At 50.5% G+C, this 143,419-nt stretch overlaps 1 pseudogene; it reads left to right on the top strand.

Annotated features, from left to right (window-relative positions):
* Positions 1-23,502: 23,502 nt before the first annotated feature.
* On the top strand, positions 23,503-139,546 carry LOC136115783 (dynein axonemal heavy chain 9-like; annotated as a pseudogene).
* Positions 139,547-143,419: the final 3,873 nt, after the last annotated feature.

Here is a 143,419-nt window from a genome sequence, read left to right as displayed (position 1 = left end):
CCTGGGGACAAGGGGGATCCCCGCCCTGTCACAATGGGCCCTGGGGCCAAAGGGATCCCCAGGATGTCACAATGGGCCCTGGGGACTGCGGGGGGTACTAGGATGTCACAATGGGTCTTGGGGACAAAGGGGGTACCCAGGATGTCACAATGGGCCCTGGGGACAATGGGGGGTCCCTTGAAGGTCACAATGGGCCCATGGGACAAAGAGGGTGCCCACGGTGTCACAGTGGGCCCTGGCGACAAAGGGGGATCCCCAGGATGTCACAATGGGCCCCGGGGACAAAGTAAAATCCTGGAATGTCACAATGGTCCCCAGTGACAAAGGCGCTTCCCATGGTGCCACAATGGGCCCTGGGGACAAAGTGGGTCCCCAGGATTTCACAATGAGCACTGGGGACAAAGGGGGGTCCCAGGATGTCACAATGGGCCCTGGGGACAAGGGGGGGTTCCCATGGAGTCACAATGGGTCCTGGGGACAACGAGGCGTCCTGGGACGTCACAATGGGACTTGGGGACAAAGGGGGTCTTCCACAGTCTCACAATGGGCCCTAGAGACAAGGGGAGATCCCCAGGATGACACAATAGGCCCTGGGGACAAAGAGGAGTCCCCCTGAATGTCACAATGGGCCCTGGGGACAAGGGGGGGTCCCCATGGTATCACAATAAGCCCTGGGGACAAAGTGGGGTCCTGGGATGTCACAACTGGCCCCAGTGACAAAGGGTGTCCCCATGGTGCCACAATGGGCCCTGGGGACAAAGAGGGTCCCCAGGATGTCACAATGGGCTTTGGGGACAAGGCGGGGTCCCCAGGATGTCACAATGGGGTCTTGGGACAAAGGGGGTCCCCAGGATGTCACAGTGGTCCCTGGGGACAATGGGGGGTCCTGGGACATCACAATGGGCCCTGGGGACAAAGGCGGTCCCAGGGTGTCACAATAAGCCATGGGGACAAGGGGGGTCCCCAGGATGTCACAATGGGCACTGGGGACAAAGGGGGGTCCCCACGGTGCCATGATGGGCCCTGGCGACAAGGGGGTCCCCAGGATGTCACAATGGGCCCATGGGACAAAGGGGGTACCCATGGTGTCACAATGGGCCCTGGGGACAACTTGGGGTCCTGGGATGTCACAATGGGCCCTGGTGACAAAGGGGGTCCCCGTGGTGCCACAATGTGCCCCTGGGACAAAGGGGGTCCCCAGAATGTCATAATGGGCACTGGGAACAAGGGGGGTCCCCAGGATGTCACAAGTGGCCCTGGGGATAAAGGGGGTCCCCATGGTGCCACAATGTGCCCCTGGGACAAAAGGGGTCCCCAGGATGTCACAATAAGCCCTGGGGACAAGGGGGGTCCCCAGGATGTCAGAATGGGCCCTGGGGACAACGCGGGGTCCTGGGATGTCACAATGGGCCACGGGGACAAAGGCGATCCCCATGGTGTCACAATGGGCCCGGGGGACTGCGGGGGGTACTAGGATGTCACAATGGGTCTTGGGGACAAAGCGGGTACCCAGGATGTCACAATGGGCCCTGGGGACAACTTGGGGTCCTGGGATGTCACAATGGGCCCTGGTGACAAAGGGGGTCCTCATGGTGCCACAATGGGCCCTGGGGAGTAAGTGGGGTCCTGGGATGTCACAATGGGTCCTGGGGACAAAGGGTGATCCTTTGATGTCACAAGGGGCCCTGGAGGCAAGGCGGTCCCCAGGATGTTACAATGGGCCCTGGGCACAAAGGGGGGTCCCCATAGTGTCACAATGGGTCCCCAGTGACAAGGGGGTCCCCACGGTGCCACGATGGGCCCTGGGGACAAGAGGGGGTCCCCATGGTGTCACAATGGACCCTGGGGTCAAAGGGGGTTCCCAGGACATCACAATGGGCTCTGGGGACAATGGGGATCCTGGGACATCACAATGAGCCCTGGGGACAAGGGGGGGTCCTGGGACATCACAATGGGTCCTGGGGACAAAGCGGTTCCCCAGGATGTCACAATGGGCCCCGGGGACAAAGCAGGGTCCTGGGACGTCACAATGGGCCCTGGAGACAAAGGGATTCCCCAGGATGTCACAATGGGCCCTGGGGACAAAGGGGGTCCCCACAGTGTCACAATGGTCCCTGGGGACAAAGGAGATCCCCACAGTGTCACAATGGGCCCAGGGGACAAAAGGGGGACCCCAGGATGTCACAATGGGCCCAGGGGACAATGGGGGGTCCTGGGACGTTATAATGGGCCCTCGGGAAAAAGGGGGTCCACATGGTGCCACAATGGGCCCTGGGGACAACGGGGGTCCCAGGATGCCACAATGGACACTGGGGACAAGGGGGTCCCCAGGATGTCACAATGGGCCCTGGGGACAACGGTGGCTCCTGGGATGTCACAATGGGCCCTGGGGACACAGGTGGTCCCCAGGATGTCACAATGGGCCCTGGAGACAAAGTGGGGTCCTAAGATGTCACAATGGGCACTGGGGACAAAGGGGGTCCCCATGGTGCCACAATGGGCCTTGGGGACAATGGGGTCTCCCCAGGATGTCACAATGGGCCTTGGGGACAAAGGGGTGTCCCCAGAATATGCATAATGGGCCCTGAGGACAAGGAGGGTCTCCACGGTGTCACAATGGGCCCTGGGGACAATGGGGGGTCCTGGGATGTCACAATAGGCCCTGGGGACAAAGGGGGTCCCCATGATTTCACAATGGGCCCAGGGGACAATGGGGCATCCTGGGACGTCACAATGGGCCCTGGGGACAAAGGGGGTCCCCATGGTGTCACAATGGCCCTGGGGATAAAGGGGGACCCCAGGATGTGTATAATGGGGCCTGGGGACAATGGGGGGTCCTGGGATGTCACAATGGGCTCTGGGGACAATAGGGGGTCCTGGGACGTCACAATGGGCCCTGGAGAAAAGGGGGGGTCCTGGGATGTCACAATAGGCCCTGGGGACAAAGGGGGTCTTCAGGATGTCACAATGGGCCCGAGGGACAAAGGGGGTCCCCAGGATGTCACAATAGGCCCTGGGGAAAAAGAGGGCTCCCCAGGATATCACAATGGGCCCTGGGGACAAAGAGGGGTCCACAGGATGTGCACAATGGGCCCTGGGGACAAAGGGGGCTCCCCAGGATATCACAATGGGCTCTGGTGACATAGGGGTCCCCAAGATGTCACAACGGGTCCTGGGGACAAGGGGGGTCCCAAGAATGTCACAATGGGCACTGGAGACAAAGGGGGGGTCCCCACGGTGCCACGATGGGCCCTGGGGACAAGGGGGTCCCCAGGATGTAACAATGTGCCCTTGGGACAATGGGGGCTCCTGCGATGTCACAATGGGCCCTGGGGACAAAGGGAGGCCCCAGGATGTCACAATGAACCCTGGGGACAAAAGGGGTCCCCGGGATGTCACAATGGGCCCAGGGGACAACAAAGCATCCTGGGACGCCACAATGGGCCCGGGGAAAAAGGGGGGTCCCCAGGTTGTTCACAATGGGCCCTGGGGACAATGGGGGTCCTGGGATGTCACAATGAACCCTAGGGACAAAGGGGGTCCCCAGGATGTCACAATGGGCCCTGGGGATAAAGGGGACTCCCCAGGATGTCACAATAGGCCCTGGGGACAAAGGGGGTCCCCAGGATGTCACAACGGGCCCTGGGTACAAGGGGGGTCCCACCCTGTCACAATGAGCACTGGGGACAAAGGGGGTCCCCAGGATGTCACAATGGGCACTGGAGACAAAGGGGGGGTCTCCACGGTGCCACAATGGGCCCTGGGGACAAGAGGGTCCCCACGGTTTCACAATGGGCCCTGGGGACAAGGGGGATCCCCGCCCTGTCACAATGGGCCCTGGGGCCAAAGGGATCCCCAGGATGTCATAATGGGCCCTGGGGACTGCGGGGGGTACTAGGATGTCACAATGGGTCTTGGGGACAAAGCGGGTACCCAGGATGTCACAATGGGCCCTGGGGACAATGGGGGGTCCCTTGAAGGTCACAATGGGCCCATGGGACAAAGAGGGTGCCCACGGTGTCACAGTGGGCCCTGGCGACAAAGGGGGATCCCCAGGATGTCACAATGGGCCCCGGGGACAATGGGGGGGTCCCTTGAAGGTCACAATGGGCCCATGGGACAAAGAGGGTGCCCACGGTGTCACAGTGGGCCCTGGCGACAAAGGGGGATCCCCAGGATGTCACAATGGGCCCCGGGGACAAAGTAAAATCCTGGAATGTCACAATGGTCCCCAGTGACAAAGGCGCTCCCCATGGTGCCACAATGGGCCCTGGGGACAAAGTGGGTCCCCAGGATTTCACAATGAGCACTGGGGACAAAGGGGGGTCCCAGGATGTCACAATGGGCCCTGGGGACAAGGGGGGGTTCCCATGGAGTCACAATGGGTCCTGGGGACAACGAGGCGTCCTGGGACGTCACAATGGGACTTGGGGACAAAGGGGGTCTTCCACAGTCTCACAATGGGCCCTAGAGACAAGGGGAGATCCCCAGGATGACACAATAGGCCCTGGGGACAAAGAGGAGTCCCCCTGAATGTCACAATGGGCCCTGGGGACAAGGGGGGTCCCCATGGTATCACAATAAGCCCTGGGGACAAAGTGGGGTCCTGGGATGTCACAACTGGCCCCAGTGACAAAGGGTGTCCCCATGGTGCCACAATGGGCCCTGGGGACAAAGAGGGTCCCCATAGTGTCACAATGGGCTTTGGGGACAAGGCGGGGTCCCCAGGATGTCACAATGGGGTCTTGGGACAAAGGGGGTCCCCAGGATGTCACAATGGTCCCTGGGGACAATGGGGGGTCCTGGGACGTCACAATGGGCCCTGGGGACAAAGGCGGTCCCAGGGTGTCACAATAAGCCATGGGGACAATGGGGGTTCCCAGGACATCACAATGGGCTCTGGGGACAATGGGGATCCTGGGACATCACAATGAGCCCTGGGGACAAGGGGGGGTCCTGGGACGTCACAATGGGTCCTGGGGACAAAGCGGTTCCCCAGGATGTCACAATGGGCCCCGGGGACAAAGCAGGGTCCTGGGACGTCACAATGGGCCCTGGAGACAAAGGGATTCCCCAGGATGTCACAATGGGCCCTGGGGACAAAGGGGGTCCCCACAGTGTCACAATGGTCCCTGGGGACAAAGGAGATCCCCACAGTGTCACAATGGGCCCAGGGGACAAAAGGGGGACCCCAGGATGTCACAATGGGCCCAGGGGACAATGGGGGGTCCTGGGACGTTATAATGGGCCCTCGGGAAAAAGGGGGTCCACATGGTGCCACAATGGGCCCTGGGGACAACGGGGGTCCCAGGATGCCACAATGGACACTGGGGACAAGGGGGTCCCCAGGATGTCACAATGGGCCCTGGGGACAACGGTGGCTCCTGGGATGTCACAATGGGCCCTGGGGACACAGGTGGTCCCCAGGATGTCACAATGGGCCCTGGGGAACAAAGTGGGGTCCTAAGATGTCACAATGGGCACTGGGGACAAAGGGGGTCCCCATGGTGCCACAATGGGCCTTGGGGACAATGGGGTCTCCCCAGGATGTCACAATGGGCCTTGGGGACAAAGGGGTGTCCCCTGAATGTGCATAATGGGCCCTGGGGACAAAGGGTGGTCGCCGGGATGTCTCAGTGGGCCCTGGGGACAATGGGGTGTCCTGGGATGTCACAATGGGCCCCAGTGACAAATGGGGTCTCCACGGTGTCACAATGGGCCCTGGGGATAAAGGGGGGTCTCCAGGATGTCACAATGGGCCCAAGTGATGAGTCCCCACAGTGCCACTATGGGCCCTGGGGACAAGGGGGGTCCCCAGGATGTCACGATGGGGCCTGGAGACAGTGGGGGGTCCTGGGATGTCACAATGGGCCCTGGGGACAAAGGGGGTCCCTTAATTGTCATAATGGGCCCTGGGGACAAGGGGGGTCCCCACGGTGTCACAATGGGCCCTGGGGACAAAGTGGGGTCCTGGAATGTCACAATGGGCCCAGAGGACAAAGGGGGTCCCCATGGTGCCACAGTGGGCCCTGGGGACAAAGGGGGTCCTGAGATGTCACAATGGGCCCCGGGGAAAAGGCGGGGTCCCCACGGTGTCAGAATGGGCCCTGGGGACAATGGGGGGTCCTGGGATGTCACAATGGGCCCCAGTGACAAAGGGGGTCCCCATGGTGCGACAACGAGCTCTGGGGATAAAGGGGGTCTCCAGGATGTCACAATGGGCCCTGGGGACAAAGGAAGTCCCCAGAATGCCACAATGGGTCCTGGAAAGAAGTGGGGTTCCCACGGTGTCACAATGGGCCTTGGGGACAAAGGGGGGTCCCCAGGATGTCACAATGGGCCCCGGGGACAAAGGGGTCCCCAGGATGTCACAATGGGTACTGGGGACAAAGGCGGGGTCCCCATGGTGTCACAATGGACCCAAGTGACAGGACGAGTCCCCACGGTACCACTATGGGCCCTGGAGACCAGGGGGTTCCCCGGATTTCACAATGGGCCCTGGGGACAAGGGGGGTCCCCAGGATGTCACAATGGGCACTGGGGACAACAAGGGGTCCTGGGACGTCACAATGAGCCCTGGGGAGAAAGGGGGGTCCCCACCCTGTCAGAAGGGACCCTGGGGACAAGGTGGGGTCCTGGGATGTCACAATGGGCCCTGGGGACAAAGGGGGTGTCCATGGTGCCACAATGGGCCCTGGGGACTAGGGGGGGGGGGGTCCCCTCAGTGCCACGATGGGCCCTGGGGACAAAGGGGGTCCCCAGGATGTCACAATGGCCCCTGGGGACATTAGGGGTCCCCACAGTTTCACGATCTTAACCCTTGACACCCCCCAACTACTGGGTCCTTAGGGTTACTTCCGGGTCCCTCCTGAACTGAATCCCCGCCCGAACTCCTGGGTCTGATAGAGGGCACGAACATTTTAAGGGTTAACAAAACATAATTGGGTGCCCACTAACGAGCCAACACTTTAGGGCTGAGCCACACGAGCCCTTAGTTCAGAGCTTTAGGTGAACTCATGGTAAGGAAACCAGAACCCAGCAGTGCCAGGATCAGGAGTTTTACGGCACCAGCTGTGAACTCGAGGGGACGAGAGAACCGAGATTTACAGCAAAAAGGGGGCGCCAGGCTGGGTTCAACCGACCTGGAGCTTGGGTCCCAGTCCATTCAACACAAGGAGCCAAACCTGAGGAAGCTGAAGGAGCCTTCATCCAAAGACCCCTCCTCCAGAGCACCAGGTGGCGCCGCGCAGGCGAACAGGGGGCGTCCAGGCGGAGACTACGGCAGTGATGAGCGGGAAAGGTTATGGATGTGCGCGGGCGCTCCGGGGTCGTTGGGACACGAGCACCTCGCTGTATTTAAACGCAGCTCCTGCCGCTCGGAGCGGCGCACGAGGGGTGGAACCATCGCTCCCCTTGCGCCCGACGGCGAAACGAACGCAGCTGCTCTGGAGCCCTGCGGGGTGTGGAGGTTCATGGCTCCGGAGGCTGTAAAGTTGTTTCTGCGCCTCCGTTCCCCTCATGGCCCCCCCATTCCCTTCACACCGACCCTCAATCCACCCCCCACCCGACCCCCAGCTCCCCCCAAACCCCGACCCCCAGCTCCCCCCCACCGACCCCCAATTCCTCCCCAGACTGACCCCCAATGCCCCCTCACACCGACCCCCAAGGCCGCCCCCGCACACCAACCCCCCAGTTCCCCCCTCAAACACCGACCCCCAATCCCCCCCCGGACCCTAATTCCCCCTCGCACTGACCCCCAACGCCCCCCACACCAACCCCTAATGCCCCTCACATCGACCCCCAAATCCTCCCCAGACTGACCCCTCAAATCCTCCCCAGACCAACCCCCAACTTCCCCCCCCCACCGACCCCCAATTCCCCCTCACACCGACCCCCAATGTCCCCCCCCCCACACCAGACCCCAATTCCCCCCCCCACCGACCCCCAATTCCCCCCACACTGATCCCCAATGCCCCCCCCCACACCGACCCCCAATTCCTCCCCAGACTGACCCCCAATGCCCCCTCACACCGACACCCAAGGCCCCCCCTGCACTGACCCCCCCACACCGACCCCCCAATTCCCCCCTCAAACACCGACCCCCAGTGCCCCCCCACTGGACCCTAATTCCCCCTCGCACCGACCCCCAATGCCCCCCCACACACTGACCCCCAGTTCCTGCCCCCCACACCAACCCCTAATGCCCCTCACATCGACCCCCAAATCCTCCCCACACTGACCCCTCAAATCCTCCCCAGACCAACCCCCAACTTCCCCCACACCGACCCCCAATTCCCCCTCACACCGACCCCCCAAGCCCCCCCCACCGATCCTCAATTCCTCCCCACACCGACCCCCAATGTCCCGCTCACACCGACCCTCAGTTCCTCCCCCACACCGCCCCCCAATTCCCCCCTCACACCGACCCCAAATCCCCACCACCACACTGCCCCCCAAATCCCCCCCTCACACCGACCCCCAATGCCCCTCACGCCGACCCCAATTCCTCCCCCCACACCGACCCCCAATGCCCCTCACGCCGACCCCCAGGTCCCCTCACAACCTCCACCAAAACGGCGGCGCCTCCCTCTCCTCCCTCCCGCCTTTTCCCGCCACACACTCCCGGCACGTGACGCCGGCGAGGGGGCGTGGCCGGCGGCGAGGGGGCGTGGCCGCGGCGCCGGCGGGCGGGAAGCACCGGGGCGGGAAACACCGGGTGAGGAGATCGCGTCCCGTCGGGTCCCTCGTGTCCCTTCATGTCCCATCGTGTCCCCTCGTGTCCCTCGGGTCCCCTCATCGTCCCCTCGTGTCCCTCGGGTCCCCTCGTGTCCCCTCATCTCCTCAGCACCCCCGCTGGAGCCCGCCCGTCCCTCCCCTCCAGGAGAGACCCCGGGGCTGGGGCAGATCCGCCATCAATCCCCCCACAGACTTTTTCTCTCTTTCCTCCCCCTTTTCCCTCTTTTCCCTCTTTCCCCCTTTATGCCTCTTTCCCCCCTTTTTCCCTTCCCCCCTTTTTCCCTCTTTTCCCTCTTTCCACCGTTTTTTCCTCTTTTCGCTCTTTCCCCCTTTATCCCTGTTTCCCCCCTTTTTCCCCCTTTCCCCCCTTTTTCCCTCTTCCCCCTCTTTTCTCCCTTTTCCCTCTTTCCCCCTTTATCCCTCTTTTCCCTCTTTCCGCCCTTTTCCCTCTTCCCCCCTTTTTCCCTCTTTTCCCTCTTTCCCCTTTATCCCTCTTTGCCCCCTTTTTCCCTCTTTTTCCTCTTCCCCCCCTCTTCCCCCTCTTTTCCCTCTTCCCCCTTTTTCCCTTTTCCCCCCTTTTCCCCCTTTTTCCTCTTTCCCCCCTTTTCTCCCCTTTTCCCTCTTCCCTCTTTTCCCTTCTTTCCCCCCTTTCCCTCTTCCCCCCTCTTTCCATCTTATCCCTCTTTTCCCCCTTTATCCCTGTTTCTTCCCTTTTCCCCCCCTTTCCCTCTTTCCTCGCTTTTTCCCTATTTTTCCCTCTTTCCCCCCTTTTTCCCTCTTTTCCCTCTTTCCTCGCTTTTTCCCTCTTTTTCCCTCTTTCCCCCCTTTTTCCCCCTTTTCCTTCTTTCCTTGCTTTTTCCCCCTTTTCCCTCTTTCCCCCCTTTTCCCCTCTTTTCCCTTTTTCCCCCTTTTCCCTCTTTCCCCCCTTTTTCCCCCTTTCCCCCCTTTTCCCTCTTCCCCGTTTCCCTCTCCCGTTTTCCCGTCCCTCCTCCCATTCCCATGCAGCCCAACCCCTTCCCCCCTTTTCCCCAGAGCAGTTTTCATACAGATCCCCCCTTTCCCCCCAGCCCCGAACCCCCGGGGGTTTCTCAGCATCAGCAGCCACTTCACTCCCCCCAATTTAACTCTTTGTGTCCCTTTTCCAGGCTCTTTGGGAGCCCGGGTGTCCTGGGGCCGCTCTGGTTTTTGCTCTGGGGTGTTTGGAGCCCGGTGACCATGGACCTGTTTCCCTTGGGCGACGAGCTGCGTGGCTTTGCCCAGAGCCCCGGGCTGCTCTGCGGGGAAGTGCTGGACCTGAGCCTGGAGCCCAGTCTGAGCCTGGAGCCCAACCTGAGCCTGGAGCCCGACCTGAGCCTGGAGCCCGACCTGAGCCTGGAGCCCAGTCTGAGCCTGGAGCCCAGTCTGAGCCTGGAGCCCGACCTGGAGCCCAACCTGAGCCTGGAGCCCGACCTGAGCCTGGAGCCCGACCTGGAGCCCAACCTGAGCCTGGAGCCCGACCTGGAGCCCAACGTGAGCCTGGAGCCTGACCTGGAGCCCAACGTGAGCCTGGAGCCTGACCTGGAGCCCAACCTGAGCCTGGAGCCTGACCTGGAGCCCAACTTGAGCCTTGAGCTCAGTATTTGCTAATGATCAGTATTTACTAATGATGGTCAGTATTTATTAATGATGATCAGTATTTATTAATGGTGATCAGTAATTATTAATAACGGCTAGTATTTATTAGTGACGATCAGTATTTATTAATGATGGTCAGTATTTATTAATGATGGTCAGTATTTATTAATGATGATCAGTATTTATTAGTGGTGATCAGTAATTATTAATAACGGTCAGTATTTATTGATGACGATCAGAATTTATTAATGATGGTCAGTATTTATTAAGGACAATCAGCATTTATTAATGATGGTCAGTATTTATTAATGATGGTCAGTATTTATTAATGATGATCAGCATTATTAATAAGGATCAATATTTATTAATGGTGATCAGTATTTGTTAATAACAATCAGTATTTATTAGTGATGGTCAGTATTTATTAATGGTGATCAGTATTTATTAATGATGGTCAGTATTTATTAAGGACGATCAGTATTTATTAATGGTGATCAGTAATTATTAATAACGGTCAGTATTTATTAATGACGATCAGTAGTTATTAATGATGGCCAGTATTTATTAAGGACAATCAGCATTTATTAATGATGGTCAGTATTTATTCATGACAATCAGCATTATTAATAAGGATTGATATTTATTAATGGTGATCAGCATTTATTAATAACGATCAGTATTTATTAGTGATGGTCAGTATTTATTAATGGCGATCAGTATGTATTAATGGTGGTCAGTATTTATTAGTAACGATCGGTATTTATTAATGACAATCAGTATTTATTAATGACGGTCAGTATTTATTAATAACGATTGGTATTTATTAATGATGATCAGTATTTATTAATGATGGCCAGTATTTATTAATGATGATCAGCATTATGAATAAGGATCAATATTTATTAATGGTGATGAGCATTTATTAATAAGGATCAGTATTTATTAATGATGGTCAGTATTTATTAATGGCGATCAGTATTTATTAATGATGGCCAGTATTTATTAATGGCTGGAAGGACCATTCAGCCAGCCAGCCACAGTCCAGGAGGTTCCTCCAGCGCATTGATGATAACTTCCTCATGCAGATGGTGGAGGAGCCGACCAGGAGAGGTGCCCTGCTGGATCTCATCCTCACTAACAAAGAGGGTCTGGTCGAAGCAGTAAAGGTCGAGGGCTGCCTGGGTTGCAGTGACCACAAGATGGTGGAGTTCAGCATCTCGTGTGGCAGGAACAGAACAGCAAGTAGAATTGCAACCCTGGACTTTGGCAGGGCTAATTTCGGCCTTTTCAAGCAATTGCTGGGAGAAATCCCATGGGCAAGACTGCTTGAAGGAAAAGGGGCCCAAGAGAGCTGGATTGCATTCAGAGATTGCTTCTTCCATGCTCAGGATCAGAGCATCCCCACACGTAGGAAGTCGAGGAAGGGAGCCAGAAGGCCTGCGTGGTTCAATAGGGATCTGTTGGGTATGCTCAAGCAGAAGAGGAGAGTTTACAGGTCATGGAAGCAGGGACTGGCCACTTGGGAGGAATATAAGGCTGCTGATAGAGGATGCAGGAAGGCAGCCAGGATAGCCAAGGCCTCCTTAGAATTACAGCTGGCGAGAGGGGTCAAGGACAGCAAGAAGAACTTTTCCAAATACACAGCAGATAAAACTAATACCAGAGGCAATGTAGGCCCACTGATGAATGAGGTGGGTGCCCTGGTGGCAGAAGACACAGAGAAGGCAGAATTGCTGAATGCCTTCTTTGTCTCTGTCTACTCCGCTGGAGGCTGTCCTGGGGAACCCTGTACCCCTGAGACCCCGGATGAAGCCAGGTCAATGGAGGAGTTTGCTTTAGTCGATGAGGACTGGGTTAGGGAACAATTAAATAGTCTGGACATCCATAAATCCCTGGGTCCAGATGGGATGCATCCGCGGGTGCTGAGGGAGCTGGCTGAAGTCATTGCTGGACCGCTCTCCATCATTTTTGCCAAGTCTCGGGAAACGGGAGAGGTGCCCGAGGATTGGAGGAAAGCAAATGTCACTGCAGGCTTCAAAAAGGGCAAGAAGGAGGACCCGGGTAATTATAGAGCGGTCAGCCTCACCTCTGTCCCTGGGAAAGTAATGGAACAGCTTATCCTTGGTGCCATCTGAAGGCACATCAGGGATAAGAGGGTCATTAGGGGCAGTCAGCATGGCTTTACCAAGGGGAAGTCATGCTTGACCAACCTCATAGCCTTTTATGAGAATGTAACAAGGTGGATGGATGATGGCAGAGCGGTGGATGTGGTCTACCTTGACTTCAGTAAAGCCTTTGACACAGTCCCTCACAGCATCCTCACAGCTAAATTGAGGAGGTGTGGTCTCGACAACAGAGTAGTGAGTTGGGTTGCAAACTGGCTTAAAGAGAGAAGCCAGAGAGTGGCGGTCAATGGTGCGGAGTCCAGTTGGAGGCCAGTATCTAGTGGAGTGCCTCAGGGGTCAGTACTGGGGCCAATATTATTCAATATATTCATTAATGATTTAGACGAGGGAATTGAGTGTACTATCAGCAAGTTTGCTGGTGACACCAAGCTGGGAGGAGTGGCTGACACTGGAAGCTGTGCTGCCATCCAGCGGGACCTGGACAGGCTGGAGAGTTGGGCGGGGGATAATCTGATGGAATTTAACAAGGGAAAGTGTAGAGTCCTGCATCTGGGCAGGAACAACCCCAGGGTCAGTATAGGTTGGGGAATGACCTATTAGAGAGCAGTGTAGGGGAAAGGGACCTGGGGGTCCTGGTGGACAACAGGATGACCATGAGCCAGCACTGTTCCCTTGTGGCCAGGAAGGCTAATGGCATCCTTGGGTGTATTACAAGGTGGGTGGTCAGTAGATCGAGAGAGGTCCTCCTTCCCCTCTACTCCGCCCTGGTGAGACCCCATCTGGAATATTGTGTCCAGTTCTGGGCCCCTCAGTTCAAGAAGGACAGGGAACTGCTGGAGAGGGTCCAGCGTAGGGCAACAAAGATGATTAAGGGAGTGGAGCATCTCCCTTATGAAGAAAGGCTGAGGGAGCTGGGGCTCTTTAGTTTGGAGAAGAGGAGACTGAGGGGTGACCTTATTAATGTTTATAAATATATAAAGGGTGAGTGCCATGAGGATGGAGTCAGGCTCTTCTCAGTGGCAAACAATGATAGGACAAGGGGCAATGGGATCAAGCTGGAACACAAGAGGTTCCACTTAAATTTGAGAAAGAACTTCTTCTCAGTGAGGGTAACAGAGCACTGGAACAGGCTGCCCAGGGAGGTTGTGGAGTCTCCTTCCCTGGAGACATTCAAAGCCCGCCTGGACACATTCCTGTGCGACCTCACCTAGGCGTTCCTGCTCCAGCAGGGGGATTGGACTAGATGATCTTTTGAGGTCCCTTCCAATCCCAAACATACTGTGATACTGTGATACTGTGACTGGATGCCCTCCAAGTCCGCCCCACTACTCACATGCAGGAGAGACCCTCCACTTGCTTCCAGCAATGTTCCTGGAAATGCCTATGAAAGAAGAGAAAGGGGTTGGAGACAAATGGGGCTGTGGGTGGGGCACAGGTGTCCCCAGCCCCACCAAGGCCCCTGGATTCTCCCTCATCTGAGCGTGAAAATCCCTTCTGCTCCCCCCAACCTCATTCCTCCAAGTTTCACCTGGGATACCTGTTCATGGCAGACCAGGGCTTGGGTTGGAGAAAAGGATAACATGGGAATTTGGGGCCTCCAAGGAGGACGGTGGCTGGGGGGGACCCAGAGGCAGGGCACTGTTGTGAACTCGCAGAACCCAAGGGACCGGGCTGGGGGTGCTGGAGGGACAGGACTGCATGGGATGCAAGTGAGGGGTAAAGAATTCAAGGGGAGGGGACACGGGGAATTCAGGTGAGGTTGTTGGTGGGGGCAGGAGGAAGAGGACAGCAGAGGAACAAAACGCGGGGATCGGGAAAGTGTTTGGGAGGGGGTGTTCAAGGAGGGGGATCTGGGGGCACTACCGCAGGGGACAGGGTGAAAGGCAAAGGGCGGAGTGGAAAGATGGAAAGAAAGGCGTTGGCATCCATCAAAGGGAGAGCATTTGGGGACCCTCTATAGGACACAGAGGAGATCCTGAGGAGGAGATACCTGAGGGGTCTTAAAGGATGGAATGGGGAGGCCCAAAGAGGAGGGGTGTGGGGGCACCAAGACAAGAAACCGGTGGGGGCCCTCACTGGAGCCTCACCTGCGCATCCTCTGGGGTGCACAGCAGGATGGTGAAGAGCAGGGCCACGCTGAGCACTGCGACCTTCATCTTCCTCTGCGGTGCAGCGAGTCCTGGGTGATGCCAGAAAAGGTGAGGGCACCTTTATCCCTCCCAGGAGGACTCCCTGCCCCTCCCCACGCCTCCAGCCCCCAGGGCAAAGCTTGGCAGAGACACCCGCCCTGGCAACCCAGCCTTGGCACAGAGTCACCCCCGCCTTGAGCACTGATCCAGCTGCCTTCCCTGGCATCAGTGCCGCTTCCTGCATGGGGCAGCTGCACGGGGAAGGGCCCGGGCATCCACAGTGGTGAGGGGGGACAGCAGTGTGTCCCTGACAGCCAGACACCCTATGGTGATGACCCACTGCTCCAACTCGAAACCATCCTGCAACAACCCCAAAAGCCTGATCCCCCCACCTGCCAGTGCCCCTCACCTCCCAGCACCACCATCTCCCAGTGCCCCTCAACTCCCAGGCCAGTCTTTCCCTATGGAACCCCCCCTAGAGATGACACCAGCCTCAAATCTGGGGTCTCTAAGCACAATTATCTCTGAGCCCTTTCCAGCCCCTTAAATAAATGAGGGTCTGGGAGTCACTCCTCTTCTTGGGGCACCAGGGACCCCAGGATTAGGGAACTCTGGGAGGTGGGAGGACAGCTGGGGCAATGTGGACAGCTGGTGACTGGGATCCTCAGTCACTGGTGGCACTGCCAATGGGGAGCACTGGTGAATCCTGGGCTCTGGGAGAGGAGGGCTGGGCTTGGGGGAAGTGCTGGGGTGGTGTCAGTGCCCAGCTCCAGCCCACCCCATTTCCCCTGCACCGCCAGCCCCCAACTGGTCCAGTCTGCAGCCACAGCTGAGAACAGAGCAGAGGGAACATCCCCTGCCCTGGCTCTCACCTGTCCCTGTCCGGGGTCACTGTGCCCTCCCAGACAACCCGGGTCCTGCCCTGTAGAGCTGATCCCACATGGTGGGTCCCAGTGTCCCTGTCCCCAACAAGGCTCTGGCTCCAGCCCTGTCCCTTCCTGGGACTTGGCCACAGCTCACCTGTAGTGGCAGAGCCCCCCCCGCCCCAGGGGGATGGGGTTGTCCCCAGCCTGGCTGAGAGGTGAAGCCAGAGACAAAAGAGACTAAAGGAGCACCATTAGAAGGTAATAATGAGTGAGCAATCGCCGGACACATGCGTGCAGAGCGCGTGGACAGTACATGCAGCCTATCATGTTATTGTATAGCACGAGTTACAACCAATCACGTTGTTGTAAGGCGCGTGGACAGGGCAGCTTTGCTATAAAGCCAGCCCGGTCCGACAATAAAGCGAACTCTGTGAACATCACATTGGTGTGTCAGGTTCCGTGGCTCGCATGGATAAAGCAACACTTTGGTGACCCCGACGTGATCCTTCGTATCGAAGCAAGATCGCCGGAAGTGAAGACGCGAGGACGCCACCTGGGGGCGACACCAGCCCAGCGCTCAATCATAGCGGAAAGTAGGCCTACGAAGAAGCAGGTGGCATGGGAAACACGGCATCCGTGGAAGAAAAAATAATAGTGAAAAGTATTCTGCAGCTGGCTGCAAGAACAGGAAGAATTTTGGAAAAAGACGCGGTGGAGCGCCTTTTACTATTCGCCCAGTGTAAGGGCTGTGTTCGTTCGACGGACGAATTTTTTTCTCCTGGTACATGGGAGGACATAGGGACCGAACTATGGGAAGCGGTTACAAGGGGGAGCCGCGAGGCTTGCGATCTCGCCGGACCCTGGCGGGAGGTCAGGCAGCTGGTGCAGGAAGTCTCAGAGGAGCCGGAGCTGTGTGCCGTCCCCTCGGAGCCGCCCGCTGCGAGCTGCCCACCCTCCAAGAACTCCGAAGAATCAACACCGCTGGTATGTCCCGTATCAGATCTGGAGTTCTGGGGCGGAGAGCAAATTCTACCCTCTGCGCCCGTTGAGCCATTGCCTGGCTCCGACAACGAATGGCAGCAACCGGCAAGTTTCAACAAGCCAGGACAAGTTAATCCAGCCGACGTGCCTTTGCCGGAGGACCCGATGGAACACCAGGACGGAGCACCGCAGAATCGCCCTGACTGCCAGGAGGAGAGCCACGTGCAGAGCCTGAAGGACTTACTGAGACGGCAGGAGAGCCAGATGCAAGAAGTTCTAGAAGCTATGAAACGACTAGATGGCGGTAACAGTAAAACTTCGCGGTTAATAGCATATAAAAAGGCGTCAGATGCAATTAAGGACGGGCTGGAGGCAATTGGCAGGGAATGTGAAAAACGGGGAAAACAGGAAAGGGAGGGGGTGGAATTAGACCTCACTCCGGAGGAGCTCCGTATCAAAAGGGAGCAAATACAAAAATGGGCTAGACAATGTGTTGAAGATGGGATGTGGTCTGTAAGAGAAGCAGATGAATATTTGAGAGCGCGATATGGAAAAGGGCTGGAGACTGGGTTAGCAGATCGGTTTGCAAATATGCGTCGACTTACTGATCCACAGGGAAACACAAGGGAATTGTATAGCAGTGATAATAATGATAATTTGGGTGCTGCCCCTGTGCGTCAGGGTAGAGATATTCCTCGAGATCATTCTTATAATGCAGGGCAACGTTGGCAAGGGGTAATCAGAGATGCAGCTATTGAAGGGATCATGTTACCTGGTAGTATTACAGCAGTGCCAGTGCACATAGATAATAGAGGACAAAGGCAGTGGTCGCCTTTTGATTGGAAAACGGTTAAGCAATTGCAAAGTGCAGTTATGCAATATGGTATGGATAATAAGCATGTGATGCAGCTAATCAATTCATTTTTCAAGGGGCAAGTACTAACTCAAACAGATATTAGGGCATTGATGGAGTTATTGCTTCCTCCAACGGGGTATTTGCTGTTCTTGGACACGTGGCAGGGGAAAGTGGAATTGGCAGTATTAGAAAATGTTCGTTTACCAGCTGATGATCCGTTGCGGTTAGCTAGCATGGACCAGTTACTGGGTCGTGGGCAATATGCGGATGGTGCTACTCAGGCAGCACTTCATCCAAGGATTTTGCAGCAAACGCAAGGGCTTGCCTTGGCAGCAGTGAAAGAATTGCCAAATAGAGGTAACCCTGTGCCACCCTATTCTACAATAAAGCAGGATCCTGGGGAACCATATATGAAGTTTGTAGATCGTTTGAAAGAAGCTATAGATGCCTGTCCTAACTTGACTCCAGAGGCAAAAGCTGCTGTGGGGAAAGATTTGGCTATGATGAATGCAAACACCCAATGCCAACAGATACTAGCCGGTTTGGGAAAAAGTGCTTCTTTAGCAGAGATGGTGGAAGCTTGCACACGGGTACCAATTATGCAACAGGAGGTAGAAAAAGCAAAAATACATGCTCAAGCCCACGCTGCGGCCTTGGCTGCAGCACTTAAGCCTGCAATGAAAGGTCGAAGCCCTTCTTCTCGCGGCCTAGCATGTTTTACTTGTGGACAAACAGGACATATTAGAAGAAATTGCCCTCAGTATACTCGGAGAGGGGGACCTAGTAATGGCACTAGTCAGTCACCAGCCCCTCTCAATAATTTGCGCTTTGATGGCACGTGCAGTCGGTGTGATAAGTATGGACACCGAGTAGTGGAGTGTCGATCAAGATTTAAAAAAGATGGGACACCGCTGCCGGGAAACGGGAGGACCAGCGCCAGGGGCTGGGGCGCGATGACACCACAATACCAGCCGAGAGGGGGAACAGCCATGGTTGCTTGTCCGAGCTCAGGGCAGCAACCTCAGGAAGCGCAGGCGTCGATCTGGCCGTGGGAACAGATGTCACAATAACAGACCGGTCTGTACATGTAGTTCCATCTACAGTAACAGGGCCCCTAGGGTATGGATTGAGTGCACTTTTAATAGGTCGTTCTTCTGCTTCAAGACAGGGGTTGTTTGTTTTGCCAGGATTAATAGACTCTGATTATGTTGGACCCATAGGTATTATGTTGCAAGTCTTAACACCCCCTGTGACTATTAAACAGGGGACCCGTATAGCACAATTGGTACCTTTTAAAGCATGTGTTCCAAAGGCTTTAAATACAGAAAGAGGTCAGAAAGGTTTTGGTTCTACTGGAGCCCCTGTGGTTGCTTTCACGGAAAAACTGACTTTGGACAAACCATCTAGGGTAGTTTCCATTATTGGGCCTGGCAGTGAGATTAAGAGGAAAAGAATGCTTTTAGATTCAGGCGCAGATGTGACGATTATCCCTCGGACTGACTGGCCTTTGTGTTGGCCTTTAGAAGCAGTAAATACCATGGTAGTGGGGATAGGGGGGGCCACTCCCACCCACATCAGCACACATATGGTTAAGATAAGGGAGGAGGGCGAGGGCTTAGAGGCATGGGTACGACCTTATGTTCTAAACACAACAATTGCATTATTGGGAAGGGATGTGATGTCTCAGTGGGGAATAGTTATGCAGTCACCTTTTTAATAATGGCCATTGCAGCGAGCGACACCCGGCCATGTATGAAGCTGAGTTGGGAAACAAATGATCCTGTCTGGGTGGATCAATGGCCATTACCAAAAGAAAAGCTCGCACATTTAGAGGAGCTGGTTGAAGAGCAACTCAGTCTCGGACATTTGGTCCCTTCCACCAGCCCGTGGAATACACCTGTTTTTACTATCCAGAAGAAATCAGGGAAGTGGCGTTTGTTACAGGACCTCAGGGCAATTAATGCAGTAATGAAAGATATGGGGGCACTACAACCAGGTCTTCCTACCCCAACCATGCTTCCAAAAGATTGGGATATAACTGTCATTGATCTGAAGGATTGTTTTTTCACGATTCCTTTACACCCAGAGGATTGTGAAAAATTTGCCTTTACTGTTCCAGTGCTTAATCATCAAGCTCCCACAAAAAGATATCATTGGGTAGTGCTACCTCAGGGAATGAAAAATTCTCCTACTATTTGCCAATGGTATGTAGATTTGGCTTTAAAATCATTCAGGCAACAACACCCTCAGATGATCATCTATCATTATATGGATGATATCCTTTTGTGCAATAAAGAGAAAATTAGTAAGGACATAATAACTCAGTTGACAAAGCAATTAGGTCAATGGGGTCTGGTTGTGGCACCAGAAAAGGTACAGCAAACCGCGCCATGGAAATATTTAGGATATGAACTAACTCAGGCCATGATTAGACCTCAGAAGCTTACTGTGAAAGCAAAGATAGCAACCCTTCACGATGCAATGAAGTTAGTAGGGGACTTACAGTGGATAAGAAATGTTGTGGGTATTACAAATACAGATTTGCAACCGCTGTTTAGTCTCCTCCGTGGGGGACGAGACCCCCAAGAACCACGGTGCCTCACACCAGAAGCACAGAAAGCGCTTGAGCAGATTGCAAGAAAAGTTTCACAGAATACTGCTCAGCGGGTAAGATCAGAATTGCCTGTTACTCTCTATGTCTATAATACCAATAAGGAAGTGGCAGGACTTTTGGCCCAGTGGAGCACGGAAGAAAAGGATCCATTGGTAATATTAGAATGGATATTTTTAAACAGCCAAAAACAAAAAACCATCATTCAGAGGTGGGAAGCCATTGCCCAAGTGATAGTGAAAGGACTAAGCAGATTTCTGACATTGTCTGGACTATATGTTGCTAAAATTGTGATCCCTATTTCCCTCAATTTGTTTGAACAGATCCTTCTCAAACATGACGATCTTGCCTCAGCTCTTGCCCGGATTCCGGTGCAGGTGGACAATCATTATCCACCACATCCTATATTTAAGACCAACCTCCCCTTAGAGCCTATGTCAATTTTTAGTGAGCATCCACTAGATGCTATAACCATTTTCACAGATGCGAGTAGTCGCTCATGCAAAGGAGGCTTTGTATGGTTTGAGAATGGTCAGTGGCATTCACAGATTGTCATAGCTGAAGGATCGGTTCAAATTTTAGAATTGCGAGCGGTGACAGCAGCATTGCAAAAATGGCATAACTCTCCAGTTAATCTGGTAACAGATTCTCTTTATGTTGTGGGAATTGTACAAAGAATACATAGAGCACTTTTGCAGCGAGTTTCCAATTCCTTGTTGTTTGAAGCATTGTTAGATTTGTGGAACGTATTAGATTATAGGACAGCACCAGTATTTATCATGCATATAAAAAGCCATACTAACATACCAGGTGGTCTAGTAGAGGGAAACAGCACCATAGACAAACTTGTGGCAGTAGCAGATATATCCCCTTTTGAACAAGCCAGACAAGCTCACGAATTCTTTCATCAATCCTCAGCAGCACTCCGAAAGCAGTTTACAATTACAAAGGAACAAGCTCGAGCCATTATCGCAGCTTGTCCTGATTGTGCCCGCATAGTCCCTCTCCAACAAAAGGGAGTAAATCCTCGGGGCTTGCAGCCAGGTCAGTTATGGCAAACTGATATTACTGAATTTGCACCATTTGGCAGACAAAAGTACATTCATGTCTCCATAGATACCTGTTCAGGACTGCTGTGGGCTACAGCCTTGACCTCAGCAAATGCAAAGGCAGTAAAACGTCATTTACTACAAGCTTTTGCTGTCATGGGTGTCCCTACACAAATCAAAACAGATAATGGTCCTGCATACCACTCTGACAGACTTGCAGCCTTCCTCACCCAGTGGAAGGTACAGCACCTGTTTGGAATCCCTTATAATTCTACTGGCCAAGCAATTATTGAGCGTGCACACCGTGCATTAAAAATCTCTTGTCTGTTTTGAAAAAACAAGGGGGAATTGGTGTGAGCCCAGAAGAGGTATTGATGAAGGCATTGTATGTGCTGAACTGGCTTAATCCTAAAAGTGAAACTGAAATGGAACCGGTTGTTATGCACCAAATCAAAAATGTCAAAGATTTTTCCGAAAATGTGCCTAAGGTTAGTGTGTTTAATCCGACAACACAACAATGGGAAGGTCCTATGTCACTAATAACCTGGGGAAGGGGATATGCTTGTGTTTCTACAGGTAACCACAAAAATTCATGGATCCCAGCAAAGTGGGTGAGACCTTGGCCAGCTAACAGAGAAGAAACCGGTTGCAGTGATGACAACCCTTAACCTCAGACATGTTATCGCTTTAAGCAATGAATGTAGCCAATGTTGAGAATACCACTTTGTAAAACAGAGCAGCAATTAATTTTTTGTTATTGGACATGTTCACAGTTATGAAGAGTTTGATTGTATGTGTTGTTTGAACTTAAAAGTTAAAAAGATAGAAGATTTGCAGAACAAGAAAATAACAGAAGATACTGGGTTTTTTGGGGTGAATGCCTTGTTTGGTTAAAAGGAATATTGAAAACAGGTTTGTTCTTGTTAATTGTAATTGTATTAGCCTTAATGTTCTTACCCTGTATTTCACACTGTATTTAAAGCATGATATGGCGTATTGTTAATATTAAATAAAAGAGGGGGAGATGTAGTGGCAGAGCCCCCCCCGCCCCAGGGGGATGGGGTTGTCGCCAGCCTGGCTGAGAGGTGAAGCCAGAGACAAAAGAGACTAAAGGAGCACCATTAGAATGTAATAATGAGTGAGCAATCGCCGGACACATGCGTGCAGAGCGCGTGGACAGTACATGCAGCCTATCGTGTTATTGTATAGCACGAGTTACAACCAATCACGTTGTTGTAAGGCGCGTGGACAGGGCAGCTTTGCTATAAAGCCAGCCCGGTCCGACAATAAAGCGAACTCTGTGAACATCACATTGGTGTGTCAGGTTCCGTGGCTCGCATGGATAAAGCAACACCTGGGCAGTGCCAGGCGGTGTGAGCAGGACAGAGCTGAGCACACAGCGGGTGGGACGGGGTCTGTGACACGGACAGGGAGCAGACCCAGGGACAGAGACACAGCTGCAGGAGCACAGACATGGGCAGGAAGAGTTAACTGCTACCAGAAATGCTGGGGATGGGATTTAGGAACCTCTCTCACATCCCCTGCAGTGCAGACACATTTCCCAGTGCAACCCCTGATCTCCTCTCCTCTCCATCAGAGCCTCTGCCCCGAAGCCATGGGGTCCAGGTCCTGAGTCTCCACCTCAGCAGCTGGACCTCCAGGGGAAGGGTTCCTGGAACGTGAAACACAAAAAAGGTGCTAAAAGTACTTGCTCTACAGTGTCATTTCATGAGTGGCAGCAGCACAGTCGGGTAAGGAGAAGGTTCCACAGCATGCCCGTCTGCCTTTCTGTCCTTGCTTTATTTCTCAGAAGCACTGCAGTGTTCTTCCCTGTTTCTCCACCTGTTCCTGGAGCTCTTGCTCTCTGGGGTTGGGGTGGGACATGCAGCTGAAATATTCCCATGGTATGCATGGTCTTAGGAGCAAAGCACCGTGACTCAGCCTAAGTAGATCTGCCGCTTATTCTTTTGTACTGCCAGCAGATTGTGGAAGTAGAGTATAAAACCCATCCTTATGGAGAGATCTTTGCATTTTAGGCTTAGTCTAAGTAAGTGGGACCGGCGGGCAAGGACTGAACCGAACGGCGGGGCGGTTGGTCCTACGCAGGGACAGGAGCTGGACGCGACCGAGCGAGCCTCTCGCGGGTGGCTGCGGGACAGCGTACGCGACTCTACGAGTCGAGCTTTTCGACCCTCGCGATCCGTGCACACGCTCGGCGAGTCCGTGTCTGGAGTTTCGGGGCTCGCGCGTGGCGTGGGGATGCGGGTTTCGTGGCGGTGTTTTTTTTTTTTTTGGTGGGGGTTTATTTCGGCAGGGGCGGCGGGGTCGTGGTGGTGTCGTCGTGCCCCCCACCCGCACCTGCCGCCGCCGCCGCCGCCGCCGTATAATTTCACTTCGTGTTCCGGCTCAGACTGCACGGCGAGCACAAACACCCCCCGCCCCGCCCGCACCCCAAAGCGCGGTCTCTCCCGCCCTCGCCTTGCCCCCCGCCCCCTCCGGCCCACCCGCGGGAAGGGCCGGAGGGGGTCGGCAACTGCGCGCGCCGCGCATGCGCGCTCTCCCCGCCGCCCGGCAACCGGCCCCCTGCCCCCCGCCAGGTGCCCAACGGTCAGTCGCTCGGAGTCAAGCCCGTCGGGCGGGCGGTCGCGGGGAGGCCAGCGCGGGAGCGTCTTGCCGATCGGCCGAGGAACCCCGCGCGCGGGTAGGCAGGGAGGCAGGCGGGCCGGGACGGGGGGACGGGGACGGGGACGCGGTGTCTCTATGCCTCCCCGGGGGGAGGCAAAGCCGCTGGCGGGGTCGGTTTCTTCTTCAGCCCGCGGCCGGGGCGGGCAGCGGGCCGAGGGACCGAGCGAGCGAGCCACCGAGGAAGAAGCGCGGGAGGCGGCAGCACGGGCAGGTGAGGGGGTTAGGCCTCCGACAGCGGGGCTGAGAAACCGCGGGACGCCCGCGTGCCCCCCCCGCCCCCGTCCACCCCCCCCCGCCGTCCACCCCCGTCCACCCCGGGCACGGAGCCGGCAGGGACGCCCCGGCTTCCCGGGGGGGAGGCGAACTCGCTGGCGGGGGGTGGGGAGGACTTGGACTACTGAATGTATTAACTGAACAAAGCACGGGGTCGTACGTGGCACAAACAGTAAACCCAGAAATGCACATACTATCATGAAGCCTATTTTCTTCCACCAGGCTCCCCCAAATAAGTTACCCCACCAATGGCTAGTAAGTATAGAATTCCACTTCTGTACTGGTACATGTGCAACGCGTTTTATCTCCTCTGCTATTTTCATTATGGCTTCCCCATCGTTATCTCTTTCCAAACAACACTCCGAAGTATTCAGTTTCCCACAGACGCCCCCCTCTCTTCAGCTAAAAGCCAATCTCACGCTCCCTGATTTTGGTACACTGCAGCTCTGGTCTGAGACAATTGTCTCGCTATGAGATTCGGTGCCTCAGCCGTCTGGTTGCTTATTATTTCAACCACTGCTTGCAACCGAATAATTTGGTTTAGCATATATATAGGGGTACGGGATCCCCAGTTTCCACCCCCCGCAGTGAATCACTCCCTGACAGCCGGGCAGGATGGGGGTCTCGGGCCCGGTCCCACTGCCCTGGGCGCTGAGCAGGCAACAGCTGCAATAAATGGTGATGGGCAACCAAGCACTGGTGTGGTCTGAGTGGGGTTCCATGGGGCAGGATGGGAGAAAGCCCCACTGTGTTTGCTTTTTCAGGAGAAAAATAAGTGCTAAAAAGCCACTTTGGGGGTGCCCAGGTGGATCCAGTGGTATCCAGACCCCCCCCAGAGGGAGCATCCCCCAGCACCCCCGAGTCCTTCGCAGGGCTGCTCTCAGGCCCTCCATCCCCAGCTTGTGTTGATACCCGTGGTTGCCCGGGGCAGCTGCGTCTCCCAGGCGAGCTGGGTCCCGCCCCGGCCCGCCCCCGGCTCCTCGCAGTGTCCCTTCCCCCGGGCAACGCGGCTCTTCCCCGCAAACACCCGCCGGTGCCGGCCGGATGGAGCAGGCGGTGGAGCCGGTGCCCGGCGCCGAGCGGCTGTGCCGGTGCGCGGCGCGGGGGCTGGGGGTGCCGGCGGAGCGCTGGGAGCGCTGGGCAGGCGGGGAGGCGGCGGGGCCGCTGCTGCGGAGCTTCCTGGCGGGGCCGGCGGGGCCGGCGCTGCTGCTCTGGCGGGGCCCGGCCGGGGAGCTGGAGCTGGGGCCGCCCCCGCCGCCCCCCGCCGCCCGCCGCAAGGGGCTGTTCTTCCTGCGGGCCCCCGGCGCCGGCCCCGGGGAGCTGCTCTGCGGGGACCTGCCCGCCGATGCCCTGCGGCACTTTGCCGCCCTCGTGGAGGAGGTGAGGATGAGGGGCCACGGGGGCAGGCTCAACAGGAGGAGAAATTTGTTTGCTGGGAGATGGCAGAGCCTGGCCCAGGCTGCCCAGGGCGGGTGTGGAGTCTCCTTCTCTGAGACATTGAAACTCGCCTAGACCCACCTGTGTGATCTGCTCTGTGACCCTGCGTGAGCAGGGCTTGGACTGGGGGATCTGCAGAGATCCCTTCAACCTAACCAGGCTGGGATCCTGTGAGGCCTGGGCAGCCCCGGAGGTGCAGAGGGAGCCCTGGCACCCATGAGTACCGGGTGCCCCTCGCACATGGCAGCGGGGAAGGTGTCCCCTCCTACAGACAGGCTCCTTGGCCTCCCTCCCTTCTCTGCTGATGCACTTGTACCCTTAACTCTGCCCTTTGCAGTACCATGGACGGCTTTAGAACTCATATAAACCACCTGAATGCTGATCCACATCAGCTCTGTCTATCAGTGGGGTCCTTGTGGGACTGATGTACCCACAGGTGCTGGAGGGGACATCTGCAGGTCACCTACTCCAAACCCCTGCTCAAGCAGGGCCATCCAGAGCCAGTTGCCCAGGGCCATGTCCAGGTAGCTCTTCATTATCTCTAAGGATGGAGACTTCACAACCTCTTTGAGCAACCTGGGCCAGTGCTCGATTACTCTCATAGTGAAAAAGTGTTTTGTGATGTTCAGGAGCCTCCTGTAGCTCAGTGTCGGGTTATCTCAGGTGGGCTGATGTTTTCTTAAAGAGATCGTCAAGAGGTTCGAGTGCTTTTGCTTTGCTGTGTTATTAGCCTGAACTAGACAATGTTGTTTCGGTTTATTCCTGATGGCTCCTCACCTGGAGAAGTCTCAGGAATGAGGCTGTAATGGGAAAGCAGAGGAGCTGCTGGATTTGAGAAGCTCTGATCATGATGTTTGGTATATTAAGATGGTGACTGATAGATTGGATTCCCAAGAGCAGGCTGCCAGACTGGTTATCCTGGTTTTGTGAGAAAACACATTATTTATACGGGGAGCTTTTGTTTTGATGAGCCCCGTGGTCTTGCGAAGTCTGCACAAACAGTGGTTTTGCATCACGGCTGGCCAATAGCATTGCAAGCACCGTCTGCTATGGGTAGATGGTGGGGTAGGAACACTTTGGCAGATCCTGTTAAATCCTGTTTTCTGAATGCCTTTGGGAGCCGGGATTGTGCGTCCCAGCTGCGTGTTTGCAGGCTTTGCTCTCCCCTGTGCAGACATGCAGTATTTCTGCAGGGAGCAGATTGTGCCTGGTTCTCATCCTATTTTCCTCTCAAGCTTCACTTGAAGGCAAAAGCAGCGGTGGTGCTGGGTCAGGCAGATGGGGTGGGTCTGCGTGAAGGTGAAAAAGGTCTTGAATTTCCTGGGGTTGGGGTCGTGTGTTCCTCTGCCCACACTTTGTCTTTATTCAGTGAGGGGTCACAGCTGGTGACCTTGTCCACTTGTTGCTTCACTCCTGCGGTGCCGAAGGGAACACACCTGCTCTGTGGGCTGGGGCTTCATCCTGAGTCCAGTTATCATTTTAACAGTCAGAAAGAAAATGAACGGCTATCATTTGCCTGGTTACAACATCACTGGCATTAGCAGTCCACATGCTTTAAGTAATAGAGACACATCTTGCTAATAATGCAGCTAAAACTGCTGAAGGTGAACTCGTCAGCACCTGCCCGTGTGTTCCCTGGGGTTGTGCTCCCCCTTCCCACGGCTCCCTGGGCACGAAGGTGGCTGGTCGGGTCTTCTTCGGGTCTACAGAGCCAGCCACAGTTCCAAAGAGTCTTCAGCATCCTGGGACAGCACCATGGAGGTGCTGAGCTGCTTTATTCCGTTTCAATTTTATGTCCATTTGCAGCTATTTTTATGCCTTTAGTCACCTCCCCCCCTCCCCTACCCCCACCCTGAGTCCAGTAACACAAAGGGCTGTTGTTTGTCACTAGGGACAACCTGGCTTTGTTAGGCTGTTGCCACAGGCTGGTCCCAGTGCAGAGCCAGCCAGGATAGGTGACAGACACGGTGTTGCTGTCACAGCTCAAACAAGCCAAAAGCAGCTCAAATCTGGGCAAACCCCGACCAGCCCCACAACCCCATGCTGCCGGGTCAGTAAAAGTGCTGATAAAGGCAAAGCTCCTGTTTGGTGGGCTGCAGCTGGGACCTGGGGGACCCTCACCACCAGTGTATCCCAGGGGGTACCAGCAGACCTTCCCTTGCAGCACACTGAGCTCAGCCCAGCCCTGGCAGGCTCAAAGGGCAGCCTGACGGCTGTGCCCATGGGCAGGGACATGGGGACCAAGCACCGGGGACAGTTGTGAGGGCAAGGGACAGCAGCCCATGGGGCCATCTCCAGTTGCGGGCTTGAAAGGCTGGGAGAGCCTGGGGATGGGGCTGCTCACTTTGCCTACTGGCTTCCACCCTCCTTGGCTGCTTGGATTTGGGGAAAAGGGTGTTCTGCTGTATAAAGTGGGCCTGTAGAGATGCCCATTCATCATCAGCTGCCTCTATTTCACATGGGAACTGCTTGAGACAGCAATGAATATGGGTCTCCAGGCTTGGCCAAGCACAGACCTCAGAGCCTGGTGGCCCGTCCGTCTCCTGCTGCACTTTTTTCTCCATTGGTCTTCCGTGACTCCCGCTGTAGGTGATCGTGCCCATCCTAACGAACAAGAAGAACCATCAGGGCTGGCCACAAGTGGTGTCACAAGACATCGTGCGTCATGTCCACAACCTCAAAAGTACCATTTTCACAGTTGTTGGCCAAGTAGACGGCAAGACCTTGCTGCCTCTCCCAGCTGGCTCAGAGGGAATTGAGGACATTGATCTGGAAAATGAGAAATCGTGAGTACCACCCCAAAATAACAGGTTCTGGAAGGTCCAGAGAAGCAGATGCGTTTGTACATCAAGTTGTCATCGTGTCTGGGCTGCGTGCGTGCCCCTGTGGAACCCCAGGAGATGTGTGGGTGCAGTGGAATGAATCACTCCTCAGACAGGACGTGGTGCGGGTGGGATTTTGTGAGAAGTTACTGCTTCCAAGGCAGTGGGGTGACCTGTCCTCAGCTTCCCAGCCCACTTGGTGGTGTTTCTTGCTGAATTAAGTGAGTTAATGACTGCAGGGATGTAGAATATTTTGAGGGAGAATGGTATGGGGAGAGAGAATCTTGCTGGATGTGTGAGTCTCCAGGTCAGATCCTGAACCTGAATGGATCTGATGTGACAATGACTGGCTGTGCAGAGAGGTGGCGACTGGCTCTTCATTTCCACCATTCACTTTATGAACAGTGTTGTTGCCCACACTGCTGCAGACATTCAGCCATTTTCTCCAGAGCGTAATTCCTATATTAAACCAGTGACAAAATCTTATGGGGTTTGATTGTTTTGTGGTTTTGAAATGTGAAACCCTGTAAAATCCAGCTGCCCACACAGCCGTTGGAAGTAGATCCAACTGAGCAATGCACATCAACAAAGTTAATCACGTACTCTGTTTACTACAGCATGGAACGGATAGATAAGTCTCTGGTGTATGCCATGGAGTCGGCCATCATAGACTGGAGCCACCAGATCCAGGAGGCACTGAAGAAAGAGTCTTCAGAGCCTCTCCTGCAAGGCAGCAACCCGAACCCGAAGGTGGAGCTGGAGTTCTGGAAGAACAGGTACCCAGAGCAGCCTGGCCAGTGCATGGTGCCCTGTGGTGCTGGTTTTGTGTAGAGGGAGAGTGCTGGTGGTGGAGCTGCTAATTCCATGAGTTGAGAAGAACAGGCCACTTGGGGTTCATGTAGGCTTCAACTAAGGAAAATTGCTCCCGCACAGAAAATCATCATGATCTGCAAAGTGCCTGGGAGGTCACTGGGCAGCTGGCTGTGTTTTAACTTAGCCCCACCACAGGGGCTACACCTCAAGGGACTTTTTTCAGAAATGCCCTTTACAGGATCCCAGGCTGGTTGGGCTGAAGGGACCTCTGCAGATCCCCCAGTCCAAGCCCTGCTCACGCAGGGTCACAGAGCAGATCACACAGGTGGGTCCAGGCGGGTTCGAATGTCTCAGAGAAGGAGACTCCACACCCGCTCTGGGCACTCTTTCGTCACTGTTCACTAGGAGCCATCCACAGGAGTAATTGCTGATGGACACCTGCTGGGGGCTGTCTGGAAATGGTGCATCTCAGCTGGCTGCTGTTCATCTGTCAGGGCCAGAGGGGCTTTAGATGCTCAGGAGCCTGGGAGTGGTATTTCCTCCTGCCCTTTGAAAACCTTTGTGCTGTACTGGTTCAGGCTGACTCGGGGCAAAGCCCTGCTGGCTGGAGAGCTGTTGCTAATGCCTGCAGAAACACGATGGCTTTTTTTCAGCAATGTTCTGTCAGTAGCAGAGCTGCTGTCATGCTGAACTCAGCACTTTCTGTCCTGTAGGGTTTGTCTGTGCCTCATGCAGCTTTCTCCCATTTCCACAGTCCATGTGTAGCTGGAGGAAGCCCTGAATCAGGCCCAGGGGAAACAGATGATGTTGGGGGACAGCTGATGGCCCAGTGTAGGTGGGTAACATGGCCACCAGCATCCTGGTGTGCATCAAGAACAGTGTGGCCAGCAGGCCCAGGGCAATGACTGTCCCACTGTACTCAGCGCTGGGGAAGCCAAACCTCAAATCAGTTTTGGGCCCCTCAGGCCAAGAAAGACCTTGAGGTAGAGGAGTGAGTTGAGAGAAGGGAATGGAGCTGGTGAGGGGCTGGAGCACAAGTGTGATGGGAGTGGCTGAGGGACCTGGGGGGTTCAGCTGGAGAACAGGAGCTGAGGGGAGACCTTCTGATCTCTGCACTGCCTGAAAGGAGCTTGGAGCCAGGGGGGGTCGGGCTCTGCTCCCCAGGAACAAGCGCCAGGATGAGAGGAAACGGCCTCAAGTTGCGCCAGGGGAGGCTGAGGTTGGATATTAGGAAACATTTCTTCCCAGAAGGGGTTGTGAAGCATTGGAACAGGCTGCCCAGGGCAGTGGTGGAGTCACCATTCCTGGAGGGGTTGGACAGTCACAGAGATGACATTCTCAGGGACATGGGGCAGTGCCAGGGGTTAGGTTATGGTTGGACTCGATCTTGAGGGTCTCTTCCAACCAACTGATTCTGTGATTCTGTGTCTCGGTTGCTGTAGGTGTGATGACCTGGAATGCATTTACAACCAGCTGACAACGAGGAAGGTCAGGAACATGATGGAGCTGCTGGAGAGAGTTGAGAGCAGCTACATCCCAGCCTTCAAAACCATGCTAATGGATGTTGAGGCAGGTGAGATGCTGGGGCAACTTTACCACAGTGCTGGCTTCTGGCCTTTCTTCATGGCCTGGTGTGACTGATTTCAAGCCAAATCTTTCTAGTTTGTGAATTGAGACTGGGCTGCTTGTGCTTGAGTCTAGGCTTTTGTTTCCAGGCTGGGACAAGCTCCATCGCTGGTCTGTTGAGCCAGACTCTTGCCAAAGTTCAGGGTGAATGGGTTTGGGAATTTATTCTGCTGTAATAAAGTGTTTGCATTACTCTAACAGGACTCACCTCAACTTCCACCAGCTCCTCTGGTGTTATTATGCAGGAATGGGAGTTCAGACTAAGAGGACAGATCTTGTACCTAAGACTGCTTTGTTAGAGTGCTGCTTCTCAGGCTTTGGCCACTGCAGCCCGAATTTCCTTGCTTTGCTTTGCTTAGGGGAGTTGAGCGCAGCCCAAGGAAATATTGCAAATCCCTGTCTGTAGTGAAAAACAGTGTAGTCCTGCTGGTCTGTCCCTGCAGACCAACACAGCTGGACATCCATGTCCAACCCAGCTGCTCTCTGGCACAATGAAACCATCTAGACTGTGTTAGCTGTGCACGTGCTGGCAGAAAACACTGTTCTTCACCACTTCACGTGCAAACATTGAATCTCTTAAGGATCTGTGTCACACTCTGCATTGTGCAGTTTAAATGGGCTGGAGAAACACCCCTTATATAAGGAGCCAAGGGTTCATTGTTAAACTAATTAATACTTTAAGGGTTTAATCAAAATACAACAAATATTTGGTTTTAATCCGGCTACAGCGATACTAACCCTAATTGGATAATTTGGACTATAATTGTTAATTTCCATTACAGCGCAGTTCAGATTTGTGTGCACCTGCTTTTAAGTCTCTGCCCCTTTCCCTGGCATTGTACTGGTGTGGCTGCTGTTGGTGGATTTGCTGGGAGGGTGATGCTGATAGTGGGAGTCTCTTCTTCCTTGGTCTTGGGCCTTAGGGGTTATTTTTGCATGCATTCAAGCACTTCTGTCACTTCTTGTTGGTCCACAGGTTTAATTGCACAACGATCTGGTTTTATTAATGCTTGCGCTCTGGGGTAATTCTTCAGGGTAAAACCACACAGCTGTACAGAGCTAAGCTAAAGCTTTCGACGAGTCAGACATCAGTTGCTTTACTGTTGACAGGTTTTCTATTACAGTCAGGACTAGTGGGGCCGTCGTCATCTGCCCACTGGACAAGGAGTTGCTTGAGCCAAAACTGAGCTAAAAAGGGCTCAGGCCAAGGCTGTACAGCCTGTCGTGCTGTACAGCAAGGCCATGGCTCACAGCCATGGCAGCACTGTATTTTTGGTGCTGTTGGGCAAATTCCGTGTGACTTTTTAGCAGTTGTGGACTCAGGCTCTCCACGAAGCCCTGTCCCAGCTCCCTGTCCCCTGCCATCACATCAGCTTATTTCTGTTCTGGTTACTGCCGCAGGTGAGTGATGTTCACGAGTGAGTGACCTGCAGCACACAGGTGGCTGAGGGTGCTCAGTGCTTGTCAGGACAGTTTCTTTTCCCAGGCACTTTTCCATGTGGTGAGGCCAGCACCTAGCTGGGAACCCAGCACACCGCAGCTGGGTGGTTCTTACCGCTTCTCACGTCTCTCAACACAGCTTTGACTGAAGCTCAGGACGTTCACCTGCACCTGACACCCCTCAAGCGCCGCTTGGAAGACGTAGAGAGGGTTGAGTTCAGCGAGGTGAAGCCTTTCCTGCTCCCCCTGCTCCACGTGGTGTGTTTGATCTGGGTCACCTCCAAGCACTACAACATGCCCGTGCGGATAGTGGTGCTGCTCCAGGAGATCTGCAACCTTCTCATTGAGCAGGTCTGTGGCTGTGATGCCTGTGTTTGCAGTCCCCTGTGTCCCCTTTCCCCTTCTTCCTATTGTCCTTCCCTGGAAAAGTGATTCTTTAGGCAACATTTAACTTAATAAACAGGTTCAAATGTGTTCAACACAAGAAGTCCTTGTTTTCCATGATGGCAGAAGTGACCTCTCAGGTGTGATTTTGCTCTTCCAGGCCCTGGTGTACCTGTCTCCAGAAGACCTTCTGAAAGGGGACATGGAGGAGAGCCTGGGCAAGGTGCGAATGGTGCTCGGTATCCTGAACATGTTCAAAGAGGCATTTGAGAAGAGAAGGGAAAAACTGCACATGTATTATGAACCAGGCCAAGAAGTGAGGGAGTGGGACGTCAGCTCCACGATGGTGTTTGCGAGGCTGGACACCTTCCTGAAGAGACTGGAGATGGTGGAGGTGAGACTCTGGTCTTGAAAAACATTGCAAACCGTCAGGAGAACTCTGTAGCCAGGAGATCACTTGCTGGCATCTTTCCTTTCTATAGCTTCACCTGATACCAGGGAATGGGGCCACTCTTTTGCTGTTAGGTCTCCTGTTACAGCGAGTCTAAGACTGTGTTTTACTATGTCCTGCTCAGTGCATATGTAAGCTGGTCAGGTTGATAGGTGTGTTTTTTGCTCTCAGGAGTCCCGTTGGACTCCTTGCTCCTGTTGGGGCAAGAAAAGGAGGATTACTGGAGGTGTGGTTTGCACAGCTGTAAATAAAGCAATGTAATCTCCCAGGTCTCCTGGTGCCATCAGAGACAGATTTAGGTTATGGTTGGACTCAATGATCTTAAGGGTCTCTTGCAACTGAAATGGTTCTATGATTCTATGACACCCTAGAGCTGGGTCCTGCCTGTCTTGGAGAGGCCAGATGGCAGCATCCCCTTGGCTGTGCCACGTGGGCCTGGGGAGGAGCAGGGACACGTTCCTCACCAGGTTGTCCCTTCGCATCCTCATAGTCCATCAAACTGGGGTGCTGTGGCTCAGGGGTGTCCCTGTTTGCCAGATCTGTCACCTGAGGCAGGGACATTGGGGTGTCATCCCTGAGCTCCCAGTGTGGCCAAGGGCTCCTTGAGCCACAGGAGATGTTCTGCAGAGAGCAGGTCTGAGTGTGAATGTGGGAGCTCCCTATGCTCTCCTTACCACATGGCTGTGTCTGGAGACCACAGACATACAGACACCATATGTACCTGTTATACAGACACTGTATATACCTCTTATACAGATACTGTATGTACCTCTTGTACAGACCTTGCATGTACCTGTTATCTCTCACGTGGCTAACCACACACATTCATCTGCTCTCCACACACATCCCAAATGAATTTCTTTGTTGATTGTTGCTGCGTTCTCAGTGTGTAGGGTTGGATGGCCAGTGTACAGGTTGCTGGTGTTTGCAGTTTTACTGCTTTAAATGTGCCATATACTTTTATGTGTTCCTTAATTAACTATGTTGAAAACTGTCATGACTGGTGCCTATTTTAAAAGTATTCATAATGATGGTTTCCAGTAGGGTTTGATGTGAAATAAACCAAATTATGCTGGTCAGTGTAGAGAGGAATATAAATAGACACAGGAATAACTGCAGGTTATCATGAGGACAGTGTTGGTGACAGGTTTACTGGGACCCTGTAAAGGCTCTGGGGCACTGACTGCTGGGATTCCATGGATGCCATGGGCACACTGTGGATATGGGCTGCAGACAAAAGCCAGTGGGGAGGTTTTGAGCTGGGGCACTGTGCGTTTTGACCAGTGTCTGTTTCCTCCTTCCGTGGCTGTCCCACACTCCAGGGACAGTAGAAGCTGCAGTATCTGGAGTCAGAGGGAGAGCCTGCGGAGTGAGCTGTAAAACAATAATTAAAAGCATAGTGCACACCAGCCTGTTAATGAGGAAAACTGCTGCATCTCTCTCCGTCTCAATTTCCCCTCATCACTTCATTTCAAGCAACCTTGCAAGACAAAGCAAGGGACAACTGGTATTTCCACATTATTTTTTTGCCTTACTAGGTATTTGTTCAAGCGGATGTGCTGGTGTGTCGAAGTGAATATGAATGCATATGTGCATTTGTTTTCGAATTTTCATAAAAGCTGCAGTTACACTGGTGCATGGGTAGCCCATGAGCACGTGAAGAGGGAAGGATCCCTTTCCTTCGGTTCGTTGCACTGTTTCACATTACGTGTCTGTGGTAAAACCTGCTGCCCTGCTCGGGTGGCCCCAGGACAAGTGCAAGCAGAGAGTGGCCACCAGTACATTCCTGTGCACATTTCTCCTGGTCCTCTGAGACAATGGATGTTCAACCAGCCCTTACTTGGCCCTACCTAGGGAGACAGATGAGGTGGGATGGCAGCAGAGCTGCCCAGTGCTGCCACCACCACTGGGGGAGCGGGACATTTTCCCAAGAGGTGACACTGCCAGGCTGCAGAGGATGGGAAGGGAAGGGAAGGGAAGGACCCGTGTGCCACCTCAGCAGAGAGGGCCAGCGGGGCAGGTGCTGCAACACCCACTTGGACACGTGGAGGTTTGACTGCGCAGGAGCTTTGGACAGTTTGGGTACCTGTAAATATTAGAAATCTGTCCTTGGTTAATACCTATAAAATTGGGATTCTTAGCTATGCTGGATGACATATAAGAGTCTCATATCCTGCTTTGGATCTGTCCTTTAAATACACTTAAAAGCGATTTTACAGTTGTCATGGTATTTCTAGTGGCTGCAGCAGGTCTCACTGGGCAGGGACGTGTTATGAGCAGCCACTGATGCTCAGGACAGGCAGATCAGGCTCCCCCCTTCCCATCCCTGCCACCCAGCCTGAGCACCAGCGCTGTGCTTGGGAAGGTCCCTCAGCAAGTGCAACTCTGTCGTGACAACTGTTGTCATCTTCTTTTGTCAACATCATGACCTGTGTCTCCCTCCGTTGACTTTGAAGGATCTCCTGGCAACTTCCTTGGACTTGATGAAGCTGGAGAAAATTGAATTCAGTGGGATTAAAGGGAAGACCCTGGGCCAGCAGGTCCTGGACATGTATGAGGAATTCCAGGAGGCATACAAGGTGTTTTCAGAGCGAACCTATGACTGTCTTGACCTGACCAACACGGTAGGTGGGACCAGTTTGCGGGAACATCAGGAACATGTGCATGTTTCCAAAGCAGCAGTTTCCTGCTATCTTCTTCCCAGCTCTTTCCTCCTTTCGTTATGATCTGATCTGGTACTGGAGGGAACAGGGAGCCGCTGGCCTTTCCTGCAGAGATTTGGGACTTCTTGCACGTCTATATCTAACATATCTTGCTAGATCAGCACCTTAGATCAGTGCAGCTGGGAAACTGGGATTTCCATGAGTTATGCACAAGCTTTTGCTGTACATGGTGCTTGCTGAGGTATAAGAGCTATACCAACACCCACATCTCTTTGCTTTCCTGCTCTTGGTATTTACCATGTTTCCCCAAAAATAAGACCTACCCCAAAAACAAGCTATAGCATGATTTTTCAGGATGCTTGAAATATGAACCCTATTCAAAAAATTAGCCCTAGTTACAGTTCATAAAAAAGTCAATTTAAATAGGGTCCAGGCAGCTATACATGTAAAAAAGTAAGCATCTTTTGCAGCAAAAATTAATATAAGACTCTGTCTTAGTTTTGGAAAAACAAGGTAGTTTGCCTGATGAGGGCCAACTCAGATCATCTCTGGGATGTGTTCGCTCCTGCCTAGATGAACACATGGCATCTGGGGCTCTCAGAATTCAAGGATGCTCTATTTTATTATCAGTAGTGCTTTAATTAAAGGAATATTCCCAGCCCTCTGGGACCTGCCTGGTGTGGGGATGGGTGGCTCGTGCTTTGCTTCCTGCAGCTCCCAGTACATCTCTGCAGGGGGTGGCACGTCCCCAGTGTTTCTTGCTGGAAAGCTGCTTGCTCCATAGCACCCCTCCTTCAGCAGGGCAGGCACAGAGGAGAGGTGACAGTGGCTCTGCAGGAGGTGGCTTGGGTTTGGTGACCCCATGGCCATTTGTGTGACTCTGAGTCATGTTTGTTCTTTCAGTGCTCTAGTTTTGCACCCTCTGCCACTGCTGGAGCCGTTTTTTTTAGCTAAAACATGGCATCTGGATCTGCTGGAGCTCAGCAGTAGCAATAGTAAAAGCTATTTCCTTGCACTTTGTCCTTTGGAAAAGAGACACATGACCTCATTTTTAGTGGTTTTGTCCAAGCTAGAACAGAAGGACTGTCACGGACTGTCAAGTTCAGTCTTTGATTTGGACTCTTTTACGTGTAGGAAAACAAATATAGATGTTACTCTTGAAGTTCAAAGGATTTATTACAATTGAAGCAAGAAAAGCAGTGCAAGAAGATGATGGAAATTACAGAAACCCAGTACTGTTGAGTTTGAAAAGGACCTCTGGAGATCACCCAGTCCACCTTCCCTGCTCAAAGCAGGCTCAGCTAGAGCAGGACTGTGACTGGTCAGGTGAAATATCTCCAAGATTACCTATGTCCAAGTGTGGAGACTCCACAGCCTCTCTGGGCAACCTGTGCGAGTGTTTTGAAACTGCCTCACTCACAACCAGCTCACCATGGAACCACAGGCTTGTTTTGACTTGAAAGTAGGTTGGATTTGGGACTCAGCAGGTGCATCCGTGGGTTTTCTGGATGATGGTGTGGTCTTCAGGCCAAGTGGTGGGGGAGAGGGTGTGGAAATAGTCCATCTTGCCTGTAGGCTGAAGATAGTGCCATGTGGGCTGTGGAAAGCCCTCAGGACCAAAGGGTCCCTCCCAGAGAAAGGGCCAACATCTCAGCCATGGGACAGCACAGAAATGTTCTCAAGCTTCGTGAGGACTTTGCCACGTTGCGATGGCTGAAGATTGGCCAGAGGAGTGGCTTAGTTCACGGTGAATAAGAGAGGGCGTCTCTGGATCGAGGAGTTACAGGTACCTTCCTAGTGCCATCTTGCAGCCTCACAGCTTGTGTTTTGCCTTTGTGCAGGACTTTGAGCAGGATGCCTTTGGTTTCCAGCAGAAAGTAGAAGACATGGACCGTCGGCTGGGCACCATTTTCATCCAGGCTTTTGATGACGCCTCCAACTTGGACCACGCCTTCAAGGTTTGTTTATCGCTCCCTTGCTCTTCCCTAAAAGGGAAATCAGGGCACCCGGCTCGGTGAGAATCACGCTGAGGAGACCAGGCAGTGCTGGAGCCACAGGCACATGGGGCTGGTGTTTGCTGGTGGGACAGTGGGACTTGTAGCTTTTGGGCTGCTCTTGGTTTGGGATGCTCAGGCTGGTGGGTCCCTCACAAAGCTTTTGGATGCCAGGAGATATATTTGTGTCTCTCTCTGCAAGTTGGGGGAAATCATGCTTTTTCTAGGATTTCCTGGTGAGAATTGATATTGTTAGTATCAATTTGTTAATATTATTAATACATGGATCTGTTTCAGTTTTGGAAACAGGTTTTCTAGAAACAAAGCTGGTTTATTTATCAATTAATCTATCTTGCAGAAATAATAAATGGTATTTTTTTAAAAAAATCAATATAAGCATTTGTAGAAAAGACTTTAGCAAGTGACAGTGTTTATCTTTGTAAGTTTTTTGAAAAAAAATAGAAAATCTTGAAGCATTTGAAGAACAACAGTTGGAATGTGGTCCAACCCCAGAGAAAGTCTGAGAGGCCCCGTAACAAAGGGAGCAAATTTCCTTTTTCCAAAGTGCCCATCGGTGTGGACAGTATTGAAGCCTCTGGGCTGGGGAGGAAGGTCCCAGCTGATCTCTCTGCAGGAGTCGGGGTTGTAAATTTTTCCCCTCTTCTTTTCCCGCGTGTTCACCCCAACAGCTGCTGGACATGTTCGGGAGCCTTTTGGAGCGACCGGTAGTCGCTGCAGATGCTGCTGGCAAATACTCCGTCCTCATCAGCATGTTCAGCAGGGCCCTGGACCACGCCAGGCTGATCTACTCCCGGCACATCCAGGCAGAGCTGAGGCTCGGTAGGTAGAACGTGCTGAGTAAAATGGGTTTTACAGGGAGTTTGATTGAGATTAATTTGGGGGGGAAATGATTTATTTTTCTAAGGAACCCAAAACTTTACAAATTGCAGATGTTTTCAGCCTCTGTAGCTCCTAGTGGCAATGGAAATGCCTGGGAAAGCTCTGTTCTTAGTATTAAAGCAAATAATTGGTTAGGAGTAAAAATACCCTTTTTCAAATGTGTATGCATGATATGTGACTGGGAATGGAGACACATGCTGAGCTTTTCTCCCAGCGAGGCTGTGACAGGAGGTTTCTCTCCACATTTGTGTGCTGCCTCCAACACCCCATGGGACCTGCAAACCCACTCATGTGCTCCTCAGAATGAATTTATTTTGTTTCCCTTACAATGCTTAAAATGCAAAGTATGCGAGTGGGACTTTGTAACCAAGGGTTTAATCAGCCTTTTCCAAGTTTATTATTCCCCGTGACTGTTGGCACAGGGGGGAATGGGTGGATTTCTATCAGATTATGAGGATTCAAGTGTGTCATTTTGAACAATAACCTATTTACTTGCCTCAGAAAGATCATACTGGAACGAGACAAGTCCTGGACTGGAGAGAATCATGGAGAGAATCATTTGCTGTGAATTTGTGGTTATTGTTCTGTGGCTGTTAGATAAGGCGGACAGAAGTAACTCCTGGTCAGAAATCCCTATGTCAGTGTTTGTGAGGGGCGGGGAATGTGTCCCAGGCAAGGGACACCTCACATCAGCTCAGGTTTGGACATAGTCTGGGCTTCTCGTTCGATCTCAGCTCCTTATTCAAGATCCAGAGGCACTCGCCTTGGTCACAGACCTACATCAGTGTGGCAGATGTTGGATTTAAGGAAGGAAGCTGGGAAATCAGAGCAGTTTTCTGCAAATGAGGTTCTGTTGTTGCATCTTTGGGGTTACAAGTGCAGCGTTCAGTCAAATGCTGTTCCAATGTGCCCTCCCCAGGATCCCCCCCTGTGCACAAGAACATGCCGCCGGTGGCTGGAGCGCTGCGCTGGGCGCAGGAGCTGCGAGCGCGAATCCAGGTGCCGTTTGATCACTTCAGGCACATCCCACATCTGTGCGTGTCTGTTCCAGCTGAGTTGCTTTATGACCACCTTGCTATCTTCTCTGTAATCAATCTGATTTTCTTTCTGTGGTGAACATTATCCCATGGTTATAGCTGAAATAATTCTTAGTCGAAGAGGTGTGAAGTGGTTGCACTGGTGCTTTTCAGCTTCCTTGTGATCATTATTTTTTTTAAGAAACTCATTAACTGGATTTGTTTTGAAGCGATTAAGAGGCACAGTGGGCTATTCAGCTTTCAGACATAGTTCCCGGGTTGCAATTGAAAGAGGTATCAGAACCTTTCCTGCTGCAATCCCACTCAGCATGTTCTCCAGGACCTCCTCAGCTGCAAGTCCTGGTTCTGGCATCATCCAAACTGTGAATAGCGGAGAAGTGCTGGGCTGGACTCAGCTGAGATGGATCGATGGAGCTGGGTTTGCATGTTGGGGAGCAGACGAGCATTTTGTTGGGCAGAAGAAAACTTTCTCAGCGTTAAACAAAGGAGCCATCTCCCAAGATCAAGGAAAGAAACCAATGCTGGTATATTTATCACCCAAATGCTTGTTATAACGGATGGTGTCAGGGAAGTATGGCCTCATACTCACAGCTGGCACCACATGAGACAACATTTAAGAGCTCTGTAAGCAAGGCAGTGTTGGACTTATGACAACTGAGGGTGTTCTAGGGACTGCACCTGGTAGCTCACAGGAATGGCTTCACGTGTGCTGGTCAGGATTCTGTGTAAATGGATCCACGTTTTTAATGTACTTGACCAAAATAACTTGACCGTCACTGTACCATGTTTGTAACCTTCTCTCACTGTATCTTGCCATTAAGTGTCTTTAAGTGCACAGTTATTCTGCAGCAGCAAAGACATTGGTGCAATGAAACAAACTCTTGGGCTGTTCCCAGCACAGAGCCCAAGTTATCATGTCTGATTTGAACCTAAATGGCAAATTTTTGTCCACCATGAAGGACCCAGATCTGCATTTCACACAGATTTTCTGTCCTCTGTTTAGAGTAGTTAATAACATGCTCTGCAACGGTGGTGACATGATGCTGTTGAAAGGGAAAAAGGATTAAAAAGGAGAAACAAAAGTGGTTTTGCTGGGATTTACTTGGATTTGCTCAGAGGACTTGTTTACTTCCAGCAGGTTTCTCAGCACTTGCCCAGCGGTGACTGCTCAGGCGCTCCTTTTTTCCAGCTTTTGGTTAAGTTAATTCAAGTTTTGTCAATATGTCCTCCAAAATCAACAACCATCTTGAGGAAAACTTGGATATTGTAGATGAAACAGTGGGGAAAAGACAGCATGATAAGAATTCCTCTGGCCTGCTGTTCCCTGGGCTGTACAGCCCTGGCAGCGTGGCCAGGGCTCTGCCTCCCGCACTCTGGGACACCTTTGCTCTTCGGTTTGAGGGGCATGAATTGGGCACCGCCAAGAGCTTCATCTGCCGGGAGCCACACTCTGCTTCTTTCTGTGCCTCTTTGACCTCAGAAAGTGGTGGCTGGTGAGCAGAGGTTGCCCTGCTCTGTGCAAACACCGGAGCATTGAGTATGTTACGGAGACCAGTGTTCCTCCAGCAGCTCTGGGCCCTTGTTCTTCCCCCAGGACGTGGTTCTCATTTGCCAGTTGCCATGCAAACACCCGCAAAAGGGCGCACTGGGGCTTGGAGAGCTTTTGTGCAGTGAAATGGTTTTGGGCGATATGGTGGGGTTGGAATGTAAGATCCCCAGCCAGGCTCTGCCTGCAAGGTGGTGGGTGGTTTTGGGAAGGGGTAAATAGAGACTGCAGCCTCACAGGGCTGAATGTAACGCTGAGCTTGTCTGTTGTGCCACCAGCTGCTTGGACTCTGCTGAAGGAAGAAGGGTGATAGAGAAGTATGAAGAAATGATCCAGCTGCTCGACAGGTAAGTGGTGGCTCAGGCATGACTGTAACTATATGAAAAAAAGCCAAACCTTATAGAATCATAGAATTGTTTTGGTTGGAAGAGACCCTCATGTCCATCCATTAACACAACCCTGGCACTGCCCCGTGTCCCTGAGAACCTCGTCTCCACGTCTGTCCACCCCTCCAGGGATGATGACTCCACCACTGCCCTCGCAGCCTGTTCCAATGCCCGACAGCCCTTTGGGGAAGAAATGTTTCCTAATATCCAGTCTGAACCTCCCCTGGTGCAACTTGAGGCCATTTCCTTCTCCTTCTCTAAACCACCTTTCAGCACATTTGCAAGCCCAGGGCCTGAGAATGTCTCTTTCTAAGCCAGAAGGAATTTTGTGATGAGAGAGGAGGAGGAATCCTTTGCTACACACCACAGTCTTTCTGTGATATCTTGAAATGAGAAGTTTGCATGGGAGGGACAGGGGCTGTGCAGCCCAGCAGAAATGTTGGAACGAGATTCTTTTGGATGTAGGAGATGCTGTGGTAGAAAACCTGAGCTGACCAGAAGTCTCAATCCACTTGTGCCCATTCACAGTGTACTTACCGTGGCTGTAATGTGTGTATTCCACAAGTGGGAGTGGGATTCGTTGCACCTCACTTAATATCTTAATGTTTGATGCTAAAACTGAACTGATTGCTCTGAGCTTTTGAATGTTTGTCCCCAAATTTGAATCCTCTGCTAAGAATGGTACTTGGGGGATCTTTGTTTTCCTGACTTGATGCTGTCACTGGTTTTCAGGTGTTTGTCTTTGAAGCCAAGATCTTTATGGAGGTGGTGTGGGTGGGTTTTAAATATTCCTTGATGTTCTTCAGCCCTCAGAAGTGGACTTGGCTTTTATTTGGTTATATGTCTTGGTGTGCGGGCTTGGCAGCTACGTGGTGGATGTTTTAATTTGTTTGTTTGTTTTTCGGCAGGTATCAGGAGAAGCTCTATGCAGACTGGTCCCAGACAGTCTCTGAAAAATCACAGTACAACCTTACTCAACCGCTTATCCGGCGAGATCCAGAAACCAAACTGATCACAGTTAATTTTGATCCCCAGGTAAGAACTAGCTTTCCTGTCTGCTGGAGGGCACGTCTCCAAGCTGTGCCCCACCGTGCATGGCAAGTCTGGTGGGATCGCTACTAGATCTGTTCTGCTGAGGTCCCTGGAGCATCTGTTATGGGTGACATGAATTAACCATCCCCTTTGTGGGCTCTGTCTCCTGGTAAAATATCAGGATTACAGGTTAAGCAGCGCAGATTGTAATTAAAGCCAGAAAGTCTGTGAGTAGCCAGATGTTAACTGGTGTCAACATCTCCAGAGCAGGTTGGTTTGACGCTGGTGTGGGGAGCGTAGGAGCATCATCCTACAGACGTGGGTTCGTGTTATGTTTACCTGAAATCTGAGCTTCCTGAAAGGGTATAAAAATCCCAGGAAAGGTTTGTTTTGTTACTTCAGTGTTGTGGCTGTTGGATTTCCTTAATTGTGGTGCAGGAGGCTTCCAGTAGGTCTCTGTTCCCTAGGGCTGCCCTCTCCAGCACAGGGAGGCCTGGCCATCCCCCTGCCCAAAGCAGAGGCAGGGTCCAAGCCAGCAGAGTGCAGAGGTGGATTCAAAGGTGCTGGGGCCTGATGAGAGCTGGGGCCTCTCAAATGTGAAATGCCATTTGCTGCGGAGGTGCTGAATCTCAGGGGCCTGGGAAAACATCAAACACTTCCCCCTTTCCCTGGGACTTGCTGCTGTTAGAGAAAAGTGTTGAGGTTCCAGAGCTCATTCCAGCTTGGCTCTCAGACAAAGGATTTGTCCAGCTCCTTGGAATCTCCTTGCTAAGGTGGGAAGCAAATGGCCCCAGGGGATGTTTTCCACCCTTCACCCTGGTGCCAGGGTTTGGAGCCTGTGATGTGCTGAGCATGTTCTCAGCTCCAGTCTCTGAGTGCTTCTGCGCTGCTCTCAGCTTTCCGTACTGAGGACTGCCTCATGTCCTCAGGTGCCTGCTTAGCAGCCCCTTCATGCCCTTCAGAGCAGATAGGAGCACCTCATTTTGCCTAAAGGGAGGATGTATTTGCAACCCTTCAACATTAAAGAATCTTCCAGAGCTCACCTTCCATGGAGGAGAGGGAAAGAGGGTAAGACATCCTTGACACCATGGTGGGGATGTCTCAGACATTCCAGTGCATAAAAGGGAGGGGAGTTTGGTTCTATCTCACTTGGCCTCCTGCTCCCTCAATCCCCTGCTTTTCCCTTCCTCCCATCCCATCCTCTTCCATCCACCTCCTCAAACTGCTCCCTTCACCCTTCTGCGCTCCGTCTTTCTTTCCTCTTCTTGTCATTGTGGACATAGTCACTTTAGTATTGTAGATACTCCTCACCCCTGCCATTGCCCATACAATATACTGAATTTCTGTCACCCAGCCAAAATGTGCAGTTTCAGGAGCATTTTCCCTCTCACAAGCCACTAAACTGAGCAAAGATTTTTTTTTTTTTTGTCTTAGAAGTGATATATTGCGTTGGAAGACCTTGCTGCTCCGTTTGTTGCAGGGACTCACTTCTACTTGGGTTTATAGTTTAATAACCCACTCAATCCCGTTCCATCACAACTCAAAGATGCTTTTGGTTGTGCCTCCTCCTGCAGGCACAGTATTGCTGAAAGACTGTATTGATGAGGATAGCTGAGAAGACCAGAGATCATCATGGCTTTTAGAGGCTGCACAGGGTTTGCTGGCTGGGTAGTTAACAGAGCTATATGTCTTTGATTGGGAAGCAAATCGGAGGCAAAGATCAATGGGAGGGAGATGGTCTGGACTAGGAGGTGTCCAGGCCCTTCTCAGAGCGTGCTGCTTTGTGAATAAAACAGCAGGAACCCCCTAAGATCCCCAGAATTGACGGGAGGGTGTCTACCAGGTGAATGGGGAGGATTGTCTCACATTCAGCTCTCTGCCTTGTTTCTGCAGCTGGTGTCGGTGCTGAGGGAGCTGAGCTACCTGTCTGGCAGCCGGCTGGGAGCCATCCCACCCACGGCAGCAGAAATCTATTCCTCCAAGGAGTCATACCGGCAGCTGGCGGCCAACTTGGAGCTGATGGTGAACAGATACAACAAGGTCCTGAAGACAGTCCTGGAGGTCGAATACCCTCTCATACAGGAGCAGCTGTGGGATATTAACTTGAAGCTGAAGAAGGCAGAAGAAACACTCAACTGGAAGATGGAGGGTGAGCTAGCTCTGTGTTAGGGCAAAAGAGGCCGTACAGGATTTCACAGAATCCCAGACTGGTGAGGGCTGAAGAGACCTCTGGAGATCTCCCAGTCCAACCCCCCTGCTCACGCAGGGTCACAGAGCAGATCACACAGGTGGGTCCAGGCGGGTTTCAATGTCTCAGAGAAGGAGACTCCACACCCGCTCTGGGCAGCCTGGGCCAGGCTCTGGCACCTCCCAGCAAACAAGTTTCTGCTCATGTTCAGATGGAGCCTCCTGTGTTTCAGTCTGTACCCGTTGCCCCTCACCCTGGTGCTGGGCACCACTGAACAGAGTCTGGTCCATCCTCTGACAGCCACCCTGAGATATTGATCCCATTGATCAGATCCCTCTCAGCTTCTCTTCTCCAGCTCAACAGCCCCAGCTCTCTCAGCCTTTCCTCAGAAGAAAAATGCTCTAGACCCCTCAGCATCTTGGTAGCCACCGCTGGGCTCTCCCCAGTAATTCCTTGTCCTTCTTAAACTGGGGTGCCCAGAACTGGACACACCACTCAGATGGGGCCTCACGAGTGCAGAGCAGAGGGGGAGGATTCACCTCCCTCGACCTGCTGGCCACACTCCTACTCACGCAGCCCAGGTACCATCAACCTTCTTGGCCACAGGGCACATTGCTCATGGTTAACCTGCTCACTTGGGTCTCATCAGATTCCTCCCATGTCCCCAGCCTCCATCACCTGGTTCCCAGTGACAGTTCACAGCAGGGCAGGGGACTCTCCAGCAGAGCCAGCACTGGGGAGACAAAGGGCAGCCCCCAGCCTGCCTGCTCCTTCCCATCTTACCTTGATCTGCTTGGGCTGGGGACAGGATCCTGATCCCTTCAGCTTCCCTCTGGGCTTTTGGGGAAGAGAGGCTGCCCTGTAAGCAGTGATGCTGAGGAAACGGCAAGATTGGGGTTTGTGAGAGCTGGCAAGGCTGGGGTTGAAGAGTCTGCTCCCTGCCCGTGCCAGCCCAAGTGACCCACTGTGTGGTCATGTCCCTGTGTCCCCAAGGCACTGCTTTCTCCCTGAGTTGTGCAGGGACTGGGACCCCTTGGCCCAGCCATCTGGCTTGGGACAGACTTCTCCTGGTGGGGGCCAGGGCCACCTCGTTATCCTTTCCAGCCAGATGAAATACTGTGGTTAGTGGTGAGGTTTGTGCACCGTGACTTTGGGATGATTTAACCAGTGTTCTTGCTTGATCAGTTTTAACTGCAAAGCAGAATGGAGGAAGACAATTTGTTTCCTCTTGGTGAAAGCAAACTGCTCGCTGTTGGAATATATATTTCTGTCATCAGGCTTGTGGTATGAACAGGAACAAGTGTCCTCCCTTGGGAACTTGCAAAGCAGAATTCCTCATGCTGAAAAACTCTTTCTCCATTGCACAACAAAGATGAAGGGACTTTCCTGCAGATGAAGTTCCCTGAATCTAAATGCAGCCCTCGCTGGTACCTTGGGCTGTCACAGCCTGTGTTTGTGGGGCTGTGGGTCCCTGCTCTGGTGACAGTGGCAGGAACACTCAGCCTGTTGTCCTTGTTCTCTCTCTGGTAGCAGATTAAATCTGGGTACGGGAAAGGGGGAAGTGTCGGACGTCCCCACGGTGCTGGTGCTCCTGGCAGAAAACAGAGGCTGCAGCTGTACCATGGATTGTTGGGGTAGGAGGGAGCTAGAAGTGACTCTTTTGGTTGAGGTGGTAAGTCTCTTGTGTTAATGATGGGTGAGAAATACATGAAACCGTGGGGGAAAAGTCTTACGGAGAGTGCACAAGAGCTTGGCCATGCAGCTCTGAAAAAAAGTAGTCAATCATCTCATTTTTTACCAGGTGTCTGGGATCACATCTCCATGGTGATGGATGATGTCCATGACCTCGAGCAGAGGATACAGAAAGCCAAAAACAATGTTGAGGAGATCCAGACCATCGTGGGATCGTGGGCGTCGCCCATATTTGTGAGAAGAGATTGTAAAAGAGAATCGCTGCTGAGCCTGGAGGACTGTCAGGACCGCCTGGAACGGCGTTACAGCCTTGTCCGAGAGTCAGGGCAGAGGATTCATCTGCTGGTGAAGGTGAGGGGGGACCTTCTCCAGGGGTTTGTTGACTCTTCATAGGCTCTGGGTGTCTCTCCGCTCTGGTGAAAATGTCCAGAGCTGCTTCACCTTAAAATTAACTCCCTTAACTCATTTGAAAAACTTACCTGTTGTTGATTAAGGAATACTTTGATGGGTGAGCTGGTACAGCTGAGTGTGCGGGGCTGCTGACCAGGCACCGAGTTTGGAGCAGGAGTGGGAGCCGATGCAGCCCAGTCTGGCTCCCAGTCCTGGTTCTTGTGAAGCCACTAGAGGGGAGTCGTGCATCAGGCTTTGGGATCCTGCTCAGAGGAAAAACTCCTCCGAAATATTCACCTTAAAATGGAGAGGCAGCTGGCTGTGGCTGACCTTTCTGCTTTAGGCTTGTTGTTCCTCTGTGGGAGCAGGAGGTGACGCTGTCAGTCCAGGGAGAAGCTGAGTAACAAGAAAAAAGCTGCTGTCTGAACCCTGGGTTTTTTCCAGTGGCTTTGCCAGAGCTGAGAGTCCTCTTTACAGAGCAGGAGAAAGCCCAAATCTCTGCGCCTCACCTGCCCAGAGGTTTTAGCGTGTCAGGGACAGCACCTTGGCTGGAAGGCAGATGGATTTTAGGTCCAGCCCACTCCTGAGGGTCACCATCTGGCCTTGGACTCTGGAGAGACTGGGCTGACCCTCTCTGGGACACTGAGCCCTTGTTGCTCACCTTACTTCACTGTCTGCACTCAGCCTTGGGCTTCTGACCCACTTCTGTACCCTCTGAACCCACGGCGAGGATTTTACTATGCCCACGTTGTCCTGCTGCTACAGCTGTGACAGGCTCAACCACCTCCAGCTACACCCAAAAGATGGGAACACTTCCTAAATTGACCGGAGAGAACATGGGGCTGTGGCCAAGGCAGAAGGGCTGGCACCGCTGCTCTGGTGGCTCACAGGGCAGGACCAACTGCAAAGCAGCATGAAGGTCCTGGGGAGGGAAAGGCACCGTGGCCCAAAATAGGATGTCCCCATGCCTCTGTCCTGCTGTGCTGGTCAAACCTGGAGGAACAGCAGCAAAGGGGCCAAGAGCTGGTCTGCTGTGTTTCCCTTGGGTGTTCAGGTCTTCTTTTGAGCAGGTGAGTCTTGAGGCTGCTGAGAGAAGAGCACAGAGAGTTTGGGTACGTGCACCCACAAGCACAGGCAGGACAGTGAGATGCTGGCTTGCATTGCCCTTTTGCACCAGGATGAGGCCTCTGGAGTAAAGGTTCAGTAGAACACCAGTGACAAGGGGGCATTGTCAAATACAAGGGCATGGGACGGTGAAGAGGGGGTGGTGCTTTCAAATGGGCATTCCCATAGTGTTCAGTCCTGTGAAGTTCCCCTTTCTCTTGTGTCAGCAAAATGTGGAGGTGAGTCTGCAAGGCACCAGAGCCCTGGCTTGCTCTGTTAACAGTTTAATCACTCAGCGTTGATGTGTAAAGTTGGGGAGCAGCAACTCTGGGTTGACTCAAGCCCAATTGGCAATGCCACTCTATCTTGAGGAGGCTGAGGCCAGACCTTCTTGCTCTCTGCAACTGTCTGAAAGGAGGTTGGAGCATGGAGGGGGTTGGTCTCTTCTCCCAAGTAGTAAGAGATAGGATGAGAGGAAGTGGCCTCAAGTTGCACCAAGGAAAGTTCAGATTGGATATTAGGAAAAAATAATTCACAGAGAGGATTGTGAAGCTTTGGAATAGGCTGCCCAGAGCAGTGGTGGAGTCACATCCCTGGAGGTGTTAACAAATGTACAGATGGGGTTCTTAGGGACATGGGTTAGTGGTGGAGTTAGGTTATGGTTGGATTCGATGATCTTGAGGGTCTCTTCCAACCAGAATGATTCTGTGATCTCATGTGTGCCAAGCTGCCATGCCACTGGGAATGGCACCCTCTCCTGTGTCCCCAGAGATGAAATACAGCCAGCTTTGAACCCCTGGCAGCGTCTGCAAGCTGGACCTTACGTTTTTTTTGAGCCCGTGCCTGTGTTGAGAGCCCCTGGCAGGCTTAGGAGAAAGAGCCCTCAGAGGGCATAGCAAGGCCGGAACAGGATCACGGCAGAGCCTGGGAGGTGCAGGGGATGGATACCCAGGCTGGTCTTGTGGGTGTGGAAGAGGAGACGCAAGAAGGATGGGGCCATTCTGTGGCCTAGAAAACCGTGAATTTCCTGACTGTGAACTTGCCTGGAGGTAAGGAACGCAATAAGCTGAGAAGGGAGGCTGTAAGCCAACCCTTTGTCTTCTGATCCCAATCTTTAACTATTTTCACTTGGTTTATTTAAAAACCCTTTTCTGAATTTTAAAGTTCTCTTGTTTTGAGATGACCATTTGTAGGGCAGAGGTGTAAGCAGTCCACTTGGAAGGACTCATCCACCCAAGGTAACATTATACAGGCCACAAGGACTGAGGCTTCATGCATTGGGATGAGCCTTTGGCCCAGGTCTGCAAAGCACCCTTGAGCCCTTTGGCCTCAGAGAAGAGGGAGGAGAAGGTTGCAGGGCTGCTAAGTCTCTCACGCACTCCATTTTTACCTTGTGATTATTTTGAGTTGCTTCAGATGACAAAGCAGCCCTTGACAGAAGGAGAAAATTGTGGCCATGCTACCAGCAGCAACATCCGTCTGTCTGGTTTCTCACCCCCCGCAGGGCTGGTACCTGCGTGCTCATTGCCATGAGTCCTCAGCTGTGGGCAGCTCTTGTAGGACAGACTCAGCCCCGCTGTATTTCAAAGTGTCGTCTTTTTCTTCCAGGAAAACCAGAGCCTCTTACTTGCAGACCCAGCATCTGACATCTGGAAGGCCTATGTGGATTACGTGGATGAGATAGTTCTGGATGGATTCTTCACTGCCATTGAGTGCTCACTCAAGTACCTCCTCGAAAACACAGGTAACTGCTGGTTCCTCAGCTCTGGCCGTGATACCATCTTCAGTCTCACCAAAAGGAAGTTTCTGTTTTGTGCTTTGACTTGTGGTGGTCTTTCTACTCTGCCTCTTGCATTGTCTACAGCAAGTGCTGGAGGAGCCTCCAGACTCAGAGGGTAACTCTGTCCCCTGGTCACTGGAGCAAAGCCTTGCTCAAGGGAAGGGACAGAGCTGACTGTGCACCATTTGCTGGGATTTGTGAACAGACAAAATTGAGGCATCATTCCAAGTCTGTTCTTGGGCATCAGCCATCTCCTGACCTCCCATGCACAAAGCATCAAGGTGACACAACCTTTCGTTTGTGGAGAGTCTCAAGAGTTGGTTCTGTGGATGAAAGACATGAAAGAAAAACCTCCATCACTGAGGAGTGAGGAGAGGGGTCACCAAAGCAGAGCTCCTGCCTAAGGCTGCCACGGAGGGTCACTCTGCTGAGAGCAGCTGTGTCCAGCTAAAGCACATCTTCAGAACGCTTCCCTCCTGGATGTGGAGGCACACTGAGCTGGAGAATTGCATCCAGTTCCTCACCATCTTGTTAAAAACAAGCACATAATTTCACATTTGTGAAACCAGTTGGTGTTTTATTTTTTCATGCCTTTCTCCACTAAATTAAAGAGCCTCTTGGTTCCTGTTGTTTTTCTCCTCTTTAAGTACTTATGCGCTGTAATTGTTCAGCTCTCAGACTCCCTTTTGATTAGCTGAAGAGCCTGGTCTCTTTAAGGCTTCCCTCCACAGCATTTTTCCGGTCCTTAAATCACTTGTGTCTCATCTGTTCTCCAGTATCTCCTGTGGGTACCAGAACACCAGCTGGTTTGGCAGCCTCCCCTCTGCGTTGTATGCAGACACAATGTCACTGGACCCAGCGAGTGGGTGTCCCACCTGCCTGGTGTCCCTGTGGGGCATGTGTGTGTCTTGTGGTGGGATGTTAGTGGTGGCTCTAGATCACTTTTCTCCCCTTCAAAAATAACCTGGCACCTCTGTTCTTCCCTACCAGATCCCAAAGCAGGGCTTCCTCCCCTGTTTGAGGTGCAGCTGGATTTGGTGATCCCAGATTTGATATTTCAACCCTCCTTGGACCCTGGCACAAACGATGGCTTCTACGACATGGTGGAAGGTCTTCTCAACGACATCTACTGGATCTCATCGCTGGTGCCCAGGCTGGCTGAGCACAGCGGCTTCCTCCACTACCAGGTCCGTGGCTGTGGAGCTCCCTCACGCTGTGTGGCAGTGAGGAGGTGCCACGCTGCCCCCGCATCACTGCGAGCTCCTCTCCTCTTCTCTCCAGGCTGACATGGAGGACATGGCTGACCTGGCCGACGTGCGCCATGAGCTGATGGGGCGTGTGCAGGCCGTGATGGCGGCCTGCTGTGATTACCGCAGTGCCTTCGACCACTACTCCTACCTGTACGGGGAGGACAGAAAGGAGTTCTTCCGCCAGTTCCTCCTCTACGGGCACATTCTCACTGCGGCAGAAATCGAGGCCCATGCAGAGAACGGGGTCCCTGAGTCACCTCCCACGCTGCAGCAGTTCCGAGAGCAGATTGACTCCTACGAGAAGATCTATGAGGAGGTGAATCGCATCGAGCCCATCAGCATTTTCCAGAGTTGGATGAAAGTTGATGCTCGGCCTTTCAAAGCGTCTCTGCTGAATGTGATTAAACGGTGGAGCTTGGTGTTCAAGCAGCATCTCATGGACCACGTCATGCACAGGTAGGAACCGTTCTACCTCTTCTTCCCAGAACCAAAGTGGGTTTCTCTTGTGTTGGCTGGGCTTTATCATTTCACACTGATAAGCAAAAGGCTAATACAGGAGCAAGAGGAGGGGGCACACACCCCCTGCCAGCTCCATCGCATCTCTGCTAACTTTCATCCCCTCGTCTCTGCTGGGAGCAGCTGGTCCAGCTGAGTGTGTAAAGTGCAAACAGTTCCACGAACTCGGTACCATCGACATCCTGCGAGCTGATGCTCCTACGACCTACTGTGTGGTGTTGGACAGGATGTCTGTTTGTCTGTTCATCCTGGTCCAACTAATCTAATCTCTTCTAGGGCTCTATGCTTATTTTGTTGAATTTGCCATCAGTAAAGCTGCATTAATGCCATGAGATACTTGCTCCGTTTCTAAATGCAGTGCTCTTTTGAGTGCACTCTTTGTAAAAAAAGTAATTTGGGTTGCCTGGCATGAGCAGTCATGGGGAGGCAGTTTCAAGGTTACAAAAAGGAGGAGCTTTGGATGTAAGTTTTGAATTAACATGTGTTCCCTGCTCTGAATAGCTGCTCAGCCGCCTGGTCTCTGCAGGATGATGTGTTAGGTGATTTATTTGAGTAGTAGCAGCTGAAGGATGCCACAGGGCTTGGATGCTTACGAAGAAATATTTACAGACATATGTACTAGTGAAGGCTGCTGCGTGTGGTGGCTGCTGTGATCTCTTGTGTTCTTTTCAGCACGATAATTCCTGTGCAAAGAGGTTTTTGCATAGGTTAGAACAGGCATTTAGGAGTTCTTATTAAGAGCTCCTGACTCAGCAGTTTAGTCTTTAATAGGTGAAGTGTTTAGGGCTATGTTTTGGTGCAGCAGCATCCACAGAATTTAAGCGGGCACTTCAAAAGTAAGCGTTTTGAGAAGGGAAGAATGGAAAGGACCAAAGATCCAGGAGCCCATCAAGCTCTGCTAACAGTGTCCAGCAGCTGGTGAGATCAAGAAGCAGGTAGGGAAACTTCCCCCAAATAGTCTCCTTGTCTCTAACCATTCATACCTGAGGACTTTGAGAGTCATGGGTTGTACCTTTGTATCTAAAGACCTGGATGGATTTTTTTTTCTCCCACAAATGTTCGGTTGCTTTTCTGAACCGCTGTGAATTTTTAACATCTGCATCCTTCTGCAGCAGAGACTTACCCTCTGAAATAAGGCAGCGTGCGAAGAAGAATCCCTGTTTGTTGTAGCTTTACAACCTACCAGGTTCATTTGTTGAATTCTTGTATTGGAAGAGATGACATGAAAACTGTCCTTTCAAATTCACTCTCTTCAGACCACAGACCCGAGCTCACAGGTCTCCCTTATAGAATCATAGGATAGAGTCATAGAATCTGTTTGGTTGGAAGAGACCATCAAGATCACAGAGTCCAACCATAACCTAACTCTGGCACTACCCCATGTCCCTGAGAACCTCATCTATATGTCTATCCAACCCCTCCAGGGATGGTGACTCCACCACTGCCCAGGGCAGCCTGTTCCAAGGCCCGACAGCCATTTCTGTGAATAATTTTTTTCCTAATACCCAATCTGAACCTCCCCTGGAGAAATTTGAGGCCATTTTATCTTATCACTTGCTACCTGAGAGAAGAGACCAACCCCCTCCATGCTCCAACCTCCTTTCAGACAGTTGCAGAGATCAGGTCTCCCCTCATCTCCTGTTCTCCAGGCTGAACAGCCCCAGCTCCCTCAGCTGCTCCTCGTAAGACTTGTGCTCCTCAAATGCCTTTTCTCCAACCTGTGAAGTCCCAACCCATTTATCCGTTCCTCACAGGAAGCTGTACCACATCTATGGATCCCTGTGAGCATGAACTGTGGTTCTGATGCCCTCAGCATGTTGCCATGTGATGGGCAGAGTTAGCCAGGCCTTTCCCTCTCCGTGCCAGTCCAGCTGCCTGGATGATTCCGGTAGGAACTGCTCTCATTTGGTGCTTTCCTGTTTTGTGTTCTACAGCTTGTCTGACCTGGACGAGTTCATAAAAACTGCTGACAAAGGTTTGAGCAAAAAGGTTGAAAAAGGCGATTATGATGGTTTGGTGGAGATCATGGGGCATCTCCTGGCCGTTAAGGAAAGGCACAGTGTCACCGATGCCATGTTCGAGCCCCTGAAGCAAACCGTCGAACTGCTGAAGACGTATGAGCAAGAGCTGCCGGAGGAAGTCTATAAGCAACTGGAGGTGGGTGAAAAGCTGCGGTGGACACGGCGGTTTGCCAAGTAGCCAGCGTCAAAGAGTATGAGCTTAAGAGCATTGCAGGAATATTTAAAGCCCCACTCCCTGTCATTAGAGGGCCTCAGTGGATAGTATTTTACTATTGTGGGATGTGCCTTAATAGCTCTAAATTTTGGAGTTATATTGAGATTTTTCTTTTAAAGCAGAGATTAAGCCTTTTGTTATGTATGAAAAACATAGAATTGCCTGCTCCAACTCTCAGCGATTACTCTTGAAAAAAATTAATGCATTTTCAAATACATCTGTTAATTAGTTTGAATTATAATTATTTTTAAATAAGCCAGTTCTTGGCAACTGTGGAGATGGGAAGGATAATGTTGGCAGAGGAGTCGCCTTCTCATAGGACTTCAGTCCTCCACTAGGTCTATAACACCCAATCTGCTTGACCCAAAGGACATCACTGGGAGCACGTTATGAAAGTATTTCAGCACCTTTCCACATCTGGCCCTGATGAATCAATTTTTCTTTGGGGAATTCTTCTCATTTCTGGACAGGGGACCATGAGGTGAAGGTTGGAAAAGCCTGTGGGATGCCCAGCCAGCCTTGGGGAACTGGCAGCAGTCACCATGTTACGGTGGAGGAGCGTGTGGCTGCGTACTGATGGATACCCCTTAGTCACGGGGCGTTGTGTGCAGAGGGCTCTGTGTAGGACACCAGGTTTAAGGCAGAGCTTTTTGGGGAGAAGTTCCTCCCTCTGCTGCAGGCTTGGATGGGACCTGAGCGGGGTTTAGCAATCCCCCAGTTTTCTGCTGGTGCAGCCGTGATCCACGGATGGTTGTATCACCAAATCTGACACGGGTAAGGGTCCTAAAGATAACTGGATTCCTACAGACACCCTGAAAAACAGAAGAGCTGCATTAAATGAATGTTTTGGCTGCTACAGCAGCTTCGGTTCAGCATAAAAAATGGTGCTATGGGGAACCCAGCTCTGCTGATTCCTCTGCCCAAGAGCTGCTTGCTTGGTGCCTGTTTGTGCGTGTAGATTTGAACAACTGATTTATTTTTCTGACAGAAGAAATGAGGTATGCAGGGCAGCCATTCAGATGTAGGAGATAACAAAACAGTTTCGTTCTTTCTGGCAAGTGACAGCAACACATAGTTGAATAATTCATTCACTGCTGTACACAGTAGGAAAACCAAAGTAAGTTCCTCCAGGTACCGCTCCCTCCATGGCCATGAAGATGGATGGGCTGGAGCTGATAGTTTGTATGAGAAGGACAAGGAAGCAGCTCCATGTGTGCCCTGCTATGGTCATGGATAGTGATTTCTACAGAGACTGGAACATGAAGTGCCAGAAAGAGACCCCTCAGGAGGGACTGGCCCTGCTCTGGCCGCCTCTGCTGCCTCCAGGTTATTTCGCTTCTTTGCATAGTGTTGGTGCATCTCCATTAGTCTTCTCAACTCTGTGCACTGGGATGAAAAGAAGCCCAAAGTCTTTCCTGTAGGCTGGCACAGTACCTGGGGAAGTGGGAGAGCAAAGCTGTGGGACTTGAGGACAGCAGAGCCCTGGCTGGTGTCACTGTCTGGGGTGAGGATTTGGCTCGAGAAGTCTAGTGAGAAGAGAAGAAATCAAATCTCTTTCTAAATGAAATCCCAGGTGCAAAGGGTGGATTGTTAGCAGTGCTGTGCACCAGCAGCTTGGATGCAGTCCTGAGAAAGAAACTGTCTTATTTAGTACTAATATTATACAGGCAGGCTGGAGGGATTTGCCCCAGAAAGCTCTGTAGAAGTCCTTCTGGCATAATATCTTCTGCTCTAAGAGCTGGCTGGAAATTTCCCAGGCTCTGTTTCTTAATTAGCTCTGGGAAGCCGGACGATCTGATGAACTTGCATCCTCAGCCCACCCTCCTGCCTCCAGCCAGCTCTGGGTCCCGCTGGGCTCGGTGTCAGGAGAACTGTGCTCTCTCAACCACCGAGCCATCCTGGGAGCCCAGGATCTGGTCTGGGACCCTTCTTCTGAAGTTATTTAACATGTTTTTGCAATCAGAGCAGTCAGTTTTAAAGTCTCAGTCTTCATTCGTCTTCAAAATTGTGGATAACTGATAAGTTTTTTCCCAAATTGTGTTTAGCTTTTGCATCACAACAAAACTTCCTTGCAGTTTTAGGCATGGAATCTGTTGCTTTTCCTGTTCTGTGATTGTCCATAAACAGATCAGTCACATCTTATATCAAATAGCAAATACTGCCTACCGTCATTTAAATTTTGCTTGCAGGAGCTGCCAGAAAAATGGAACAATATAAAGAAGCTGGCGATAGCTGTGAAGCAGCGTGTGGCTCCTCTGCAGGCGAACGAAATGACAGTTGTGCGCAAGAGCTGTGCGGCGTTTGATGTTGAGCAACACAGATTCAGAGAGCGATTTCGGAAAGAAGCACCATTCAGGTACAGTGAAATTATAACATCAGAGAAGCCCTGAGGAAGAAAAGCTTCATGGGATCATCGCGGAGTGTCCTGAGGATGTGTTCTTGAACCCTTGCATACATTTCCTACCTGCTCACGGTGTTGTATCTGTTATGCCCTGGGTGTTTTGTCCCTGCAAACACTGTAAGGTGTTAGCAAGAGATTCAATCTGGATGCTGAGTGCACAATATTGCTTAAAGGGGTTGTCAGCAGTGCCATGTGGCTGCACCATCAATGGGTACTATAGATGTATCATGTCTGCTTTGTGTCTCAGAGGCACCATTTGTTTTATGTTTTCTTTAGAAGTTGTTACAATATCACTTATGAAGAATAAACGTTTCTTTCTAGGTTTGACCCCAAAAAGCCTTATCAACTGCTGGATACAAAGCACATTGAGATTAAACAAATGGAGTCAGCCATGACCTCGATTTATGAATCAGCTGGTCTGTTTGAAGTCATAGTGCCAGACTATAAACAACTGAAGCAGTGCCGAAAGGAGCTGTGTCTTCTCAAAGAGCTCTGGGCTATGATCTCCCTTGTGGGCACTTGCCTTGATGACTGGCAGACCACCAAATGGGCGGATATTAACGTGGAAAACATGGATCTGGAGTGTAAAAAGTTTGCAAGAGAGATTCGGAATTTGGATAAGGAGGTGGGGGCGTGGGATGCTTTCACTGGGCTGGACAGCAAGGTGAAGAACATGCTGACGGCCCTGAAAGCTGTGGCAGAACTTCAAAATCCCGCCACTAGGGAAAGGCACTGGAATCAGCTGATGCAGGTGACGGGTGTGAGGTTTGTGATGGACTCGGACACCACGCTGGCTGACCTCCTGAAGCTCAACCTCCATAACTTTGAGGATGAGGTTCGTGGCATTGTGGACAAAGCGGTACGAGAAATGAGTATGGAGAAAGTCCTGAAGGAGCTAAAAATGACTTGGAGCACCATGGAGTTTCAGTATGAGCCTCACCCCCGGACGAACATCCCGTTGCTGAAGTCAGACGAGGAACTCATAGAAACTTTAGAAGACAACCAGGTGCAGCTGCAGAATTTAATGACATCCAAATGTATTGCTTTCTTCTTGGAGGAAGTGTCCATATGGCAGAGGAAGCTGTCCACAACAGATTCCGTCATTTCTCTCTGGTTCAAAGTGCAGCGTACGTGGTCTCACTTGGAGAGCATATTCATAGGCTCAGAAGATATACGGGCACAGCTTCCTAAGGTATGAAATCCCAAATCCTATTTTTCCTGTGTGGAAAGCGTTGAAGAAGAGCCTCCATTACACAGAAGAAGGTTGTCTATATTGCCGTGTTCCCCCAAGCAGGACTGTTCTCTTGCTGCATTGCTTTCTTGGAGGCTCCCTTAATGCTACAGCAGTTTCCCCAGTGTTGCCCCAGGCTGTTTTTGTACTGTTGGTTGTGCCTGAACCCTGCTGAGAAACTGTTTTTCCTCCCCTCCACCATTGCACAGCAGATGCAGAGTTCCTGGAGGCTGAGCAGGAGGCTGCTGGCTTCCTTCAGTGGTACAGGCATGTTCCCTCTTTCCTTGGAGGGGAGAAGACGGAGATAATTACTCAGATGGTGCAAATTGTCAAATCAGAGCTGGACCAGGCAGCTTTGCAGTATCCGCTTCCCTGCCTCCAGTGCTGGTGCAGCAGGAGAGCAGCTCTTCTCCCACTTCAGCTTCAGAAAATTGAGCAGAGTTGTCACTGATGCCCTCCTCAGGGTTGTGACCTCCTCAGGGCTGTCTTTGAGTCCAGCTTCCAGTCTTATTCCCTATTCTCTTGATTATTTAGAAAATCTTCCAAGCTTGTTCCTGGCCCCGCTGGACCACTCGCAGCCCTGTGGAGGAACCTGCCTTTCACTCACGAGTGACCCACAGTTGGCTGTGTGACCCCCGTCCCTGTTCACGAGCAGCATCGCTGACAGCACCACTGTGGGACGAACACCCACGAGGGGATGTGCGCAGCCCATTGACCCCTGGACAACACACTGTTCTGTCTCCAACCCTGCACTCTGCTCTGCTTGGACTGTTCCTCCATCTGCTTCAGAGAGCACGCTGTGCTGAGTGTCCTGGGGGCAGTTTTTGGCCCCTCACACCAAGAAAGCCCTTGTGGTGCTGGAGCAAGTTGAGAGAAGGGAATGGAGCTGGTGAGGGGCTGGAGCACAAGTGTGATGGGAGCGGCTGAGGGGCCTGGGGGTTCAGCTGGAGAACAGGAGCTGAGGGGAGACCTTCTGATCTCTGAACTGCCTGAAAGGAGCTCGGAGCCAGGGGGGGTCGGGCTCTGCTCCCCAGGAACAAGCGCCAGGAGCAGAGGAAACGGCCTCAAGTTGCGCCAGGGGAGGCTGAGGTTGGATCTGGGGAACAATTTCTTCCCCAAAGGGCTGTGGGGCATTGGAACAGGCTGCCCAGGGCAGTGCTGGAGTCACCATCCCTGGAAGATGTATAGATGAGGAACATGGTTTAGTACTAGATTTAGGTTATGGTTGGACTCAGTGATCTCAATGGTCTCCTCCAGCTAAATGATTCTATGATTCTGGGCACACCTCGCTCACTGGGCAATATATACAGGTGCTGATAACCAGTGCCCTGAGGCTGTACCATGTGCCAGCAAACTCTTAATATCCAGGAGCTATCTAATGTCATGTCTGAAATTGCATCATGATTTACATTTGCATCCTGCTGGGCAGCTGTCTGCATCTCAGTAGCTGTCTGGCAGTGGTATGAACCATAGAACCATAGGATGTCCTGACTTGGAAGGACCCATCAGGATTGTCAAGTCCAACTCCTGTCCCTGCACAGGACACCCCACAATTCACCCCATGTGTCTGAGGACGTTGTCCAGTCTCTCCTTGAACACTGTCAGGTTGGGGCTGTGACCCCTCCCTGGGAGCCTGTTCAGTGTCCAGCACCTCTGGGTGAAGAACCTTTTCCTCATGTCCCACTGCCCTCCCTGGCACATCTTCTGCCGTTCCCTGGGTTCTGTCACTGTCACAGAGAAGAGCTCAGCCCTGCCCCTCCTGCTCCTGCTGAGGAACCTGCAGCCCCATGAGCTCTGCCCTCAGTCTCCTCTGCTCCAGCTGAGCAAACCCAGGGACTTCAGCCGCTCCTCATACGGTTTCCCCTCCGAACCCTTCACCAAGTTCATGTCCCTCCTCTGGACACCCTCCAGTAGCTTTATCTCCTTTTCTCCTGTGTCCCCAGCCCTGCACACAGTGAATGCTCCAGGTGAGGCCGCCCCAGCACAGAGCAGAGCGGGACAATCCCCTCCCTGCCCGGCTGGCCGTGCTGTGCTGGATGCACCAGGACACGGGGCCCTCTTGGCTCCAGGGACACAGGTGGCTCAGTCAGCAGCTTCTCTTCCGTAAAAGAAAGACTGAAGCTCAAAGTCTCTGTAGCTGAGCACCCTCAGGATGCATCCAGGGCTGGGGGGATGTGCTGACAGGCTGTGGGATGCTCACCTGGAGCTGGATCTGTGGCGTGAGTGTAGGGAGGGCTCAACCTTCCAGATGGAGCCTTGCTCCTGGGGCTGAACACAGGGTAGCGTGGAAGTGTTACCTGGACTGCTTGGAACACTTGTTCAGTGTCCCGCCTCACTTAGGAGGCCTGACCTGGGAAGAAGGGAGGAGCAGAGATGTTTTGAACATAGCTTGCTTTATTCTTCAGTGTTTAGCTCCAGAAATTCAGAGTCCCTGTTAGATATGGAGCATAATTGTTGATGTGGGCCTCCGGTGCTGACGTGGGGTTTCCGTACCCTCATTGAAGGCAAGGAAGGGCTCTCCTCTACAAGAGTCATCATACCCGTTTTGTGGATGGGTGTTGGGATTCCTGTGCTGTAGCAGGAGGGGAGGAGTGCACTCACATGAGGCTGGTAGCCTTTCCACGGTGTGGGAGCATCTCCTGCTGCTGCAGCCAGGGAAACTTGGTACTTCACCTGGACATGGGAGAGAGAGATTTATGAGGTTTTCCAAGGGGAATTAAATCCCATGAAAATGGTTGGTCCTAGACATTGCCTCCTGCATGGAGCACTTTATCCACAACCCCTTTGGGATACAGTGACAAGAAGGCAAGTGCCTGTTTGAAGACTAGTTTCAGGCAAGTCAGTGGAAGAGCCATTCTGGAATGGTGGAGGGGTCCCTGTCTGCACTGGACAGAAGGTTTTCCCCTCAACCCAAAGACAGCACCCAGAGGATGGAGACCTTTAGCACAAAATCCATGTTTTACCATGAACATGTTTGTGTTGCTTTTTAGGACTCCAAACGCTTTGAAGGGATTGATGTGGACTTTAAAGAACTGGCCTATGAAACTCAGAAAACCCCAAATGTGGTTGAGGCCACCAATAAACCAGGTCTGTCCCAACAACTGGAGGACATTCAGAGTAGGTAGGTACAACTTCAGTCCCAGGATTTTGTCAGAGACTGGGATCAGCTCTGATAAGTTGGTTTAACCTGTGCTCCAAGGCTTTCCTTCTGGACTGTGCGTTCTTTGCATTCACACATTGAGTCTTTTTATTCATGATCCATCACCCTGAAGCCCCCAAGGTGGATTCTGGCTTTGCGTATGTGCAAACTCTTATCTTGAATATTGATTTGCACACATACAAAGCTAGGCACTCAGTTGGTTTTAATAACATGTGGCCTCACTGCCACCCCAAATTTGGTGTCTTAAATATCTATTTAGCAGTCCAAGCAGGGATATCTGCAGCAGAGCTGATCCCATGTGCTTTAATTAACAAAATTATCTTTGTGTGTGTACCCTTCACAGATGGTATAACTAAACTCCCTGAGAAAGACCTTCATGTCCAGAGATGGATACAGTTCTCACCTAACATATGAGCTACTCTACCTGGAACACACCTAACAAGTTAACGTGAGAGCTGTTGTGTCAGTAATAACTATCCATTTAAAATAGAGATCTAATTTTACTTCCTAAACAGATAAGGCCCGTGTTCCCCACAGAGGACTAACTGCATGTTATTTATGAACTTTGAAAGCTCAGCAGCAGTTTAACATGTAAACACTGAGAGATTCATTTTAGAACGGAGCAAACAAGTTTCTTTTCAGGCTTCACAAGCACAAAAAGCTGAGTAGGTTTGAATCAGACTTTAAAATGTGCTCATTAGAATAAAAGCAGTTTTGGAAACTTTCATCCTAGTGTGAAATCACCTGTGGCAGTTGAGAGCTTGTCTAAAACAGTAAGTCAGACTGCAAAGCCTTTCTAGCCTCTTCTTCCACCTGTGTTTCTGCTTTTTGGTGAGGATTCTCTGACTCTTTGTCTGTTTGACCCTTGGGAGTGGAGAGAGATCTATGAGTTACTATGTGCTTTGTTATCTATTTGGAAAATGCTGTAAAGGACCAGCCTGCAGGCTCAGCTCATGTCTGGCATTTCCCCATGGGAGGGGAGAATCTGCTCGATAACCCAAACTGTAGCACGACACATTAAAGGATATTCACCCGCCTGTCCTGGGCTCTGTTTTTCTGCTCTTCTCCCCAGGTTGTCCCTGTGTGAGAAGGCTTTGGCTGAATATTTGGACATGAAAAGATTGGCCTTTCCCAGATTTTACTTTGTTTCTTCAGCAGATTTATTGGATATTCTTTCCAATGGCACCAACCCACAGCTGGTAAGCCTTGCACTATGTCACCTTCACATTTTCCAGCTGTCAGTAATGTCAGGGTGGAAGATGCTGTCTAGGGACTCAGCTGTAGCTTATCCTTTCTTGAGTGCCTTTTCTCCCACCCTCACTTGGATTAACAATAACTCTTTCACTGCTGGCCTTCATCTGTCGTCTCTGAAAGGCAATGCGCACACTGTATGTTGTCCCATCTGTCCCTGGTGATGCTTGCAGATGGTTCTGAAAGCACTGCACAGAGCAGAGCTATGCTCTTGATACCATAAAAACAGTGGGTTTGTTTCTGCTGGGATACAGTGAGGTTGGGGGAAACCATTTCTTGAGGATCTCAGCCAAAACTTGTTGCTGAGCTTGGTTCCCCAAGCTGGGATGCCAGCAAACAGCGTCTGTTGTTGAAAGAGCCACAGACCGATCATTCAAATGTGACAGTGTTGACAACCGAGGGCTTGGAGACGTCTCTGTTTTTAGGCAGAGGAGACATCTGCTAGTCAGCCACTTCTTCCTTCCCCCATGCAAAGGTCTTTGGGATGGCCTGTTTACAGGGGAAGAGCAGAACACAGCCTGGAAGAGGTAAGACAGCTGGTGGTCAGACAGTGGCTGTGGCCAAGGCAGGACTTCCTTGGGTTGCCACCCACCCCTGCACAGCTCTGCTTGGCCTTGTTTGGGACGCATCTTTTATTCAGAGGTTGGTGCATAAAACCAGTCAAAACGTTCACAGCAAAAGGCGAGTGTTGGATGATGAACAAAGTCCTAATTCTGTCTTTTGGTAGCGAGTATTTTCACTTTCTTCAGGCTTTCCACCATTTTCAGTATTGATGTGAGCACAGGAATGGAGCAGGTTTGCATGTGTATTTGGAAATGCTGTTGTTTACCTCTAACCTTTAACGCTGCTTCTATCTGTGTCTGCTGCTGGGTGATTTCAGCCCACAGAGTATCATAAATACATAGTTGATTGATATTTAAAATGAAGAGGAAAAAAAAACCACAGGAAGCAAAGATACTGTGTTGAAATGCTCTGTTGAGTAAGAAGAAATTCCTGGTGTTTTCTGTTATTCAAAAGTATTTGCAGTAAAATCAAAGTAAATGTCAAGCAGTATCATACATAGATACACTCTCAGCCTTCCCAATGTAGTTTCAAAGTCTGATGATTCCTAAAGGAGGATTAAATACACAATGACATTATCCTCGTGAACTGGGTGCTGAACTCGTGCAGATTCAGGTGCGTTCGGGCTCTGGCAGCAGGATCGCAGCAAGTGCTGGGGTTGTGTCCGAACCCTCCAGACTGGACAGGGTCTGGGAAGGGGCAGCTGGGGATTTGTGACCAGAAGCTTCTACATGTAAGAAAAAGTTTCTACGGTTTACTTACGGTTTGAAAAGAGATAAGCTTATGGCCTCAAGATACGCTTAATGGCCTCAAGTTGTGCCAGGGGAGGTTCAGATTGGATATTGTAAAAAAATTCTTCCCAGAAAGGGCTGTGGGGCATGGGAACAGGCTGCCCAGGGCAGTGCTGGAGTCACCATCCCTGGAGGGGTTTAAAAGACATTTAGACGAGGTTCTTAGGGACATGGATTAGTGCCAGAGCTAGGGTATGGCTGGACTTGATCCTGAGGGTTTCTTCCACCCAAAATGATTCTGTGATCTGGGGGGATGCTGAGTGCCCTGTGCTTCTCAGAGTCACTTAGCACCTCCCAGGGTTTGGCCCTGCTTGTATGTGTGTGAGAAGCTGCGTCCACTTGCAGCACAGCTCATGAGAGGGAGGGTTGTAGTTCTTTGTGAGTCAGTGAGTCAGAATTAGATGGACAAATCCACCTCCACCCTTCCTTCTCTGAAAGCATCAGAGCATTGGGCATCTCACGCAGAATCCCAGAATGTCAGGGTTGGAAGGGACCTGGAAAGCTCATCCAGTGCAATCCCCCCATGGAGCAGGAACACCCAGCTGAGGTTCCACAGGAAGGGGTCCAGGGGGTTTGAATGTCTGCAGAGAAGGAGACTCCACAACCTCCCTGGGCAGCCTGGGCCAGGCTCTGACACCCTCACTGAGAAGAAGTTTCTTCTCAAATTTAAGTGAAACCTCCTGTGTTCCAGTTTGAACCCATTCCCCCTTGTCCTATCACTGGTTGTCACCGAGGAGAGCCTGGCTCCATTCTCCTGACACTGCCCCTTTATATATCTGTAAACATGAATGAGTCCCCCCTCTGTCTCCTCTTGTCCAGCTCCAGAGCCCCAGCTCCCTCAGCCTTTCCTCACACGGGAGATGCTCCACTCCCTCCAGCATCTTGGTGGCTGCGCTGGACTCTCTGCAGCAGTTCCCTGTCCTTCTGGAACTGAGGGGCCACAACTGGACACAATATTCCAGGTGTGGTCTCCCCAGGGCAGAGCAGAGGGGCAGGAGAACCTCTCTGACCTACTGACCACCCCCTTCTAACCCACCCCAGGTACCATTGGCTTCCTGGCCACAAGGGCCCAGTGCTGGCTCATGGTCACCCTGCTGTCCCCAGGACCCCCAGCTCCCTTTCCCTCATTTCTCATCTCCCCTATGGGAGTTTTTCTACCTCTCTGCTGTAATTGAGAGAGGCAGCTCCTGTCTGGGACTGCTTTGGGAGCTTCCCCTTTCTGTGGGGACGTCAATCCTAGGAGAATCTCACCTTCATTGGCGTGGGGCGCGCAGTGATGCAGTTGTGTGTTACGCAGTGGTCTGGAAGAAGTGCTGGTGACCTGCTCAGCTCCCAGCAGGCAGATGCTGATGTTGAGAGCCCACAGCATCTCCCTGTTGGCTTTGCAGACTCAGATGGAGGTGAACAGGAAAGAACTGAATTATTCTTTTCCTTCTGGAAGAGTGCTTTTGGTGAACATGGTTGTTCTATAGGAGGTCTGGGCTGTTTATCATAGGTCTTAGGCAGAAATAAAGATCTTTCTTCTCCATGAAAGAGAATTTAGGATATTTCACTAGCACAAAATCAGTTTCTAGTAGTGGAAAAACAGGAAAGTTCATAGTGAAGAAAACTCCACGTTGTGCTGAGAATAGGATGAGGTGGAGAAATGGCTACAGACTTCTCATCACTACATGTAGGGAAATTTGGGGTAGGAGTCATGAGGTGTTTCAATGTTTTCTATGCTTTTGCTCTGTATGGAAGATTTCCCAATGGAGAAACATGATTTATTAAGGCATGTCTGTTTCCTAAATTACGTAGAAATAGGTGGAAGTATTACAAGAGACAGCAAGAGGCTTTTGTTGGCAGTATGTTGGCCACATTTGAGAAGATGTGGTGCTACCTAAATATCCAAGATATTTTGTTAACATGATTTTGCTTGTGACATGTATAGTGATCTTCATTCCGCTCGTCCTATCTCGGTTGCTTTATTTACACAACCCGTTTTGCAGGTGCAACGTCATCTTTCCAAACTCTTTGACAGCTTGGCCAGGATGAAATTCCAGCTGGACTCTGAGCAAAAGCCAACCAAGGTTGGCCTGGGAACGTACAGTAGAGAGGAGGAGTACGTCAGCTTCAGCGAGCCCTGGGACTGCAGTGGGCAGGTGAGAGGGAAGTCCTTGTCTATCAAAACTGTCCGGTGGAGTCTGCTCCCCTGCCCCTCGTGTGAGATCCCTTGCCAAGACGTCATAGAGCTTCACTGCTCTCCCTTGGTGCATGAGAAAAGCTGGAAGAGGTGGTGATTTAGTACCTCCTTACACCGCAACCTTTCGTGTCACTCTGGATAGGTCCTCACTAAGGGGGGACGTGGATGTCGCAGTCCACTGTGAGAGAAAGAGCTGTGCCATTTTTCTGACTAGGTTTTTAATTTGATTTTTTCTAAGACCTTTTGAAGGTTGGTCTTAAAGCTTGCTACAAATATCCTCGGTGAGGGAGGGGATGCAGACTGAAAAGAGACTAAGCTATTCCATAGTACCTCTGCACGGGTGTGTTTGGCAGGAGAAGGCCTTTTACCTGTTTCTCAAGTCTTCATTATTTCATACCACGAGTGAAAGTATGAAATGTAAGAATCAAGCTACTGCTCAGCTTATCTATCCTGGTAGTTTCACCTTTCTGCACGGTCTATTACAGGAAGCTAAAGTACGTAATACCGGCTACTGAGCTCCCCAGCAATGGAGCTTGCTGCGTTCAGTCTGTCTTCTTGTTGAGGGCTTTGCCTGTGAAATATGAAATTCAGCAGGAATTGTGTTCCCAAGTTTGGCAGCATCTTTCTTCTGCTGCTGGCAGACTGCCCACATCCCACCAGGGATTCTGTCATGGCCTGGAGGTGGAACACACCTGACCAAATTATTCATTGACGGAGTTCATTTTGGTTCCTCCTGTAGCTAGAGTTCAAGAAAAAAATCTGTCTTCTGTTCTTGGTGTCTGGAAGTAGATGCTAATCCTACAGTACCAGAATTAGCCAAATCTACCCAGTCTGAAGGAGGCTGTGAGGTTTGGTTAACTCATAGAATGTCCTGAGCTGGAAGGGACCCACCAGGATCATGGAGTCCAAGTCCTGTCCCTGCAGTGACAACCCCACAGGTCACCCCGTGTGTCTGAGGACGTTGTCCAGTCTCTCCTTGAACACTGTCAGGTTGGGGCTGTGACACCTCCCTGGGAGCCTGTTCAGTGTCCAGCACCTCTGGGTGAAGAACCTTTCCCTCATGTCCAGTCTAAAGAGAACTGAGATGCTTGCCTCATTTCCTATCTTCACTAATTACCAAAGGCACTTAAGAAGAGCAAATGTGTTACTGGGATTTAATCTCTTTTCCAGGTTGAAGTCTGGCTCAGTCATGTACTAGACAGCATGAGGGCTACTGTGAGAGATGAGATGACAGAAGCCGTCATGGCTTATGAGGAAAAACCAAGGGAACAATGGCTCTTTGACTATCCTGCCCAGGTATCTGCCACTGCTTCTTATCACCACTCAGGCTGGCTCGTGGAAAGGTAGCTCTTGGGTTCCCCATCAGTCCTGCCCTTCCCTTCTTTCAGCAGCTGTGGACAGGCATGTTTCTGGCCTCCACCTTGCTATCCAGGAGAGAGGGAGGATGAGTTGTCCTTTATCCTGGCGGTCTCCTGATGGAGTTTTCAGGCTGAGCTCCATGCTCTGGTTGGGGCTCTTGGTTGGGTGACAGAGCCCAGGGGCTTGGGCAGTGCAGTCTGTACAGCCAGAGCAGTGAGAGGTGCAGCAGGAAGGCAAAGTGGTGAGGCCTGATAAGAGTGAAGAGCCCCTCAGATGCACCTCTGACAACCTCGTGGTCTCCAACTCTTCCTCCTCTGCTGTGTCAGGCATGTGAAAGGTGCTGATTTACTTATAACTAGCTGCTAAATGTGTCTATCACTGATATGGTGTTTTAAATGAATGTCATGGAGCAGATCCTTGTTGTACTGTCTGCTGTGACTGCTGTATGAAAAAATACTTAATTTCATGTCACGGATGTTTCATCCTTGATCTCCCTGTGGATCCGACACTCTTGAACATAAGGAAGCTTTGGTATTTTCCCTGATACTGAACCAGCCTATTTCCCTAGGTGGCGCTTTGCTGCACCCAGATCTGGTGGACAACCGAGGTTGGGATTGCCTTTGCCAGGGTGGAGGAAGGCTACGAGAATGCGATGAAGGAATAGCACAAGAAGCAAGTGACCCAGCTGAACACCCTCGTTACCATGCTGATCGGGCAGCTCTCCAAGGGCGACAGACAGAAAATCATGACCATTTGCACCATCGACGTGCATGCTCGGGATGTGGTGGCAAAGATGATAGCACAGAAGGTTGGTGTTGGCAGTTCAGCACAGTTCTGTGGGTGCTGGAGAGGGGGCTTCAGGGGGCCCAACCACTGGCCATTCAGATCACTGCCGGTCTCAGTGGGAGACGTATGACTAAATTTATTTCTACAATGTTTGTAGTAAGTGTGCAGAAAGCCCCTGTAAGCCTGCAGAGCTGTGCTGTGTCATGGCCCTGCAACACCAACTTGTAGTTGCTGCAGATTCACACCAGGAGTGAGAGCGCGGCACTGCGTCCTGGTGCCGAGACATGTGCTGGTGGATGATGGTGCTGTGTTGGGAGGCTGCTGGACTCAGTCTCAGTTTTGACTTTAGAAAGTAAGAAAAAGCATTCAAGCTTTGTTCTTTGTAGCGTCCTTTGTCTGGTGTGGGGCCACAGGGACTTATGTGGGACTCCCTTCTCCTGCAACACCTCTCCCACACTACTCCCCTGTCCCTGACACCATGCCAAGTGTTTAGCCTTGCAGGTGGGTGGGAAGATGCCCTGAATGTATTGGGTTGTGGCTCTTCCCTCATCTGTGTCATCTCAGAGGCAGCCAGGCTGCTCACAGGGTTTCTGTCTTCAAGGCTCAGCTGGGCTCAGTGGTGCCTCGGTCCAGCCTGGGGTGAAGTGATGCATCTGGACCTGCCTGCTGGTTGTGCAGAGAGCGCTGGCCATGCCTGTCTTTGTCCACCTGTCCCCAGTCTGTTTCCTTGGTGCTGTCTGCAACCTCTTCCTTGTCTAGATGGCCTCTGCTCCTTCTCTCACTCTGGTTGCATTGTGAGACCTTCTTCATGACTTGCTGCTTCTTAAATCTATTCAGGAGTCTTTTTGTAAGGCTCTTTCTCTTGACCATTAATTTTTTCCTCTCCCACCAATGTGGTCACTAATTTGGTTCCTCCCCTTTACTGATGGGAGATGGGGAGGTGACATTTCTCACCGCATTGCAAGGAGGCGGCCTTCCTCACCACACCTGCCTTGCAGTGAGGACCAGTCATCCCCCATGAAAATTTTATAGCAGTCGCTATTTTGGCCCCCGAGCTGCATGTGTCTGGCATCCCCGGCCTTCCTGTGATGGTGTTTGTGGGTGTGTTGCAGGTGGACAATGCCCAGGCCTTCATTTGGCTGTCACAGCTCCGGCACAGATGGTCAGATGAGGAACGGCACTGCTTTGCCAACATCTGTGACGCCCAGTTCCTGTACTCCTATGAATACCTTGGCAATACCCCTCGGCTTGTGATCACTCCGCTGACCGACAGGTAAGTCCCTGGGACACAATGTCATAGCTGGGCTTTGCCACACAGGTAGAGAGAGAGATGCCAACCAAAGATGGATTTAGTTCAGACACCTGTATCCCTCTTGTTCTGTCTCCATGTCCCAGCACTCCAGTGGTCGAGCTCTAACTCTTATCTGGTTTTTGGTGGTACCCTCTGTGGAATTTGTACATCAGATCCCTGGGTGGGATTCAGCTCACACATTAAAACACTTGTGGGTGTCTTCCTGTGCACAAGATGTCCACAGTCCATAAAGCTGGTGAGTCTAGAGAGCTTTCATCCCATCTTGAAGCAGACATCTACCTGGTTGCCTCAGTGGGGACACCTAGGGTTACTTGAGATACTCTGTGTTGTCCCACCTGGCTTCCAGCTGCCAATCCAGAAGTGTAAAAGTCTCCTATGGACCCCTTGTCATATCTCTCCACCCTATGTGACATTTCAGCAACCAAGAGCATCTCAGGTGGCTCTAGTCACCTGTGTTAGTCAGCTGCGTCAAGCCCCCAGGTATCATCAGGTTTTGTTGGCTATATTGACTACACCTCTGTGGCTTATACAGGTAGTATAGATACTCACATGTGGACACCACCCCAGTGTCCATCATCAACATGATGGAGAAACTTTGGGACTTGCTGCAGCTTTGAGTTGGGTTCACTCATAGGCCACCTGAGCAGGTTTCTGTCAGTGACAGGTCTTCCAGAAAAGCTGTCCTTTTCTCATACTGCCTGAGATGTGCCCAATATCCATGAGTTGTATGAGGATCCAGAGAGAACACAAGCTGGACATGAAGAGGTTTGGGCAGACCTTGGTGGAAGATGAGTATCTCTTGGAGAAAACAGAGCTGAGCAGAGGTGGTAATTAATGCCAAGAAGGCTTTCAGCTCAGACATGACCCCTGCTCACGTACAGCTTTTCAGAGGAGAGGCTCTGCTGAGTGCAATGCTCTAGTGCTATTGCCCTGCAGCCCACAGTTGACCTATTGGACATATTTCCTTTTTTCATTCATCATTCACTGTGAAAGATGTTACATCACCCTGACCCAGTCACTGCACCTGACCATGAGCGGAGCACCTGCAGGCCCTGCGGGCACTGGCAAGACGGAGACTACGAAAGATTTGGGGCGAGCCCTGGGCATCATGGTGTACGTGTTTAACTGCTCCGAGCAGATGGACTACAAGGTATGGCTCCCACCTCGGCTGCAGTGCGGTCACATGGGGCTGGGGATGCTCAGGGCCCGAGCAAACCTGAAGGATGAGAGTAATCCAATGGTACCTGGGGTGCATTAGGAGAGGTATGACCAGCAGGTCAAGGGAGGTTGTTCCTTCCGCTCTGCTCTGCCCTGGTGATGCCACATCTGGAGTTGTGTCCAGTTCTGGGCTCCCCAGTTTAAGAAGGAATAACTGCACAGAGTCCAGCAGTGGGCTACAAAGATGCTGAGGGGTCTGGAGCTTCTTTCTTGTGAGGAGAGACTGAGAGAGCTGGAGCTGTTGAGCTGGAGAAGAGAAGCTGAGAGGGATCTGATCAATGGGATCAATATCTCAGGGTGGCTGTCAGAGGATGGACCAGACTCTGTTCAGTGGTGCCCAACGCCAGGGTGAGGGGCAACGGGCACAGACTGAAACACAGGAGGCTCCATCTGAACATGAGCAGAAACTTGTTTGCTGGGAGGTGCCAGAGCCTGGCCCAGGCTGCCCAGAGCGGGTGTGGAGTCTCCTTCTCTGAGACATTGAAACCCGCCTGGACCCACCTGTGTGATCTGCTCTGTGACCCTGCGTGAGCAGGGCTTGGACTGGGGGATCTGCAGAGGGCCCTTCAGCCCCACCAGGCTGGGATTCTGTGATCACCTCTCTCCAAATCCCTGCTACACTCCTTTAAGCTGAATGCCTTTTCCTTCTCCTCCCGTTCCTTCTCTAAGATTTGCACAAGGTTCTTCAGGAGGCAGAGACCCGAACTATCTTCTCTGCCTCATTATGCATTTCCCTTCCTTTCTGGAGTTAGATTTCATGTGTAATTCTTCAAAAATGTTGGTCTGTTCAGTTGAGACCAAGGCTGTGCTGATAGTTGGACCCTGGTCGTTTCTTCTCGGCGTGCTCGCGACCTGGCAGCCCCTGGCACGGGGAGGGACCTGTCCTGGTTTTCTCAGGATCCTCTCCCAGAATAAACCCAAAACATAGTGAACCTTCAGCCGCTACAGAGCACTGAATCATTAGGCTGAGTCTTGCTCTCTGCCAGTCTGGCACGGTACAGTGATTTTGGTAGCCTCGGATCATATTTCATTTAGCTTATGGGCTCTCCCAGGAAACGGGACCATCAGTAATTCAGCACAAGTGACCTTTAAATGAAACTGGTGCACAGATATATCGAGAAAGTGCAATTAGCAGATAAAGTGGCAAGCTGCGCAGAGCTATAAATATTATAATTGAGTTGTGCCTGCTGTTTCCATGCACTTTTCTAAATACCCACAATAGACTGTAAATTGCTATAAATAAACAGGCTGGGAAATAAAATCAATTTTTTGCTGGAGTTGATTCCATTTATGATTTCACTCTTGTAATCTTTGTTTTTGTTTTGTTTTTCCAGTCTTGTGGGAATATTTACAAAGGCCTTTCCCAGACGGGAGCCTGGGGCTGTTTTGATGAATTTAACAGGATCTCAGTTGAGGTCCTTTCTGTGGTTGCTGTACAGGTGAGTGGAGAAACACTCATAAATAAATACAAACAGAGCAGAGCCATTCTGCAGTCTTTGGAGCAAGGGTAAAAATGGCAATTGCATATTGCCGGTTTCAGTTCTGTGTATAGGCAGGTGTGGGATTAGATCTCAAGATTAATCACATGAATATCACAGCACTGCCAAGATGTCGCAGTTACGTGCTGCAAAGATATTTGTCACTTTTCTTGCCCCAGTTACAGCATTTGTGCCAAGACAATTCTTTGTAGCATCTTTTCCCAGACCACTACGCACCATGGCTCTGTACCTGTTCCTCCTCAGGAAAGCACTCGTGTCGTTAATCTGCTGTGAGATAATTGCAGCACATCGTTTCAAGACAGAGAAGCTGCCTTGACTTGCGGCTGCTCAGTCTGCAATGTAGGGAATAATTTTCACAGAGGGGAAGAGGGGTGTTTGGGGCAGATCCGCTGGACTTCTGGGGGTTCCTTATCACCCCTGGTCAGGCACAGGTTGTGTGTCATACTCAGGAAATGGGAATACATTCAGGATTAATTTTCTTAACCTGTCTCCAAAACTGTATGGCTGTGGATTTAGTTCTGGTGTCTGTAACGACAGCTCTGCCAAGTGGCTTTGGAAGGTATTCCTGGCCAACTGGCACCATTCCTTGGAGGAATGTGTGCAGCCCCGTGGTGCTCCCAAAAGCCAGTGTCGGCTGGTGACACTCGGGAGCTGGAATCTGGGGCAGATCTGCGGCCCTTGCTGACGCGCTTGCCCAGGGTACCCTGACACCGTGGGATTAAACCTGGGACAGAGCTATTGGAGCGGTGCCCAGCTGGGCATGGGTGTTTCCCCTGGCGAATGGTTTCTCATCTCCTCTGTAGTTTAGCTGCTCAGTGCATTGTGTTGGTGAGTCTCGTGTGAAGCGCAGCAGCATCCCTGGAGAAGGGCTGGAAGGGAGACTGGCCTCCCCATCGTGCCAGAAAGTCCTGTGCTCTCGTGCTTATATATATAATCTGTCACTTCGCGTCCTCCTTCCCCTCCTCTTACCAGCCCATGAGGAAACCTGGCATTATTTTATACAGGGGAAGCCTTGGGGGGCTTCAGTGCAGAAAACTGAGGTGCCAAAGTGCCCAAGTTCTTCAGGATCCAACTGTCAGCTGAGTGCGTGTTTTAGGATCCTAATATCTGATTGAGGTGCTGAATTGTTCCTGGACTCCCTTTTGGGCTCAGTGTTATAGAAAGATATAAAGCTCAGAAGTTTCTACACTTCTGTAAATGTTTCGGTCAAAGACATTGTTCTGAACCCCTCCATGAACTCCTCATTCTTCTCATCTGTTTCACTCATAATTGGTACCTTATGTGGCATCCCAGAGAAGCCCCAGGCAGGTACAAGAGTTTATGTATCATTCCCTCTCAGTTTCTCTTCCGTCAGGTCCTAGTTTAAAGTTGTCATTGAAAAAAAGTCTTTGAGGATCTTGAAATAAAAAGGGAAGCTGAACAAAAGAAGCCCAGGAATGACTCAACTGCTGATGGTTCCCTCGCTCCTGGCTGGAGCGTGGCAGCTGAAGAAAGCGGCACGGCCGTCATTCCATCATGGTGTCTCCTGGCTGCTGTTAGGAGTGTTACCATGGCGATGTTTAATTGGCTGTCTTACTCATGCAGCTGATGTCGATATGGTTCCTTACAGGGAAAAATTCGATTAATTGCTTTACTTTGAGATGGCAAACAGTAGTGAGGTTAGAGCGGTGAATAGAGAGAGATTTGCCCCTCGCTGAGGTGCTGTTTGCAGAGAGGTGAACTCTTCGGAAGGAGAGGAATGAGCAGAACAAAGCTGCAATCAGGCAAATATAAAAAACAATATAATATTAGTGAGTGAAGGTGTTAGGAGAGGTTTTACAGCTTCTGCCTTCTGGTTTTGGTTTTAAATCAAACATCTGATGTCCCAAAATCTTTAAAAGTGATATCAAGTGGTCAGTTTACAACTGAGCTGAGGCCAAGCTTATTGGGAGGTGCTACCCCTTCTCTGGGCCTGGTCAGGGAACGGAGCAGGCACAGGAGGGTTTTGGGATGTCCTGAAGAGCAACGCTGTGTGGGGAGAGGTGAGATGGGTAAAGGGAATAATGGGCCCATATTGTGATAGACTTTGGGGAGTGCGTTTGGGTGTTGGCTGTGTTGTGGATACCTGTACTGCCCTGTGTCTCTCTCACACATCAGACCTCTGCTGGGCTGGCTGGTTCAGAGATGGTGGAGCCTCTGGTGGTGTTTTTGCTGTGAGATGTGCTGAGCAGTGTCCCACAGGTGATGTCAAAAGCCAAGGTGAATGCAGGCAGTGCTGGGGACATTTCCCGCTCCTGAGTTGCTCTTCCTGACCCACGTTCATCATTGTCTCATGGAGCAAAGGTGTGAAGTCTTGCAACTCCTTTGCATTTTGACTTTCCACTCTCTTCAGCTCTTTTTTCTGCTTTGCCAGAGTTTGACTGAGATGGGAAATTGATATTGCCATGCTGATGTACTCCAAACAGTGTATAAAGCTTTATGCTGCCGGTAAAAAATAAAACAGTGATTAGCCCCATTTGTCACGAGGCCAAGAGTAACGAAGGAAGCACCGTTGTCTGATGTGTTTTTCATCAGTGAACGCTGATACTATAGTACTGTCTTGATTTCTAGGTGAAGAGCGTGCAGGATGCAATACGGGAGAAGAAGAAATCCTTCCATTTTCTTGGAGAAGACATCAACTTAGTACCATCAGTAGGCATTTTCATCACCATGAACCCTGGTTACGCAGGGCGAACAGAGCTACCTGAGAATTTAAAAGCTCTCTCCAGGTGAGTCCAGGTCAGGGTTTGTGACCTGGCAGAAACTGTCTTTTGGAACATCCAGGCTCGACCTCATGTCCTTGGGGAATTCACTTGCACAGGGCATTCGCAGGTAGTTTAAGCCTTGCACAACAGGCCTGGGTCTGGGCACGCACAGGCAGGGCAAAGGAGCTCTGTCCCTTGTCGTGGGGAAGGCAGAGGGTGACCTGGCTCGTAAAAGAAGGCCTAGAAGATGAAGCTGCAAATGCGCTGCCTGTAAGACCTGTAGTCAAGAAATACTTGTTCTGCAATGCCTCCTCACCTGTCATTTTAGGCCGTGTGCGATGGTTGTGCCAGACTTTGAGCTGATCTGTGAAATTATGTTGGTGGCTGAGGGATTCATCGAGGCCCGGGTGTTAGCCAGGAAGTTCATTACTCTCTACCAACTCTGCAAAGAGCTCCTGTCCAAGCAGGTGAGCCTGATTCTGTGGCTGAGTGGTATGATGAATCTCCAAAATCAGCAGAAACATGGCACTGTGCTGCTCAGCTCCATGGCTAACGTTTCACAGCTTTTATTTAATGGCTGCATTTGCACTGGCTGCTGGGGGAGGAGAGGGTTGGTGATCATCGGAGCAATAAAATTTTCAGACTGCTTTACTGGAGCATCTGCAGGGACAAAAGCATTTGACCAGCTGCATTAATGGGAGACCTTTCAGTGAGTTTAAATGACACCATGTTTGGGGTAGTATTCAGTGACCTTTTGCTTTCCAGTCTCTTCCTATTGATTCTCCTGCCTGCAAAGGGTTTATGGTGTCCCTCTCTGAGTTCAGCCTTAGGCTGGTTCCAGGTCTTGTTAGAGTTACTGTCAGTGCAAAGCAAATCAGATTTTTCCTTGTCATTATTTGTGTAGATCGAAGCTGGGTCCAGAGGAGACCTGAATCAGGATTCCTGATGATACAAACCTGATCTTGGCTGTGCCAGCATGAGGCTGGGTGGGATATGCTCTGTCGCAGAAACTTGGTGCTGTGCCTTGAGGGGCCTGGTGGAAGCCATGGCCTCCCACACAGAGCAGTCAGCTGTCGAGCTGTGCTCTGGAGGGTGTTAACAGGACAGAAATATGAACAGTTGTTTGTTGGCTTGAGAGTTCTTCTCATGCCGTTTTGTGGTACTTTTTCAGCAATGTCTTTACTGACCCCTTATTCCTGGACCTCCTCTGAGACCAAACAGGCTTGTCATCTTGTGATGGGCAGGGTGGAGAAACTTGGGTCTTTGGGGCCTCATAATGGACTAACAAGCCTTTCACCTTGGTGGCTCCTGCAGATGCAGGGGGCTGGCTGGCCTTGCTATAGGTGCTTTATGATTTAGGTGAAACAAATTGCTTTGGTCTCTGGAGTGCAAATCCTGCTGCTGTCTTACTGCCAACTGTGAGCCCATGTGATGGTCTGAACAGCTGAATTATTTGACTCTTTAATACTGTCCCTGACGGGAATCTCACCTACTGAGATGGAAACCAGGTCGCTCAGGCTGGAGAAGGTCTCTGGCCACAATGCAAATAACAGATTTAGATGTATTTTCATTGCTTACTAGTCTGGCAGTTTGGGAATGGTGGTTCTTCACCCTACATGGTACTGTCTAAGCATAAACTCATGCCTCTTTTTTTTTCTTCCTCTGGTGTAGGATCACTACGACTGGGGCTTGCGTGCCATTAAGTCAGTGCTAGTTGTTGCTGGCTCCCTCAAGCGAGATGACCCAGAGCGACCCGAAGACCAGGTTCTGATGCGCTCTCTTCGTGACTTCAACATCCCCGAGATTGTGACGGATGATGTGCCGGTGTTTATGGGGCTGATTGGGGATCTATTCCCTGCACTGGATGTGCCTCGGAAGCGTGACCTGAATTTTGAGTCGTTTGTGAGGCAGGCTGTGCTGGACCTCCGGCTGCAGGCTGAGGACAACTTTGTGCTCAAAGTAAGACCAAGAGATCTTCTGCTACACCCACGTCGCCATCAAATCATTTGGGTTTTCTCAAACAGCTTTGCTTCTACAAAGAGAGCTCTGCACAGCATTGTCCTTGCAGGCAGATCTCGCTGGAGGGCAGTCAGCTGTGCTGGGTCTGAGGCAGTTGCACCTGCTCCTGAAGTCAGCACTGGATCAGTCTCTGGGCTTCCAAAGGGGCCAACTTTTGTAGGCTCATGAAAGTGTAGCCCCTGGAGAGCAGGGCCTCATCAGGTGGTGGTTGTCAAGTATAAACAGCGCTGAAAGTTTATCTGCAGGCTGAGGATTTCACCCATTGTGATTAGAGTGGCTGGACCAAACTCAATTGTCAAATCTGCTTGTGTCTCAGGGTCACGTCTTTCTAAAGAGGTGGCCCAGTGGGACCTATTTTATAGACCTGAACTTCAGTTTGGCATCTTTGTCTAAAATTTGGGAGTGTTTTTCTCAGGTGGTGCAGCTGGAGGAGTTGCTGACGGTCCGGCACTCTGTCTGCGTGGTGGGTAACGCGGGCACGGGCAAGTCTCAGGTGATGAGATCCCTGAACAGGACTTACCAGATAATGAAGCGACGTCCTGTCTGGACAGACCTCAACCCCAAGGCAGTCACCAATGATGAGCTCTTTGGCATCATTAACCCAGCAACAAGAGAATGGAAAGACGGTAAATGTCATTTCATGTCTGAAATATGTAGATAAAGACGGGTATTTTTAATGAATTTCCCGAGCAGCAGCAGGGTGACTGGTTCTTCATGTGCAGGTCTGAGAGCCCAGGTGCTTGTCTGCTGCCTACAGCCACATGACAGTTTGTTGTTGAAAGGATACACAGGATGTTTTAGCTCTTTGATCTTCAAATGGGAAATATAGCATAAGCCTACTTGATCCTATTGCCCTAAGAATAATTTTAATGCCCATTAATACCAACACTTACCAGTTCCTAAGTGGGGCAGGCAGTTTTTGGGAGTTGGCTGGACCAGTGATGGAAGAGATGTCCCTCCTGCACTGTGGTGTGCACTGGGACCCCAAAAAATGTCCCATCCCCAGGTTTTCATTGCTGATAGCACGCACAGCAGCCTTAACGTCAGTTTTTCCACTCAGTATGGCTGCCCGATCTCTGTAGCACACCAGCGTTTGCCAAGCTGTTGATCCTGCTTACTCCTGAGGAACATTTCAAACTTGCTGGAAGATTACAGAAAATCTGGAGTGGAAATGTTGGGTTGTGACTGATACATAAAGGCAGCTTCGATTTACGTGTGCGGCGGGTTTGGGAGGTGTGGGGGAGGTGAGGGAAGACATTACCATGAATCATCCACAGCAGCAGATGAGCTGCCACCCACCTCCCCTGGCCCCGCCATGGACCCTTCCCGACCCCCTGCTTTGCTCCAATGCCAGGTTAATTTCTTTCTAATTGTAATTAGGGAGCCTAAATCAAAGTGGCAGAGGGACGTGCAGGGTACAGCCTGAACTGTGCAGACTGGCTGCAGCAGTGGCTGCAGATCGAGGGCAGCGGTGACACCGAACAGCAGGAGGGACATTTTACAGGTGACTGTCCAGTGGTTTCTGGCCTGCGATGGTTTAAATGAAATAGTGGCACTCCTCCCTGAGCTTTCAAGGCAGATATTTTCTGCAGTAACCATTCCTGAAAATGTTGTTTCATGTTGTCAAAGACCAGCAAGGCAATCTTCACCACAGCCTAGCAAGAGGTGACCTGTTCCCTTACAGATCAGCCCCTGCTTTTCCGCTCCCCAGTTTTATCCTGTCACATTATCAGAAGTTGAAAAGGTCCTACATGTTAGGTGGTAAAAGGTCCCATATGGGAATCCCAAAAGTGTTCTTTGCAGAACAAAACTCTTCTTTTAAACCCCAAGAGAGCCGTGTGCTGTGGATGCACAAGGTCAGGACAGAGGCGCTTTCCTCTCCCCGCTGCCGCGGTGTATCCGAGGGAAGCCCTGATGCCCTGAGACAGCAACTGTTTCTGATGCTAATAATGTCGGAGTGGTTCCCAAGGCGTGTGTCCAACACGTAAGGAACTGGCTGGAGGCAGAGGCGCTGAAGCGTTATTTTTGTTGACCCAGTCTCGGGATCGCACACCTGTTCCAGGTGAGCCGTTCTGCATTTGCTGAGCACAAGCTTTGTCTTCAGTCAGATGGTGCCACTAGCTGTTCCTGATCTGGATCACAAAGAAATAGCTTGTCCTGGAGAAAAAAAGAAAAAAAAAAAGAGTTCTTGTCACAATTCACTGGAAGAGAGGCTTTTTTTTAATGTTTGCCTGATGTTTTTTCATGAAGACCAGCATCTCCCGAGGTATTTTCACATGTAGAGGAGAGCAATAGTTTTGTGGAGTTTTCATTTGCTCTGCAGTGCTGCTGCTCTATTCCCAGCCTTCGTGGTCTTCTTAACATTCATTATTTACTCCCCTTGAGACTCTGTATCCTCTCTCTCCTTGATTTTACCAACATTTTGTTCTGTCATTCAATGTCATTCTGTGCTTGTTCTCCCCTCAGTCTCACTAAAGCCATGACCCAGCGTTTAATGCATCTTGATTGCCCTGATATACTTTGAGCCACAAAAAAATATTTATAAGGATTTCCTAGGCATATTCAGGTGGTTTTCTCTGCATTGTATAACTCATGCCGCCTTTTGCCTTTGAGTAGCTACTCTACATTTTTCTTATCCCTTATGATTCTCGGTGGGAATGAAGCTCGTGCGTAGGTCTGCAATCATTTTCAGTAGTGATAACTGAGAACCCTTTTTTCACTTTAAAGCAAACTAGAACCGTATTGTGATATAGTAATATTTACGTATAGGCACATAGAGTTTTGCATGTTTGAGAGGAAAGCATTAATTAGAGTAATTTTTACTGTGTTGCTGGAGAAAACCGTTAGAGCAGGTGTCAAGTTCAGTGTTCATCACCATCTTCCTGTCACCCTCCCAGGCCTGTTTTCATCAATCATGCGAGAGCTGGCCAACATCACGCATGACGGTCCCAAGTGGATGGTACTGGATGGAGATATTGATCCAATGTGGATTGAGTCTCTTAATACTGTGATGGATGATAATAAGGTAATGAATATAAGTTAAAGAAGGAGATATTCTTTGACTGCATGGCATGGTTCAGCCTAAAAATGCAGATGCTGAAATAACACCTCCTAGAATAATGCGGTTGTGTTTCTTCAGATACACCAAACAATATCACATATAGAAAATGGTGCATGAGGGGAAATAGCTCAAATCATGGTTTCATTGTAATTTCCCTTCCTGGAACTGGGCTCATGGATAATCACAGATGTCCTGATTGTAACTCCAGGCCCTTCAAAAATAGGGTGGGGTCATAATTCCACACCTTTTTCCGCCGCTCGAAGGGAGTGCTGTTCCTTTGAGTCATGGAAGACAGTTCTACTACCTGCTGGAAATCAGCTGCATTCCCTCAAGGAACTGTGCTGGCAGCAACCAAGCTTTTTAGTGCAAAGTGCTGAATGCTTTTCGTTCCTGTTCCTGGGGAAGATGTCATTCTGTCTGTCTGTCTGCCCAATGCAGGTGCTGACCCTGGCGAGCAATGAGAGAATCCCTCTGAACCCAACGATGCGGTTGGTGTTTGAGATCAGCCACCTGCGCACAGCCACCCCAGCAACCGTGTCCCGAGCGGGTGAGTCCTGGCCTGAGCTCCGCACTGGGATTTGCCGTGAACCCAGGAGGATCTCGTGCCATTAACCAGTCTTCTGTTGGCCAACTTGACTCCTGTTGCAAGTACCCAACCTGAGATCACAGCGGCCGTGGGTGGACAGGGCAGGTTTCTGACAGACAAACTGAGGATCCTGACCCCAAATGCACATGTGGAGCTGTCATCATCCTGGAGATTTACCCAGAGCACTCTGACTGTTGGTGGGTGATCATGGCTTCAGCGTTGCTGAGTGCTCCTGTTGTGCAAAGCCCTTTGGATGGACTTTATGAGGAGAAGGACAGTATCTGTCCCAAAGAGTTCTTGATCTTCTGAAGAAGTGCATGAAGTATGGGAGAAGGGAATGGAGGTGTCCCCTAGTTTTACACATGGGGAAATGGGGCCCAGAGCAATGAAACTGCTCAGACAAGACAATGTTCTGAATTTAGGGCAACGTCATGAAAAGCGCCGTGGTTTCAAGGGTGAAGTTTCTTCACTGTTCATGTTTCTACTCTGCAGTGGGGCAGGAAAAGGGGGCAGGTAATGGGACGTCCCGTCATATTTGATAGGGTTTTAGTTGTGTGAAAGTACCTGGTAAACTCTGCTGGAAGAAAGGAACAGTTTCTGCTATGTCTTTACTATATGTTCTCTCTTACCCTGGGCCTAAAGGGATCCTGTACATCAACCCGTCGGATCTGGGCTGGAATCCTCCAGCGAGCAGCTGGATCGACAGGCGAGAGATCCAGTCCGAAAGAGCCAACCTGACCATTTTGTTTGATAAGTACCTGCCCATTTGCCTGGACACCCTCAGAACAAGGTACCATCTGATGAGTGATTGTGTCACCCGTGGTGAGGGCATGGGGACACCTGCCACTGTCCAGCCCAGCTGTGCTGCGCTGGGTTGTGCTGCACATGATCCTCCTTGCCCCTGGAAGCCCTGAGCGTCATTGGCTTAAGCTCAGAGAACCAGCAGGGCGAGGTGGGCAAAGTGACGCTCCTGCCTGTATCGTGTTGGTCAGATCTGGTTTTCATCTGATTTTGATTTGATTTTTACTGTATTTCCTGTATCAACTCTCTATCTCTTGGAAAATAATTCCGGCAGATCCCAAAGAGAAAGCTTTTCAGCCTCCTGATGTGTCAGGCTAGACCTGAGCCCACTCCACAAGTTATTTTTCATTAAGAACTTGGGTATTTGGAAGGGTCCTAGTGCTTCTTGGCTTGATTTGGCTTTAAAGCAGTGTCCACAGGGAAGTCATGTGGTTCTTGCTTATCATCATGTGAAACCATTCTCTTTCTCATACTGTGGTGAGGACTGGCCAAAGTAGAGTCCCAGAAAACTTAAGGGAGCATCTCCCATCCTCTACTTGCTTCCTATAGTTGCACTTTCCTTTAAAAACAAAAGAAAAATCAGTGAGCATGGGAGATGTCAGCCAAAAGGGGGATGTGTCAGAAGGGTCTGGAATCAGGACTTAAACATTGTGCTAGGGAACTTCTCTCTGTGGGACCAAGTTGGTTTTGACTGTTGGTAGCAAAGTCAATCGGACGTTTCCCATTCTGTTTGCTGAACATTGTCTCAGAGCGTGAAATCCACGGGATTAGCTGCAGGCAACCCTGAGCTGAGTGTTTTGGTAGCTTGCTTAATTCAGAAATCGTAGAACCAACCTTTCAAATAGCTATAATTACTTTATGGAGGACTTCAGTGCAGCTACAATATTAGTTTGGAATTCTGTAAGTGTAGCTTAAATGAATGTAAAATGGCAAGATGAAAGGGTTTATTTTATTACTCCTCTATTTGACCGCTTTTGAACTCATCGTGCTCGCAGGAAATCATTGCCTTTAGCAAGTCTTCCATTCTGCTTCTTTCAAGAAGATCAAAGTTTTAAAATGCTTGAAACTTCTGATTATTGTTATTACTTGTATATGTGCCGGTGCCAGCGGGTCTGAGTGTGAGAATGGGTGTTCTCTTTATTGTACCTGGGAATAGGACGCGTACCGCTGACAAGCAGAATGCCAGTGTTCTGAAAGAGCATTTCTAGTCTTCCTGGGTTGTGATGGACGTATTGCTTTCTAATTTCCATCCCTTAGATTTAAGAAGATTATTCCCCTTCCTGAACAGAGTATGGTTCAGATGTTGTGCTACCTCCTTGAATGTCTCCTGGCAGAGGAGAACACACCTCCTGACTGTCCCAAGGAGCTTTATGAACTTTACTTTGTCTTTGCTGCCGTCTGGGCCTTTGGTGGATCAATGTTTCGAGATCAGGTAAGACGGAAGATGCCTCTTCAGCATCTTTCACACAGTTTGTTTGTGTGGTTTTGTGTTGTTTTGATTTCTTCATACTTTCTGAAACATAGTGCTATGCCAGTAATGCTGTTTTCCTGGGGCTCTCATATAGGTGATAATAAACTAGAAACACAACAATTCCTTTTACGAAAGGCCTCGTTATCCAGGGTGTAACACCACCGGAGAACAGCTGAGGGGTCAGTGGTAAAGGTGGAGGGATGTTTGCTTATGCAGATGCATTTCACTGGGGAGAAACATAAGGTTAACTTATAGAAGCCTGTGGATGTGCATAATGTGATCAAATTAAGACTGATTTATCAGATGGATGTATCAGTGGAGCAGTCTTTCAGCCTTCTGACTGCACAGGTAGACGTGCTACATAACACAAACCAGCCGGTGTTTTGTCACCAGGGCAGAGCAGAGCCGGAGGAACAACCTCCCTTGACCTGCTGGTCATACTTTTCCTAAGGCACCCCAGGTGCCATTGACTTTCGTGGCCACAGGGGCACACCTACTCTTGGGTGGTTGCATCCCCTAGTCAGAGGACGCCTTATCCTCAGATCTAAAGTGTGTAGTCCTGATGTCTGGGTCTGCCCACACTGCACTGCTGTCAAGGGCTTGGAGATCCACGTCTGATCTCCGCTGGGCTTGTGTCAAACTCTGTGTTGTCTGGACTATGCGGGAGGTCTCTCCACGAATGTAACACCAGACACCCCTCCCCAGCTCGGGTGGAGGCACTGCCGTTCTTGATGGCTGCTCAAGTGCTCCCAGGGGTCTCTTTGTGTGTTTTCATGTACCTTAACGCCAGACCTAGAGTGTCTGCTGGTCTCTTCAGATTTGCTCCATGCCAAGGATCAGATGCTTCAGGAAGTGCTGAACAACACAGCTCAAGCTCAGCTGGGTGCTCACTTGGTGCCATCACACCTTGTGACCATTGAATGACCTGTGCGAGACCAGCTTCCTTGGTCCTTGTGGAGCCTCCATTTCCCATGTGCCAGCTGGGAAATACTCAGCCTTAGTGTTGCCAGTCTAGGATGACTTAAAGAAACAAAACAAAACACAATAAAGCCTGGGAAGCACTACTTGTCTTTGCTTCAGCAGTACAAGCGCAAGTATGCTGGTGTGCGGTGCTGTGGCAGCTGGCCGCTGTGTTCCCCATGCCGCACAGTCAGTCTCGGGTGCATCAGGCCGGGCTCCTGCCTGCGGTAGTGGCTCTGGGTGGGCTGCAGGAGCAGCTGCAGGCACAGCGACCCTCCGGGAGGCTCCGCCGGGAGCCTGGCTGTGCGTTACTGCCCGCGATGCTCTGTAAATGTCAGAGCTGAGAGTGCGAGGATACAGCAGTCCGAGCAATGGGGAGCCTGATGAAAAATGATCCAATATAAAATCTGTTTATTGCTTTCCACCGAAGGTGCCCTTCGCGCTGACCTTTCGCGGCCGAAATGTCAGGAGAAACAGTCTGGGAGGCTTCCCACTACTCGGTGCTTGTTGGTGGGTAGCGGGGCCCCTGTATAAAAACAGATGATAGATTTGCCATTTCCTGGCTCTGAAATTAGCGGTAATCCATATGGGGTTTTTATTAAGGAAGTGGTTTGAATTCCACACCGTTCTGGCAATAGAGCTGGGGCTGGAGTGGCTCCATTTAACCGCGGGGTCAGGGAGGGCGGGCAGCGCGGCACAGCGCGCTTGCAGGCGGTCTGGCTGTGCGGGGTAAGGGCACCCTTGTGGGAAAGCTTTTAGCAGCCACGCACGTCCCGCTCCACTGCGGGCGACTCTGCTGCCGCTGCTGAGGAGTTATAACAACAGGAGAATGGAGAATTACAGGGATTCTGCCTCTCTGAATAGCATGAGTCTGCAAAATCGTGGATACTATTAATGTGTTTTTCAAATCCACTGGTCTTTTGAGGGACTGTGGCTCAGGAGGCTTTATGGAGGACACTTGGTTCAGTTCAGCAACAAACCCAGGTTTCCTTATGGAGGCCGAGCAGCCTATGGACAATGTGTTGGTGACCCCACATTGTATGGCTATGGGGAGGAGAGACCCGCAGACACCCCAGGAACAAACTGTGCTGTTAAAACGGGCTAAATGATGCGTCCGGTATTTCACAAACATCTTTCTCACAGCAGTTTTCCTCTCCTCCTCCCCTCCACCTCTCTCCAGTTCCCATTGTCCACATGGGAAGGTGTTTGGGCAGAATGGCTGGCCCAATGTCATACAGGAGACCTAGGGCAGAGGAGGGGACTAAGCACATTTTGTGAGTCCTGACCCAGCATCTAAAGCAAAACTGTCACCCCAGTTGAAAAAATTCAGATGCTCCAAAATCTCCATGTGTAGAAAGATACAATGGGGAAAAGCAAGGAAACGGGTGCTTTGAGGGGAATGTGGCAGCGCAGAATCACGGCGGGGTCAAAGGGGCAGACCCTCGCTGCTGCTTTGGTACGCTGGTGTCTGCAGTCCTGCTTGTCTGAAACGTTGTGGCTTGAAAAGAAGCCAGAAGACAACAACTCACTCTGAATAGAGTGGTGTGATTGATGAGGAAAGGCTTTGGTATGCATGCTGTGACTGACCATGAGCACAGATGTAGACGGATGTTGTGTCCTTGTCTGTTGGAAGAAGTAGGCACCAAGAATCAATCAAGTGGTCTGTTTAGTCATAGGCACGTATTTCTCTTTTTCAAATTGATCCATCTATCTAGTCTCAGACATACCAAGAGTGATCAACACAGAGGATGAATTATTTAGATGAATAAATAGGACTGATGAGCAGAAATGAAGAAAATGAAAAATTAGGCTTAATAGCAGGAAAAATGATAAGAACTTTATGCTGTGGAATATATTTTAAGGACTAATCCCGCTCTGGTGGACTGGGATAGATAACATTCTCCATTACTAATTAATTGATCCAGATTAGTGTGTTTTCTCCACTTTTTGTCTTATAGCTTGTGGACTACAGAGTGGAGTTCAGCAAGTGGTGGGTGGCAGAATTCAAGACTATCAAGTTTCCCTCTCAGGGCACAGTCTTTGACTTCTACATTGATCCAGAAACGAAGAAGTTTGAACCTTGGTCTAAACTTATTCCTCAGTTTGAATTTGATCCAGAAATGCCCTTACAGGTATGTGAACCTTGCACGTGTTTTGTCTGGGAAGAGCACATGCATTTTAGTGACTGTATGCAGGCATTTCAATTGAAGTCTCATTCGAGGTCAAGCACTTCATAATAAGAATGGCATTCCGTCCTGGTTTTGTTAAAAACAAGTTTCTCTTTTAGTGAATTTGCCTGTCAGGTAAAACCTTCATATCAGCTGCGTTTTCCTGGAGAACCAGATCCATGTTTTGGTAAACATAGCAATGGAATGTGAGGTTATTGATAAGGACAGATTCGCATCTCGTGAGAGGGGCAATGAGAAACAGGTGACCAAGAAACTGACAAACAGAGTATAACATCCCATTCACGTGAATGCTTCATATAAAAGTGGGAGATCACGAGGATCTCGTCCATTTTGCTTATGGCCGAGATTAGGAGAGGACCTTGCTGGTCATCCCTGCGAACTGAGGCCTCATGACAGACTGAATCCAGCTCCGGTTGGCTGCACAGTCCAGTCCAGGACTTCAGGTGCCAGCTCTGCAGTTGCTGGGGCTTTCAAGATTGGTTTTGTATATTTTGTATTATTTTCTCTATTCTTATCAGTAGCATTAGTAAAACATCTTTAATTTTTCCAATTCTCTTCTATCTATCCTTCTTTCCCTCCCAATCACCTGTCCTGAGTGGGAATGGGGGAGAGAGAGGGGCTGAAGGTGGGGGAGAGGGGGCTAACAACACATCTGCCATGGTTGTATTGTCACCCCACAATCAAAACCCTTGACACATTCTTTATGAAGTACAACTCAATTACCCATCTTTCTTTACTGTACTTTGACTGTGAAGACTCATCCTCCATCCATCTTCCAGAGCTGAGTGATGTACATGAGGCGCAGGCTCAGAGACACCTATGAGCCAGGGCTGGTGTGCCCAGGGTGCGGGATGGAGGTGCGTTTGGCCTGCAGAGAGAAGCAGGATGTGGGACAACGTAGTGACAAAGTCCCTGAGACACCATCTCGTCATTCTGCGTGGCTGAAAATAGGGTTGTTTATATGATTTGGACGAAAAATGAGAGTTGCTGCAGGTAGTGAATTGCGTTTGCCAGCTATGCCTTTCTTTCCTTTTAGAGGTGCCACAGTGAGCAGATGACTTGTAAAAATTGTTACCATTTTAGCAAAATGTGTGTTTGCGGGGAGATCCAGATGTTGCTCTCAGCATCCCGCTGTCATTGTTTCGTCTGTACAGATAGTTTGACTTGAATGGTTGGTAGCAGTGTATTGTTCCCTTCCTAGCGCCATCTAGAAACTCAGGTCACCGCACTCATTCCTGGCTCTCCCAGTTTGATGTCTCCTCAGAACATGGCAGTGGGGTGGTGCCACAGATGGGTACACTTACCTGCTCGTTTTGCCCCTCTCAGGCTTGCCTGGTGCCCACCACCGAGACGGTCCGTGTGCGGTACTTCATGGACAGGCTCCTGGAGCGCCGGCGCCCCGTGATGCTGGTGGGCAACGCCGGCACGGGGAAGTCTGTGCTGGTGGGGGACAAGCTCTGCTCACTGGATACAGACGCCTATGTGGTGAAGAAGGTCCCGTTTAACTACTACACCACCTCTGCCATGCTGCAAGGTAAGACAATGGCTGAGATGTGGGACTTCTGCCTGGCAGGTCACCAAATTCCTGGGGTGTCCGTCGGGGTTTGGAGCTGGGTGTGCACTGTGGGCACTGCACTGGCACCCACTGACTCTTAAATCCCACTGTGAAACTCACTGGTCCGCAGACTCCTGGTTTTATGGAAAGTGGCATTTCCCAACATGAGGGATTGAATTCTGAACACCACGACTCTGGTTCAGGGCTGTGCAAAGCACACACTTAAATCTGCTGCTGTTCTCTACAGCACACAGCTCGTACTTGACTTGAGGTGTGTCTTTAATACGCTTGAATTTAAGCCCGTGCTGAATAGAATGGGTTGCTTGGCTGGGATCTAAGCTGTCCTCAGAGTGCAATGATGGGAATTGCATCCCAGTTGTCAGTGAGGACAGTGCTAATGGGGATGTGCAGGTGCTGCTGGTTCCTGGGCTGTCCCCCGCATCCTGATGCAGCCCCGTGTGCTCCCACGGAGCGGGTGCCACATCCCACCGCCCCAGGGGACACGGCTGCTGACCCTGGGAGGCTCTGACCTGGGGAAGCCCATGAGAATATCTTTGATGAGGATTTTGGCACATCAGTGAAAGATGAAGTTTGAGACCAGGATAAGGTCAGTTCTGCTGTGTAGTCTTTTCACAGATGAAGAGAAAGAGGGAATTGTTGAAAAGTGACTCATTTTGGAATGGTATTTTCACTTTCAGTTGACCTAAAGAGAGAGGATAATTTTCTACATGTATTTATTAATCAGGAATGAAACAACCTTGCTTGTTTTGAGTTGAACAACAGCTGTGGGTCACTGTAAACCAAAATAACTTCCTTTATGGAGTTTGGTCTGACCCAAGTGTCCTGAAATCCCTTTACTCCCTCTACAGGACCAGCACCAGTGAGACCAAGGTTTTAACCTTCACCATGTGGGTTTTTCCTGGCCAGGTGGCCCTGGGGCGAACACGCTCACGGCCATGAGCATCACAGCCCCTGTCTGTGCTCTGCTGGGCTCCCGACACTGCAGATGTTTTAAGGAAGGTGTCAGAGTTTAAAGTTGCCCTGTGGGACTGATCCACTCGCAGAGGTGACAGCACAGGCTCAGCCCACGCTGTGTCACCTGGGGCTGTGTCGTGGAGTCACGGCAGCTTTCTGGGGCAGGTCTGAAGGGTTTTGGGTCTTGCTAGTGTGTGATGGCTGCAGTCTCCCTCCTCCCTCCCAGGTGCCCCTTTGCTTTTTTCCCTGTGTTGGGGTCTCTGCAAAATGCCCTTGAGCTGCTAAATGGGCTGAGCTGTCTGGCTGTCTGTCTGTCTGTCTGTCTGTCTGTCTCTCTGTCCAGCTGCCTGGGTGGGGGACAAAGATGCTGAGGGACCTAGAGATTCTTTCTTATGGGGAGAGACTGAGAGCTCTGGGGCTGTTGAGCTGGAGAAGAGAAGCTGAGAGGGATCTGATCAATGGGATCAATATCTCAGGGTGGCTGTCAGAGGATGGACCAGACTCTGTTCAGTGGTGCCCAACGCCAGGGTGAGGGGCAACGGGCACAGACTGAAACACAGGAGGCTCCATCTGAACATGAGCAGAAACTTGTTTGCTGGGAGGTGCCAGAGCCTGGCCCAGGCTGCCCAGAGCGGGTGTGGAGTCTCCTTCTCTGAGACATTGAAACCCGCCTGGACCCACCTGTGTGATCTGCTCTGTGACCCTGCGTGAGCAGGGCTTGGACTGGGGGATCTGCAGAGGTCCCTTCAGCCCAACCAGCCTGGGATCCTGTGATTCTGTGAATGTGCAGCTGTTTGTCTCCAGCTGGATGGGCGAGTGTGTGCAGGTGTTATTTGTACAGGCAGACCTGGCACCGTGTCCCTGGTCATGAGCTGTGGGCTGAGTCAGTGATTTTCTTCCCCTGCACAGAGGAGCAAGTTGTCTTGTGTGTGGATGAAGATGTGGTGGTGAGATTTGCATTGAGAAGCATGATTTATACTGCTTGGCCTGGATCCCTGCTGCTCATTTTTTAGAGTTAATTTGTCCCTTTTTGTGTAGTTTGTCACTTGGCTGCTTTATTCTTTTCCCCAGCAGGCACATCTTTAAATTTGTAAAACATGGGCACAAAGTAATTTTGGATTTTTTCTTACTTAAAAAAGATCCTAACCTGAGTTCCAGTAGTTCCTTAGACAAGGTGCCTGTTGCTGCAGAGATGTATAAGATGCAGCCCTTAGGGGAAGCAGAGTTGTTGTTCAACCCATCCCTGCATCCTGTGGCTTCCAGAAGCGCCATGTGCACAGGGGTTAAAAGGAGCCCAACACTCTCTCTGCCTGAACCTGGGGCCAGTTTGGGGATTTTCTGTAGTTTATTGTGACTAAATACCACATTCTGTGGCATTTGCCCTGGGCCTCGCTCTGCTTCGTGCCCTCTTGGGCCTCTGCCCCTCCATCAGATGTAGCCCTGACTTCTGTCATTCAGAGAAATTGCAATAAATCTTGTGGGTTTTTTTGTTTGGGTTCTTTTTTTCCCTCTCCCTTGCTCACCAACCAGAAGGTACGAGGTGTCCAGACTGTTTCTTTGAGGTGCTGGTTTGAGTATGTGTCAGGATCTCACACAGACACACCGCCCCTTATTATTATTGTGCGATACGGCTTTGAATTAAAATACCACTTCCACGAACATGTCACTTGATCCCCAGTAATTGCATTTCAGTGTGATGAATCTCTTGCATACTTGTTTAACCTCAAAAAGGGCTGATTTTATATGTTAATTAGGGACTAATTAAATTTAAATTAAATGCTTATTTGAAACACTTAATTTAACTTGCTACCAGAAATTTCAAATATTGTGGTTTTATTGAACGGGGAGAGAGGCTCCGCTGAGGAAAGATTCATCATTTTTCGTAGCACAATCCATTCCTTTGTGCAGCAACTGTCTGTGACAAGAAATCAGCTGCGTTTTGAGTGGTGAGCAAGGCGAGCTGTCTGCAGTGCACCCAAGCAGGAAAAACCCAGCGTTTTGAAAGGTCTGTGATCTGAAACAAACCAACGGAATAGAAATCTTCCTTAACAACTTTTGCACGTGATAATAAATGGCTTAAAAAAACTCCCAGTCCCGTTTACATTTGCCAGTCTTCCCTAATTACAAAGAATTGCTACTTACCGTGTGCTGCTTTATAGCACCTTATAGGTCTGTTGCCAACCCAAAACTGCTAATGAAACAAATTCTTCGAGTAAGCACAGGGCAGAAAACCCACCCGGGGTCTGGGCAGAGGAGCGTTGCTTCCGTTTGCTTTTCCACTTACTGAGACAGTAAAGGTTGCCTGGGCTGCAATCAGAGGAATCAATAACCTATAGAACATGATGTGCAGCGACGCGGGGTGATTTTTATTAAATATCAGCCCAGGATTATAAATATTCCCCACGTTTTATGAGCTAGAGCAACATATGACCCCAGCCTTCTGCTAAAACAAATTAAAGTCTTCCAAGGCTTTGAAATGCGAAACTGTTCTCTCCGTGCTTTCCTTTGCGTGTGCGTGACCCTACTTGAAACTAGGTGGTAATTTGACAGCTCGTGTTGGAATTAAGTCTTGTCACATTATCTGGAGGGTTGGGTAACGCTGGTGAGAAGATCAGGGAACTTATGATTATTTGATGCATTTAAATAAAAGTGTCATGTTGGTTGTTCTGAAGATGTCCAGGAATTTGGCCCTGAGATCGCCTATTTTTGTCTAACAGGGTAAAAGATGCATATATTCACAAAACCAGCAGCTTTGCTCGTGGGCTTCTGTGCCCACAGCATCCATCTCCCTTTCTCCATCGCAGCGCCCAGTGCCTGCTGCCCTGGCCACGCTGCAGTTGCCGCATCGCCGGGGCAGGCAGCAGGGGATGCTCACTGCTCTGGCACAGCCACCTCTGCAAGCAAGATTTCGTTTAAAAAATTATGCAGAAGAGATTCAAAAGGCTTTATCTTGCATGAAAAGCTCTTGTTTGCTCTGAGGTAGACATGTTTTGTAGCAGACGAAGTTTGTTGTATTTTTGTTTGGAAGGAAGAGTTGAGAGCTTTCTGATTTAAGTCAAACCAAAGTGCTGACCAAGGGTCCCTGCAGGGCTCCCAGCTGCACTGTAGAATCATAGAATCAGTTTGGTTGGAAGAGACCTTCAGGATCATCGAGTCCAACCGTAACCCAGCTCTAGCACTCTAGTCCCTGAGAACCTCATCTCCACGTCTGTCCAACCCTCCAGGGCTGGTGACTCCAGCACTGCCCTGGGCAGCCTGTTCCAATGCCCCACAGCCCTTTGGGGAAGAAATTGTTCCCCAGATCCAGCCTCAGCCTCCCCTGGTGCAACTTGAGGCCGTTTCCTCTGCTCCTGGCGCTTGTTCCTGGGGAGCAGAGCCCGACCCCCCTGGCTCCAAGCTCCTTTCAGGCAGTTCAGAGATCAGAAGGTCTCCCCTCAGCTCCTGTTCTCCAGCTGAACCCCCAGGCCCCTCAGCTGCTCCTCATACAGCTGCAGCTGGGGGACATCTCAGCTCCTTGAGGGGCCGCTGTAGCTACACACAGCACAGCATTGAGCTGGGCTGAGAAATCATTTTTATTTTGCAGCAGTTGCTCTCCCAGTAGATGAGCTTTGCACCTCTGCCTCCCTACAGGTATGCTTGAGAAACCTCTGGAGAAAAAGGCTGGTAGGAATTATGGCCCTCCAGGTACCAAGAAGCTCGTGTACTTCATTGATGATCTCAACATGCCCGAGGTGGACGCTTACGGGACAGTGCAGCCCCATACGCTGATCCGGCAGCACCTGGACTACGGCCACTGGTAGGAGCCTGCTTGGGCTTGGTTGTCGGAGACCTTTTTGTTCAGCTCCAGTGCTGGGGAGTGGGTTTGAGAGAATCTCAAAGCGTGGGTCCCTCTTCCCATTGCATACTGCTGGGCTAGAGCTGGTTGGGAGGCTCTGGGTGAACTGAGAGTTGAGCACCCTCAGGGCTTCCCCTGTCCCCAGCAAACAAATTCACTTAGAATCACAAAACGTCCTGAGCTGGAAGGGACCCGCAAGGATCATCGAGTCCAGCTCCTGTCCCTGCACAGGACAACCCCACAGTTCACACCGTGTGTCCGAGGACGTTGTCCATCGCTTCTTTAATACCGCTTGATTGCTTACTCATAGCTGGGTTGAGAGGAGCTTTGCTCTGCTCTTGCTGTGGCTTGTGACTGTGGTCCCAGTGCAAAGCCTGCGAGGGGAGCGCGATGCTCGGCCTTGCTGCCCCGCGACGCTGAGAGCAGAGGCGGCTGTGGATTTGGCCTCAGCTGGGGTGAACCCCCCTGCTGTGAGCACCTAACATTGTCTTCTGTCAGGCAGCAGCAAACAACCATTATCTAGGCAGAGGTGATTTGAAGGAAAAGCAGTGACTGTTTTGGAAGGAGATTGGTGTGTTTTACACTTTAGCCAGCAGCTCTGTGTGGGACATGAATATTTGCATCTCTCCACAGGGAATACAGGGCAGGGACGCATTGCAATTTCCACTCTCCTCAGCTGTGTGCATGCCTGAGCTCTGCCAAAAGCTTCCGAGGAACAGAGACAGTGGAGCGGAGGCAGAAATCTTGGGCTGTGGGTGTCAGGGAAGTCAGGCAGATAGAGGGTGAGGGAGCTGCGAGGGAGCGTTGGAGGCACAAGGGGCTGCAGCGAGGAGTAGGGGGATGCAGTGAGGCGCAGAGGGATGCAACGAGGTGTGGGGGATGGAGTGAGGCATGGGGGATGCAGCGAGGTGCGGTGGGATGCAGCAACGTACAGGGGATGCAGCGAGGTGTGGGCGGATGCAGCAACGTACAGGGGATGCAGCGAGGTGCGGCGGGATGCAGCAACGTACAGGGGATGCAGCGAGGTGCGGTGGGATGCAGCAACGTACAGGGGATGCAGCGAGGTGCGGGGGGATGCAGCAACGTACAGGGGATGCAGCGAGGTGCGGGGGGATGCAGCAACGTACAGGGGATGCAGCGAGGTGCGGGGGGATGCAGCAACGTACAGGGGATGCAGCGAGGTGCGGGGGGATGCAGCAACGTACAGGGGATGCAGCGAGGTGCGGGGGGATGCAGCAACGTACAGGGGATGCAGCGAGGTGCGGGCGGATGCAGCAACGTACAGGGGATGCAGCGAGGTGCGGGCGGATGCAGCAACGTACAGGGGATGCAGCGAGGTGCGGGCGGATGCAGCAACGTACAGGGGATGCAGCGAGGTGCGGGCGGATGCAGCAACGTACAGGGGATGCAGCGAGGTGCGGGCGGATGCAGCAACGTACAGGGGATGCAGCGAGGTGCGGGCGGATGCAGCAACGTACAGGGGGTGCAGCGAGGTGCGGGCGGATGCAGCAACGTACAGGGGATGCAGCGAGGTGCGGGGGGATGCAGCAACGTACAGGGGATGCAGCGAGGTGCGGGGGGATGCAGCAACGTACAGGGGATGCAGCGAGGTGCGGGGGGATGCAGCAACGTACAGGGGATGCAGCGAGGTGCGGGGGGATGCAGCAACGTACAGGGGATGCAGCGAGGTGCGGGGGGATGCAGCAACGTACAGGGGATGCAGCGAGGTGCGGGGGGATGCAGCAACGTACAGGGGATGCAGCGAGGTGCGGGCGGATGCAGCAACGTACAGGGGATGCAGCGAGGTGCGGGGGGATGCAGCAACGTACAGGGGATGCAGCGAGGTGCGGGGGGATGCAGCATGCCATGGGTCCCCTCCCAGACACATCGAGGCCTTCTGCCCATGTGCTCAGCAGTGCCCACTGGGCACTGTATTGCATGCAGGAAGTTATCATCTCACCAATATAATAGGCTCAGGTAGGATCTCTCAGCAAAGCATATTTTATTAACGATTTTGCAAGGTCGGGTGTTCCACCTAAAGGTAGGCACACAAAACAGGGCAAAAAGCCACTGCTTATATCCACCCCTAATCCCAACTGCAAATTCCCTCCCCAGTTCCCCGTTGGTTGGGTACGGCAGGGTTTACAGACTACCTGACACTTCCTAGCTGCCCAGGCTCAGTTTACCTGTCTCACGACTCCATTCTAATAACCCTTCCCATTATTTCTTTATTTTCATTGAAGGTGTGTTTTCTTGACTGTCTGAATTTTAACCACTGGAATGGTTTTCAATTCCTCCACACCCGCTCTGGGCAGCCTGGGCCAGGCTCTGGCACCTCCCAGCAAACAAGTTTCTGCTTGTGTTCAGATGGAGCCTCCTGTGTTTCAGTCTGTGCCCGCTGCCCCTCACCCTGGCGTTGGGCACCACTGAACAGAGTCTGGTCCATCCTCTGACACCCACCCTGAGATATTGATCCCATTGATCAGATCCCTCTCAGCTTCTCTTCTCCAGCTCAACAGCCCCAGCTCTCTCAGTTTCTTGTCACAAGAAAGGTGCTCCAGATCCCTTAGCATCTTTGTAGCCACTGCTGGACTCTCTCCAGTAATTCCTTGTCCTTCTTAAACCAGGGAGCCCAGGACTCCCTGTCCTCCCCCGGCAGCAGCAGCCTGCTGACCCTTGTCATGTCCCACCTGGCGCTATGGTTGGGGGAAGTGTGACTGAGATTTGTCAGTCCCCTGGGTTGGAAAAAAGTACATACAATCCTGAAGGTCCACAAACAAAAGACCTTTATTTTTTGTAGCTTGGTCCAATTGGCAAATGACTCAGTGGCAGAAGGATTTATGTTACTTAAGCTCAATCGATAAACAGTTTAGCAGCGAAAAGATTCACATGAAAGAGTTTTGTGGCACAAGTGGGGCTCTAAACCTTATGTTACTGTATTACTCACAAAAAGGAAGGCAAAGAAATTGGAATATAGGAAGGAAAGAGAGAGGAAGAAAAGAAGGGGAAAGGAAGGGGGAAGGAAATGGGAAGGGAAGGAAAAGGAAAGGGAAAGGAAAGGTCTCACCACCCTTAGGGCTCCGTGGTGTGTTTGAGGGGTTTGTAGTCTCAGGTCCAGTTCCTATGCAGGAATGCTTGGGTCTGTAGTCAGGGTTCAGCACCCTGTGGTGTGTGGTTCGGTTCCCGTGGTCAGCCCGGTGGGTGGAAGGGTCCCCAGGGTGGCACCCTGCCCGTGCTGGCACAGGTTTTATAGGGTTTATAGCCCTCGGGATCACCTGGGCTTTTGTGCAGGCGTCACTGGGGGTGATTGTGGAAGATGGGGGAGGCCCGGAGGGTCTCTCAGCCTGGGCCTTGACACCGTGTCGGGCCTGTCAGCGCACAGGCTGCGTGTCCTTCAACACAGCACTGCCTGTGTCACCCAGCCTTTGTCTGTGGCTGTCACCTCGGCCTTGACATGTAAATCACCATTCACCTGCTCACGATGGCCCGTCTCCCATGACTGGGTGTTGCAGGGCTGGGTTTGCCACAGTGTTTGAGAGTCACCCTTGTAGTCTCTCACACCCTGTCCCGGGTTGGGATCAAACCAGAGACACTCCTGCTGTTTTCTGCCATTTCCATGCAAGTGAAGAGTATGGCCCAGGGGCTTTGCTCAGTGCTTATTACTGATAGAAATATTAGCTACAGGTTGTTGAAGCTGAAGGATTTCCACCAGGAGCAGGACTCGCGTGTGCCAGGCCGTGTACAGATAGGCCGGCAACCTGGGCCTGGGCCTCATCTTGGCAAGACGCAGAATTTGACCCCCTGAAGACAAGCGGCCTCTGGCAGCCCAGGGCCATGTACTGAGAGAGGCAGTGGCCGTGGTCACTGTGCTGCTGCTTGTGTTTTGCCCGAAGGTACGACCGGACCAAGCTGTCGCTGAAGGAGATCACGAACGTGCAGTATGTGTCGTGCGTGAACCCGACGGCGGGGAGCTTCGCCATCAACCCTCGGCTGCAGGTAAAGCCCTGCACAACGGCAGGTGCATCGCTGGGTTTATTTTGGGGTGGATCATTTAAACGTGAGGTTAGAGGACAACCACTGGCAGATCCTGCTGTTGTTTTATCAGTACAAATGGCACGAATCTGTCGAGTGACTGTGATTCCTAATAGTGAAGCACCGAACTGGGTCCCTTATTCCCTTGTTTGTTTTTCCTCGCATTCTGCAGCTCCGTCAGAGGAGGAAGTCAAAAGTTGCCAGCCAGCTTAACACCTACTTTCAGGACAACCTTCTGGTCCATACAGGCAGATTTTGCCTTCATTTAGCTCGTATTTAGCTCTGAAGCATGGTGCATTAACGCCGCCTGCTTTCCAGAATTGTCTGATGCAGCTGTCAGTAAAAAGAGGTGTGGGGGAGAAACCCAAACGAAGAAAACAGACAAAACTAAAAAAAAACCCAAGCCACACCAAAACACAACAACAACAAAAACCCCAACAAACCCCAAACCAAGCAACCAAACAAAACCAACAAAACAAAGAACACCAAAACCAACCAACCAACCAAATCCCCCCAAAAACCTAACCGAACAAAAAAACCCCAAGCCAAACAAAAAGCAGTTCAAGCGCTGCTGATAACAGAAGATTTGGGAAGAGATCTTAAACATTAGACTTTGATTTTTGGGAGCTGCCAACCGATGGAGGGACTGGGTAGCAGTGAGCAAAATTCATTTCATCATGGAGAAACCTAATGACCAGAGTCAGCTTGGACCCTGGCTCCTCTTCAGCAAGGTGTGGAGTTAAAATGAAGTGTCCCATGGGCAACTTTGCAAGTTCCAAATTAGTAAAGAGGTCCTCTGGGAGATGGCACCTTCCAGGGGCTGCTCTTAATAGAGACAGTGACTGGGCTTTGTCAGAGGTCGGTGGGACCTTCAGAGCCCTTTGGCTCTTCAATGGACTGCACTTCCAGTGTAGCATTGGTGAGATGCAGTTGAAAATCCCTGGTTTAGTGAGCAGAGTGATGTCACTTCCCACCTGAGCTCTGCTGGCAAACTGGGAGAGGGAAATAACCTTGTTCAGGTGGACTGCAAATCAGAGAATCATAGAACAACCCAGGTTGGAAGGGACCTCAAAAGATCATCTGGTCCAGCATTTCATGGGAAAGGGAGCCTAGATGAGATTATCACAGCAAATCACCAAGGGCATTTTGCTTGAAAGGTGTTTTTCTACCTCTCTGACCTTTCCATGCCTTCCTTTCTCTCCCTCAGCGTCACTTCTGTGTCTTCGCGCTGTCCATCCCTGGGCAGGATGCCTTGTCCAGGATCTATAGCACCATTTTAACGCAGCACCTGACAAGTGGAAATTTCTCGGGGGCTGTGCAAAAATCAGCTCAGCAGCTGATTGCCCTTGCCCTGGGACTGCACCAGAAAGTAGCCGCTACATTCCTTCCAACAGCCATCAAGTTCCACTACATTTTCGACTTGAGAGACTTCTCCAGTATCTTCCAAGTAAGTGCAGTTGCTGTCCTGTGGGACTTGAAGCTTGTCCCGATGCTACAAGAGGCTGCGGAGCTGTGTTCCTCTAGCTCTGGTGGGCAGAATGCAGTCTCCTACCTAAAAATGACACAGCACATGTGTGCCCTGAGTAAAGTGGGTGACCTTAGGCCATTCCTTAATTCCTTCTTAGTTTTGGATGGATTCCAGAACCATTGCCCATGGCTTTGAGAAGCTTAGTTACTTTCCAGCCTCTTGTGGTCAGCGGGGAGGGATGAGTAGTTCCAGATGGATGTGCAGGTTTGGGGTGGGTTGAAACGCCCTCTGGCTGTAGAAGGGACCAGCTGAAGGGAGCTTTGGGCTTCCGACTTCAGCACTTAAATGACTGATGGTGAGTGCGATGGAGCTGCGCTCATCTTTGGGAGCCTCAGTTCCACACGTGTAAATGTGGGGATTAATGGCACTGTTCCACCACACAGGCAAATTATTTTATTGTACTGAAGCAGGTGGTGGATAGTTAGTGGGTTACTGGCCCTGAAGTTAGATCCAGCTTAGCTTGTTGGCCTGTACTGGCATGTCCTCTTAGCTTCTTGATGGTCAGATGCTCAGTATGTGCATGAAGGGTGGCATTTAAAAAGGTGATAATTGAATCAAACCCAGCTTTGACTTAATTGCTAAACCTGAATTTCCACCAGAGCCAGTTCTGTACCAAGGGGAAGTTGTTCAGATTTAGAAATATTTTCTTCCAACAACGGAGAGACTTTTTTTTCCCCTGAAATCTCATACTTTGAAGCAGTAGATATTACTGCTCAAAGAGCCTTTCAGAGTTTAAGGCTGATTAGTAAAATTTGAGAAGGTTCTCAGCAGCCAAATCGAGAGGTTTGGAACACCATAAACTCTTGTAGAACCCCGGTTTGTAACTTGTTGCTGTCCTTCTTAACACCTGTTCTCCTAAGTACGTACTGAAAGTTTGGTGCCTTGTGGTCTGGTCCATCACACAAGAACTGAAGTAATGACGTAGTGGGAAATGCAAAAACAGGGCCTTGAAAAAGTTAATAACTCTTTTGTGCCAAGAAAGAATCAGACCTGTCACTTATGCTCAGCTAAACATCAGCAGCTTTTGATGTTAGATGTGGGTCGTGTTAACTCCTGACTTCTAGTTAATCTGTGCTTTGAAAGGCAGAGAGAGAAAAGCAGCATTTCCATGGGAAGCTTTAATTTTAACTGTAACCTGCTTGAAAGGTGCTCAGGTTGTGGGATATTAGGAAATGTCCTGCCAGGTCTGGATGCTGGGGCAGGAGCAGCGACTGAGCTCAGGTGTTGTTTTGTTTATCGCGTGGCTTCAGGAGTGGGGGAGTCTGGCTCCTGGGCTTCATAATGTTTATTGAAATAGTGGTCCAATTTTTCTTGAAATCCTTCCTTACCTTTTGGATTCATTCTTGATTATTCCTTCACATTAAATATTCTTGAGTTTTTGAGATCTCCTGATATCCTGTTTGTCCCTACGGGAACACAATTTTCTTCCTGAAATTGAGTGTGAAAGAAGCTCTGGACTCCGGGAATGCATTTCCATGTGTTACTTTCATTCAATCTTCATAAACTCATAATTTAGCTCACACTCTCTTGTCCAAACCCTTCTTGTGCAGTGCCAGCTTCAAAGTCAGGTCAGGCTGATCAGCCAAGTTTTGAATGTTTCCATGACTGGAGTTCCCATAACCTCTCCGACCCTTGTCACACCACTAAACCCACTCCACGGTGAAGCTGATATATTTTTATTTCAGTTGGAATTTCCCTTCCTGCAGTTTGTTACCTCTTGTCCTTTTGCTATACACCTCCAAAAAAAATTGGCTCAGTCTTCTCTATAACTCCCTATTAGGTAGTTGTAGACAGAGTCAAAGAATCACAGAACAGTTTGTGTTGGAGGGACCTTCCCAGCTCCCCCAGTGCCACCCCTACCATGAGCAGGGACATCTTCACCAGCTCAGGTTGCTCAGAGCCCCATCCAGCCTGGCCTGGGATGTCTCCAGGGATAGAAACAGAATTAAAATTCCCCTTCACCTTTTCCCCGAGCTGAACAAACCGATTTCTCTCAGCCTTTCCTTGCATGTCCTGTCCTCCACCATTTTATGACCTTGGTGGCCTCCGTTGAACTCGTTCCAGTATGTCAATGTCTTTCTTGTCCTGGGGGCCCCAAAAGTGGATTGAACCTCACACAGCTTTTGTCTGCCTGTCAAGGTCCTTCCCTTTGCGTTCTGCGTGGTCAGTGCCAGCTGCAGCCCTGCTGGGAGAGCACTGCTGGCTCCCGCATGGAGACACCCACTGCCCCGGTACCAGCCCCTGCGGAACACTGGAGCTCCAGTGAGACCTCGGAGCCTGCTGGGCCAGCCAGTTCTCCACCCACCTTCCAGTCTACCATGGCCCATGACCCTTGATATGATGCTAACTGGGAAAAAAAAAAAAAAAGATAAAGGAATAAACAACCCCCTTTTCCTGGTTAGGGACATGTGAGTTTCCTTAGCTTGTGGGCAGATGGAGAACTGGTGGATGTAGCTCGGTGCATGTTGCCTTTTTCAAATTCCTTTTAATCCCAGACAAGCAATCAAACACCACCTGCACAATAGCTGTGTGTGTGAAGGGCATTTGGAGATTGTTGTTTTACCGACTGTTCTGTAGTTATACAAGCGGCCAATGACAACTGTTAAAGGCACAAAGCACGTAGAAATTGCAGCTGTGGAGGGGTCAGCCCCTGGACTTGCTGCCGCTGTGCTGTGATACTGCTGGCTCTGCACAGGTCCTTAAAATGGCTCCATTTGCAGCCTGTCCAGTGGCTCTGTTGTTATCTCACTATTATATACATACTGTTATATACGTAATATATTATATATTAATGCTGCACCTACCAACCTTAGAAGCCCAGCTTGATTCCCTTTGTCAAAACTGCCTGACAGCTCTTATGACAAGGAGTCCTGTGCTAATTACCTCATTACAAAACACTCCAAGAACTTGTATCTTAATTGCTGCAGCTAATGAATTTGGACATTGTACGCATGTGAGTGTTGCACAGAACAAGGAAGACGGCCCCAAATCAAGTCAGCCATAATTCCTTTCAACAGGTACAGGTCCTTACTGCTCTCATGTTTTCCCTTCTGCACCCAAGACCCATTGCCACCTGGCTCCAGCTGGTCAGGCTGATGTCTGCGTTGCTTGGAGCGAGGGTTCAGCTGAAGGTGACTCCAGGTGTTCACTACAAATGATGGCAAAATACCAGAGAGATTTGTCAGGTATTGGTGAAACCAAAGGGAAAAGAGCAACCTATACACCCAGGGGTAGGAGGCTCGGCAGGCAGCAGTGGATTGACTTTGTCAAGCACTGTTCATGTTTGTCCTGACTGATTGGAATGATCGTCTCTGGGGGTCTGAGTATCTTCAGTGGGATTCCCTTTTGCCTGGCGAGTCGCGTCCTCTCCCCCAGCAGAGAAAAATGGGCATTTCTGTCTGTAGTGCATCAGCTCTTCCTCATGGACAAACACGGAGAAGAGCTCAGAGGAACTGTGTTTCTGAAGCACCTCATTCACTGGAGGTGAAAGGAGTCCAAGGTGACTGTCCTCTTGTCAGACATCAGCACTTTGCAGATCTAAGGTGGGATTAGGCTCCAGTTCAAGGTGCTCAGATTCAGGTAGGTGAGGATATCCAGGTTCATCCGAGGCTGTGGAGGCCAGAAGGGTGTCCAGCGCCCCATCAGGGACACAGGTGTGGTTTCACTCTGTTGCCCAAGTGTGGGTCTCTAATGCTTTTTGAAACATGTCAGGATATCCAGCCTGGGTTCCAGCGGCTGTTCAAGGACACAGGTGTCTTCTTCTGTTGTGTGGGTTCCTGTCTGAACTGCTTGAGCCATGTTGTTTTCCAGGCTGCCCTGGCTGTACAATAGGTTTCTGCTGAGATGAACCATCTAGTTGTGTTGACTTGGGAAGGCTGTGGGAAATTCCATGTATCCCTACAGAACAATGATTTTCATCCACTGTTCTCATTTGATTTTTGTCTCTGGACATCACCTTCAGCTGGAAAACACTAAATGCCTCAGCATTACAGAATCCCACAGAATCCCAGCCTGGTTGAGTTGGAGGGACCTCTGCAGATCCCCCAGTCCAAGCCCTGCTCATGCAGGGTCACAGAGCAGATCACACAGGTGGGTCCAGGCGGGTTTCAATGTCTCAGAGAAGGAGACTCCACACCCGCTCTGGGCAGCCTGGGCCAGGCTCTGGCACCTCCCAACAAACAAGTTTCTGCTCATGTTCAGATGGAGCCTCCTGTGTTTCAGTCTGTGCCCGTTGCCCCTCACCCTGGCGTTGGGCACCACTGAACAGAGTCTGGTCCATCCTCTGACACCCACCCTGAGATATTGATCCATTGATCAGATCCCTCTCAGCTTCTCTTCTCCAGCTTAACAGCCCCAACTCTCACTGAGTCTTTCCTCATCAGAAAGATGCTCCAGACCCCTACCAAACCATCTAGTTGTGTTGACTTGGGAAGGCTGTGAGAAATTCCATGTATCCTTGCAGAACAATGATTTTCATCCACTGTTCTAATTTGATTTTGTCTCTGGACTTCACCTTCAGCTGGACAGCATTAAATGCCTCAGCATTGTACTCAGTGCTGCTGCTTGTCTGGCGTCAGCTGGCCAAGGGTGAAACTTTGGTTCAGGCCCTCAAGTAGAGATAAGCTGGTCGGTCCTATGTGACACCGGGGTAATGTGTGTGTTGTGGGGGGGTTTGGCTCCCAAAGGGGAACATGAGTCTCCAGGGAGGTGGCGACTGGCAGAAGGGCTGTGGGTGAAGAAGGGGGATGAAGAGGGGAAGCCAGCACTGGGCATGGTTCCTCTGCTGAGTACACAAACACATTCGGGTCACTGCTGACCTGGGAACACACCAGGGTCTGGGCTGAAGGATGCTGCTTCCTGATTTTTAAAAAGAATAACAAGGAACCTCAAAATCTATGACCATCTTCAGCCCCCTGGGCTCGTGGCTGGTTTTAAATGACTACAGAAGGCTCAGCAAGTACCGTAATAATTTGTAATAATCTAACTTTAATTTGCTGTCACGTTTCACTGGAAATATGAGGAGGGGCTGGAAACCACAGTCAGGGATGACAGGCAAGAAGGGGCTGGAGCAGGGTTAGGCAAGGTCTGCAGGAACGGCAGCCTGGCTCCTGGTTGTTGTGAGTATATAATTTACTGTTACTGATGTTACTGCTGCAGGGGCAAGGTCACCCTTCAGTCCTTTGTAATCCTTTGGGCTCATCAGAAGGTATTATCTGTTACTTTCGCTCTGTAGTGGGTCCCGTCTGTGGTTCAAGTCCGACACTACTTTGTCTTGCACTTCTACAGCACCTTTTCGTGCCTCTGGGTCCCACCATGCACTGCAGAGTTGAATTGATTGGTACGCTCCAAGCAATTTACCCTTGATTAAAGCAGACAGGTCTCTGCAGTGACAGAGTTGTGGATTATGCTTTTTAAAAATACATTCCCCGCTGGCTCCCACCAGAGAAAGCCCTGCTGCTGTCTTTCTTTCCATCTGAAAGGGTTGCCATGGTATTATGCTCTAAATTATATCTGTCATCTCTGTAAAATAATAATCATAGACCCAGCAGGGTTGTATTTTGCTTTTTATTCCTATTTCTAACAAGATTTTGAAGCAGCATGTCACATTAAGATCTGTGGCAGCTGGGGAAGAGCAGGCTCTCTCCTCCTGACAGCCAGACAGCAGCGGGGGCTCCGGCGTGTCCTGCTGCTCCACGTCGGCTCCGCTGCCAGTGAACTCCTCACTCCTTTGCATGGGGAGGGATTTTCATGTTCACCCTTGGTTGAGCTCACTAAAGAGCCCTGCAAACTTCAGGCTTGAAGCACCGAAATGCACCTTGTGTGTTACGTGCTGACATTGTGGCTGAGTTGGGAATGACGGCGGCGAGATGGGCGCAGGGTCAGCAAGAGTTTGTTTTGTGCCTTGGTCTGGCACGGTTGTTTGGCACAGCTTTACCTTGGGTTTGGCTGGCGTGTGGTTACCTGAGCCAGTCTGGTTTCACAGCTTCCCCCTCCTTCTCTCTTCCCATCTCTGCTATTTTTCTTCCTAACAGAGATCCAGGTGCCAGCAGCTGCTCTATCGCACGTGGCAACCACGGTGCTATGGAACAGGCTGCCCAGGGCAGTGGTGGAGTCATCATCCCCGGAGGGGTTTGAAAGGTGTTTAAACAAGGTGCTTAGGGACATGGTTTCATGCTAGAATTAGGGTATGGTTGGACTCGATGCTCGTGAGGGTCTCTTCCAGCTGAAATGATTCTGTGATTCTATGCAGTGCCAAGGGGGTGACTGGAGCCTCTCGTCAACCCTCCCTGATATCAGAGCAGATTTAAAAATTGGCACTTTAAATAGGACTCTTGAGTTTGTGGCCCACACGCTGTTGTTGTGTTTGTCATTGTTTTCATGTCACCGCTGCTGAGGCAGCTCCAGGCTCCCCAAGAAGAACGTCAGGAGAAAGGAGAGCAGGTGCTTCATCCAGCAGTGCAGGACAGCTAGAAAGGGGTCGCTATGCTGCACTAGTTAGTATAATTTTAAATGTTATTTAGACTGCAAAGAAAAAGTTATTTATTTTTCTTGCCTGGTCTCCAGGGATGGTTCATCCACCACCTCTCTGGCCAACCTGGGCCAGGCTCTCACCACCCTCAGGGGCAGCAATTTCTTCCATATCTAGAGCGTCCCCGTCGCTCTCTGGGGACGCAGCTGGTTGCCGTGGCAGAGCCTGGTAGCTCTGCTGAGAGGAGTCGGGAGAGTCGGGTCTGTAAAGTGAAGGAAGGGGAGATGTTCAGGTGTTAAGTTAATAAACTGCTTACAGATTTGTGAAACGTGGATTTTCTTCCCTCTGAGCCTTACATTTGCTTGCATCAAGAACACAACTTTTGTGGCTTGGAGTGTCTTTAGAGTGACTTTTTTTTAGGACCTGATGGGTTTCACCTTATTCTCTTTGAGTCATCAGCTCTTCTCACTATCTTTTCTCTGAAATAAATAAAATAACAGCTTGACAGCTGTAATGACAAATGTGAAACCCAAATGATTTGAGCCATGATCCATCGAGCTGAGATGGCCTGCTTTACATTGCTTTTAATACATTTTATGTTTTGTGTGTAAATAATTAGATGTTAGGAATAAAAACTGTCTGTTTAATACATGCCATTGAAAACCCTGGGTGCTGTTAATAGGCTTAGTAATAGGTGACACCTCTTTGAAATATAATTCTTTTATGCATTTTAATAGAGTTCATGGTAAACATGCTGTGATAAGCAGACAGAAACTAATATTTCCTGCAGCCAGAATGCACCTAATTAAAATTAATTGATTTTAGAAAAAAATCATCACCGCTAAGATGTCCAAACTATCTTCTTCTTGACAAAGCAGCCGTGCTGTGGTGTTGGGATGCAGAAACCCGCCCGTCGGGCTGGTGTCTGACCCTACGCACTCTTGGAGATCAGGCTGCGCTGGGGATGCACTTTGGCTATTAAAATTGGTGTAATATATGCAATTGCTTTGGGAAATTGGAGGTAACGAAGGGCACGTTCTCCAGGGGCTTCTTCAGAAGTTTATTTGCAGGTTGTTACAGTAACTCTGCATTTTGAGTGATTCAGCCCCATTCAGCCTGGATGCTGGGGAGACATCAGGCCCTTCAGGTCAAGGTGGGGTTTACTGCTGGTCTCTGCACCCCACAGGGCCTTCTGTTCTCTACCCCGGAATGTCTGCAGCACCCCCAAGACCTGGTGAAACTCTACCTGCACGAGTCAAACCGAGTCTACCGGGATAAGATGGTTGAAGAAAAGGATTATGGTACCTTTGATAAAATCCAGCTGGAGACGGTGAAGAAATTATATGACGTAAGTGTTGAGGTTCATAACTCTGATAATAACGTACGTGCTTACAGGAAAAAGGTTCCTTGGGCAAGAGAAGTTTGACCCAAGGTCTGCCAGTCTCTCACTTGCATGGAGTGTGATGCTCTTGGTGGGACACCAGGAGCAAAATCTCTGTCAACTGCTTCCTGGGCTGCCAATGTTGGTATTTGGGTGAACGATGCTCTCCCTAAGGGCACCGGGGAGAGGAGATTTCGGCTCTGTGAATTAATTAAATTATTTTATTTAAATGTCTTGAGTCTTGTGGCAAAAGCAAAAGAGTCAGATCCCCAGTCTTGGTGGGAGTAAAGTGAGATGCAGGCACAAATCCCTAGTGCTTTCCTTTTTTTCCAAAATATCTTCCTAATGGAAGCTCTAGACCTGCTTTGCTTCAGTCCTGTCATCACCCGGCAGTGTTGCCATTGGAGTCCTGCAAATATCACAGTAACGCAGACAGTGCTTTTTCCTCTGGCTGTTAATCATTGTCCATGCAACAGTGTCATGCTGTAGCTGTTGCTGTGGGGCTTTTCTTGTGCTCACATTTTCTTAAGGTGATGAGTTCTTGTGATTTACGAAAGGTCCAGAGCAAGTATTGGGGCTTTATCCTTTCCCTTTCCTTCCCTTTTGTCGCTCTTTCCCCTTTTTCAACACACAGGTGCAGCTATATGGACATTTTTTGGAACACTGTGCTTCACTTGGAAAGATGACATAGAGCTGCAGTGTTTTCTCCTTTACTTCTTATATACCTTTTTTAAAAATTATTTTTAAATTTGACAGGACATTGAGGAAACTTTAGAGCAGACCAAGCGAATGAACATTTATTGCCATTTCGCTAAAGGCGTTGGAGAACCCAGCTACAGGCCAGTTCCGACCTGGGAGGAGCTGAACAAGATCCTTGTGGAAGCCTTGGACAGCTACAACGAAGTCAACGCTGCCATGAGCCTGGTGCTGTTTGAGGACGCCATGTGCCACGTGTAAGGGAGTTTTCTGTCTTTATGCTCTCATTGTAGCTTTTATCCATGCAGATTGTTTCCATGGAGGTTTCTGGAGGATGTCGGTATCCATTATTAGAGCAGAAGGAGCTGGAGGTGTGCAGAAGCTTCATCTGCCCACGTGGTGTGTCCTGCACAAATACTGCCCTGCTTCTCCAGCTGCTGCTGGGGGGATCTTTTGACACTGTGAGGATGCGGGGCTGTCGGATGGAGGGTCAGCATGCTGCTGGTCGTTTGAAGTCTGGTTGCTGTTACATCTTTGGCCCTTGATGCTCTGCATACGGCACAGACGTTTATTGTACATGACATTGATCAAGTGCTTTTTGTCTTCACTTGACAGCCAGCCACAGAACTAGTTACACCAGGATGTCCCTAAACGCTTTCACAACTGGGTTAGAGGCACGTTTACACAATTCTCAGTGGGATTTTCAAATGTATATAATGTGAGATTACGTGAATTCAGGCTACTAGTTTGAATGGACTGAGGCACTTAAATTGCCTGGATCCTTTGGAAAGCCTGCTTGCATTCCGATGCCTGGAGGTCCAGCTGGATTCCCTGTGGAAACTGGACACGTGGGACTATATGAAAATAGCGAGCCTCCGTTGATCATTATGAAGCTATTTACATGCCTGTGGTATGGATCGTGACACGTACCTCCAGCTCTTATACATGATTTAAATGCTTGTTGGGAATTCCACAGAATCACAGAATCCCAGAATGTCAGGGGTTGAAGGGACCTGGAAAGCTCCTCCAGTGCAATCCCCCCATGGAGCAGGAACACCCAGCTGAGGTTCCACAGGAAGGGGTCCAGGGGGTTTGAATGTCTGCAGAGAAGGAGACTCCACAACCTCCCTGGGCAGCCTGGGCCAGGCTCTGCCACCCTCACCAGGAAGAAGTTTCTTCTCAAATTTAAGTGGAACCTCCTGTGTTCCAGTTTGAACCCATTGCCTCTTGTCCTGTCATTGGTTGTCACTGAGAAGAGCCTGGCTCCATCCTCCTGACACTCACCCTTTATATATCTGTAAACATGAATGAGGCCCCCCCTCAGTCTCCTCTTGTCCAGCTCCAGAGCCCCAGCTCCCTCAGCCTTTCCTCACACGGGAGATGCTCCACTCCCTCCAGCATCTTGGTGGCTGCGCTGGACTCTCTGCAGCAGTTCCCTGTCCTTCTGGAGCTGAGGGGCCACAACTGGACACAATATTCCAGATGTGGTCTGATTTTTGGGGGCTGAAATGCAGACCTGGCCTCAGATAATTTCTGAAGATGAACCTGCCCTGTAAATCATAGTTTTAACTGATTTTGCCTGGAAACATTGTATCATGAAGAGCAGGTTTGTGACTAAGCTAGAAGGAAGCCGCTGTCCTGCTGCACGCTTGTGTGGGTGATTTCAGATTTGCTGGACCTGGTAACCTAATGCAGTTACTCTCATGCAAATTAAAAAAATACATATATATATATAAATTTCTACTCCTTTTAACTAGCTGTTTAACCAGTTCTGTTCTAAGAGCTCAGCAATCTGTTCCTTTTGCGGTGCAGCGTGCTGGCTGTGCTGGGGCATGGCTTCCCTTATAGTTTGGGCATTTACTTCTTTGTATTAATGAGTCATATGCAACCTGATGTCCATTGGTGTTTCTGCTTGCAGAAAGGTGACAGTAATTTTAATCTTGTGCTTCTTTTGCACTTTACATAAATTGGGATTTTCAACAAAACCTGTCAGTATCCCTCCAGTTAATATTGTGAGTAATCGGGAAGGCGAGGTTTGAGTATTCAGCATGATTTTCACTGGAGCTGAGTGATTTCGATTCAGCGCATTTGGAAATTGCGTTTTGCTGAAACACACAAATTATTCCATCTCCAACAGCTTATGGATGACATCTTGAATTTGTTGTGAAGTTTCTGTTGGGAAAAAAAAGTAAGGGAGTTAATGTATGTGGGGAGGTGGGGGATATGGGTCAGTCACCTCCTGACCCGGGGCTCATGGTGCCCGTTCCCAACGCACACCCCGTGCCCTTGCTTTTGGGGACAGCCAGCTAGAGAATGAAAAGCAGGAACATTCCAGCTCTCCACACAAGCTGGATTGCTATTCTGGGTTTAATTTCACAATCTGTGGGAGTCTGCACATAGATCATAAGACGCTTGAGTTGTAATAAAGCAGTACAGTATTTCTTGCAGTCTTATTTGAAAAATTAATTAGATTAGTCTAGGAAAATACTCAGTTAAGTGAGTTGAATAAAGGCAGTGATGTCAAGAGGGGAATGGTGCTTGCATTTCAGACACCTGACAGTGAGGTTTTCACAGGTAGGATCCTCTAAACCTCCCTCACTTGGGATTTTAACGTGGGGATGTCAGCAATTGCTTAAAGAGAATAGACTGGGGGCAGAGCTCACTGTGCAACTCTCAAGGACAAGTGAACAGACCTGAAAAACAATAGCAAGTTCATTTTAAGTGTGACAAAATCTCACTCTTAATGGTGGCTTGGATAAATAATGTTGGACTGTATTTTCCAGACAGGTATTATGCTATTCCAGATGTATATGAATATGCTTTAATGCATAGCAGGACCCTTCACCTGAACATGAACCCAAAATGCTTTGTGAAGAGGAACCTTCACTGGAGAGGTGCACCAGAGCCATGAATTCTGTTCTCACTATTTGCATGTCCATGTAATGTGTTTTTTCCCTTGTCCTCCCTGCAAAGACATCCAGGCCTTCACCTTAAAATATTTCTATCCAGCAGGACTTGGCAGGTGGAAAAATATTGGACACAGTTTGAATCGCCACCAAACTATTTTTTTAATCAGCTACGTCCTTTGTTTGGGCCTCAGCAGAGATGGGGATTGATTGCTGACATGTCTCTTAGATTGACATTTTTCATCCCATTCAGACTACGGTTTCCTAGTGATTAAAATATATATTGAAAAGCAGTGGGCAGAGAATAAGAAAAATACTCTTATTAATGACAGATTTTATATGCTTCAATTTAGTTGCCGCATCAACCGGATCCTGGAGTCCCCCCGAGGGAACGCTCTCCTGGTCGGCGTGGGTGGAAGCGGGAAGCAGAGCCTGACCAGGCTGGCGGCCTTCATCAGCTCCCTGGAGCTTTTCCAGATCACGCTGAGGAAAGGGTACGGGATCCCTGACCTGAAGGTGGGTGACTCCTGGGGCTGAGGTGGAGCGGAAGGGAATAAAAAGCAGAACTTGCCCTGAAAGCTTTGGGATCCCCAATTTAAGAAGGACAAGGAATTACCAGAGGGAGACAAAGATGCTGAGGGGTCTGGAGCATCTTTCTGATGAGGAAAGACTCAGTGAGAGTTGGGGCTGTTGAGCTGGAGAAGCTGAGAGGGATCTGATCAATGGATCAGTATCTCAGGGTGGGTGTCAGAGGATGGACCAGACTCTGTTCAGTGGTGCCCAACGCCAGGGTGAGGGGCAACGGGCACAGACTGAAACACAGGAGGCTCCATCTGAACATGAGCAGAAACTTGTTTGCTGGGAGGTGCCAGAGCCTGGCCCAGGCTGCCCAGAGCGGGTGTGGAGTCTCCTTCTCTGAGACATTGAAACCCGCCTGGACCCACCTGTGTGATCTGCTCTGTGACCCTGCGTGAGCAGGGCTTGGACTGGGGGATCTGCAGAGGGCCCTTCAGCCCCCACCAGGCTGGGATCCTGTGATTCTGTCTTGTTGCGTGTTGAATGACGCCATTGTGAAGACAGTAAAAAGCTCCAGAGACTATATGGGACTGCAGAGAGGAGCAGTGCTTCCCAACACATCTGTGGGGTGCAGACAGGCCTGATGTCCCCTGCCAGCCCTCTGAGCTGGCCAGACCCAACAACATCCCAGCCCAAGGCTCAGAGTCAGCGCTGGGCTCCGATGATAAACCCCTGGTGTGGACATTCAGTTAATGCTTGTTCAAGAAACCGTATTTGACTATTATTTCTAATTAAACCAAGATGTGGTAATTAGCTCACCTGTGAGGTGCCTGTTGTGGAGTGATTTGGAGGTGGAAAAGGAGCAGGAGAGAGCAGGAGGAGAGTTCCAAAGTCGTATCCAGTCCTTCCACCAGGATTTTGTATGAGGGAGGGACTGAGGGGATGGTGGATGGTTCACTGTAGAGAACAGGTGCCTGTGCTTATATCTATGCGCAGGCTAGTGAGCACAGAAGTTACAAATCAACATTGTAAAATATCGTTGAAATGATTTTCAAGTATTTTAGCTGCTGGCAAAAGGATTCTCATCAGAAATGCTGTAAAAATCACAACCTCAGTAACTTCACGCCATTCTGCTCGGGAGATGCGATGGCCAATGAACCCTTGCCTTCCTTCCCCATCAGAGGCAGGGCCTGATGACCTGTAGTTGTGTACAGGTTGTTTTTGTCATGTTTTTGTCACGTCACACAAGCCTGATCCTCCATCCATTGGGTATTTTCAACTTTCCTCTGTGTTCTTCAGCCCCACTCGTACAATTTTCTAGCTCCTACCTGCCTATTCATTGAGAAAACCTGTGCTCCCATCTAGGAATATAGCTTGAAACCAGCATTAATAAACTTGTTTTCAAAGCATGTCTTTACTTCTGTCTGTGGAGGTGGAAGATAATTTGATGTTCCCTTCACTCTCTATTCATTTTCAAAGAGTTTATGAAATATGGAGTCATCTTTTTTTCTTAGATATGGAAGAGCAGGATGGTGACAGATTACCCTGTCTGGCATTGGCCCCTCGTGCTGTTATAATTGATCTAATTCAAATTTCCAGTGATGGAAGTAACAAATGATTCTTTTTGAGGGAGCGTGTGTATTTGCTGAATTTCTAAGAAAGTTTCTGGAACACAGGCCAGTAAATTCCTTCAGTGTCTCCCGCATGCCTTGTATCCTGCTTGGAGGGGCAGGAAGGAAATGATGGAGTTTGAGCGGGATGATGGCGTTTTTCCCATCTCATGAACAACTTGGATTTCAAGAAGTTGGTGTCCTTCATCAGGAGGACACTGTGTCCTTCATCAGGACACTGTCCCCTTTGAGGTGAAACAGCTTTTCCATATGAGCAGTTTCTCTGTCAGCATCACTGCACTGAGTGGGACACTGAAGGGCGAGTCCCTGCTCAGACTCTGGAAAGGAATAAAACTGAAAACATCCCTGTTTGCACAAGGTGTCCTTCTCCTTTCTTCACAAGCAGAAAGAAATGTGTTGCAGCACCTCAGAAAAAAAAAAGAAAATTCAGGTATAGTTGTGAAATCAGAGAAATCTACAGCATGGGGACACCAAGGTCCAACATTTTCAGTGGCTGCTGTCCCTCCCAGTCCCTGTGGTGCTTTAATGTCCCCGTATAGTGACTTATTGTGCCCACAGTAAGCCTTTCTGAACTCCCAGGGCAGCCTCCACAACCAGGGACTGCACTGATGTCTTTAGCCACATCCATTGACCTCCAGGTGTTCCAGCTACAAGCATTTCCCTGTGTGTAGCGGTGCTGGCCAGGGCTTCTTTCTCTTTTTTTTTGTGTTACACAGACCTGGCCGTAACGTCAAGTCTTACTGGGTAAAGTCTTACAATGATGACAGCGATAGACTCCCCCATATAACCTGGCAGACTCAGCCATGAAGATGGAGAGTGGCCAAAGTGCAGTTTCACGCTAATTAATTGCCATTGCTTTATTCTTGGTTAATGGGAAGATTCTGAAATATCCTGCTTGTAGATGTGGTACCTACCTGAGTTTTGCAGAATGGAGGTGCACCCCCTAAGTCCTCTTGCTTTTCAACGTCCAGGCAGACCTGGCAAACCTGTACCTGAAAGCCGGTGTGAAGAACATAGGCATCGTGTTCCTGATGACCGACGCTCAAGTGGCAGATGAGCAGTTCTTGGTGCTGGTGAGTGACTTCTTAGCATCAGGTACCTCTGTCATTGCTTGATTTCCCCTTTCCCCCTTCTCAGTGTGGTTGTGCTCATGGTAGCATCTGTGGTTTTAGAATATACAGAAGGGCAATATATGAAGTGAGCTAGAAGATATGTGGGTTAAGTTCTGGACTAAAAGCCATGATAAGGTCTCCTTTGTGAGGATGTACTCCATCATCTGATAGTTTTTCTTTCTCTGATGTTGTGTACCTAGTTTTTCCGTACTTCATGGTATACTCTCTACAGTTAAGAGACGTGTCTGTTGTGACATTGCAGCTGAGGACAGAGCCCAAGGAATGTATCAACAGATGAAGAGTTTGACCTGTGGATCTCATGCATCCACACTCTAGTTACCTAATAAGGTTTTTCCTGGCTGGAATATTTGACTGCAAGTTGGTGGATGGTACAAAGCCACCAAATGACCGTGTCTGTGTGCGTCACCTAGCTGCTTGTCCCATTGCAGTCCTTTTCCTCTTTGTTTTTCCGTTAAAGTTTTTGAGTTGTTGCTTGCCCAAACAATTGCAGAATAGCCAGCCTACACACAGATGCTCTGTTTCGCTGCAGAACATGGCATGAGTATGTGTGGTGGAGCACTCCCCATGCAGGGCGCACTGCAGCTACAGCGCACATGGGAGCGTGCGGCTGTGTCACCGTGACCGCAGGGGGTAACCCAGCCTGGGCATATTCCCCAGAGTCCCTGGAAAATCACTGCTACCAACTGCATGATGCTTTTTTCCTTATTTATGAGTCAGGAGTGGGAAGACTCCAGCTGGTTCGGGTGACCTCTGTGCATGGTGAGGACTGGAGAGTTGAAAGCACAGGGAAGTGATAGTTTGTGCGAAACTCCAGAGTTGACATCTGTGGCTGTAAATTGGCCAGATGGTTTGAGCAGCAAACAATCTCTGCCTGTGATAAATTTGTAATCAGGAGTAAAGACAGGGGTTGTTGTGGAGGCTGGTGAGTAGCTCCTGTCACCTGTGTAGATGGCACAAATATCTCATGACATGAAGTGAAGCTCTGCAGTGTCCTGCAGCAAGGGGCAGGCCAAGCAGCCTGGTTTGGGATGTCCAGGTCATTTTGCGGTGGTTCAGAAAGGTGTCACGTTTTCCTGTAGCTGCTATGTGGGGAAGAGGGGACAGATCAGAAGTCCTCACTCAGGGTCTGGGGAGGCAGCTCAGAATTGTGGCTGGACTGAGGACTGAGGAAGGGACCATGGGAGGGACCATGACAAGTGTAACAAGGGCAAGTGCCAGATTTTGCACCTGGGACACAGCAACCCTGGCTGTACAGACAGACTGGGGGACGAGATGCTGGAGAGCAGCTCCATGGAGAGCTCTGGGGGTTCTGGTCAGTGGCAAGTTGAACATGAACCAACAGTGTCCCTGGAGCCAAGAGGGCCCCGTGTCCTGGTGCATCCAGCACGGCACGGCCAGCCGGGCAGGGAGGGGATTGTCCCGCTCTGCTCTGTGCTGGGGCGGCCTCACCTGCAGCATTCACTGTGTGCAGGGCTGGGGACACAGGAGAAAAGGAGATAAAGCTACTGGAGAGTGTCCAGAGGGACATGAAGCTGGTGAAGGTTTGGAGGGGAAGCCATATGAGGAGCAGCTGAAGTCCCTGGGTTTGCTCAGCTGGAGCAGAGCAGACTGAGGGCAGAGCTCATGGGGCTGCAGGTTCCTCAGCAGGAGCAGGAGGGGCAGGGCTGAGCTCTGCTCTGTGACAGTGACAGAGCCCAGGGAATGGCAGAAGATGTGCCAGGGAGGGTCAGTGGGACATGAGGGAAAGGTTCTTCACCCAGAGGTGCTGGACACTGAACAGGCTCCCAGGGCGATGTCACGGCCCCAGCCTGACAGTGTTCAAGGAGAGACTGGGCAATGTCCTCAGACACACGGTGTGACCTGTGGGGTTGTCATTGCAGGGACAGGAGTTGGACTCCATGATCCTTGGGGGTCCTGTCCATGTCAGGACGTTCTGTGGTTCTATGACCTCCCAAAACGTGACCTAGTGCCACCCAGCGGGTGCTGCCTGAGGGCTCTGGCTGCTTCCCGCTCTCTGCAGGCTTGTTTTTCTTACTTGTTTCACTTCTTTCCATCACCTAAGGAGCTAGAACAGAATATGTATTTTAGACTCTCTTATAAACAAGCAGATATCTGATTAGTGTGTTTTCCTGAGTAATTAGTGCTCATATTGACAGTATCTCACTCAATAATAATGATTTCAATCAAATCAGAAGCCAGAAGGGAAGTGAATAGGTGATAAATTAAGTAACCAGAAAAAAAAGAAAAATTGGCTGGTTATGTTTTTGGCAATCAGTTTCATAACTATTAACTTTAAAAAGTTTTTAAAAGATTTCTGACTTTTAAAATGTTTTGGTGATGTGGGAGTTATTTTACCAGCACTGGCAATGGCATTGAACAGCTGCAGGAACGGTACAGGTAACTAATTGATTTGCAAAACTGAAATTATTTCATTATTGTGTATAGCATATTAGGTATTTGCGATTTTTTTTTGTAATCTAATCAGCACTGTCGATCTGACAAAAATGGACTTTCTGTACTTTGGCTTTATTCTGTGTTTGTTTAGCTCATACTTTTATGAGAAATGTTGCTCTCACAAGGGCTTATTTTTTAGCAGAATGATGTTCTGTGCCACTTTGCTGCTGCTGGGGCCTATGGGCGCCTGGCACAACGATTTTTCTCAAGGAAGGGTTTTCCCCAAGGCCCTGAAGAGGGAGGCACCTGCTTCACTTTGCTCTGCGACTGCAACAAAATCCAGACCAGTAAACCCAAACCTGCCTTCTTCTCAGGTGAAATCCCTGATCTCTTCCCCGATGATGAAGTAGAAAACATAATCAACAGCGTGAGGAATGAAGTCAAAGGCCGAGGGCTGGTGGACTCCAGGGAGACTTGCTGGAAGTTTTTTATAGAGCGTGTTCGACGGCAGCTGAAGGTGAGACAGGCTGGGGGAGTTCAGGTCTTCGCCATCTGCCTTGGTGCAGGAGCATGGGGTGAAGATGCTTTGGGCTGCCTGGTAGGAAGGTCAGACCGCAGCCTGAAAGGCTTTTCTGCCTGTTCATGATGAGAACTGTGATGCACTCAGCAAGTAGCACTGAAGTGCAGGAAATGCTCTCTGTTGCCATCACTTCTTGGGTGTTAGAAAGCACTATGGAAGTTGAGAACGTTCTCTTTCAAGAGCTGAGCAGGACCAGCCGCTCCCTTTTCAAAGCCGGGCACAGGGGTGCATCAGGACGAGGTCTTGCTGCTTGAAAGAGCTGCTGAAGGGATCAGTGTTCATGTTGTTGGGGTTCCATTGCCAGAAGAAATGAAGTGTTATGTTAAAAACAGAGTGCTGGAAACTGAGTGGCATGCAATGTGCCTACAGGATTTCTTCCAGCACAGCCCATAATCCAGCATAGAAAGGCCTTATGAATATGTCCAAAAGATCCCAGAACAGTTTCAGGACTATTTCCCATGTGTGCTCAGCTCACGGGGAAAGCACAGTGAGGCGCACAGGAGAGTGAGACTGTTCCAGAAGGTGTTTACCCCTCTGCAGCGCTGTTCACTGCTGCCGGCACAGGGCCAGGAGCTGGGGAGGGCAAAGAGAGAAGCCTTGGTCTTTGCTCAATGAAAGCATGTCCTCCTCCTTACTGCTCCGTTTGTGTTGGTGGGACACGGTCACTGAGATAGGGTGGCCCGTTGCTTTTTTGATGTGGGAAGGTACATGTTTAGGATGGGGAACAACTGGAAAATGAATTTTTGAGGGAAAATTTGAGGACCATGCCACAGTGTAGGTGCCCAAGGAGAGGGAATGCAGTCCTGCTCTTTCCCTCTCTGGGTGTAGAGGGGATTTTCTGATGAGTCCTGATGCTGTTTTGTGACTTTTCAGCATCTTGGTTGTCTTCTGCCTCCCGTCCCCTCATGGATCTATTCCTGTTATTGTGGTGCACTGGAAGGGCAGTGTGAATATGATTTACTTGAGGCTGATCCCTTCTCTTTTTTCTACCCTTCTCCTTAACCGTGTGTTACAGCAGATGGATGGGGTCAGCTAGGAAGTATTATTTATGCTTATAAATATCTCCAGGGTGGGTGTCAGAGGATGGACAGTGGTGCCCAGCGCCAGGGTGAGGGGCAACAGGCACAGACTGAAACACAGGAGGCTCCATCTGAACATGAGCAGAAACTTGTTTGCTGGGAGGTGCCAGAGCCTGGCCCAGGCTGCCCAGAGCGGGTGTGGAGTCTCCTTCTCTGAGACATTGAAACCCGCCTGGACCCACCTGTGTGATCTGCTCTGTGACCCTGCGTGAGCAGGGCTCGGACTGGGGGATCTGCAGAGGGCCCTTCAGCCCAATCGTCTGGGATCCTGTGAAGAGGCTTTTGTACATGGACAGCTTCCTGAAACTTGCCTGGCCCTGACAGAAAAACGTAGAGGTGCCCAAGGCATATGCTTGAAGGTGCAGGAAGGATTTCTGTGTGTCTGTCCCCATGCGCAGTGGCCATGGCAGAGGAGCAGGAGCTCTAAGTTCAGCTACCTCTTCTGAAATGGAAACTAAAGTGGGTTTGTTACAGGCAGTTCTTTTGTGGCTTCTAAAAAACAGATCATGATGGAGGTGTTGACCCACTATAGCGACATCTGAGCTAACAGCAGCCTGTCCTATGACACTTGCTAAGGTACCAGCCAGGGCTAACAAGCGGGAGAGGGATGATGCACTGAGTGAGATACACTGCTTCCCAAGCTGGTCCTTGCTCACATGTTGCTACTTCATTGCATGGTGGCATCTTGTCCATGTCCTTCTTTGTGGCCAATTAACAAAGCTTATATGGATTTATGAGCCACAGCGGGCTCACAGGAAAAGGGCTGTGATGAACAGTAGTGGTAGGTTTTGGTTCTTGGGTCTTATCTTGCTGTTAAAGCTGGTTGTGAGGCAACAAAGAGGAAAGGTACTTTGCCTTGTCCTGACTTTACGTCCTTCCAGAAGGAGTTTCCTGCTGGCAAAGGCAGAGCTTGTGCTGCCAAGAGGAGCTGTGGGCCAAGCGGCTGTGGGGCAGGAGGCTCCCAGCCTGCAGGAAAGGCAGGGGATGAGGGAAGGGATAAGGCTGGAGGAAGGAGAAATGGTGCAGGGCAGAGGGGATGCTGGGCAAGGGAGTAACAGCCCCTTGACCAGGCCCCAGAATAATGCAAAGAGAGACCCCCAGGGGCCCACATACACTGCACAATTTGCTGCAACTCAGAAACTTTTAGCAGCTGGACTGAAATAAAAGCCTGAAAAGCAAAGGACCTGCTGCACAAAAATGCAATGAGTAGGGAAAATATATTCATAAATGCTTTTATTTCTGTTCTGCTTTGTTTTGAGGTTTCTCTATTCAAAAAATGTCTCACTCTGATAAAAGCAGATTTTGAGTTTGAGCCACCTCGACTCTTTTCAATGCTGCTTTCGGGGAAACAGCCCAGGTGGGCCTGTGGTCCTGCCAGGAGAATTTAGATCCATTCACTTTAATTCCTGGTTGCACCACTTGAATACAGATGCCAGTTCCCTGCTGGGCAAAGCTTTGTGTCACTGCTGAAGCAGGGAAGGGTGGTTTTATTAAAACCCAGCTTCAAGCTTGAAAGTGTGCCAGGCTTCTGCTTTTGACCATGGCAATGTTTAACACCACTGCTTGTCTTTATTGCAGAGAAAAAATGTGTTCACTGCCACATTACGTTTTTTTCCATGCCAGGCTTGCTGGCCTGAAGTGCAAGGGCTCAAGGACTGAGGTTGCTGTAACCTCAGCTGGTGCTGTGAGATCTTCCATTCATGGAATCCCAGCCTGGTGGGGGCTGAAGGGCCCTCTGCAGATCCCCAGTCCAAGCCCTGCTCACGCAGGGTCCCAGAGCAGATCACACAGGTGGGTCCAGGCGGGTTTCAATGTCTCAGAGAAGGAGACTCCACACCCGCTCTGGGCAGCCTGGGCCAGGCTCTGGCACCTCCCAGCAAACAAGTTTCTCCTCATGTTCAGATGGAGCCTCCTGTGTTTCAGTCTGTGCCTGTTGGAAGTGGATGGAAGAGCCTGAGCTGGGCTGTGCAGCTGGAACCCCATGCCTGCTCCTGGCTGTGTCTTCTCACGTTCTCCTTCCCTGGGCTCTGCAGGTTGTGCTGTGTTTTTCGCCCGTGGGCAGCAAGCTCCGTGTCCGCAGCAGGAGGTTCCCTGCCATCATCAGCTGCACGGCCATAGACTGGTTCCAGGAGTGGCCGCAGGAGGCCCTCGAGTCTGTCAGCCTCCGCTTTCTGCAAGAAACAGAGACCGTGGAGGTGAGCACCTCACCCACTGGCATCTGGGGCTGCCATGGCCGTGCCTGGGTTTGGGTTCCTCTGCAGGGGGTGCTGGTGGCAGCCAGGTGTGACATGTCCCTCTGCTTGGTGCAAGCAGTGCCTCTCGCGATGGGGACAGCACTGCAGGGACAGCACTCACCCAGGACATCTGGGTGACCGTTCAGAGAGGAATTGCTGGTAACTCTCTACTGCTTTAGGATGAGAGAAAATGGCCTCAAGTTGTGCCAGGGAAGGTTCAGATTGGATATTAACTAAGGTTTCTTCCCCAAAGGGCTGTCGGGCATTGGAACAGGCTGCCCAGGGCAGTGATGGAGTCACCATCCTTGTGGAGGGGTTAGACAGAGATTAAGTTCTTAGGGCCATGATTTAGTACCAGAGTTAAGTTATCGTTACACTTGATGTTCTCAAGTGTCTCTTCCAACCAAAATGTTTCTATGATTCTAATTAACTTAAGCAAAGCAGGTTTTTCAGAGAGGGGCACAGCCCTCAGCTGAAGCATGGCCGTGGGCACCATGTTGTGTTTGTGCACTGATAGCACTGCCAGACACACCACTGCTTTGCAAGCAAGAGCGGCAGCTTACAAATCGGTGCAGGAAATAACCTAATGCTTATGGTTATTGCAGGGAACATGGGCTTTGCTCTCCACAGGCGTGTCTGAGCGCCTGTAATTCTCAAGGGCAAAATTATGTCAAGTTCTCATTGATGACAACCTGCTGCTAGACTAAAAGAGATTCAGTTATGTTTGTTTAGCTTTTCTGGGCAGGATTTTTGTAGAATAAAGTCTACAATGTTTCTTTTTATGTGTGTGCTTTCCCTATTTGTAGAGGAGAAAAGCCCAAATTTATGCTTGAAAGGCTGTTATTTTATAGAGCTTAATGCTAGAAAAATTGCTTGGAATAAGATAAAATATGAGATAAAAAGGTATAAAAAGAGGTATACAGTACATGAACAGACAAAGTTATTTTAGAGATAACAAATGAAAAGGGATCAACTTAGATGTTCCAGCCTGGATTTTGCTGCAGCAGAATAAAATGTTAATAAATTCCTTTGTATATGGCACAGATCTGCACTACATATAGTTGTTCAGTTTGAAATATTTTCTCCTTGTCTTCTCATCTTACTTTTAGGATTCAGTGAAAGATTCAATAAGCAAATTCATGGCCTATGTCCACACAAGTGTCAACGAGATTTCGCGATTGTATCTGAGCAATGAGCGACGATATAACTACACCACTCCAAAGTCCTTCCTTGAGCAAATCAAACTCTATCAGAATTTGCTACTGAAGAAGGGCAAGGATTTAAAAGCAAAAATGGAGCGGCTGGAGAATGGCCTGGAGAAGCTCAAGAGCACATCTGCACAGGTAAGCAAACCCTTGGGGTTAAAAGCTGATGGGTTTTCGTGTTTCTCTGTTAGAGGCATCTCCTCATCCTGGTTTGAAGGAGAACTTTACCGGCTGGAACTGTGCAGAGTGTAAAATTTGCACTAGATCCTGGCTCTAGTCTGGTGTGAACTGGTTCTTTGAGGAGCAGGAGTTGTGTCTGTACTGGAAAGGAGAAGGGGAGGGATGTATATTCAGTCCCTGCTGCTGGGGTGGTGCCAGTCCCTGGTGACAGATCACAGGAACTGAAATGAGATAGGGATCCAACTGGCTATGTACATCTTTTAATTATTATCTTTCAGTTGTGACAAAATACCTTATAAAATAGAGGGAGATCAGTGATTTTTGGAGTAGCATCCAGGGGACCTACAATGACTTCAGCAAGAATCCTTTTAAAATATAGCTGATGGTCATTTTTCCTTGCATTATGCTGTCCATCTTTGAGGGAAACTACTGCGTGTCTGAAATGTAGACCAGCCATCCCCAAATCGCCCTGCTAAGGACCAGCACTGGCACTCTTGTGCAGTAAAGACTAGATGTTGTTCTGAGTATTTCACAAACCCCTCTGTAGTGACTCAAACTGCCTTTCAGAGCTTTGCTGTCTACACCAGTTGCTAGCTCCCGTTTTTCTCTCCATTTCATATTCTATTAACTGTTTCAAATGTTCTCTTACAAGCTTCTGCTGTGGCAAATGGGCCTCTCCTGAAGCTGCTCTGAGGAAATGCAGGGGGTTGGTGGGAATGAAGGACTAGCGGGTTCACTCCCTTCTGCCTATGTGCTCTGGGTAATGCTGCTGACATAAACAACGTCTGTCGTGCTCAGAAGGGTGTGTGCCTCGCTGGAGGGTGATGTATGGGCTTTATTAGTGCCTCTTGGCTCTGAGAGCCTGCGTCTCACTTGAGCACTTGCTTTCTTCATGGTGCAGGACAGGTCTTTGAGGACACAGAATGGGAGGGGGCATGTTTCATGTCCCCTTTGCAGGTTCTGTCATCTCCTGCGGAAGGATGGGGCTGCGGTTGAACAGCCAGTAGCAGAGAACACCAGTTAGAACCAGTGATGTCAACCAGAGCGACCTCACACCCACCCTGCCTATGGGGGGAAATCATTTTGCTGACCTGTGCATTGCTGCTGGTTTTGGTGGTGTCCCAGTGATGGAAAATTTGTGTTAGGTCTATTTTTTATTGCAAGCAACTAATATGAAACCAACCTTTTGAGGGGAAACAAGTCCCTGTAGTGTCGGTCAAACATGGGAACCTTTTGTATTCTTCAGTTGTATCTGCATATAGGTGTTTTGTTGGCAAGGGTTCTCTGACCAGCCACAGAAGAGGTGCTGAGGAGTGGTGGAGGGCTGGGGAGGAGATGGGGAGCCACAGCACCTTGGGGTCTTGTCTATTTTACTGTTGCGAGAAGGATAAAAGGAAGCGATGTTCATATCTGGTTGGAGTAAGGCTGGGTGAGAAACGCCTGTTTGTGAGGTTCCTGAAGATGCAGAGCAGTGAGGAGAAATGTGTCAAATTTGAATCTGAGATTAGCACTGGGGGCCTAAAATTAAACACCTGAAATATCAGATGTGTGCAATAGTCAAAACTGCTGCCGAGTTGAAACAAGGGTGTGGATATTTAGCAGTAGTGAAAATCATACCAGAACGTTCAATCTTGTCTGAACTTTACACTCACCCATGGTTGGTCCTGGTGCTGAGGAGCTGACGAGTCTTATGTCTCAGGTGTGTCATCTCCAAGCTGTGTCGTGGTGCTTGAAAGTGATATGTTGTGGGTTGTTTTGGTTTTGTTTTTTTCTTTAAATTTCAAAGCAAAGGTGGAGGATTTCGATACCTGGGTGTGGCCTTACGTCTGAGGACTAGTGCTCCTGTCACCAGGATTCTCCAGTTTCCTGCTGCTTGGATGCCACGACAAGTTAATTATGAGTTTTATGCATTTCTATAGACCTTCCAGTGTGGCCTCAGCATGAGGGAGCTGTTGTGCAAATAGTTGCGGGGTACATTTTGACTTAACCATTCCAACTTCAAAATAACCTCTTCCCCCTCCTTTGACTTGTTTCCCCTCTCCACCCCTCGTCCCTGCTCTGGACAACTTGATACTGTTGACCAACTTTTCTTCTAAAGAAATGTTTTCCATTTCCTATGTTTCCTCACCATCTTTCCCTGAAGACAGCGACTGTCCTCAGTACCCTGAAAAGCAGGAGCCGGCTTCCAGTTATTAGGACATAGAAGACTTAGGAAGATGCATGGGATGAGTAATTTGTTTTTCCAAGTGATGTTCACCATGAAGAGGTCAGCGCTCTGTTCAGAGCTCATTGCTGAGTCATTTTTTGGATGACCTTGGTTAATATTGCATCACTGGATTCCAGATCCAAGTCTTGCTTGCTCTATCAATTAGTCGCTGACCTTTGTGATGTATTTTGTGTTCTTGAAACAAAGCAGGGAAAATGAGGTAAAATGAGTCTTCTGGGAACCTGCCCTGCAGGTTTTCTGTTCTTTAATAATTCTTCTTGCTCTGTCCTGGTTGAGTGTTCATGGGTAAGAAGACCAACAAGGCCAATATCCTGGTGGGGGTTTGTTACAGCCCACCCAACCAGGATGAAGAGGCAGGTGCAATATTCTGTGGGCAGCTGGGAGAAGTCTCCTGATCGCCAGCCCTTGTTCTTGTGGGGGACTTCAACCCACCAATGTCTGCTGGAAATACCACACACAGAGAGATTAATAGTGTTCTCTCCTCACTCTGGGGTGATGGTCTGCTGTCATTTTTCCTGCCACCTCGGTCTCTCTTTGTACAATTATTCTTGAAGTGTTACCCAAAAGTTTCCGAAGAAGCAGCAAATAGCTCTGTGTGCAAGCTGCCACCCTTTTTGGTGTGAGAGAGGGGAAATCTGAGTACCTGGTTACCGTGACGTTTGTAGAAAGAGGAGAATTTTTCATGCCTTTATTCCTGGCATTGCTGTGCCAGGGACGGCTCCGCAGGCCACCCATGGGAGCGCATTAGATATTTCAGCTGTGCCTTCCCGAGGCGGCGGTGTGAGCCCGCCCCGCTCAGCGCTGTCTCATCAGGCATTTTCATGTCTGGGCATCAGGCTGTGTGGGAAGGGAGGAGAAATGGATGTGACAGACTGGTTTTGCTGTGGAAACGAGCCTGACATTAAAGGAAACTTGTTTGATGTGTTGAGGGGGTGAAACTGGAGGAGTGAAGTTCATAAATCTGCATTCCTGGTGCTGCCCCCAGGATACCACTAAAGAGAGTGGATTTAGTTGTTTAGGCGTAGCTCCTGTTTCTCTCTTTCCACTGCACAAACACTATTAAATTGTCCCTGTTCAGCTGTGTTTGAGCTGTAGCCTCACTGGGGAAGTGTGATTTGTTTCCTTACACAGGTGAGGGAGGCTGGAGGTCAGCAAACGTCCCCCAGATGTGGCGAGGTCTGTTAGCAGAGGGTCCTCAGCTCCCACTTGGATCATTTCCACTGGGAATTTAACGTGTTGCCCAAGCCAAACTGGGCAGTAACACACACCTTCACAGTAACACACACCTCTGGCCTTCCAAATGTTTCATTCGGGCAAAGCCCCAACTGAATTTCTTGCTTTTAAAATCCTGACAGTGTTATAGCAAGTCATTTACCCTTCCGCTATTACATGTGCTTGGCTGAAAGAAGGTTTTGTCAGAACATTTTCTGTTCTCAGGGGCTGTGCTGAGGGCTGAATTTACATCAGCTGTTGAGTGCTGGTGGGTTTTAATCCCTCACTTGTTTTGTTGTGGCCACGTAAACCCCTAAAGCTCCCATTCATGTCTATATCCAGCACATCATTTTTGGGCAGAAGCTCACAAGCCATATCTGCTATCAGTGAAGCCTCCCACTTCAGTTTCCTGCAATCCCCAAAGATGTGGAGCTGAACAAGAAGCTGCTGCTGAGTTTGCTGAATGAAGGGATTACATGCTCCTGAAGGCTGGAGTCATCTGGATTTACAGTTGCGTCTTTGCCCAGGTGAAAACAGCATTGTAGTGCTGGGCAGCAGGAGGTGACAATGACTGAAGCGCACAAAGAGACTTCTAAGAAACCGCCCTCCACTTGAAGCTGATGCCGAATGTCAATAGCTTCAGTTTATATGATTGCAAATCTTGCTCTCTCTTCTGGTATAAAAATGGAATTATCAACAAAAGCAAGTGTCTGACTTCCCTTCTAGTAAGTACTTTTATGTAGGTAAAGATGTATTGAAGGAGCATTAAGTAATCCTTTATGCGCCTGACCTCAGGACAGGGAAAAACTCCATGGTCTGCACAGAGCCTGTGGAAATTAATCGATACGGTGCTTTTAGAAAGAGACTTTCTGTCTTGGAGTGAGAGCCAGTGTGAGCTGCCCCACCATGTGAGCGCTCCAGCCTGTTGCTGAAAGTGCTCCTACCTTACGCGTCTGAGGAGCTGCTTGGTGGAGCTGCTACCACTGCTGTGCCTCGAGGCTGCCAGCTGAATGGGGGATCCCTTCTCAAGCTCATTTGACATCACGAATTGGAACAGAAGTGTGATGGGAGCGGCTGAGGGACCTGGGGGGTTCAGCTGGAGAACAGGAGCTGAGGGGAGACCTTCTGATCTCTGAACTGCCTGAAAGGAGCTCGGAGCCAGGGGGGGTCAGGCTCTGCTCCCCAGGAACAAGCGCCAGGAGCAGAGGAAACGGCCTCAAGTTGCGCCAGGGGAGGCTGAGGTTGGATGTGGGGAACAATTTCTTCCCCAAAGGGCTGTGGGGCATTGGAACAGGCTGCCCAGGGCAGTGCTGGAGTCACCATCCCTGGAGGGGTGGACAGACATGGAGATGAGGTTCTTACGGATGTGAGTTAGTGCCAGTGTAGGTTAAACAGTTGAACTTGGTGATCTTAAAGGTCTTTTCCAACCAAAATGATTCTATGATTCCACAATGTAAAGTCCCTCAAGCCTTGGGCGTCTGACAAGGGCTGTATGTGTCAGCAGATCACAATCATGATGTTTGTGGTGTGAAAAATGCCCTTAGTGCCACAAGTCTGTAGGACCTGATGGTTGTAAGGGAACTGATGGGCATCTTCTTCTGCCGTGTGTGTGCGGGGTGCGGGGGGGAGGAGGTGTGTTGCAGGGTGTGCCTGGCAAGCAGGGGGTTCCTGGTGCACAGGACCTCCTCAAAACCTGCACGTGGCAAAATAACACCTGCTCTGTTCTGTAGGTGTCAAGGCTGAGAAGAGAAAGAAAGCGTAGCTGAATTGTAGTGCGTCATCGCCACTGCCAAACACATATGTACAGTGCATGCGTGCCTCTGTTAGAGGGGACGTGATGTGACACCAGATCTCGTGTTCAAAGAGAGGTGACAGCTGGGTGTATTTGGTTTTCTGATGAGAACAGCTTGCTGCAAGTGCCTGGCCTATGGTGAGGCTCCTGATTGCACAAAGGCAATCCCAGGAACAGCTGAAATGAAAGTTTCCACCTGCTTCCCATCAGATCATACTCAAAGCAGCATTTGCATTGCCCTGGCACCTCAGTCCTCTTTCCAGGCAGGGAGCAGGGCTGGGACAACCTCAGCAGCTCCATCTGCTGATGGGGTTTCTCCCCTGCTGGGTTCCTCACCGCTCGCAGGCTGCTCCACTGTGTGCACCACACACACCGACCCTGACCCAAGCAACCATGGGCAAAGGAGAGCAGCAAATCTTGCTAACAGCTAGAATACCACTTTTCTGTGCTACCGTGGCATTGCTTGCTTTGCCCACAGGCCCTCTGTGCTTTTGAGTGCTGCTCAGCCCCTCCGGAGTGTGAGCCTGTGCTGCTGTGCAGGGCAGGAACAGGTTGGTGCGTGTCTGTGCTCCCACATGTGTTTCTTCCCTCCAGGTGGATGAGCTGAAGGCCAGGCTGGCAGCCCAAGAAGTGGAGCTGAAGCAGAAGAATGAGGATGCTGACAAGCTGATCCGGGTGGTGGGAGTGGAGACGGAGAAAGTGAGCAGGGAAAAGGCGATTGCTGATGAGGAGGAGCAGAAAGTGGCACTTATCACCCAGGAGGTCGAGCAGAAACAGAAGGACTGCGAGGAGGACCTGGCCAAAGCTGAGCCTGCCCTGGAGGCTGCCCAGGCTGCTCTGAACACCCTTAACAAGGTAGGGTAAAGATTCCCCTGGGAATCCAGTATCTGCCGACTGCATTGGAGCAGGGGGAAATATCATCTGATGGCCCAAATTTTTGGGCGATGTATTCACCCTCCTCCAGCTTCCTCCCAGCTGGTGCATACTGGGTTCTTGGTGTAACTTAGAGTAGCAGCAAGGCTGCACCAAGTTGCCTTTTACTCATGTTTATGGAGAGCAGGAGGAACTGGAGGTGGGTGTTTCGTTTGCACCTCTTCTCCACTGTTGGCTGGCTCCACTGCTCGTTGGTTCTGCCCCACAAGGAAGGGAAGGTCACCTTAGAATCATAGATCCATAGAATCACAGGATGGTTTAGGTCAGAGGGACCTTCAAAGCTCCCCCAGTGCCACCCCTGCCATGAGCAGGGACACCTTCAACAGCTCAGGTTGCTCAGGTCATTCCCCAACTTATACTGGAACCTGGACGGACCTACAATTTATCTTGACTTGAAGTTCACACGGCATCCTGGAGCAGAAAACTCCTGCTGCACCCAGGGCAGAGGAGTGGCCAAGCACCTGGTGCAGCTGGAAAATCAGAATGAATCCCATGACTGCAGCAAGGCAAGGCTCTGTCATGCCTCAAACCATGGCTCAGTCATAGCCCTGTTGGGGGAGAGGAAAACAACTCTCCGTCATCAGGAATGGGTTTGCTGTTTAATTAGCTTTCAGAAAACATGGCTTTGCTGCAGAGATGTGTTGCTTTGGCTCTTGTTCCTGGAAGGGAAAGGACTGTACAAAGGGAAAATGTTTGTCTCCTTATTAGTTTTGGTTTCGTGCTGGAGCTGTAGAATATTTCATTAGGCAAAGATTAGGGAGATGCTGGGATTTTTCTCTAGGGACCTGTGAAGCTGCAGTAGCAGAGCACTGGAAGGCATGGTCTCCTTTACCTGCTGATCGGAGATGCGCCGGAGAGCTTGACCTGCTTACTAATGTGAATAATCTGCAATATTTGTGTGTGTATATACAGTTTCTCCCCAATTATCTGTCTTCTTTGGGCAGCACTGCTATATGCAACATTAATATGGAAAATAGTGAGAAAAACTGTCAAGTAGAATGCAGCAGTAAATATACATAGTTAGCTACCAAGAAGCTCAGTAAGTATGTGGATACATGGACATTTCTGTGCCAGTGTCACCTGCTAGTTTAAAAGAAGAACAACCATGTCTATTCAGACTTGTATAGTATATGCATAAAATAATTAAGGTAATAAGTATATGGACCATGATGGATGCCCAGCAGGTTATGACAGACCCAGCACAGAGCACCTGCAAAATCAAAAAAATGCAAAGCCAGATGTGACAGTGAGTTTGAAAACTTAGGAAATCAGGTTTTAGAGACAAAAATGCCCTTTATCTCTTGCAGTGCAATTTGTCTGCGGGCTGTTCCTCAGCACCTGCATCCCCTAAGGAGTGCAGGACGTGGAACTCGGGGGATCTGATGTTTCGACATCCTCATCTCATTTTGGGAGGAGGGAAGGAGGAGATGAAGGCACAGCGACTCCGGGACTGCCTTCCCCTGCCCGTGGGTCTCTGCTTGGCACAAAGCACTTGCAAGAGGAGGCAGAGTTGTCTCTCTGGGCAGCCTGTGCCCGTGTGAGAAGGAGGATGGTGCTTGGCCAGTGCTGCTCAGTCTCCGCACAGGTTACAGAGAGCAGAAAACAGTGACAGTATCAAAAGCAACAAACTTGCCATGCAATTGCCTGCAAGGAATATCCCCCTGGAGATGGTCCAGAGACATCTGAGGATGCCATAGTGGTTCCTGAGGCAGGTGGCACTCGGTGTCAGTGTCCTGTCTGGTTTCCATCCTGGGGATACTCCAGTGTGCAGAAGAAGAATTTAGAGTGATATAAGGTTGTAGCATGGAGGGTGTTGATCTCTTCTCCTGAATAGCAAGCAATAGGATGAGAGGGAATGGCTTCAAGTTGCACGAGGGGAGGTTTAGATTGGATATCAGGAAAAATTTCTGAATGGAAAGGGTTGTCAAGCATTGGAACAGGCTGCCCAGGGCAGTGGTGGAGCCACCATCCCTGGAGGGGTGGAACAGATGCGGAGATGAGGTTCATAGGAACATGGATTAGTGCCAGAGTCAGGTCATGGGTTGAACTTGATGATCTTGAGGGTCTCTTCCAACCAAAATGATTCCATGATTCTGTGATTAAAATGCAACAGATTGATGCCATCAGGGAAAAGGGCAGAGCTCCTTTTACATGGTACTCAAGTTCATCAGCGTGGCGCTCACCATGGGCTTGACTTGTCCTCTTCCCGTGGCGCCAGAAACTCTCACAATAGGGAAGGAAACCAGGCACCCCATGCTGCCCAGGGCTTCCTCCATCTCCTGACCAGGACAGCATCATCCTCCCCTCCACCCAGGGCAGTGGCGTCCCCGTTCCTGTCATGCCGTGAAGTGTTCACTTCCTAGGGAAAGAACAACAGCACCCACTCAGCATCCCATTGCCAGCAAGATGCAGGCTGTGAAAGACAGGCTGCTTTGCCAGAGCCCCCCAAGCAGCACCCCCAGCACACGGGGGCTCCGGAGAGGCCACATCGTCCGTGCTGCTCCCGGCTGAGCTGAGCTGGGTGCTGGGGACACAGGAGGGAATGTCGGGCTGCTCGCCTGTGCTCACGGTTGGCTCCGTGTCATCGAGCATGTTAATTAGAGACGTTTCACACTGGAAATGCACACAGCTCCCAAGGGCCTGTTTCTGCCAGCTCGATGATTCAGAAAAGCTCAAAGCAAATGAAGACACATTTAGGAATAGATTCATGGCAGATACCTTTATCTAAAAAATGAATGCTCAGAAGTACCAGACTCTCGCACCTTGCTGCCACAGATAGAAACTGATAGAAGCAGAACATCAGAGAAAATAGATTAAAAACTATTCAGAACTGATAGAAACAGGAGCTGACTGAAACTCATAGATTTTCCTTAAACCAGTGTTGAAACAGCCCTTATCCTTGTTTTGACAACAGCGTGTCATCTGAGCACAGCTGAGTTACCCGCGCTGGTTTTTCCTATGCTAAAGCTAAATCGCGTGTGCGTGGAGACAAGATTTAAGATGTCAGCAGATCAAATCCTCAGCACTGCTTTATTGTCACAGTTGCAAGGGTGTTAGGAAATAGGTGCTTTCTCCGCAATTCACCTTTTTTTAACTTAGGTTAAGATTCATCCCACTTTCTATTAGGGACTCACTGAAGCTGCCTGTGTTGACAGTGGAGGAGGTGGATTAGCTGATTTTCTTGTGAGGGGACTGTCTGTTCACCCCAATGACTGCCATCCTGCTAAAGGTGCTTTGTTTAAGTGCCTAAATTTGGGCTGGATGATGGCCCCAGGGGTGCACACAGATAGTTCAACAAGACCTCAGTGCAAGGGTGTCTGGCACAGGGAGTAGTTGAGCACAAAGAGAAGAGCTTCAAGGCAGTTTTAGAGGGGCTGGGGGCAATTTGAAGAGGTTATTATTTGGAAAGTTTTCCTTTTTCCTTATCCTGATCTTCTGAGACGGCAAAAAACCTCCTGCAGCAGGGAAAGGGTGGGAGTGTGGGGAGGAACATGGGGCTGGGCTGGTCCGGGTGCAGGGAACTGAGCACATGTGCTGCAGACATGCACAGCGGTGATTTAGAGGCAAGAATGTTTGGGCTGGAAGAAACCCAATTTATCAGATTGATAGCTTGGGAGCCTGACTCTATTAGTTGCAAAGTAGAAAGCAAACCCATTAATTTTTGTCTAACAACCTTGTTTTCCCGTTTTCAGAAGAATCTGACGGAGCTGAGGTCCTTTGGCTCACCACCTTCAGCTGTCAGCAATGTCACCGCAGCCGTGATGGTGCTGATGGCCCCAGGAGGAAAGATTCCCAAGGACAGGAGCTGGAAAGCAGCCAAAGCCGCCATGGCCAGGGTGGATGGCTTCCTGGACTCCTTGATCAAGTTCGACAAGGAGAACATCCATGAGAACTGCCTCAAAGCCCTTCAGCCCTATTTACAGGATCCCAAGTTTAAACCCGAATTTGTGACCACCAAGTCCTTGGCGGCGGCCGGGCTCTGCTCCTGGGTGGTGAACATGGTGCGGTTCCACGCTGTGTTCTGCGAGGTGCAGCCCAAGCGGCAGGCTCTGAGCAGGGCCAACGCCGAGCTGGCGGCTGCCCAGGACAAGCTGGCCAGTATCAAGGCCAAGATTGCTGTAAGTGCTTGCCCTTCGGTGGGAGCAGTGTAAGGGAAAGGGAGCTGGGGGTCCTGGGGACAGCAGGGTGACCATGAGCCAGCACTGGGCCCTTGTGGCCAGGAAGGCCAATGGTACCTGGGGTGGGTTAGAAGGGGGTGGTCAGTAGGTCAGAGAGGTTCTCCTGCCCCTCTACTCTGCCCTGGGGAGACCACACCTGGAATATTGTGTCCAGTTGTGGCCCCTCCGTTCCAGAAGGACAGGGAACTGCTGCAGAGAGTCCAGCGCAGCCACCAAGATGCTGGAGGGAGTGGAGCATCTCCCGTGTGAGGAAAGGCTGAGGGAGCTGGGGCTCTGGAGCTGGAGAAGAGGAGACTGAGGGGGGACTCATTCATGGGGATCAATATGGAAAGGGGAAGTGTCAGGAGGATGGAGCCAGGCTCTTCTGGGTGACAACCAGTGATAGGACAAGGGGGAATGGGTGCAAACTGGAACACAGGAGGTTCCACTTAAATACGAGAAGAAACTTCTTCCTGGTGAGGGTGTCAGAGCCTGGCCCAGGCTGCCCAGGGAGGTTGTGGAGTCTCCTTCTCTGCAGACATTCAAACCCCCTGGACCCCTTCCTGTGGAACCTCAGCTGGGTGTTCCTGCTCCATGGGGGGATTGCACTGGAGGAGCTTTCCAGGTCCCTTCAACCCCTGACATTCTGGGATTCCGTGACTTGTCACACTGGTCACTGCCTGGGGAGAAATCCTCCACTTTGGAGCAAACTGCTTCTCTGTGCTCACGTGTGGAGTGGGAATCCAAAGATTTTTTTTTACTGCTGCTTTCTACATTTCATCTGTTCTTCGCCAGCCTTGCTTACACCTTGAAAGAAAGGCTAATTAATAATTCTTATTATTCCCACCTAGTTTTTCAAAACGTAATTTACCTCTACACCTGGGTCCTCAGGACACTCATTGTCTCAAACCAGTGTGTTCCTGGGGGGGAAGAGGAACCGGAGGCTCATTCAGAGCACTCACAGCATGTGCTGGGCTGGCTCCCTGCGCTCAGTCCCCGATGATGGGCGTTTTTTGCAGGATGACGACTGCTGAAGTACGAGGCTAAAAGTTTGTCCCTGCACAGCTCCCTGATGGCAAATCTTGTGCATCATCCTTATTTAGTTTTTTGCTAATTAAAAAAAAAAAAAGAAAAAAGGCAGCGCAGCAGGGACATCTTTACCCAGCCTGGCCTGGGATGTCTCCAGGGATGGTTCAGCCACCACCTCTCTGGCCAAGCTGGGCCAGGCTCTCACCACCCTCAGGGCAACAATTTCTTCCTCATGTCCAGCCTGAATCTCCCTCCTTTAGTTTAAACCATCACCCCTTGTCCTATCGCAACAGGCCCTGCTCAAAAGTCTGTCCCCATCTTTCTTATCAACCCCATTGACGTATGAAAAGGCCACACTAAGGTCTCCCCGGAGCTTCTCTTCTCCAGCTGAACCCCCCAGCTCTCTCATCCTGTCCTCCCAGCAGAGCTGTTCCAGCCTCGGATCATTCCTGTGGCTCCTCTGGCCCCGCTCCAGCAGGTCCATGTGTGTCCTGTGCTGAGGACCCAGAGCTGGACCAGCACTGCAGACAGCAAAAAAACCCCACAAAAAACCCAGACAAATAAGTCAATAAAATCAAAATACGTAAAAAATATTGACAAGTAAGTAAAAATATTAACTTATTTTGGAGCATGTGCCCCGAAACCTGCCTTTTCTTAACATGCTGTGGATCTGGCATCCTCCTTCATGAGTGAAGGATCCTGTGTGTCTGTGCCTTCGTACTGACACCACAGTGTGTGCAAAATCCCCTTTAAAAATCAACATGTGTTGTCAGCTGGGCTGACAGTTCTGTGTTGAAATATGCGGCTTTGAGATGTGCACTTAGAGAGGGGCAGCGCTGTTCCTGCAGCCCAGCTCGTGCGAGGACTCATCTGTTCCATCTTCGTTTTAGAAAATATATAGCTCTTTTGATGCCTCCTAGGCTTCTTAAAATGCTTACTACACTTTTTAACTAAAAATATTAAAGAAAAGGCTGCAGATTCCTCCAGTAGCCCCTTCCTGCTGCAGAGGTGGGCACAGCACCTGGAGCAGGGCTGGATTTAGAGCTATTTAGCCTCTAATTCTCCCATCTCAGATGTGAAATACAGCACTGGGAAACATTTTTTTATCCCTTTATGGTTCTTGTTTCTGAAGCTTTTAATGTCTGAGCTTTTTCTCTTCTTTCTTTTTTCGAAGAAGTGGGATTTGGTAAAGGAAGTGGCAATCCCCCCAATCTTTGGGGGGATTACTGGTACCTCACCAGCATGCGCTTGCAAAACTGATTGGTTTAGGTGAGTTTTCCCCTCTGCAGATGGGTAATGACACACTGCTCGGCGCAGGGCTGGATCTGTAGGGATATCCCTGCTTATCAAACTGTGATATCTTGGATACCTTCATTGACGTGAGGCTGATTCATACCTGCTCACAACAGGGCCCTGAGCTGCCGCATATCTATTTTTAGGAATAAATGAGACTATTTGGATTTTCAAAAATACTTATCACTTTGCCTGGGAAGTAAGGTCACTACAAATCTGGGGAGGGTAGATATAGAAGTGAGAGCTGTCCTCCCAGCTGCACACAGATGTGTTTGTGTGTTACTGCAGAGTGGGTCTGGTGGGCATTGCAGCTCTGACCTGTTCTCACAGCTCACGCTCCTGTATCAGATTGTGCTTGTGTAATGGGGTTTTATATATAGGAGTGTACGTATGCACACACATTCATGTACCTGCAGGGACAGAAACTTTTTGTGTTATTAATTCCAAGACAGGTCAAGGAGGGAGCGCTTTGTGTTTTCCAGTATCCTGGAGAGCTGCAGATACTGGAATGGAATGGAATGGAATGGAATGGAATGGAATGGAATGGAATGGAATGGAATAGAATAGAATAGAATCCTTTTTTATTTTCAGGTTTGTTTCTAGCGTAGCTCAAACAGCGTTAGAGTGATTTACGAGCAGTTTATCCTTAAGCAGTTTGCACTGGGTGGAGATAAAATCTATTATTACTTCTGCCTCTCTTATCAGAAGTGAGATGCTCCAAGTGCTTGTGGGAGCCCTTGATTTGTTTTAGACCTGAGTGTGAGCAGCTCTGGCCAAGCAAAGGGACAGTGTGGGGGGCTCCAGGTGCTTTGGGAGCTTCTGCCCCTTCCCAGCCCTCAAACACTTTGCAGCCGGCCTGCACGTGAGATGGTCCCACCTGGAGCTGCTTGCGCTCCTCTGTCACAGTGTCCAAGGCAGCTCAGGCAGCTTTAGGAGCAGGATCACTTTATTGACTTCTATGTCATAGTCCTTTCTAGAAAGAGGGCACAGGAGGTGTGTTCTGGCGATGGTTCAAGCCCCAGGAGCCCCTTGGGGTTCTGCGCGCAACTCAGCAGAGCCTCAAGGACTGGACCGAGACCAGAGGGGCTGCAGCATCAGAGAACAAAAGACTTGGTTTTCTTAGCTGCCCTGTTCATAGCTATAGCACCACTCATAGGTGCTTGGCCATAAGGACCCCTTTTCCCAGTTTAAATTCACACCAAATACATTAGTTTTGCAGGTTCTTCGCCTGTGCCCTGCGCTGAGGGTGTGAGTTCCAAGCACACAATGTAACCCAGGACCCGGCTGCTCCGCGCTGCTCCTGCTGCCGCAGGGGGAGTATCTCTCCAGAAGGGTTTGCCTTAAAACTGTGCTGTGATTTTCTCCTTTTATTTTCTTTTCTCATGTACAGCGCCTCAACGAGAACCTGAGGAAGCTCACAGCCAAGTTTGAGAAGGCCACTTCCGACAAACTCAAGTGTCAGCAAGAAGCCGAAGCGACAGCGTGTACCATTGCTCTTGCGAATCGACTGGTGAGTGTCAGCAGATGCAGCTCTGGTGGCATGAATGGGAGGTACCAGGTGCTGCTGAGATGCGAACCACGTGCGCACAGCACGTTACATCCTCTCATTTTTTTGGAATATGTTTCCTGCACTGCAGCAAGTTTCAGTAATGAAAATGATTTTGCATTGGCTGTTTTCATACATCAGGGTAGGCACTGCTCGTATTGCTATACCCTCTTCACAGGTCTCATCTCCTTTTTGTTACTTAAAAGCTTGATCAAGTACTGATGAGCCAAAACTATATTACTCAAAAATCGTATCATTAAAAAAAAAAAAGACAGGAATATGCCAGTAGCTTTGCAGGTTTAGAAATTATGAAAAGTTAATAGTGAAAAGCTCTAAAAAAGCAGCGCATGTCTCCATTATCAGTCCATCGCTATGCATTGCAGTCTATTGTATCTTCAAAATACGCAGCCTCCTAGTCCTCTGCAGGGGCAATGCCCTTGTCACTACTTCACAGATAAGACACTGAGAGATGATGGCTTCTGTTCACACTAGCTGGAGCCCCAGCTCACATCCAGTGCCTTAATTGCCCTTAATGCTTTGCATTTTGGCTTCCGCACTGGCTGTCAGCTCCGAGCGAGCCAGTTCTTCCTCTGAGCAATGGAACAGGGCTGCAGGAGACTGACTGGTGCTTGAGCTCTGCCCTGCCAGGCGGTGGTGTTGGAGCTGGTTCTAGCAGCTGATTCTGCTGACTCAAGCTCCCCCTCTTGCACACAAAGGCACCATTATCATAGAATCACAGAATCATTTGGTTGGAAGAGCCCCTCAAGATCATCAAGTCGAACAGTTAACCCACCCTGGCACTGCCCCATGTCCCTGAGAGTGTCATCTCCATCTATTCAACCCCTCCAGGGATGGTGACTCCAGCACTGCCCTGTGCAGCCTGTTCCAATGCCCCACAGCCCTTTGGGGAAGAAATTGTTCCCCAGATCCAACCTCAGCCTCCCCTGGCGCAACTTGAGGCCGTTTCCTCTCATCCCATCGCTTGTTCCTGGGGAGCAGAGCCCGAACCCCATGCTCCAAGCTCCTTTCAGGCAGTTCAGAGATCAGAAGGTCTCCCCTCAGCTCCTGTTCTCCAGCTGAACCCCCCAGGTCCCTCAGCCGCTCCCATCACACTTGTGCTCCAGCCCCTCTACCAGCTCCGCTCCCTTCTCTCAACTCTCTCCAGCACCTCAAGGCCTTTCTTGGTGTGAGGGGCCAAAAACTGAACACATTGATATAATCTCAGTGGAAAGCCCCAATTTTTCCATGTTTTTAAAATATCCGACATGCTAGACCTGCAGGGAAGATGCAGGTGGAGGTCTGGACTTAGGCAGTTGCGTTCCCACATTGCAGCTCTTCATGTGCAGAGCTCCTCCCGTGCCCTGTTTTGGGTGAGGGATGTGTGCACAGCTGCCGAGCCTGTCCTGTGACCTGGCAAAACTCACTGAAACGTGTGGCCCCTGCTTTGTGACCTGCAGCCTGGGCCTGCAGCAGCCCTGAAAGGCAAGCGGCCGTGCTGCTCTTCCTCCCAGCGGCAGGGGAGATGCTGTGTTTGAACCGCTCTCTTTCCCAAGAGACTCGGCCTGTATCTCCAGGAGACCATCCTGCCTGCTCTGCCCATCTTCAGGGATGCAGGTTGGTCTCTGTGTTGTTGAAGCTGCTACTGCTGGTGGAGCTGGTGGCAGCTGCATCCCAGTACAAAGGTATGTCTAGAAGTGATGCAGGATTCTCTGATTGGCTGTAATCTGTATATAAAGTAGAATATCTGTTTGCATCTATCCCAATGTAGCATGCAGTGATAAATATAGAAGTCAAATGGTTAAGCTTTTTGCTTTGGACATGCAGAGTTGTGCTCTGTTCCACATTTCGTACTCTCAGACCTTCTTAAGTGACCTTCAGCAAATTGCTTTAGCCTGGATTTTCAGAACTGTTTAGATTTCGGGTGAGTTTTCACAGACACATGAAAAAGGGCAGGAAAGTGTTCCCCAAAAGTGCGGAGTTCACCTGCTGCGTGCTTGGGTACTGGGAAACTTGGGAAAAAAGACCCTTCATCTTGAATATCTGTGTGCCTGCGTTGGAAGAGCCGCGTGCAGCCCGGCTGCGGCACAGGCGGCTGCTTTGCCGACAAATGCGTTTGGGACTCTGAGATGCTCAGATATCCGGGGTCAAAGACAAACAGCAGAAAAGTCCCTTCCTGTGCCGATTTAGATCTGTTTTATGCAACCGCTGAAGGAGTTTTATGCTTTCATGTTCTTCAGGTTAAATCTCGCTGAATGCTTCTGAAGCATTTAATTAAAACAGGAAAGTAGCTTTTTCTTTTGAAAGAGCCATTGATGTTTCCGGGGAGATTTTGAAGGATGAGTATTGCCCTGTGTCTTTCTGCAGACTAACAAAATCACATTGAACGTGTGACATGGAGGTAGATTGTGGCTCACATAGAAGAACCACAAAATAGAAGAAAATATTTCATTAAAAAGAAACATAGAAATGATGGTTGCAATTCTTTTCATATAAATATGTGTGTGTGTGCTTTACACTGAATACGGCTTAATTTCACCTTGATTAGTACCACTGTAGTGACAGATTGTCACCTGTGATGTATCTTCCTACATGATTTTTTTTAAGTTTGATAATTTCCTTTAAAAGCAACTATTTCAATTCTGAAATCAAGATAAGACATAGGAATCAAGTTTTAGAAAATCTTTCTTTGGTTGCAACTGCATTTTTAGCAATGATCTCTGCACTAGTCTGTGGTCTGACAGCACGGAGTTTGTGTCATGGGCGGTATAACCTCAGTGAAGCAATAGGAATATATTGGCTCTGAAACGTGTTCTTTCCCTTGCTCATGACCTGGGGACGCTCACAGGTTTCTTTCATCTTGAAATGCTTTGGGTGCATTTGGATGCCTTCCAAATAATGAGCGTGCTAGCTGTGATAAAGAAAGGTTTCTAACTGCAGGAAGGAAATGAACTCGTTTTCAGCCAGAGCAGCACAGCCACTGCAGACAAGGACACACAGGGCTCCACAGCTCTGCTTGTGTGGAAAGATGTGGAAGATGTTCCCGGGGTGCTGCAGCACTGCTCTGTCCCCTGTGAGTGTATCTCCTCCCAGTGCTGCTGGGTGACCCAGCTCCATCTGCCCTTGCCTTCCTTGCCTTCTGTGTGTGTGTGTATTGGTGGGGGAAACATCACTAGGAAGACGATCAGCTGCGAGTCCAAGTTCTGAAGAAAGCCGTGAGAGAAAGAGAGGAGAAAACACAAAAGGAGATGGAGCTTTTGAGGGCTAAGAAGAAACTCGAAGCCCTGAAAAAGGAACACCAGAAGCTCAGCAGCCAAGTGCAGAAGCACTCCATCTTCAAAAACTACCTGGAGGATGTGGTGAAGATCTCCCCACAGGTGAGTTTGGACATGAGAGACAGATCATGGCCTCAGGGAGGGCTGTATGTGGATGTTAAACCTGGAGGAGATAAGGCAAGTCCAGGGAAATCATGACACTTGGTCAAACCCAGAGACCTCAGGTGGGATGGGAGGAGGTTCCCTGCAAGCCAGGTGAGCCAAGGGGACCAGAGTGAGGGGAGGAAAAGCAGAAAAGGAGACAAAAGCTTGAGAAAACCCAAGAAAAAGTGTTAGAAGGGGGAACAGCACAGAGCTGAGGGGCATGGGGACCCCTTTGTGTCACTGTTTCACGTGACATGGATGGTTTGGGAGGAGGGCCAAGCTGCCCAAGAATGGGAGCCCAGGCAGCTGTCGGGAAAGCTGAGCCCTTCTCAAGGGTGTGCGGGCGTCCCTCCCTGCATCGCTCGCACTCCTGCGGCCCGGCTGCCCCACTCCCATGGCTGGGTGACTTGGCCCTGGCAGCTGCACTTGTGCTTTGTTTCCTATCAGAGCACTGGGGGGTGGTACGACATCTCCCCTTGCTGCTGGCAGTGGCAGCTCTGGGACCGGCACAATGGGGCCATCAAACAGGGAATGTGGCGACGCTCACAAACCAACTGGGGCAGCAGGCTCGCCAAGAGGGGAAATCTTTCAGCTGGGGGAGGTGTTGTCCCTGGTCAGGACAGGGTGCCAAACAGCACGAGACTTGCAGTCATGAGGGGAGGGCAGGGGCATTACTAAACCCAGGATCCTTGTGCTGCAGTTTGAGGACATCCAGGACGTCATTTCCCGCTGCAAGCTGCTGGTGAGGACGCACAAGGACCTGCAGCAGTCCCAAGAGAAGGACAGGGAAATGATGGAGCAAGCCAAGGTGCTCCTGGATCAGTACGAGGCAGAGAAAGCAGCTGAGATCCTGCAGTGCCAAAATGAGCTGGAGCAGCTCCAACGACGTTTTGCGCAGGCTCAAAGTGATGTCCGCTTCTGGGTGAGGAACTGCAGGATGGGCAGGGGAAGATCTCCAAGGCCTGGCTGGGTGAAGCCACAGGGTCATGGCAAGGCACAGTGGCAGACTTTGTAATTGGAGGAGATGCCTCATTTCATCCCTGCAGCAGGGGGCTGCAGAATGACAAATGACAGACCAGGTCTGGAGCAGGTTATGTCAGGGCTTAAAACAAGTCCAACAGTGACCCAACTGGTGGTCATCTGGGCTGTACCAAGGCACGTGAATGTGTAGAAACGCGCGCAGCTCTGCTGGCCTCTGTTCCCTTTGCATCACTCTGAGGGGGCCTTGCCAAATTCCCTTCCTGGATACTCCAGGCTGCAGGAGTTGAGTCCCACCAGGCAAAGCTGGAAAGCGCGTGGTCTGGGCGGGTGGTGGTGGGATGCGCTGCCCCCAGGGTGTCAACTATCGGGGTATTTGGAGGACCCACTGGAATGAGGGGTGCAGGAGCTGGCAGAGAGATGGGGCTGCTCAAGGAGCAGCTGTGGTAGTTCCTGGATCTGCTTCCACCACACCAAGCTGAACCAGCTCCAGCATAGCCCTGGGTGAGGACAGGTTCTTCCTAGCAAAACAAAGGAGTGCGGAAGCCAGGCTCTCCAGCACTGAAGCAGCATCTTTGCTGGGACATATCACCATGCTGTGTGTCTCTCCTTCTCCTCCCCTCCTCAGACTGCTCGCTGGGCCGACATGCAGAACAGGAATGCCAAGAATGCCCTGATGCTGACGACGATGAAGATGGCCGTCCACAACCTGTTCCAGTGCGTCAGGGGGTACCTCTGGCAGGTCACTCCCCTTCGACCTCTTGTGGGGATCAAACCCACAAAACCTGGCTCACAACGTGGGGCTCAAACCCACGACACAGAGTTCTTCACTCGCTTTGTCCCTTCAGTGGCCAAGCCCCTCGCGGGGTGTTGGAACCGCACTTAGAAGGACTCCACGCTCCCTTCGCAACCAGGTTGCGTCTCAGCCAACGCCAGTCACACAGTCACACTGCCCGACCCGGCGGTACTTACAGTCCGCTTTTCCCGTCGGGACCGTCGTGCACTCTGGATTACGGGTAAACTGCAGTATTCAGGGGGAGTGAGCTCCTTTCTTTTGCTTCTGCTTTAATTTTGAATAACGTTGGTAGCTCTCCGCACACCCGAGTGCAAGGGCCCCTGTTAAAGTGGGGCGCCTCCCTTGAACCTGAGGTAACACAGAGCCATCCAAGGTTGTCACGTCGGGGTCACCAATTGAAATAAATAGCTTACACTTTTTCTATGGATAAACAACGTTTAATCCAATTCCTTAGTTGTATTCCTTAAACACGTGTTTGTTAGAGCATAAGCAAAACAGCGCTGGGTGCGTGGGGGATTCGCTCTGCCCAACACATACACCTTTTAACAATGGGAAGTGTGCTTAAATACAGTAAGGTGTTACATATTCATAATGACCCCAGAAACGCCTCTACATGTTCATAACCTTTCCCCGCTTCTTATTAAAACGAGTCTCAGATAACCATTTCCATAGTCTCCTCGTTGACTCTCCCCAGTTACGCCTGCGCAGTGCCATGAAGATTGGAGAGCCCCGGAGTCAAAGATGAATCCTCATGGAGGGATGATCAATGCTCGTTTTATTACAATTCTGATTCTATTCTATAGGGTTAATCCAAGGTTCACGCGGGATATGACACAAGGTAATTAGTTACAACGTAATGTTCACCCGTTACAGCAATAGCACGTCTTTGTTCTACAAGACAGCATACCTTTGTTCTACATCCTCTTTTCGTGTTTTACTTCTTAATAAGTTTCTTTCTATTGATTACCCAAGGACAAATCCTTGCTGTCCGACACGTACGCTGGGTTGTGCAAGTGGGACTGGAAAAGTACCGAGTGCCCTGTTTCTTCAAGCATATTCTCTACAGTGTCACTTGGTGATTTTGAGATGAAGGCTTGAGGAGGGGTCTTTGGATGAAGGCTCCTTCAGCTTCGTCACAGTGAACTTTTTACCTGTGGCTCATTATGATGAATTGGCTGGAACCCAAGCTGCCAAGTCGACTGAAATCAGACTGGCACCCCCTTTTGCTGTAAATCTCGGCTGTCTTGTCTCCTGAAGGTTACAGCTGTCTTCCCAAACCCTGTCTTCCCAAACCCTGCACCTCAAATCCTGCACCCCCAAATTCGGCCCTACCAAACTCTGCACCCCTAAACCCTACAACTGAAACCTTGCACCCCCTAATCCTGCCCTCCCTACCTTCCTGAACCCTGAAACCTGCACCCCAAATCCTGCATTCCCAAATCCTTCCTATACCCTACACCCCTAAACCTGCCCCCAAACCCTGTACCCCAAAGAATTCCCTCCTAAACCTTGCACCTCCAAATCCTGCACCTCAAAGGCCTGGAAACCCAAGCCCTTCAACCCCATCCCTGCACCCCCAAATCCTGCACCCAAATCTCTCACCCCCACCACCCTGCACTCCCAACCCCTGCACCCTAAAACTCCACACCTCCAAATCCTGAACCCTGAAACCCCACACCCCCAAATCCTGTGCCCCAGTCCTGTGCACCCCACACTCTGCAACCTTAAATTTCCCCCCAAGCCCCTGCACCCCAAACGCTGCACTCTGAGACCTGACTTCTAAACCCTGCACCCCCAAACAGTGCACCCCCAAATCCTGACGCCCCAGATCCTTCCCTCCCATACCCTGCAGCCCCAAATCCTGAACCCCCAGATCCTGAATTCCAGGATCTTGCACCCCCAGACTCTGCACCCCCAAATCTTGCACCTCTAAGCCTCCACCCCTTAACACTGCACCCCCAAATCTTTCACCCCAAAACCTCAACCCAGTACCCTGTACCCCAAAACCCTACACCTCCAAATCCTGAACCCTTAAACCCTGCACCCCCAGATCCTCCCCCCAAATGAATGAACCCCCAAAACCTGCACCCTCAGATCCTGCTGCCCCATACCCAGCACCCCAAACTCTGCACCCAGAAATCCTGCACTCTCATAACCCTGCACCTCAAACAATTCCCTCGACCCTGCACCCCCAAACCTGTAACCCCAATCGCTGCACCCCCAGATCCTGTCCCCAAACTCTGCACTGCCAGATCCTGCCCCCCTAGACCCTTAAAGCCCAAATATTGCACCCCCAGATCCTTCCTCATCACCCTGCACCCCCAAATTCCCCACCGAAAACCTGCACCCCCAGATCCTGCACCACCAAGTTCTGTGCCCTGAAGCCCTGCACTGAAAATCCTGCACCCTAACTCTGCACCCCCAAATCCTGCACCCCCAAATCGTTCCCCCAAACCATTCGCCCCCGAATCTTTTATGTCCAAACCTGTCCCCCAAACCTTGCACCCCTGAACTCTGCTCCCCCAAAGCCGGCCTGCGAAACCTGGTCAACCAATTCCATCACCCCCAGATCCTGCTCCCCAAACCCTGCACCCAAAATCCTGCCTCACAAACCCTGCACCCTCAAATTCTGACCCCCAATCAATGCACTGACAAACCCTGCACCCGAAGATCCTTCCCCCCCAAACCTGGCACCCTGAAATCGCTCACCCCAAATCCCTGCACTCTCAAATCTTGCACACCCCAAAAATGTGCACCCCCAAATCGTTCACCCCATATCCTGCCCCTTTAAACTCTGCACTTCAAAACCCTGCACCCCCAAATCCTTTCCCCAAACACCCTGCACCCATTAATCCTGTACCCCCAAATCCTGCACCCCAAGTCCTGAAACTTCAAACCCTGCGCCCTCAGATCCTTCCTTACCCAACCCTGCACCCCCAAATCCTCCAACCCCCAAATCCTCCAACCCCCAAGTCCTGAACACCTGAACCCTGCACCCCCAACTCCTCACCCCAAAGCCCTGCACCCCCAAATCCTGCCTCTAAACCCTGAACAACAAGGTTCTGCACCCCATATCCTGCTCCCCCATATCCTGCTCCCCAGATCCTGCACCCCAGAATCCTGCACCCCCATACTGTGATCCCTGCACCCTGCACCCCCAGATCCTTCTCTCCCCAAACCCATAGCCCCATAACCCTGCACCCCAAAACGCTGCACCTCCAGATCGTGAACCTTTAAACCCTGCACCCCAAATCCTTCCTCCCTAAAACCTGCACCCCAATACCCTACAATCCCAGATCTTGCACCTGCAAATCTCTGCACTCCACAACCCTGCACCCCAAATTCTGCCCCCCAAAGCCTGATCCCTGAAACACTCCACCTCCAAACCCTGTACCCCCAAATCCTTCCCCAACACCCTGCACCCCCAAACCCTGCACCCCAAGATCCTGCTCCCCTAAATCTTGAACACCCAAACCTTGCACCCTCAAACCCTGCACCCCCAAACCCTGCATCCCAAACCCTACACCCCTAAATTCAGCCCTACCAAACTTTGCACCCCTAAACCCTGAAATCTTACACCCCCTAATCCTGCCTTCCCAAATCCTGAGCCCTGCACCCCCAAAGCCTGCATTCCCAAACGCAGCACCCCCAGGTCCTGAACACCCAAATACTGCACCCCCGAATTAGGCAGCCCCAAACCCAGCACCCCAAAATCCTCCATTCACAAACTCTGCACCCCTCAAACACTGCACCCCCACATGTGCACCCCCAAAATCATGCCCCCCTGAAACACTGCACTTCAAAACCCTGCACCCCCAAATCTTTCCCCCAAAACCCTGCCCCCCCAAACCCTACACCCCAAGGTCCTTCCCCCACCTCCTGGAACCCCAAACCCTGCACCCCAAAGAATTCCCTCCCAAACCTTGCACCTCCAAATCCTGCACCTCAAAGGCCTGGAAACCCAAGCCCTTCAACCCCATCCCTGCAACACCAAATCCTGTACCCCAAACCAGCACCCCAGAATCCTGCACCCCAAATCTGTCACCCCCAAATCCTTCCCCCACCACCCTACACCCTCAGATCCTTCACCCCCATCCCCTGCACCCCAAAACCCCACACCTCCAAATCCTGAACCCTGAAATCCCGCACCCCCAAATCCTGTGCCCCAGTCCTGTGCACCCCACACTCTGCACCCCAAACGCTGCACTCTGAGACCTGACTTCTAAACCCTGCACCCCCAAATCCTGAAGCCCCAGATCCTGCACCCCTAATCCTCCACCCTCTTAACACTGCACCCCCAAAACCTGCACCACCAAATCCTTCACCCCCAAAACCTCCCTCCTCCAAACCCTGCCCTTCAAAATGCTGCACCCCCAAATCCTTCTCCCCAACACCCTGCACCCCCAGATCCTGACCCCAAAACCCTGCACCCCAAATCCTGTACCCCAAAGCCCTGCACTCTCAAATCATACATGCCCAGAACGTGCACCCTAAACTGTGCACCCCAAAATCCTAAACCCCTTAACCCTGCACCCCCA

Source organism: Patagioenas fasciata, chromosome 24 (assembly GCF_037038585.1).
Source record: "Patagioenas fasciata isolate bPatFas1 chromosome 24, bPatFas1.hap1, whole genome shotgun sequence".
Taxonomy (NCBI): Eukaryota; Metazoa; Chordata; class Aves; order Columbiformes; family Columbidae; genus Patagioenas; species Patagioenas fasciata.
Note: the sequence above shows the minus strand (reverse complement) of the source record. Positions and strands in the feature narration are given on the sequence as shown.